Here is a 144,179-nt window from a genome sequence, read left to right on the forward strand (position 1 = left end):
CACAGGATCTTCCAGAACCTGAGAGCACCTCACAGGATGGTGTGGAAACTCTGAAACTCCAGCTGGATGCTCCACAGCTGCTCAGTCCTCAGATGGATGTTGCAGAAGTTGGTAACACACTGCTTTCAGCATCAATAGCTCTGTGCTCCCTGCTCCTGCACTGTATGAATTAAAGTCCAGCAAAATCCAACATTCAAACAGCCCACTAACTCCCATAAAGGCCTGTTATTGTAAGGCCTGGTTAAATAGTTGGCACATGAACTATTGATTTACTACAGTGAGGTACATGCATTTGCTTTTTGCAATAGCTGGCTACATAGGTACCATTGCTTCAATGAGTAGGTAATTTTTAAAAAAATAAATTAGGAAACACTGATTTTTCTAGTCACAGTATTCACTCAATGATGTCTGGTTTCCACTTCACAATTTAAGTAATAAATGGTCATCAACAGTCAGTTTGATTCAGGTCAGTATCTAAATTTGTTTATATACTTTATAATAGAGGAAGGATGGATCCAATAAGGTCAAGAACAGCAGACTTAACATGTAAAAATATACTATTCCATTCTTGTTTGTTATAACATATTCCTCAGAAATTATGAACAACATGTAAAACTTATTGGACTGTGAACAATTTAATTGTGATGTGTGTGGTGGTGGATAAGCATATAGGAACTAGGTCATGTCAAATACTGACACGTTTTTTTGGATGAGTTTTCTGCAAGTAAACCTGGCACATCATATGCATAGCTTCCAGCAGAGAAAGTCAGGGTTGAGTTTAGAAAGTGTGTCATCGTGGTTTAGTTCAACACTTCACCATTCCACAGCGCCACCTAGCTGTGATTGTAGCTGTGGGGCAATAATGATAAACTTCCACAGGAGACAGCAGCGTTTGCATAGTGGCACAATGGCAACCAGGGAGCCCACTATTACTGCCATATATGTGAGGAAATTGAGGGATTGTGTGTTTCCATCAGCAGGTAGAGGTAAGCAAACCTTCTAAAAAGTGAAGTAAATGCAGACTAGCTTGTTGGTGTAGAGGAATCTATGTACTTAGCTTAATCTTTCCCAACCAATATCAGCCAATTTTTTTTTTTCGATTCATGCAAATCATGGAAGCTAATATGCATTCTGTGGCTATCCACTGAGATGCATTTTTGTGTCCACTGTTGTTCCACAGTTACAGGGTTTCAGTGTTGTGTCCAGTGTATGAACATTATTGATAATTAGTAGCCACTCTGCATTTTTCATTTACTTTTATTGAAAAATACTTTTATTCTTAAACACTGAATTTATTTAAATTGTTGTTAGATGCAGATTGAATATACTTCAATAAAACAGTTGCGTAAAAAATGGCTCAAAATATTTTCTTTGAATTTGAGAAATACATGTATTTTTCACATCTATCTAATTGCTGAGACTGTTGAATGAAGTGCACGTTGCTATCTTAACTGGGACTTTAAAGAAGAAAGCAATTACTGCATTTTTCTTTTAACTTTGTAGTTCTTGAATAGCATATGGCTTGCTTGTCTCTGATCTCAGATTAGCGGAATATGAGGATATGTTCTTCCTGACGAACAGTTGCTAGGTTGCTGAATATGGTTAGGTAACATGCCTGTACAAAAAAATGTCGGACAACTCAGTAAAAGCAGACCCTTATGTAGCTGACAAATCACTGATCAGAACTAAACCATGTGATCTATGAGGTCAAAAAACCCATTAATTCTCTAAATTTCCCTTCTGATGACAGAAAAAGGAGGCACTGTGACACAGTTTACAAATCCAGTGTTTCACTTAAACTATTAATACACAGTTTGTTTTATTTTTTATCATTTTCACAGTATCACAGTATGAATCTGGCTTGGAGGTGAATGAGAGCTCACTCTGCCTGCTGCTCCTGAGGGAAACTGTGTTGCTATCTGAGCTCTTCAGTTACTCAGTCTGGGGACTTTTTTCTCAGGAAGCATAAATATAGAGCTCTTAGATGTTGTTGTGGTGGTTTCTGGGATGTCCTTTCTGGGCTCCTGTAGATTTTCCCTTCATCACAGGCTTTTTTCAGGGCTGATGTTGAGCCACTTCATACTGATGACTACAGACTGGAATGGTGCTTAACGCTGGGAGCGCCTCATTTCCAAATCCACAAATGAAAGCTTCAGTTCATGTTGTTTTTACGTTTTTGTATTCTACAGGTTATGTAGTAGTTATACAAACTACCACATGGTGGCAGTGGAAAGCAGCGTTTAGTCCATGTCACCCTCCAGAGTGTCAGCATCACTGTCCTCTTCCAGTTTCATCAGGTCAGACATCTCTGTCTCACTCAGTACAGAGCTCCCTGTTCCATATCCAGATGATGCTGAGCTCTCTGGCTGAGTCTTTCTCAGCCACCATGACACCTTCTCTCTGACCGATTTATGAGCCAATTCTTCATCCCACACAGAGCTGCCTGCTTCAGAGGGGGCTGGAGTCCTGCTACTCACTGTAACACAAGAACAGCAACAACAAGCCCTGTTACAATGCAAGTTATAATATATTGCATTCACAGAGACACTATGCAAATATATTCCCTAACAAATTGACAAATAATATCCCTGAGACAATGAGTCATTGTGTAGGAGGGCCTCTCTGTTCATTCATTGTACATTCATGGTTTTGAGTATTTACAACACTCCGTTTTCTCAGATTTTATATTACATTAAGTGTGCTTCAGCCTATGTTCAGCACAGTACTGTATTCACAGATTTCCCCACAGGGATCTTAAGCTGCTCTGCAAACACAAGGATCTCACCTGTACACTGATGCCTGCTACAGTGTACTACAGTGTACAGCCTACAGTGTATTTCTAATATATGCTAACCATCTTCACTCAGATTAGGAAGTGTATGTTAAATGTGTTTTCTCATAATTGTTGTTTAATTATTGCTTTTCTCAGTGGAGCTACAGTCCCATCATTTTCACACAAAGGAAGGAGTATAAGACATACAGTAAATTAGATTAGTGACATATAGGTAAACCTTCACAACTGTTAACTGTACATCAAACAAACCAGTTACAATTGAAATAATTGTTCACAGTTAACAATTAATAAGTTAAAATCTTTGTTTTAATGTTTAATGAGTACAAAGTGAGGAAGGGGTGATCAAGCTGTTCCTGTCCGGCTGAATTGTAAATGTTGTGAAATGTGATCTATAGAAAGATAAAGACCCAAACTCACTAGTGGGGGGATGACGCTCCATGCTGCCCCTCCTCTTCCTGACTGGCAGAGTGGATCCCTCTGTCTCTGAGCGGACCACCACCTTCGACATCCTCTCTATCAGCTCCTCCTCTCTTCTGCTCCATTCCTCTTCAAGATTCTTTCTCAAGCTTAATTCACTTCCTTCTCTGTCCAATATGGTGAAGTGACTGCCCCTGTTTCTGGCTACCATCTCCTCTATCTTCTCCAGCAGCTCTGTGACCTGAGTGCCATCAGCCCTGTTCTTATTGTTGAGAACATGATACCTGCTCCCACATTTCTCTACAAGCCACTGGAGGGCCTTCCCTTCAGCCTCAATGTGCTGCTCAATGGTTGTGTCTCCCAGCCAGTCTCCCCAGGTGAACAGCACTATAGTGTGTCTCCAGACTCTCTCACTGAGAAGCTCCAGGTGTTCCTCCACTGATCTCCTGTGTGTTTCTGTGAGTGAAGAGCTCACATTAATAACCAGGAAGAGAGCGGAGGGTCCTGGGGGACACAGAGACACACTGCGCACAATCTCCTGTTTATCCAGCTCTGGAGTGTCCTGCACAGAATTATTCCTCCTCCAGCTTGGTGTGTCGATCACAGTGATCTGCCTCCCAGCTACTTCAGCCTGTCTTTTCACACACTGTGCAGTTCTTATTTCAGACTCAAACTCCTCTCTGCCCAGGATGGTGTTTCCTGCTGAACTCTTCCCAGCATGTCTCCACCCCAGCAGCACAATCCTCAGCTCTGAGAGACGGTGTTCCCCTTCTGTAAGAGAGAAAGAAATAAAATAAATCACAATTTATTATTTCTCATCATCTGTGAAAAAAACAGTCAGCTGTAAGATGAGCTGCTCTGTGTAAGTGTGGAGCGGCGTAGAATAGTAGTGTGGTCATGGAGGGTAATGATACCCTTCACATGCAGTGCAGATCTTGTCTTCCCATATGCTGTTGCTTTGGCTGAATTTTAAGTGTAGTTTGTATGGTTTATATGTAGAGCTGGCATTTTTCAGCTTTATCTGCAAATAACTGAAAAAATGCCATTGAAATCTATTTAATGCAATGTTTAATTTTTAATAATTGAAAAGAACTCTAAACTGGCGATAATGTGTTACAGTATTCAAAACACATAAAATTTCAACTCTGAAATGCAAAGATCTTTTACCTCCATAGGAGAGTGAAGAACACTGCAGTATCTTCCCTGACAGGGGGTTAATAATCAACACTAATTGTAAAATATGAAAGACATATTTATTTCAATAAATATGAAATATGGTTCGAACACCAAGTGTTAATTAACATTGTTAATGATTTCAATGACAGTAGGGGCTGTATTCAACCTGGAGTTAAAAAAATCTAAACTAACTGTGGTCAATCCCCAATCAGACGTAATGAAACAAAAAATGTAGAAAATAGCTCTCAATAAATAGTTAATCCAACAAACAGTGGGCAAAATGCTGAAACATAGACAGCCAAGCACAATATTAATACAGTTCCAGTTAGACAGGCCTCCCAACAAGAATGATAAACTGGCTGCAGCAGACTATTAAGGAAGAATCAAGTGTGAGTTATAAAATGGCTAAACATCATCCATTTTACAATGGGTATTCAGCTATATGATTGATGGCTGATCCCATGCATATATTCCCCACTTGTTGCTATCAAGGTGATGGATTCCTTGTCCCTCTATAGCACTGGGTCATTCCGGCACACTGTGAGGGAGGTCTGTTTCCCAGTCAGCTGTCAATTCTGCTGTCTGTGAGTTCACATTAACTGCATCCACAGCACCATGTAGTCAACAATGTCATCAATGCCACCATCAGGAGATCCATTCAATCAAACTACAGGTAGAATGCAATATCAGCTGTACTATAGGAACAGCATACATTTTAGAAAATGGAGAACCTCTATGTGCAGCAAACTTCCTCCATTTAAGCTGACAAACAGCAGAAGCTCTGAATATAAGCCTCAATAACACCAGGATTATAACAGAAAGTAGAGAATTGTATAATAATCCATTCCTAATGTTGCTCAGGCACAACTTAAAATAGTCTAGTGTATATTACCTTGATAATGGCAGCATGGTATGACAAATGGTTAAAACACTGAAATTCATGTGTGAAAGAGAAAATAAACACACCTTGGAAAAGTGCCCTGAGAGTCTTCCTGTGTTTCTGCACCTTCATCAGCCTCTGTTTCGCTCTTTCTTCCACTGCCCTCCTCTTCTCTTTCACCTCCTGTAAGAGCATTCTGTCCATTTCATAGTGACAGCCACCATGTCCTGCCACCATCTCCTCTACCTTCTCCAGCAGCTCTGTGACCTGAGTGCCATCAGCCCTGTTCTCATTGTTGAGAACATGATACCTGTTCCCACATTTCTCTACAAGCCACTGGAGGGCCTTCCCTTCAGCCTCAATGCGCTGCTCAATGGTTGTGTCTCCCAGCCAATCTCCGTAAGTGAACAGCACTATAGTGTGTCTCCAGACTCTCTCACTGAGAAGCTCCAGGTGTTCCTCCACTGATCTTCTGTATGTCTCTGTGAATGATGAGCTCACATTAACGACCAGGAAGAGAGCGTAGGGTCCTGGGGGACACAGAGACACACTGCGCACCATCTCCTGTTTATCCAGCTCTGGAGTTTTCTTCACAGAATTATTCCTCCTCCAGCCTGGTGTGTCGATCACAGTGAGCTGCCTCCCAGCTACTTCACCCTGTCTCTTCACACACTGTGCAGTTCTTATTCCAGACTCAAACTCCTCTCTGCCCAGGATGGTGTTTCCTGCCGAACTCTTCCCAGCATGTCTCCCTCCAAGCAGCACAATCCTCGACTCTGAGAGATGATGTTCCTTCACTTTTAGAGAGAAACAACAGAGTCCATATTAGGAATGCTAACATACAATTATTTCAGTAAATGATCAATACGCTAGTGTTTATATTGCTATGTATTAGCAATTGCATTCCTAATATTGACAGTAAAACAAGGTTTTACAAAGTTTTTGAGTCCTTAAGAATCAAAGCACTCAAAAACACGATTTATTCCTCATCAGGAGTGTTAAAACACATTCAGCTCTGAAATGAGCTGCTGTCTCTAAGGGTGGAATCATGTGGTACAGCAGTGAATTCATGATTAACAATTTGGAATTCAGCCAGGAGGGCTGTGCATTTATATCTATGAGAAAAGAGAACATTACCATAACAGTGGGCTGATTTTTCCTTTGAAATTTCTAAATTTTAAATGATCCACCCCGTGAATGATTTCATGATGTTTTTGGTACTGTGTGTATGTGATTCTGCTTTTGCTTGAGTGCCTCCAATGAGGACTGCTGTCCTGGTCTGCACCCTTTGCCTGCAGGATTCCTCCCTGGCTCCCTGCTGCCCTCTGCAGGACAGAGCTGTTACTGAGACAGGACAGGTCACTGGGTGCATATCACAAAATATTGACCTATTTACTTCACTTAAATAAATGTATCATGCTGTATAAATACAAGACCGTCAGTTTTTTTGAGAGGTAGGGTGTGCAGATGGAGAATTACACAGAGCTAACTAAATTGCGCCATAATTGTAGCAATAGTAGACGATGCCATAGCCCGCATACTTTACACCACCCTGGCTCATCTGGACACCAAGAGGGGATGTTAGACTGCTGTTTATTGACTATAACTCAGCGTTTAACACCATAGTCCCCCCCAGGCTGATCCCTAAACTGTGTGATCTTGGCCTGCACCCTTCGCTGTGCAGGTGGATCCTCAACTTTCTGATCGGCAGACCACAGGTGGTACAAGTGGGCCACCATGTGTCAACTCCCCTCATCCTCAATACCGGAGCCCCTCAAGGATGCGTGCTGAGCCCCCTGCTGTACTCCTTGTACACCAATGACTGTGTGGCCACTTCAGTCTTCAGCATCATAATCAAGTTTGCCGATGACACAGCAGTGGTGGGCCTCATCTCAAACAACGATGAGTCTGCCTACCGATCCAAGGTCAAACAGCTAGTGGATTGGAGTGAGCAGAACAACCTCTCGCTGAATGTTGGCAAAACCGAGGAGATGATAGTGGACTTTGGCAGAAAGCAGCAGAGGGACCTCCAACCTCTCAGCATAAAGAGGGCCCAGGTAGAGAGGGTGGACAATTTCAAATACCTGGCTGTTCACATCTCCCAGGACCTCTCCTGGTCCTGTCACATCAACACCCCGGTGAAGAAAGCCCGCCAGCGCCTCTACCATCTACGGAGACTCAGGCATTTCAAACTCCCACTCAAGGTGCTCAAGAACTTTTACACCTGCACTATAAAGAGCACCCTGAGTGGGAGCATCACCACCTGGATGGTGAGCGCCTCCAAGCGGGACCACCTGGCTCTCAGAAGGGTGGTTTGCTCAGCTGAGAGAACCATCAGGACCTCACACTCAGAGCTCTGATCAGAGTCTCTCAATAGAGGCTGATCTAAACACAGTGAGCATTTAGAGTGAACAGCAGGGCCTCCCTGGAGTGTCAGTGCTGTAACTGTGTAGGACACAGACACTCAGGGTTGATGCTCCTGGGACCAGAGTTTCTGTACCTCAGTATACAGCACAATGGAAACGCAGGAGAAAAGAACAACAGATATACTGTATGTGAAGAACAGCTATATGACTATCAACCTGTAGTACTCAGTAGTAACTTATACTTCATAATTAAAATGTGATCAGCATATTGAATGACAGTGTTTATAATATGCAAATATTTCACAATAAATAATTCAGAGTTAGTGTAACAGAGGACGAAGATACCTTTGAAACATGCACTGAGAGTCTTCCGCTGTTTTTGCACCTTCATCAGCCTCTGTTTCGCTCTTTCTTCCACTGCCCTCCTCTTCTCTTCCACCTCCTGTAAGAGCATTCTGTCCATTTCATAGTGACAGCCACCATGTCCTGCCACCATCTCCTCTATCTTCTCCAGCAGCTCTGTGACCTGAGTGCCATCAGCCCTCTTCTCATTGTTGAGAACATGATACCTGTTCCCACATTTCTCTACAAGCCACTGGAGGGCCTCCCCTTCAGTCTGAATGTGCTGCTCAATGGTTGTGTCTCCCAGCCAGTCTCCCCTGGTGAACAGCACTATAGTGTGTCTCCAAACTCTCTTACTGAGAAGCTCCAGGTGTTCCTCCACTGCTCTCCTGTGTGCTTCTGTGAATGATGAACTCACATCAACCACCAGAAAGAGAGCGTGCGGTCCTGGGGGACACAGAGACACACTGCGCACAATCTCCTGTTTATCCAGCTCTGTAGTATTCTTCAAAGAGAAATTCCTCCACCAGCCTGGTGTGTCGATCACAGTGAGCTGCCTCCCAGCTACTTCACCCTGTCTCTTCACACACTGTGCAGTTCTTATTCTAGACTCAAACTCCTCTCTGCCCAGGATGGTGTTTCCTGCTGAACTCTTCCCAGCATGTCTCCCCCCCAGCAGCACAATCCTCAGCTCTGAGAGACGATGTTTGTCCCCTGGTAGAAAGAAACAATATAATTTATTTAATTGTCATCATGAGTGTGATTCATACATATATATGTGTGTGTGTGTGTGTGTGTGTGTGTGTACACACACACACACACACAGAAATACACATACATTGACCATCACCAGCGTCCTTTTGTTGCTATGTAGCAAAGGAGACAGTTCGTCATCCAGTCCAACACAGAACATGTAACAAAGTGGCAAAGCTAGCTAGCAGTCAACAGTCTTTCTGTTAGGACTGGACTCTATACTGATGTACTAGAGATAGATTTTTTTGTGTTCCTATCAGATCTAGCAGTCACTGCAAATAAGGTTTTGTTTGTAAGGTTATGATGTACATTTAGACATTGTCTCTGGCCGCAAAATTGTTCTCAATTATTTGAGTGTAATTGAGTGTAAAAAAAATACAGATAATGTCATATAATTGTTGAATATATCATTTTAATTACCCAATGATGTTTATGTATCAGGCAAGCAGAATTTTTACATAAGAACATAAGAACATATTATGATGAGAACAAGCCATTCATCCCGACTAAGCTCGCCATTACAATTAAAGAGAATCCAGAGGGTCTCTGCCTCAACTACATGAGTTGGCAACCTATTCCATGTATTGATAACTCTTTGTGTAAAGTAATACTTCCTTATATCACACTAAAACTCACATTAAAAAAATTATTGTTGTTAACCTTATTGAGTCCGTTTAACTTTAAAAACCTCTAATAGATCACCCCTAAGTCTCCTCTTGGTAAGTCTAAATAGGTTAAGTAACTTGAGTCTTTCCACATAGCTTTTATATTTCATGCAAGGAACTAATTTAGTTGCCTTTGAACTTTTTCAAGAGCCTCAAAATCTTTCTTATATTGCGGTGCCCAGAACTGCGCACAATATTCCAAGTGAGGTCTGACTAAAGAATTGTATAATTTCAATATAACCTCCTTAGATTTATAATCAATACTTTTGGCTATATATCCCAGCATCCTGTTGGCCTTTTGACTGCTACAGCACACTGCCTAGATCCTGTTAAGTTTTGGTCAACTATTACTCTTAAGTCTTTTTCAAATTGGGCACATTCTAGTTTTTTAATTGTACACAGAGTGGCGAACGTAGCTAGCAGCAGTCTTCCTGTTAGGACTGCACTCCATGATGATGTACTAGACAGATTTTGTCAGTACTCCGCCTCCCTAGCTGTGGTGTTTTTGTTTTTTCCCTGTCCATGTGCTTTTGTTTGTTGTTTTTCCTTGTGTTCCAGCCCTGCCCCGCTCTCCGCCCTGTCTCCGCCCTCCTGATCATTTCCACCTGCCTGCCAGCACACCTGTTTCCAGTCCCCTCATCAGCCCAGCCCTGTTTCTACCCTGCTTGTTTCTGTCTTGTTTGCTAGTTCGTCACAGTGTGTTTTTTCGCCTGTTTCGGCCCCGCCGGTTTCTTCTCTGTCTGTGCGATTCCTGGTTTCCGACCTTGCCCGAGTCCCAACCAAGTTCCTGCCTGCCGCCTTGCCCAATCGCCTGATAGCCTGCCTGCCTGGTCCTCGACCCTGCTTGTCTTTGTACTACGACTTTGTTTACAATAAACAATAAACCTGCCTGGAACCCGAAGCTCCCGTGGTCCGCGACTGAGTCCTTGTCTGAGCCGTTACAGATTTTTTGTGCTCCTATCAGATCTAGCGGTCACTGCAAATAAGGTTTTGATTGTAAGGTTATAATGTACATGTAGACATTGTCTCTGGCCTGTAAAATTACCAATTATTTCAGTGCAATTGAGTGTAACAAAATCACAATCCTGAACTGCATTTTGATGCTAAATTAACAAATGCACAGCTGTGTGCGGTATTTTAACTGTCCCTTGGGCACCAACAGAAATGATTTTTGCAATTTTTTCAACAGAAAATAGAACAAACAAAATGAAATGAATGAACCCACTCCCTTTACTCTGTTATCTCTCTTAAAGCTGCTCATTGTCTGGACTCTTTCTCTCCTATTGAACCAAACAAACTCAGCAGAGTGCTTGCATCATATAAAAAATCAGCTTGTTCATTCAATCCGATATCAACCAATCTTTCTTACCAAAAGTGCAGGAGAAAATCACAACCTTATAGCTTTTGGCACTCCTAAACTCAAAACAATATTTTTGAGATCTTTCAATCAGGTTTGTAGATGTCACAGTGGTACAGAGACAGTTCTCATTAAAGCTTCTAACGATCAATAATGTAATAAAACTGGATGATATAATAACTTATTGCATAATTGCACAGTTATGAATGCAGATTAAGTATCAAAGACAAAATCAACCCACCCTTATAAAGCTCTCTGAGAGTCTTCTTCTGTTTCTGCAACTTCATCAGCCTCTGTTTTGCTCTTTCTTCCACTGCCCTCCTCTTCTCTTCCACCTCCTGTAAGACCTTTCTGTCCATTTCATAGTGACAGCCACCATGTCCTGCCACCATCTCCTCTATCTTCTCCAGCAGCTCTGTGACCTGAGTGCCATCAGCCCTGTTCAGATTGTTGAGAACATGATACCTGTTCCCACATTTCTCTACAAGCCACTGGAGGGCCTTCCCTTCAGCCTCAATGCGCTGCTCAATGGTTGTGTCTCCCAGCCAGTCTCCCTTGGTGAAGAGCACTATAGTGTGTCTCCACACTCTCTTACTGAAAAGTTCCAGGTGTTCCTCCACTGATCTTCTATGTCTTCCTGTGAATGATGTGCTCACATTAATAACCAGGAAGAGAGCGTGGGGTCCTGGGGGACACAGAGACACACTGCGCACAATCTCCTGTTTATCCAACTCTGGAGTGCTCTCCACAGTATAATTTGTCCACCAGCCTGGTGTGTCGATCACAGTGAGCTGCCTCCCAGCTACTTCACCCTGTCTCTTCACACACTGTGAAGTTTTTCTTCCAGACTCAAATTCTTCTCTGCCCAGGATGGTGTTTCCTGCTGAACTCTTCCCAGCAAATCTCACCCCCAGCAGCACAATCCTCAGCTCTGAGAGATGGTGTTCCTTCACTGTTAGAGAAAAAGAACGCAATTCACTCCTCAGCAGTGGTGTTAATATACATTATATACAATACAATATACTGCTCTGACAGCAGTCCAAGGATCAATACACCAGTGTTAGTATTGGAGTTAGTATTGTAGAGTATTACCAATATATTATTAATATGGAAAGTAATAAGGATTTAAGACATTTTTTTGTTGTCACAAAGAATCAAGACTCACTCTGAAGGGAGGTTACACCACCAGCTGCCATCTCTGTCCCTCTCTGTCTCTCTCTGTTCTCCTCTTGGCTCACAGACTCTTCTGTGTTCTCTGTAGTAATAATAATAATTAGCATGGTTGCCTCAGAAAAAACAATCATCATTCAATTCTGAAAAGCATTTCATTTTTCATTTTTCTGAACTCCCCCCTCTATCCCCATGAGCTTGTAGTCTCCATCTGTACATTAAGCTCTCCTCACCGCTGGCTTCCCCACGCACCACAGGAGCAAACACTGAACTGAGGATCAGTGCATCTCCCTGAAGTCATCTGAGTGACTCACAGAGTCAGGGTGCTGAGAGTGGAGTGATGAGGGAACCCTGACCAGCATAACCCTCCCTACCCCAGCAGGACAAGGCCAGTTACACTGTGCCACTGCAGAATCCCTGTTTGCCGAACGGTACGACTCAGACTCAAACCCAGGTCTGGGCTGTAGGACTGAACCTCTCAGAAGCTTCAGATCATTTTAAATGGAACTCTGTGTGGAATTTGCAAAAGCGCAAAAACTATCGGTTAAAATACATGACTTTTTAAAAAAAACATTTTAAACTCTACATGTACAAATTCAGACATGACTCCTTTTTTTGCAATCTGTATCTCAAGATCAGTGTTTCGTGTTTCCTCACTCAAACCATGGAGTACTCCATACTGCACAAAAGCTCTATTTTTATGCACATATTTAACAGTCGATATGATATAATTTATTCATCACTCACTCTCTAAACAACAGAAATATTCATAATCTGACTGTAGCTATCCATTGCATTTAACATACAGATATTTTCCTCTCTTCTTTGAATGCACAGGAGTATTAGGGATGTTTAAAAGTGATCACACCCTGCAGGTATTGTGGGAACTCTATTTCTGGTTAGATTGATTAAATAAATTTAAACAATAAAAGTCTTGTTTACACTTCAGAATCAATACAATTTCAAATATGTGACTCCTTTCTTGGCAATATCAAGGCCTACATTCCATGTGTCATAGCTCTAAACATGGAATTTAGACTCTGTTACTATGCAGATATTTCACAATCTACATGATATCATTTATTCATCACACAGCATTGCTCAGTAGGAACAACAGTAATATTATTAATTAGACTCTAGTTATCCATTACATTTAACATGCAATCATTTCCCTGTCTTATCTGAATGCACAGAAGTATAAAGGATGTTTAAAGTGATCACACTTTGCAGACATGGTGGGAACTCTGTATTACTGGTCAGACTGGAGCGGCATGCCTGCACAGAGCCTTCTGAGAAGAGGGTGTGGAGGAAGAAGACACAGGTATGCTGAAGGTAAATCAGGTTGATAAAGGTTTTAGTATGAAATCAGCATTAATAATCCATACCTCCCCATGTCTTCTACTAATATAAAACAATACCTGCCTTTGCACTGTTACAGGTACCAGTCAGGTCTGTGTATTGTATATTTTGATTAACAGCCCACCTCTACTATTCAAACTGTGGAAGCAGAGGGTCTGTTTCTGCAATGCTGGTTTAATAAGAAACCTGTAAGTGTGGCTGTTTAAATTAGCTTTCAGATGGTTTCTACCTCCTGCCTCCTTGTAGATTCTGCATTTCATGCAGTTTGGAGGTAAACCGAGATCGCAGTGCCTTAGAGCTGTTTGACTGGTGTCTGTTTTCCTGGTTCATGGTGTTTACCGTCCTCTCTACTTGTACAAGCAGATAAGTTATTCTTCTCTTCCTGTCTATCAGGGAATGCTGAGGCTGAATTCAGTGAAGCACACCCCTCATGGTTTTATTTTGTTCTTCCATTATTAACTACAGTAGTTAACATTTTGAATGCAGCAATTAATGCTTTGAATGCAAACATTTAACAAACACAGAACGCACAGGTTTGATTCTTCCACAATTACATTGATTTAGCACAGACATAATTTACTCATACACATAATTCTCAGCACTATCAGTAAATGAGTTATGTTATATAATGTATTATTAAAAATAACATTACATTTTGATTTTGGATTGTCACAATCTAATTCAGTATTTCTCAATCCTACTCCTGGAGCCCGGCTGTCCTACATATCTTCTATCTATCCTTACTCCAAACACACCTGATTGAAATTAGTGATTATATCAGGTGTGCTCAGCTAGTCAAAAGTGCCACTGATGAGTTCAGTCAGGCAGGTAGAGCAGGGAAAGATGGAAAACGTGCAGAGCAGGGGGGCCCCAGGATCAGGATTGAGAATCAGTGGTCTAATTAATTATGTATTTCTACCGCTTTTTATGCTGTCTGTTACAGTTTAGAGAGATATATAGAAAAAGAGAGTTTCTGCACCTACCTGGCTGAAACAGCACCTCTCTCCCTTGTCCCAGTCTTCCCAGCAAGCAGCAGCTCTCTGTAAAAGCACTGCAGTCTGTAACACTCACAGACAATCCCACAGAATGGAGCCTCTTCTGGTAGAGTCTGTGTTCTTGATGCAGGGAGATGAAGTGAAGGTGTTTGTGTGCTCTGTGTTTCCCTGAGTGCCAGTATGTGCCTTTTTCTCTGTGTAGGGTTTTTATATAAAGCACTTCCCTCTGTCTTTTTCATTAATTATCTGGAATTATTCATTTTTATTTGTTGTAACGCTGTTTTTGAAAAGTATAGTGAGAATTCTGTGTCGTGCCTCATTAATTCTCACCACAGAGAACCAGAGGCCGGTGACCAGACTGGCCATAAGGGTATGTTTATTTTCATGAACTGGTTTGATTTTAAAAGCAAATGTACCCAGTGTTTCCTACATTGTTTCCCATAGCTTGGTCCTGTGGGTGTAATTGCATCATAAGGTACATCAACTTTAATCTGAATATGAGCTTTAGCAATCTAATGACAGTAAAGGTTAAAGGACACTACAGTGGGAGGAAGCACATGTTCCATTGGCAGTAGGTGTGCTATAAGCTTGATGCGATTTTGAACATTTGAACACAGTTTCATTTTGGAATTCTTCAGAAATGCACTAAAAATTCAAAATCCAAAATTCAAAACATCTTGATTCCCTAGAAGGTCCTCAGTCAGTACACATATCAGTTGGAGGAGTAGGGACCCAGCAAAAGGTATTTGGTACATATACCTATACCTAGGCCCTATACCAATCCCTCCCCCAGCTATGGGTGAAATAATGCTGCTGCCTTGCAGTTCGACCTAGTCAAAGGCTAGGGGGCTGCGCCAACAGAAAAGGGTAGCTGAAGGAGCTGCACCCTCAGTTTCACAAGAAAAACAATGTTGTGAGTTTCACAAAGCTGATATTTATGGTAGTTCTGCCATTCAGAAATTCATAACCTGGAGTGATGAGCACAAAACTTGGACTTTTGTGGAAGAAAGTAATGTGGTCTGATAGGTCATCTTTTACTCTTCTTCAGACATCTGGATGGGTTTTTATTTATAGACAACTAAAGGAAGCCTTCAACCCACTTTGCCTGTTCCCAGCTGTTAAACATGGTGATGGATCTGTTACATGCTAAGGCAGCCAAGTGCAAACATTGTTTCCCCAAGATGATCCCATATTCCAAGATGGTAACACCCCAATACACACTCCTAAATGGATTCCTGATAAATGCTTTCATTTTCACCAGGATGAACTCAAAGAACTTATACGGCCTCCCCAAACACAAAATCTAAACATCATTGTACTTTTAAGGGAAGTTCAATCACAAAAGGTAATGTTCTTATAAAGGAGTATATTTCTACCTCCTTCAACTCTTAAAGAACTGGAGACTTTCCTTCCTCAGGAATGGCTGTACACAGTTTAGAATATATTTATATATAAGTGATGAGTGTCTGGTAAAAATGTAATCATATGATTAGATAAAATTGGAACAGCCTTGAATTAACAATTGATTTACAATACTGATTGCAAACACTAAAGCCCATATTCTCTATTGTCTCATACTGTCTCAAACTTACCAAGTTGCGTGATGAATCCCTGTGCTCACTTCTCTCTCTGTACAAAACACAACTTCAGTTTCACATTTTCCTTTCAAATCCACATCAATAGGAAAGTGATACACACATTTTTAGAGATTTGTATCTATAAACATAATACAACTTGATTTGTTACTGGATCCTTATTTTTAAAAACAACAAAACCATTGATAAAAACAGACAGTAGCATTGCTCAGTATTTGCCTGCCATGTTTTCCTGTGATCAGACTGGCACATACACATGAGAACCCAAACTTCCTGCTGACATGAAACTGAGCTGCCAGACCACAAACTGTTGAAAAAACCTGCAAAACATTTTCTCACCAAAGTGCTGATGCTGTCACTACTTTACTCATGTGATTCCCAAACCTGTACATCCCCAACCCCCTTCACAATCCCTCTTCTCAAACGGGTGCAAAGACAACCCTCTTCTCAAACAGGTGCAAAGACATGCCTTTTCATAGATCATGTTTCAACTTATCCGAAGAGTAAATTACCAGTTTAGAGCACAAATGAATCAAGTAGGAAAGTGCAAAACATGCAAACATTTTTGATCATTTGTAACAAAATGGACAAATAAGATACAACTGGATTTATTACTGGATCTTTATTTGTAAAATGACATAACCTCTCACAAAAAGATGCACTAGCACTGCTCAGTATTTGCCCCACTGTTTTTCGTTATCTTTCTGTGGTCAGGCTGGCACATATAGATGAGAACTCAAACACAGGGGACTTCCTGCTTAAAACAAACTTATTTAGTGAACTGCCAGGCCACAAAGTTCTGCAACAAAACTGCAAAACATCTTCCCATCAAAGTGCTGATGCTGTCACTGCTTTGCTCAATCTGATTCCCAAACCTGTGCATCTCCACCCCCCTCACAACCCCTCTTCTCAAACAGGCGCAAAGACATACCTTTTCATAGATCATGTTTCTATATATCATAAGACTAAATTAGAGTGAATGAAAGTATAAATAAGATTTAAATGGCTGACAGTAATATCACCACTGGCCTCTCTGTATCACCCTTATACCAGCTTAGAGCACTAATGAATTAAAGAGAGGGTTTTTTTTTGCTGTAGATGTAGTGTGGTCCCAGTGTGGAAAAGGAGATCTGAGGTTCTCCTGCTCACTCTATGAGCACATGACATGCAATACATTTCTATTTTCATGAGTGTGTTGTATCCTGATGTATTTAAAGCAGTGAAAATTTTCACAGAGAAAATGGTGCTATCAAGCACAATGCCGTGCTCTGAATGTCTCCTTCCTGTGTTGGTTACCCACTCTGTGGTCAGGCAGACTCACAAGTGCATGCACACTTATCAACAGGGGTATGTGCAAACAAGTTTCACTCAGCCATCACATGACAAAGTCATGGGAGTTACAGAACATATTCTGACCTAATGTGTTTTTAATGTATGAGTACAGAACATATCCTGGCCTAATGTGTATTTATTAACTGTATGATAACAGAAAAATATTCTGATATGATCTAATTACTAATGACTGTATTATTAATACTTATTTTCTTTTACCCCTGATACAGCCAACCTGTACAGTAGTGTATGTACAGTGGCTGTAGAAAGTATTAACTCCTCTTGGATTTCACCACATTTTGTTCTGTTACAGCCTGAAATCTTGATAGATTTACATTTTTGGTCCGATCTACACGTAATGGTGGAACGAACTCCCTGTCTCGCTACGGACAGCTTCTTCACCCCATTCCTTCAGACGGGGCCTGAAGACGCACCTCTTCAGACTCTACCTGGACTGACCCAACACACAATTGCTGCTCCCCCCCCCCATCAGTGCTGTTGTAAATTGCTTTGCTTTTTAAATTGTTTCTTGTTGCCGCCTTTACCCTGACGCTCATTGCGCTGTTTGAAGTTGTTGAAGTCCGCCGTTAGAAAGTGTATCGTATTAGTTCCCCTATAGGCTGTAATTGTACAAATCTAATAGTACTGTGTCCTCAAACAGACCTTGCTCTCAGCTGAGAACTGTCTCATTGTGGAACTGTACACATCCTGTCCCCGTACTGTCGCTATACTTGCTGTATGCACTTTTGTAAGTCGCTTTGGATAAAAGCGTCTTCTAAATAAATAAATGTAAATGTAAATGTAAATGTAATGCTCTACAGTATCAATGAGCAAAAAAAGTTTGGGGCTGAAAACTTAAATTATTCAAAATTACAAAGGCATAAAAATCTTCACTACAAAAGTATTCACCCTTTTAGCATTAACCAGCTCAACCAGTTGCCTTTAGAATTTACTCAATATGCTGACTAGAAGCCCACTGTGTGCAATTAAAGTGATTAACAGTTCAGAATGAGCACAGCTGTATTTGTAAGGTTAAATACACACGTCTGTGTGAGGTCCCACCTCTGGACATTGTCTTCATATTGCATTATGTGCAAAGGAGCTTTCTCAACACCTCAGGAAAGGAGTCAAGAGAGGAATATAAATGATTTCAAAGGTATTTAGTATTCTGTGCTGCACTATTAAATCAATTATCAAGAAGTGGAAACAAGATTACCCAAAATCTTCACTGATCAGGTAGTCCTCCATAACTGAGCAGTTAGGCAAGAGGGGCATTAGTCAGAGGAGGAGCCAAGGGGCCGAAGACATTCCTGGTGCAACAGTTCGAACAATTTTGCAAGGAACAGTGGGAAAAATTTAACCCCAAAGCTGGTTACAGCATACCACCGAAGACTTGAAGCTGTAATTTCTGCAAAAGGAGAAACAACTAAAAACGAAATGCATTTAAATAACTCAGCGACTGAATAGTTATCCAGGCTGTACTTTTTCCATTTTCTATTTTTCATTAAATTTTACTTCAGAGTAAAAATAATTTTGACTTTGTCAAAGTTTAAAGTATGTTTTATTTATTGTAGGAAAAAAATGCATTTGAATACATTACAAAAATATTGTAAACTGTAAATTGTAAATTTCAGATCGTTACACGGCAAAATATGTCAAAATCCAAGGCGGACAATACCTTATACAGGCACTGTGGCAAAGGTGCACAGTGCTGATCAAACTAATCATGTGTTTTGTCAGGAGCTGTGCTGTGTGGTTATGACAGCAAAGGTTAAATGTAATGTAATGCAATGTATCTACACTTTATTAACACACACACACACACACACACACATATACTATATATATATAAAAATGTATAAATATATAAATGTATATAAATTCCACTGTGATTCCCAGGACCCAAGGATTATTGGTCAGAGTTTGATCGGACATCCAGAACACTGCTGCTGGTGGACTGCATTCCCCAGCACTGAAATCCGTTTAACTCTCAACAGGAAACATGTCATCATTATCTGACTAACATTCATGACCACAGGATAACGCCTGAAGTCGAGGAGTATCCTGGCAGATAGCTCCCAGAAGTCGAAGAGCATCCTGGCAGATAGCTCCCATCCTCTCTTCAGCCAATTCAAGCCTATGAACTCCAGGAGGCGCTATAGAGTCCCTCTGGCAAATAAAAATATATTTAAGTGTTTCATCCCAAGTGCCATCAATATTCTTAACTCTGCAAGTGGCTGATAAGATTGAAGCCAGAGACATTAACATGAACTGATTTTTTTTCATGTGTAATGTGACCTTGTCTACATATCTGTTTTATTAACTGCCTGTCTGCTTCTTATGCTGTTGTTCTTGTGTTTGGTGAGCCAAAGACACATTTCCACTCTGGTGGACAATAAAGATTTATTCTACTCTATTCTATTTAGTTTTTGCTACAGCTGGCTATAGGTACCATTATTGCACTGAGCGGTAACTTTCTAAAAAATAAATTAAAAAACAGATTTTTCTAGTCACAGTATTCAATCAATTATGTCTGGTCTCCACTTCAAAATTTTAATTAGAAATGATTATAAACAGCCAATTTGATTCATGTCAGTATCTAAATTTGTGTACTTAGATGAAGGATGTAGTGTAAACAATGTAATTGTTATCTGAACTGTGGTGGATAAGCATATAGGAACTACATTTACATTTATTCATTTGGCAGATGCTTTTATCAGAAGCAGAGTACAACATAAGGAAAAAGCCACATAAGGAGTCACTGCATGATCAAGTTGACAGTTGGTCAGACAAGGTACAAGCTAGCTGGTAGAGACATGAGTGCATGAAACCATTAGTTTTCATTTTTTTTTTAAGGAAAACAATGTTTAGGATATAAGAAACTGCTTAGGCAGTAGTGTGTCAGGGGATCAGGTGAGCGCAGAAGAGATGTGTCAGGTCAAGTACAAATACCATTTTTTTTAGATGATGTGTTTTCTGAGAGTGAACCTATGTGGGTTCCTGCACAATCAGTCATGTCAGGCCTGAAACACACAAGTTTAGAAAGTGTGCAGTGGTGGTGTAGTTCATCACCTCAGGATTCCACAAAAATATGAGCCCAAAGCACAAGCTACTGGTCATTGTTGCTGCCATAAAAGAATGAGCAACTTCCTTGTGAGACAGCAGCGTTTGCATAGTGGCACAATATGGCCTCCAGGGAGCACACCATTGCTGTCATATGTGTGAGAAAATAGAGAAGTGGTCTTTCTCATTCAGCAGCTAGAGGTAAGCAAAACATTACAAAACAAAACATTAGCTTGCTGGTGTAGAGGACTCTACCTTGGCAAAATCTTTCCCAAATAATATCAGCCTAATTTTCCCCTTCATGCAAACCATGCAAACTAATACATGTTTGTGTTCACCGTTGTTCCACAGTTACAAGAAACAGCAGAATTGCACAAATTCCAGCAAATGAATGCAGAGTCTAGTGTTTGTGGTAGCAGAACAGGCAGAGTCAAAACCGGGAAGGCAGTCCCAGGCAGAAACAAACCAGGAGCAGGGATCAGGGAGGGGAACAGGCTGGGTCGAAACCGCGTAAGCAGGCAGATCAGGCAACCAAGGCAGGAACGGCAGGCAGAGGCAAGGTACGAAGTCAGGCAGAAAGTCAGCATCAAAACAACAAACCAGTAACAAGGCAGGAACATAACAGAGCACTGAGACGAACTAGCAACAAGACAGAGACAAGCAGGGCAGATAGAGGGCTGGGCTGACGAGGAGATGGGAAGCAGGTGGGCAGGCAGGCAGCTGGAGGCGATCAGGAAATCAGGTGGGCGGGGGCAGGGCAGAGAGTGGGGCAGGGCCGGACACTAGGGAGCCGTAAACAAAAGCACATGGACGACATTGACAGACAAGGAGAAACACAAAAACCACAGCTAGGGGGCCAAAGTATTACGTATTGTTAAATGCTGAGTGAATGTATTTTCAGTAAAACAGTGGGGTAAAAAATATAAGGGTAAAAACAAAATATATTCTTTGAATTTGAGAAATACACACTTTTTCCACATCTGCCTAATTGCTGAGACTGTTGAATGAGGTGTCAGCGACTGTCTTATCTGACATCTTAAAGAATAAAACTAACTGCAAGGATGTTTTTCTTTTAACTCCTGTAGTTCTTTATTGGCACATGGCCTGGTAATCTCTGATCTCAGATCAGTGGAATATGAGGGTACATTCTTCCTGAGGAACAGTTGCTAGGCTGTTGAAGATGGTCAGGTGACATGTCTGTACAAAGGAATGCAAGAAGAGCCTTAATAGCTGACAAATCAAATTATTTATTTAATTATTATTTATTTCAACATTTAGCCACAGTACATGTTTTTTTGGAGAGGTTCTCTCTTGGTAAATGATGTGAATGATAAAAATTATCATAAATAATATTTATGATCAGTAAATAAGTCATTTTGCTGTAGAACCAATTGGAAAGTATTTCCATCCTACAGAACATACTGTAGATTGATTTTTAGACATTGACAAACTTAGTACATTATAGATTAATAACACGGTTTTTATTAACACGATTATCACGATTATCAAAATATGAAAACACATATACCCAACAAAATTAACAAGCAAAGCAATGTATTCAAAAAATTTAACATTACACATTCAAGGTGAAGTGTAATGGAGTGGATGGAGGTTACAGTAGTGTCATTCTAAGGTTTGGTGTTCTATACATAATGTAATAGTAATAAAGACTACCACATGGTGGCGGTGCGGAACATTTTTAATCAGGAGTGTCAGCATCACTGTCCTCTTCCGGTCTCATTAGGTCAGACATCTCTGCCTCACTCTGTACAGAGCTCCCTGTTCGGTATCCAGATGATGCTGAGCTCTCTGCCTGATTCTTTCTCAGCCACCATGACACCTTCCCTCTGACCCGTCCACGAGCCAATTCTTCATCCCACACAGAGCTGCCTGCTTCAGAAGGGGCTGGAGTCCCTCCACTCACTGTAACACACCAACAGCAAACCTGTTACAGTGTTTTAAATATTTGCTCCAGACAGACTCCCTGTCCCCAGCTGTTACATTACATTCGATGTGCTTGAGCCTTTTTTCAGCACAGTTCAGTATTTGTGGATGTCTACTTTGTTTGGGATCTCAAGAACTTACCCTCACAAATACTGAGGGTCTCTTGTACTGATTAATTAATACATTTTGCACATATAGTATCCTGACATGATTAAGCCATCTTCATCGCAGAAAACTCTATATTGATGAAATGTGTTTCCCCATGAAGTATTCAGATATATCGTTTGTCTGTGGAGAAGCATGCCCAGAAATGGGAGGTAGAGGTGTGTGATATACTGATAAGCATCAACGTCTGTGTCACACTTAGAAATATATGCATTAATCACAATGACACACTAGCTAGTCTGTTATGACCCTAAAAGGGGAAAACATGGTGGATGAGATAAGTAACGGAACTGAGCATGGATGCTCAGAGAGTCGTTTGAGGAATGAGTGTTTAAGTAGGGTAGTGAGGGCGAGAGTGCAGATCTGGGAATTTGACTTCTGCCAATAATACCTGAAGATCAGAAGCAGCTTGCAAGCAAGAGGGGAAGGCGGTGAGCAGAAAAAAAACAAAATACACTTAAAAATGGATAAAAGCATATAAAGAGTACAAATAAACTGAATATTGTTTTGCTGCTTTGTGAATGCAATGAAAGGGAATCATGTTGCTGATGTAAAAAAGGGATTGTAACTGTAAATGTACAGTGCGAAGGTATTGAACCAAACTCACTGGAGGGCTGAGGTAAATCTACAACATTTAGGAAAATGCACATAAATAACGGAGACACAGGAGTGAAAGTGAAAGTATTAATGAATTGTTTTGCTGTTCATTCAATGCAAAGTGAGGGAAGAGTGATCAGACTGTCAAAGTCCAGCTAAACTGTAAATGCTGTGAAAAGTGGGAAGGTAATGAACCAAACTCACAAGAAGGGGGAAACTCCATGCTGCCCCTCCACCTCCTGGCTGGCAGAGTGGATCCCTCTGTCTCTGAGTCGACCACCACCTTCAACATCCTCTCTATCAGCTCCTCTTCTTTTCTGCTCCATTCCTCCTCAAGAGACTTTTCTGTCTCTTTCTTACTCTGAAACCACTGTGTCAAACTGAAACCCCTTCTTTCTTTCTTCTGTATAGTGAAGTGTCCACCTCTGTTTCTGGCTACCATCTCCTCTATCTTCTCCAGCAGCTCTCTGACCTGACTGCCAACAGCCCTCTTCTCATTGTTGAGAACATGATACCTGTTCCCACATTTCTCTACAAGCCACTGGAGGGCCTTCCCTTCAGCCTCAATGTGCTGCTCAATGGTTGTGTCTCCCAGCCAGTCTCCCCTGGTGAACAGCACTATAGTGTGTTTCCAGACTCTCCCACTGAGAAGCTCCAGGTGTTCCTCCACTGATATCCTGTGTGTCTCTTTGAATGATGAGCTCACATCAATGACCAGGAAGAGAGCGTAGGGTCCTGGGGGACACAGAGACACACTGCGCACAATCTCCTGTTTATCCAGCTCTGGAGTTTTCTTCACAGAATTATTCCTCCTCCAGCCTGGTGTGTCGATCACAGTGAGCTGCCTCCCAGCTACTTCACCCTGTCTCTTCACACACTGTGCAGTTCTTATTCCAGGCTCAAACTCCTCTCTGCCCAGGATGGTGTTTCCTGCTGAACTCTTCCCAGCATATCTCCCCCCCAGCAGCACAATCCTCAGCTCTGAGAGACGGTGGTCCTCTGTCAGGGAATAAGAACATTTTATTTATTTTATATTATTTATACAATTTATTCATCATCGTGGTGTGGAAGTGGTTGTGAAGAGAATTGATGACCTTCACTTCTAGTAATCTTTGCCCTAACTGTGAATGTTTTTGTGTTTTCTATCAGTAGAGGTGCTGTTTTTCAGTTTTAAAGGATAATTACGGAAAAATGCCATTAACAGCTTAACGTAATCTGTCATGATTTTTAAAAATAAAATTCCTAACTAAACTTGAGTGACATCTGGTCCAGCATTTCAAACATGCATGATGAATTTTAATTCCAAAGTGCATAGCACTGGTTGTGAAAATATGGGGGTGTGATGGTATTTTGGTACAGCACAGTCAAATGTTTTGCATTTGCATTTGTACAAGTCCTGTTGGAAGCCCACTGCAGTATCTATCCGACAGCATGTCAGGGGGAATTTGTTTAAAAATTATGCCTAAGAGAGACATCTGCTACTAAACAACATTTAATTGACATTTTTAATTGTTTCAATGACAACATTGAATGCTTTCAAACTGGAGTTTATGAATCTAAACTAAATGTGATCACTCCCAAACCAAACAGTATGAAACCGAAAAAATACAGAAAATAGTTCCTTTCCATGGTTTACAACATTGTCTTATTAATTCTGCTTTCTGTATGAATAACAATAATTAATCCAACAAAAACTCTTCATTGGTCAAATGTTAAAACATGGATAGCCAAGCACAATATAAATATGGATGAGGCAGACAGACCTCCCAACAAGAATGAGAAAGAGAGAAAACACCTCAGAACAAAGCAAAGCTAAAAAAAAAAAAACAATTATATAATCACTGGCTGAAATGGCATTCAAGTAAGAATCAAGTGTGATTTATAAAATGACTAAAGATCACCAGCTTCACCAGGGCATTTCAGCTGTATGCTTCATGGTTTTCCCATACCCAATTTGTCCCACATATTACTGCAAGGGTGACAGAGTCCTTGTCCTTCTGTAGCACTGGGTCATTCCAGTACACTGTTAGGGAGGTCTGTTTCCCAGTCAGCTGTCAGTTCTGCTCTCTGTGAGTTCACAATAACGTCACCCACAGCACCATGTAGGCAGCACTGTCATTTATGCCACCATCAGGGGATCCATTCTATCAACATCCAGGTACAATGCAAACCCCAACATCAGGACAGTGCAAAAAAGTGGAGAACTGCATGGTACTCCACTCACACCACTAAAGGCAACTGATAGTAGTTTATATGACCTTGATAACTGGAGGCCCATACAGCAAATATATTTGACAATAACCAGAACAAATTTAATGTAAAAGAGAAATGAACCCACCTTTGAAGAGCGCTCTGAGAGTCTTCCTCTGTGCCTGCACCTTCATCAGCCTCTGTTTCGCTCTTTCTTCCACTGCCCTCCTCTTCTCTTCCACCTCCTGTAAGAGCATTCTGTCCATTTCATAGTGACAGCCACCATGTCCTGCCACCATCTCCTCTATCTTCTCCAGCAGCTCTGTGACCTGAGTGCCATCACCCCTGTTCTCAGTATTGAGAACATGATACCTGTTCCCACATTTCTCTATAAGCCACTGGAGGGCCTTCCCTTCAGCCTCAATGTGCTGCTCAATGGTTGTGTCTCCCAGCCAGTCTCCCCTGGTGAACAGCACTATAGTGTGTCTCCAGACTCTCTCACTGAGAAGCTCCAGGTGTTCCTCCACTGATCTCCTGCATGTCTCTGTGAATGATGAGCTCACATCAATCACCAGGAAGAGAGCGTAGGGTCCTGGGGGACACAGAGATACACTGCACGCAATCTCCTGTTTATCCAGCTCTGGAGTGTCTTGCACAGAATAATTCCTCCACCAGCCTGGTGTGTCGATCACAGTGAGCTGCCTCCCAGCTACTTCACCCTGTCTCTTCACACACTGTGCAGTTCTTATTCCAGACTCAAACTCCTCTCTGCCCAGGATGGTGTTTCCTGCTGAACTCTTCCCAGCATATCTTCCCCCGAGCAGCACAATCCTCAGGTCTGAGAGATGGTGTTCCTCTCCTATCAGAGATAAAGAACATAATATATTCCTCATCAAAAGTCTTAACACACATTCAGGTCTGAGATGAGCTGCTCCCTGTAAGAGTGGAGCAGTGTGGTACAGTAGTGAATTCATGATCAACACTGTGGACTTCAGCCAGGAGGGCTGTGCATTTATGTCTGCAAGAAAAATGAACATTACTATAACAAGGGGCTGATTTTTCCATTGAGATTTATAAATTCTAAATGACCCCCCTAAGGAGTGATTCTGTAATCGTACTGTTGCTGTGTGTGCGTGACTCTGTTTGTATGTGTGTGTCTCCAGTAAAATCTGCTGTCTTATTACACGGGGGGGTTACAATTACAATTGGAAAAATTCCTCATCTACCCTGGTGACATCATCACAATCCTAGGCAGAGTTCTCAACAACAGCATTAAAAAAAAAAAAAAAAAAAAATCAACTTTGTATCCTTAAACAACTCCATGACTAAACAACTCATGGGCTGGCAAACATTTCATTAACTGTCATAACTGTCAGCTCAAATACATCCAGACATTATGGATTACCATATCTACACAGCACCTGCTCTAAAATGATAAATACTTTAAAGCAACATGAATCATGAAACTAAGAGGCCACTCACAGGTGTGAAGGAAAAGGTTCTGAAAGTACTTAAATGTACTCATCGTGCATACTCTTCTGTATAAGAGCATCTACTGCAACATGCAAATGTCTTGTTTAGTGTCTGGTTTATTTTACTTATCTCTTATATTAGCAGAGTGCTCTGTCAGCTTGTTTGTTTAATTTCACTGTTTTCTCTGTTTTAGTGTATGTTGCATGTCTGTGTCACAGTCTAAACATCCAGGTATGTCATCAAGGTGAGGGGAACCAAATTGAAATGCTTCTTCTCTTTAGATTTAACAGAGTCACAAAAATAGAGAAAAAAAAAAAAAAATCACAAAATGGAATCTTAGGGAGGTATTTGCACCTCCATATAGAAAGCAACAAAATTGAGGACAAAATAAGGACAGGAATATCTTTTTATAAACTTACATTTCACTGCAAATCATTCAAATATAGTTTAAACAGGAAATGAACTCACCTTTAAAAAGTGCTCTGAGAGTCTTCCTCTGTTCCTGCACCTTCATCAGCCTCTGTTTTGCTCTTTCTTCCACTGCCCTCCTCTTCTCTTCCACCTCCTGTAAGAGCTTTCTGTCCATTTCATAGTGACAGCCACCATGTCCTGCCACCATCTCCTCTATCTTCTCCAGCAGCTCTGTGACCTGAGTGCCATCAGCCCTGTTCTCAGTATTGAGAACATGATACCTGTTCCCACATTTCTCTACAAGCCACTGGAGGGCCTTCCCTTCAGCCTCAATGCGCTGCTCAATGGTTGTGTCTCCCAGCCAGTCTCCCATAGTGAACAGCACTATAGTGTGTCTCCAGACTCTCTCACTGAGAAGCTCCAGGTGTTCCTCCACTGATATCCTGTGTGTCTCTGTGAATGATGAGCTCACATCTATGACCAGGAAGAGAGTGTGGGGTCCTGGGGGACACAGAGACATACTGCGTATAATCTCCTGTTTATCCAGATTTGGAGTTTTGTTCACAGAATAACTCCTCCACCAGCCTGGTGTGTCGATCACAGTGAGCTGCCTCCCAGCTACTTCACCCTGACTCTTCACACACTGTGCAGTTCTTATCACAGTGTCAAACCCCTCTCTGCCCAGGATGGTGTTTCCTGCTGAACTCTTCCCAGCACATCTCCCCCCCAGCAGCACAATCCTCAGCTCTGAGAGACAGTGTTCCTTTCCTGTCAAAGAGAAATTGTCACGGTTTCAGAGAATGCTTCTCGCAACAACCAACAGGCATCCTCGAATTTCCACCAGAGGTTCTGTCTTCCTCTTTGTGCCTTGCCTAATGCAGTTAATTGCTTTCAGCTGTGTGCAGTTAGTTTCATCATGTGTTTGGTACCCTATATAAACCCTGCCTGTTGGTTTGGCTCCCTGCTCAGTCCTGAGCTGCTCTGCTTCCAGTATGTTCTTGTGCAAAAAGCCTCTCATTTTTGAGTCTCCAATGGAGTTACTTTGTTTGTTTACAACCCATCTGTGCAACTGTGTGGTCTCTGCTATTGGATTCATCTTGCTCACCTGTTACAGCAATAATATAATTGATTCATTTCAGAAGTGTTGATATACATTCAGCTTTGAGACGAGTTCTTTATAAGTGTAGGGTAATGTGGAAGAGTAGTGCAGTTGTGAAGGGAGCTCATGACCTTCACATTAATCTAGTAATTTTCGCCCTGATTGTTAATGCATTTGTGTGTTCTGTCAGCAGAGATGGTATTTTGTCAGTTTTAAAGGCTAATAGCTGAAAAATTGACAGCTTCATTTGATCTGTCATGATTTATGTTTTGTAATAAAAACCTTAGTTGAATTGGCGCAACATCTGGTACATCATTTCAAACACATGATAAGTTTTAATTCCCAAATGCATAGCACTTTGGCCTCCGTAAGAGGGTGATGAGTAGCAGTCAGCAATGATGCGCTCTTTGTGAATATTTGGGTTGTGTTGGTATTTTGGCATGGCGCAACGCAACGTTCTTCGTCTGAAATTATGTCTTGTCCTTCTATACCTTGTCCCTCTATAGCACTGGGCCATTCCGGCACACTGTGAGGGAGGCCTGTTTCCCAGTCAGCTGTCAGTTCTGCTCTCTGTGAGGTCACAATAAGGTCACCCACAGCACCATGTAGGCAACACTGTCATCTATGCCACCATTCATTCCAGTCAATCAGCACCGAGGTAAAGTGCAAAACCCATCATCAGGAGAAAGTAAAAAAGTGAGGAATTGTTTGATACTCTACTCACGCTGCTACAGACAACTTAAAGTAGTCTATATTACACCGAAAACAGCTGCACCATGCAGTGCTTAAAGTGTTTGACAAAACAATCCAAATTTAATGTAAAAGAGAAAATAAACACACCTTGGAAAAGTGCTCTGAGAGTCTTCCTCTGTTTCTGCACCTTCATCAGCCTCTGTTTCACTCTTTCTTCCACTGCCCTCCTCTCCTCTTCCACCTCCTGTAAGAGCTTTCTGTCCATTTCATAGTGACAGCCACCATGTCCTGCCACCACCTCCTCTATCTTCTCCAGCAGCTCTGTGACCTGAGTGCCATCATCCCTGTTCTCATTGTTGAGAACATGATACCTGTTCCCACATTTCTCTACAAGCCACTGGAGGGTCTTCCCTTCAGACTCAATGTGCTGCTCAATGGTTGTGTCTCCCAGCCAGTCTCCCCTGGTGAACAGCACTATAGTGTGTCTCCACACTCTCTCACTCAGAAGCTCCAGGTGTTCCTGCGCTGCTCTCCTGTTTGTCTCAGTGAATGATGAGCTCACATTAATGACCAGGAAGAGAGCGTAGGGTCCTGGGGGACACAGAGACACACTGCGCACAATCTCCTGTTTATCCAGCTCTGGAGTTTTCTTCACAGAATTATTCCTCCACCAGCCTGGTGTGTCGATCACAGTGAGCTGCCTCCCAGCTACTTCACCCTGTCTCTTCACACACTGTGCAGTTCTTATTCCAGACTCAAACTCCTCTCTGCCCAGGATGGTGTTTCCTGCTGAACTCTTCCCAGCATATCTTCCCCCGAGCAGCACAATCCTCAGCTCTGAGAGACGGTGTTCCTCTCCTATCAGAGATAAAGAACATAATATATTCCTCATCAAAAGTCTTAACACACATTCAGGTCTGAGACGAGCTGCTCCCTGTAAGAGTGGAGCAGTGTGGTACAGTAGTGAATTCATGATTAACACTGTGGACTTCAGCCAGGAGGGCTGTGCATTTATGTCTGCAAGAAAAATGAACATTACTCTAACAGGTGGCTGATTTTTCCATTGAGATTTATAAATTCTAAATGACCCCCCTAAGGAGTGATTCTGTAATCGTACTGTTGCTGTGTGTGCGTGACTCTGTTTGTATGTGTGTGTCTCCAGTAAAATCTGCTGTCCTGCTTTGCAGACACTGCCTTCAGGGTTGATTCTAGGCTCACTGCTGCCCTCTGCAGGACAGAGTTGTTACAGTTTTTAAGGCTAGACTGAAAACTTACCTTTACACTAATTCTTACAGTAATGTGGGTACTAAGGAGGAAGGTGGCCTGTGGCTATAAAAAAAACCTAAGGTACTATGAAGCTGTTTTGTTTCTTGTTGGACTGCACCTGTTTGTTTCCTGCCGTATATGGGGTTGAATAGTCTCGGATCACCTTCTTGGCCGTGGGTCTCAACCTTTCTGCTCACCACCCCTTTGTATGCTGCCATAGTTTATGTCTGCTGAGGCTACCCAATGTCACACTGCCTTATAACATACTGCACTCAAAATCCATGTTCATCCCATTCTAAACACGACATTCTCTTTCTCTATCCCCCTATCTCTTCACCTCTTTCTTGTTTAATGTCTGGTTTATTTTACTCATCTCATATTAGCAGAGTGCTCTGTCAGCTTGTTTGTTTAATTTCACTGTTTTCTCTGTTTTAGTGTATGTTGCATGTCTGTGTCACAGTCTAAACATCCAGGCATGTCATCAAGGTGAGGGGAACCAAATTGAAATGCTTCTTCTCTTTAGATTTAACAGAGTAACAAAAACAGCCAATCATTCAAATTTAGTTTAAACAGGAAATGAACTCACCTTTAAAAAGTGATCTGAGAGTCTTCCTCTGTTCCTGCACCTTCATCAGCCTCTGTTTCGCTCTTTCTTCCACTGCCCTCCTCTTCTCTTCCACCTCCTGTAAGAGCTTTCTGTCCATTTCATAGTGACAGCCACCATGTCCTGCCACCATCTCCTCTATCTTCTCCAGCAGCTCTGTGACCTGAGTGCCATCACCCCCGTTCTCATTGTTGAGAACATGATACCTGTTCCCACATTTCTCTACAAGCCACTGGAGGGCCTTCCCTTCAGCCTCAATGTGCTGCTCAATGGTTCTGTCTCCCAGCCAGTCTCCCCAGGTGAACAGCACTATAGTGTGTTTCCAGACTCTCTCACTGAGATAACCCATGTATTCCTCCACTGACGTCTTAGCCATCTCTACGAATGAGAAGCACATATTGATGAGCAGGAAGACTGCGTGGGGTCCTGGGGGACACAGAGACACACTACGTACAAACTCTTGTTTATGCAGCTCTGGATTACTCTTCAGAGACGGGTGCCACCAGCCTGGTGTGTCGATCACAGTGAGCGGCCTCCCAGCTACTTCACCCTGTCTCTTCACACACTGTATAAGTGTCATTCCAGTCCCAAACTCCTCTCTGCCCAGGATGGTGTTTCCTGCTGAACTCTTCCCAGAGTGTTTCCCCCCCAGCAGCACAATCCTCAGCTCTGAGAGACGATGTTTGTCCCCTGGTAGAAAGAAACAATATTATTTATTTAATTGTCATACACACACACACACAGAAATACACATACATTGACCATCACCAGCGTCCTTTTGTTGCTATGTAGCAAAGGAGACAGTTCGTCATCCAGTCCAACACAGAACATGTAACAAAGTGGCAAAGCTAACTAGCAATCAACAGTCTTTCTGTTGGGACTGGACTCTATACTGATGTACTAGAGACAGATTATTTTGTGTTCCTATCAGACCTAGCAGTCACTGCAAATAAGTTTGTAAGGTTATGATGTACATTTAGACATTGTCTCTGGCCGCAAAATTGTTCTCAATTATTTGAGTGTAATTGAGTGTAACGAAAAATACAGATAATGTCATATAATTGTTGAATATATCATTTTATTTACCCAATGATGGTTATGTATCAGGTAAGTAGATTTTTTACATAAGAACATAAGAACATATTATGATGAGAACAAGCCATTCATCCCGACTAAGCTCGCCATTACAATTATAGAGAATCCAACAAAGCAAGGGTCTCTGCCTCAACTACATGACTTGGCAACCTATTCCATGTATTGATAACTCTTTGTGTAAAATAATACTTCCTTATATCACACGAAAACTCACATTAAAAATGTATTATAGTCAACCTTATTGAGTCCATTTATAACTTTAAAAACCTCTAATAGATCACCCCTAAGTCTCCTCTTGCTAAGTCTAAATAGGTTAAGTAACTTGAGTCTTTCCACACAGCTTTTATATTTCATGCAAGGAACTAATTTAGTTGCCTTTGAACTTTTTCAAGAGCCTCAATATCTTTCTTATATTGCGGTGCCCAGAACTGCGCACAGTATTCAAAGTGAGGTCTGACTAAAACGTATAATTTTAATGTAACCTCTTTAGATTTATAATCAATACTTTTGGCTATATATCCCAGCATTCTGTTGGCCCTTTTTACTGCTACAGCACACTGCCTAGATCCTGTTAAGTTTGGGTCAACTATTACTCTTAAGTCTTTTTCAAATTGGGCACATTCTAGTTTTTTAATTGTACACAGAGTGGTGAACGTAGCTAGCAGCAGTCTTCCTGTTAGGACTGGACTCCATGTTGATGTACTAGACAGATTTTGTCAGTACTCCGCCTCCCTAGCTGTGGTGTTTTTGTTTTTTTCCCTGTCCATGTGCTTTTGATTGTTGTTTTTCCTTGTGTTCCAGCCCTGCCCTGCTCTCCGCCCTGTCTCCGCCCACCTGATCAGTTCCACCTCCCTGCCCGCACACCTGTTTCCAGTCCCCTCATCAGCCCAGCCCTATTTCTAACCTGCTTGTTTCTGTCTTGTTTGTTAGTTTGTCACAGTGTGTTTCGTCCCCACCGTTTTCTTCTCTGTCTGTGCGATTCCCGGTTTCCTACCTTGCCTGAGCCCCGACCAAGTCCCTGCCTGCCGCCTTGCCCGATTGCCTGATAGCCTGCCTGCCTGGTCCTCGACCCTGCCTGCTCCTGTTCCTGATTCCAGTTCTGCCCTCGGATTGCCTTCCTGGTCTCGACCCTGCCTGTCTTTGTACTACGACTTTGTTTACCGTTTACAATAAACCTGCCTGGAACCCGAAGCTCCCGTGGTCCGCGACTGAGTCCTTGTCTGAGCCGTTACAGATTTTTTGTGCTCCTATCAGATCTAGCAGTCACTGCAAATAAGGTTTTGATTGTAAGGTTATAATGTACATTTACATTTACATTTATTCATTTAGCAGACGCTTTTATCCAAAGCGACTTACATAGGTTACAGTTCTTTACAATGTTATCCATTTATACAGCTGGATAGTTACTGAGGCAATTGTGGGTTAAGTACCTTGCCCAAGGGTACAGCAGCAGTGTCCCAGCGGGGATCGAACCGGCAACCTTTCGGTTACGAGTCCTGCTCCTTAACCACTATGCTACACTGCCGCCCAATGTAGCATGTACATGTAGACATTGTCTCTGGCCTGTAAAATTACCAATTATTTCAGTGCAATTGAGTGTAACAAAATAACAATCCTAAACTGCATTTTGATGCTAAATTAACAAATGCACAGCTGTGTGCGGTATTTTAACTGTCCCTTGAGCACCAACAGAAATGATTTTTGCAATTTTTTCAACAGAAAATAGAACAAACAAAATGAAATGAATGAACCCACTCCCTCTACTCTGTGCCTGTAAGCAGCCCTGTTATCTCTCTTAAAGCTGCTCATTGTCTGGACTCTTTCTCTCCTATTGAACCAAACAAAATCAGCAGAGTGCTTGTGTCATATAAATGATCAGCTTGTTCATTCAATCCGATATCAACCAATCTTTCTTGGTGCAGGAAAAAATCCCAACCTAACAGCTTTTGGCACTCCTAAACTCAAAACAACATTTTTGAGATCTTTCAATCAGGTTTGTAGATGTCACAGTGGTACAGAGACAGTTGTCATTAAAGCTTCTAACGATCGATAATGTAATAAAACTGGATGATATAATAACTTATTGCATAATTGCACAGTTATGAATGCAGATTAAGTATCAAAGACAAAATCAACCCACCCTTATAAAGCTCTCTGAGAGTCTTCCTCTGTTTCTGCACCTTCATCAGCCTCTGTTTCGCAATTTCTTCCACTGCCCTCCTCTTCTCTTCCACCTCCTGTAAGAGCTTTCTGTCCATTTCATAGTGACAGCCACCATGTCCTGCCACCATCTCCTCTATCTTCTCCAGCAGCTCTGTGACCTGAGTGCCATCACCCCTGTTCTCATTGTTGAGAACATGATACCTGTTCCCACATTTCTCTATAATCCACTGGAGGGCCTTCCCTTCAGCCTCAATGCGCTGCTCAATGGTTGTGTCTCCCAGCCAGTCTCCCCTGGTAAACAGCACTATAGTGTGTCTCCAGACTCTCTCACTCAGAAGCTCCAGGTGTTCCTTCACTGATGTTCTGTGTTTCCCTGTGAATGATGAGCTCACATCTATGACCAGGAAGAGAGCGTGGGGTCCTGGGGGACACAGAGACACACTGCGCACAATCTCCTGTTTATCCAACTCTGGAGTGATCTCCACAGTATAATTTGTCCACCAGCCTGGTGTGTCCATCACAGTGACCTGTCTCCCAGCTACTTCACCGTGTCTCTTCACACACTGTGAAGTTTTTCTTCCACACTCAAATTCCTCTCTGCCCAGGATAGTGTTTCCTGCTGAACTCTTCCCAGCACATCTCACCCCAAGCAGCACAATCCTCAGCTCTGAGAGACGGTGTTCCTTCACTGTTAGAGAGAAAGAACGCAATTCACTCCTCAGCAGTGGTGTTAATATACATTATATACAATACAATATACTGCTCTGACAGCAGTCCAAGGATCAATACACCAGTGTTATTGGAGTTAGTATTGGAGAGTATTACCAATATGTTATTAATATGGAAATAAATAAGAAGGACTAAAGACATTTTTTTGTTGTCACAAAGAATCAAGACTCACTCTGAAGGGAGGTTACACCACCAGCTGCCATCTCTGTCCCTCTCTGTCTCTCTCTGTTCTCCTCTTGGCTCACAGAGTCTTCTCTGTTCTCTGTAGTAATAATAATAATTAGCATGGTTGCCTCAGAAAAAATAATCATCATTCAATTCTGAAAAGCATTTAATTTTTCATTTTTCTGAATTCCCCCCTCTATCCCCATGAGCTTGTAGTCTCCATCTGTACATTAAGCTCTCCTCACCGCTGGCATCCCCATGCACCACAGGAGCAAACACTGAACTGAGAATCGGTTCATCTCCCTGAAGTCATCTGAGTGTCTCACAGAGTCAGGGTGCTGAGAGTGGAGTGATGAGGGGACCCTGGCCAGCATAACCCTCCCTACCCCAGCAGGACAAGGCCAGTCACACTGTGCCACTGCAGAATCCCTGTTTGCCGAACGGTACGACTCAGACTCAAACCCAGGTCTGAGCTGTAGGACTGAGCCTCTCAGAAGCTCCAAATTATCTTCATTTTATCTCTTCCATGCGGAGTTTGCAAAGGTGTAGAAATATTAAATGCATTAAATTTAATGAATTTAATACATTTAACATTTTTTATTGATTAATTAAATTTAAACAATGAAAGTCTTGTCTACACTTCAGAATCAATACAATTTCGCATATGTGACTCCTTTCTTGCCAATATCAAGGCCTACATTCCATGTGTCATAGCTCTAATCATGGAATTTAGACTCTGTTACTATGCAGATATTTCACAATCTACATGATATCATTTATTCATCACACAGTATTGCTCAGTAGAAACAACAGTAATATTCCTAATCAGACTGTTGCTATCTATTACATTTAACATACAAACATTTCCCTCTCTTATCTGGATGCACAGAAGTATAAAGGATGTTTAAAATGATCACACTTTGCAGGCATGGTGGGAATGCTGTGTTTCTGGTCAGACTGGAGCGGCATGCCTGCACAGAGCCTTCTGAGAAGAGGGTGTGGAGGAAGAAGACACAGGTATGCTGAAGGTAAATCAGGTTGATAAAGGTTTTAGTATGAAATCAGCATTAATAATCCATACCTCCCCATGTCTTCTACTAATATAAAACAATACCTGCCTTTGCACTGTTACAGGTACCAGTCAGGTCTGTGTATTGTATATTTTGATTAACAGCCCACCTCTACTATTCAAACTGTGGAAGCAGAGGGTCTGTCTCTGAGATGCTAGTTTAATAAGAAACCTGTGGCTGTGCTTTCAGATGGTTTCTGCCTCCTGCCGCCTTGTAGATTCTGCATTTCATGCAGTTTGGAGGTAAACAGAGATCGCAGTGCCTTAGAGCTGTTTGACTGGTGTCTGTTTTCCTGGTTCATGGTGTTTACCGTCCTCTCTACTTGTACAAGCAGATAAGTTATTCTTGTTTTGAATGAACAATGTTAAAATCATAGACATTAAATAGGTTTGATTCTTTAAAAAAGTTTTTTAATTTAGACCAGACATCTTTTATTGATAGATTACTCATTGCTATTGGTAAAGGAATTATGGAATATGGTGTATAGTTCACCATAATAATAACAGTGGAATTTAGTTCCTGACTGTCACAGTCTATTTAAGGTAATGTATTTCTACATAGCTCTTTATGTTGCTTGTTCCAATTTAAAGTGAGGTATAGAAAAAGGGTTTCCACACATACCTGGCTGAAACAGCACCTCTCTCCCTGGTCCCAGTCTTCCCAGCATACAGCAGCTCTCTGTAGAAGCACTTAAGTAGCACTCACAGACAATCCCACAGAATGGAGCCTCTTCTGGTAGAGCCTGTGTTCTTGATGCAAATGCAGGGAGTGAAAGTGAAAGTATTTGTGTGTCCTGTGTTTCCCTGAATGCCAGTATGTGCATTTTTCTCTCTGTAGGGTTTTATGTAAAATACTTCCCTCTGTCTTTTTTCAGTAATTATTCAGGTTGAAGCCTCTTTAATTCTCACAAGTCAGAATGAGGGGATCCAGATCAGAGGACAGAGGCCGAGCAGATGACCAGACTGGACATGAATCATGTTAATTTTCATAAACTGGTGTGATTTTCCAAGCAAACATATCCAGTGTTTCCTACATTCTTTTCCATAACTTGGTACTGTGTGTGTGTTATTACATCAGAAGTTACATCATAATCTTCAATCCGAATGTGAGCTTTAGCAATCTAGTGACTTTGACAGTAAAATGGCAGTAAAGGTTAAAGGACGCTGAAGTGGGAGAAAGGACACCTGCCATTGGCCTGTGCTGCATCCCAAACTGCCGCCTCTCCCCTGTCCCCTTCACCAGAGCCCCCTCAGTGGGAACATTTTTACATCATGTGTGGGCCAGTGAGTCGTGACCAGTAAGGGGAGACCCATAGCTACACAAACAACAGGAGAAACACATGATACTGGCAAACGAGACACATGGTGTTTCATCCCAGATGGTCCCCAGTTTCTGAAATGGCAAAACTCTTGAGTCCATCACTGATGGACAGCTGTAAGTCAGTGCTGTGTATCTGACACTCATCTGTGACTCTGCTGCTATATCTATCTTTGCCATCACACTACAGCAGCCTTGCAGAAACACGCTTACGCATGCCAGTTCATGGGGAAGTACTGAAATACACAGAGAAATACTAGAGCTTCATGGGAGGGAGGAAAAACTAAATATTTCCATCTCATTGGGAGTATCCCCCATCTAGTCTGTGGGTCATGGTTTAGTAAGTGAGCACTAAACTCTTTGTATCAAGTACCTTTGTTTTACAGGAAGGGGTTAAGACCTGTATGGAGCCGTTGTGTAATATAGTGTCCTTATCTAATTGTCCTGAACGTGAATCTCATAAAACCAGTTTGCTTTACTCTCTGAGCAACAAACCTTCAGTGGCTCCCAGCCAGAGCCCTGACCTGCCAGCTCTACTTCCTCCTCCATCTGCTCCTCCTTTCTTTGTTGTTGACCCATCCTCCTCTTTGACTCTACTTCCTCCCTTGATAACTCCTACCTTCATCCCCCCTTCTTCCTCTCTCTTCCCCTCCTCTTCATCCTCATCCTCTGCTCTTCCTCTTCCTCACCATTACCCTCCCACTCTGCACTTCACACATATGCTCCTGCGCTGTGACCACAATGACATAGGAAAATCAGTGCAGCACAATGTATTAATTGATGCAAAGTTATGTTTTTTTGTCAGACTTTACTTGTTTGTGTATTGCCTTATGTAAATTGAAGTTATAATATAGAGAGCAATCTAGCTAATCTATATGGCACAATAATCTTTCCTGTTTGTCAGCTGAACCTGTTAACTGGATCAGCTCATCTGGCGGTGTGCTACTCACTCTGGCCATTAGGTGGCGGTAAATACTGAAGCAATATGCGTGAGCAGCTCCTCAAGAGATGTTAGCTTGATTTGAACATTAAGGTTTATTATCGAATTCTTCAGAAACACACACACACACACACACACACACACACACACACAGTAAATAAACAAATGTATTTTACTCTGTTGTTGAGTTCATGCCAATGCAAACAAAATTGAACTGGCACTGAGACAAACAGAAAAAAAGAAACAAATTGCATAAAAGATACATTGCTTTTGAAGAGAAGAGGAGGGCATGTCATAAAGTTACTCCATGTTCAGGCAGTACTGCAGTTGAAGGTAAACAGAAATTATTGTCACAGAAGATTAGATTACAGTTAACAGCACTCAGCATTGTAGCTGACAGAGAGAGTCCAGTGGAGACCTCTGTAGAGGATAGAGGCTGCAGCAGAATATAACCCCCCGCCTTCCAAATATGACTGCCTACACTCGCTCAGACATGGCCTTGGCTGCAAGAGTTTGGACCTGTCTTAAGCCTAACACTTTAAGTGAATGCTGATATAATGACTGCAGATGAGCTCTTCCAGGTGACTGTTAGCCACTATTTGTATGGTAACATGATGGAATTTGGCATCGTTGGATATGTATTATTGTTTGGTGCCATAAAACACGATTATCCTAATGTAATTAAGAAAATCTTGCCTTTATACATAATTTCTTGGTTCTACATTTGATGTAGAATTATGAATATCTGCTAACAGTTCATTTACTGTAATTTTGCCAGAACATTTTTTTATTTGTTCTTCTGCATTTTGGGACATTTGTGGTTGATGATAAATCTAGTTACTTTTTAGATAACAGAACATTTCTCTTGCTAAATCTATAGTAACTTTTCAGACCAGTTGTAGATGGCTCAAGTGGAGGCATTAGTATGTTAGAACGGACATGATTAGTTATTCTTATGGGGTCTGCAGGGAAAGTATGCATTTGTTTAGGTGTGTACAATCACCACATCTTGTCCACAATCTCAGGTGTAAAGGTAAATACAGAATGTATTTAGGACAAACTGAACTGTCTACAGTGGTCAATGCCTTTTTCTTACAAAGGACCAAGTGACTAAAATCTAGAACTGTTGGAGATCTTGGTCTTTGGTGGTGGGATGTTTCTGGTGGTTTCCGGGAAGTTTGCTTCTATGCTCCCTTATTCCTATTTCAGGGATGATTCTGAGTCACCTCTCCTCAATCACCATGGAGTGTAACAGCACTTAATGCTGGAGTCATCTTTTCCGACTTTTCCAACCAGAAGGGGGACAACAGAAAGGCAGTTGGCAGGGTGTAAGTCCTACCCTAATGTGCTTCACCTGTGATTTAAAATGTTTTTATTGTGTAAAATCAGATCAGATCAGGCAATGAGTCATTTTGATGCAGAGCCCATTGTAACATGTAGAATGAATATGAAAATTCACTCATTTATTAAGGTCATTACATTAGATTATCAGTATCAGTAATATAAAATTGCAGACTTATACATTGCAGTTTTCAATGGTTAATTGTTAACAACATTTGAAACACCTTACACCAAAGTATTTATTTAAATATGTGTATAACATAAATTACAGCTAATAGCATTCAACCTGGACCTGCACAGAGACAGGTCTCCTCCAAGACACAGGAGACCATTGCATTAACCTCAAATCCAGGGTAGAGGGGCTCAGTGAATGTGGTATGGAATGTGTGCAGGAGGTTCAGAGTGTCAGAGGAGACGCTGTAGAAGGACAGAGTGCCGGCCAGTTTACACACACTCTTACTCTACAAGACTGGAAGAGCAAAGGCCAGACAAGAGATTCCTCTTTCCTGCATCAGAGGGAGTAGCTGTCCTCACAGAAAGGCCAGCACCAGGACTTGCTGTTGTGTCAAAGTGCCCCCATCCTCTCCTTTCCCGCTGATTAATTTATATGCCACTCCTGTAATCGCCCACATCTCACTCCGCTCAGCTCCCTGCTAACAGCACCCAGGCAGACCCCCTCAGTTTGGGGGTTATATATTTTTGGATGATCAGGGTATGGCTGCTCCTGTCTCCTCTGTGTCATCTCCTCAGGGAGAGGCAGGACTCTGTGTGCTGTCTTCTGGTTCAGTGTGAGACAGGCATCTGCAGATAAGGGGGTGAATGGAGAGAGAAATACATTATACACTAAAATGTACACCCTGACTTGATTGTTCATTCAAAAGAAATTGATGCTTGAAATTGGCATATTTATAAAACTAACACCTCTAAAGTGTGTCATCATGCGTGTGTGTCCAAAGAAGGATGTTTCATTGAAAAATGCACAGATCAAAATTAGTGGTATTCCTAAGTAGCTCCAAAAGAATCTTAGGAGAATAATCCTCCCTCAATCCTCCATTGTTCAACCATTCTGGAACTTTATGAAAACTTCTAATGCCCCTGGTTACACCACAGCCAAAAGCAGGATAAGCACAGAACCTGTGCATTTGTAGCACTGATCGTCATAGTTGAACTTTGAGAGTGCTCCATGTCAGGGAACATATTGACAAATTGGTAGATGGCTATATAAATGGTCATGTGATCACAGGAGTATCCGTTACCAAAAGATAGAGGATACTGTCGAGTGTCTTGGTGAGCAAGTACAAAAACAGGGCAACTGTTTCTGAGGGTTTCTTTCCTTGGGAAAGTGGCATCTTGAGGATACGATGCATACAATGTATAAAACTCACTATTCAGTGTTGGCTGTATGAATTTTGTGTTCATGGCAAAGCTACAAGAGAAACTGTAACAGAAACAAAAGTAAAATAAGTTCTAGAGATTTGTCAAACCTCATCACTGTCAGACCTGCCTCCAACTCCCTGTTCAGCCACGCCCAGGCTCTGAGTCACCTGAGTTTTAAATATACCTGCAGCAAATTCACCTAATCACCACTGGGGGATTTAAGGACTGCTCTTTGTCGTGCAATTTGGATTGTTTGTTCTACTGATGGGAATAACGGCTCTTTGAAGGGAGCCGGATCTTATGGCTCGGTTCCTTTCCGAGAGCCGTTCAAAAGAACAGCTAATCATTCTTTTAGGGGGCGGGGATTACTAGGTTTATCTGCAAAATAATCATATCACATAATGATACTCATATTGCCAGACCTAATGTCATTGTGTATTTGTGCTTTACAACGTAACGGCCATTAAACAATCACAAGGCAAAAAAATCTCTCTCCCTCTCTCTGTCAGGGCTCAGGCGCAGACAGCGGAATAGGGTGCACAAAGCGTAATTTAATAAAGCCGACACGGGGAATCCAGAAAAAGTAGTCAAAACAGGCAAAGTCAGAAAACCAGAAAAGCACGGCTAACAATACCAAAAACCGGATCCAAAAACGTGGTCAAGAAAACAGGCAAGAGAACAGGAAAAACAGCTTGTAGCAACACAGACAAACTGAGACAAACTCACAATGAGACATGAAACAAACGGGGAATATATAGGGCAAGGCTGATGACAAAATGGGGTTCAGGTGTGCAGGTAGGCGGGTGGAGCCAGTCAGGTGACCAGGTGGGCGGAGACGGGGCGGAGAGCAGGGCAGGGCTGGAACACAGGGAAAAACAAAAGCACATGGACAGGGAAAACAAAAACAAAAACAAAAACAAGCCCGGTTAAGGAGCCGCAGTCCTGACACTATCTCTCTCTCTCACTCACTCACTCACTCACTCACTCACTCAGCAGGGATCAAACCAACCATTTAGTTACAATTCCTGCTCCATAACCACTATGCTACACTGACTGAACTTGCATGCACTGAAATTGGGTGCAACAATAAAATGAACAGCTCTCAAGTACAACTCGGATCCCTTCAAAAGATCCCTTTCAAAAGACTCGGATCGGTCGCCAGCGTAACATCACTAGTTTGTTCAGACTCCTGTTTTGCTCTCCATGTTTTTTGACCCTGGCTTGCGTTTTTGACCGTTCTCGAAGATTCTTATTTGGATTTGTTTGACTCTTCATTAAAGTACTGGAGCTCTGCACTTGAGTCTTCTGACTCTTTCATTACAATCAGCATTTTGGCACTGTGTCTCAGTGCTGAGATTGGATCTTGGACATCATAATCTAATATAATGGCATAACAATTCTTACAAGCGTAGTTTCTTAACCAGATTGCAATGTGCAGTATATCAGTAAAGCCCCCTAAGGAACTAGGGGCTTTACTGATATACATATATTTGAGCTGATAGCTGAGACCAGCGCTTCACAGCATTTCTTACTGAGGTTACAGCTGTTCAGCCTGGAAACGACATCATGTCACATCACATAATTCCACACAACCTCCCTTGCCCCCACACAACCTACAGGAGCTGGGCATGGCTCTCCTGTTAGAATTACTGCCTGTCCCTTAGTTACAATTAATTGTTTTCAACCATTAATCTTTATATTAAATTGAGAGCTGTGTTGACAGCAGTTATTTTAATTACCACACAACCCTCCTGCTCCCATACACCCTACAGGAGCCGGGTGTGGCTCGTCTGTGAGACTTCCAGCCGACTCCTCCAGTGTGACTGGGTGTGTTCATGAGACTCAAAACTCTTTAGAAATAAGAATATGCTGGCAAAAGGCTGACAAAATGAGAAGCCCATGCTTACACATGTGCATTTTTCTGCCATAATAACAGCTGAGGTGTGAGTGAAAATGACTCCTGATTTTCATGGACTCTTCGTTTTCAAACGAGACTGCAGTTTCCACCTGTCCTACAGATAATTTGTCAGCCTGCGCTCAGCTACATTTCTTACGAAGATTACAGACAAAGACACATTTTATTTCCTTAGAGTCTACAACTTTACTTTCACCAGAGTATTTTCCATCCTCTGTGTTGTAACTGTATTCAGGGCCTTGCAACATTGGCCAAAATGAAAAGCAGAACTCACAGGGCAGTTCTGGAGGCTTTGATCACCGGCAGCAGCCTCAAAAGACCTTCATCTGATCTGATATATTTCAAAGTAAGTCAAACACATCCAGCTGTTTGTGCAGTATTACCTTCCTTGTGGTTTTCTAAGGTATTTGTCACGGTTTTTTTCCTTCTACTGTTTTGGCGTCAGCAAAGGTGCCACATACCTTCACAAAGCTCTCATTCCAATTGTCACTGATTTCAGCTCTGTAAGCGTATGTGCAGAAGGTGGATATGGGAGGGAACGAAAACTGTGACAATTGTTTGGGTTCATTTTCATTAAAAAGCATAGCCTAATATGGATCTTATTATTATATTCTGTGAGCATGGGGCAACCGACGGGGTCACTCCTCTCAAACACAATCCCTGTCTGTACTGGTCCCTCAGTGGCAGAATGAACTCCCCATGGGTGAGACTGCATCTCGGTTCCACCTCAATCCCTGTCCCCTAACACCTACCACTTGTAGTACTTGCTGTTTATTTTATGTGTAGTATTCTGATATGTTCTGGATTCTGTTATCTAGTGACTGATGTGTGGCATACTTGGCTTCCCTTATCTAGTCAGGTTGCACAAGTTAACTGGTGGTAGGGCTTGAATAGTGTTATGCTCACACTCACTGGTCTAAGAGTGCTGTCTAGCGCTGGTGCTCATTCAACATGAATGGATACACCTGTGTTCTATTGTGCTGGAAGTTGCTCCGGATAAGAGCGTCTGCTAAATGAATATAATGCAATGTAATCTTGTTGGCTTCACTATAAATTTTGCAAACTGAACAAGACAGGTTGAGTGACGTGTAATATCAGGTCATGTTCAATTTAAACAGATGAGGCCGGGGCTCCCAAGTAGTGCAGTGGTGAAGGCACTCCTCTTGAGCTCAAGCTGAGCTATATGGCCCGGGTTCAACCTCGGCTGTGCCATCAGCCGATCATACCCAGCAGCCCACAGCAGTGGAACGAATAGGCTTTGCTCTTCCGGAGATATCGGTGGGCGTGTCAGCTGGGGCTGCTCATCTCACCACTCTCAGACACCCTGCGATTCCTCAAGAACCTAAGAGTCACTCAGATGCCGTCCGTGGAGCTGCCCCTATCCTCCAATGGGTGCCCACTCTGCCGTGCGGCATGCCAACTTGAAATGCTGAAAAATAGCTGTCGGCTCTTATGGTCTTCCCTGAAACCCCCTGCACTAATCACTCAGTCATTCAATAGTTTATAAATCTTCCTCAGCTCCCTTCTAGAGATAATGTATTGCTTCATTAGATGTGGGCAGTTTAGTATTGATAACATCTACAATTGATAACACTCGAACTCTAAAGTGATGAAAATGCATTTTTGAACTCATGGACTCAAGGTTCCACACTGGCATATACTATAGTTTTATTGTGTGAGCGAAAGCAGTAAATCTGTTTTTAATGTGTGTTTTTCCCATCTCAACTTCCTCCTCATACTGCTCTATGCATTTCCTCATTTTAGATGTGAACACATTCACTAAATCACACATTAAACAAGCTCATAACAGGCCAGCTGTATGACATTGTGTTAGGAGGGAAGGTTCGTTTGGATAAATTTGTTTTATTTCCTTTTTTTGGAAAATGTGTCACAACCAGACTTCTACATATCTTCTTCCATCATGGTTTCTATTGACAAACTGTTACTGGGCAGCAGTGTAGCCCAGTAGTAAGGGGCAGGGGTCGTAACTGAGAGGTTGCTGGTTCCATTCCCCGGTGGGGCACTGCTTCTGTACCCATGAGCCAGAATTGTCTCAGTAAATATCCAGCTGTATGAAATATAAAAACTGTAACCTATGTAAGTCACACTGGATTACAGTGTCTGCTAAATCACAGTAAATGTAAATGTAACGTAAACTTCCGAACATAACGCAAAGTTCAGTCCCCATTGGAAAGATGTGTGCAGTATGTCCAGAGCTCTTTGCTCACTCCTTCCTCTTCTCACCGTATACAGGTTCACTTGGCTCTGTAATGCATTCCTGAGGTTTCACCTGTCACTTTCATGCTGATGACACCCAGCCGTTTCACAGGTCTCATCACGCACCTTGGCTTCTCCACATCCAGGCTCCAAATCGTCTCCCTCTGACTTCCGTGACCTCACTGTCACTCTAGAGAATGTTATGGTGTCACCCCCCCCAGACAGCTAAGAGCTTCGCAGTGACATGCGTTCCGACGTGGTCAGCTGTGTCCTGTATGCACCACCTTTCAAATGCCTCATTTTTTCAGAGATGCCAGTACAGAGTCCTCTAGTGGTGGAGGCTTGCAGCTACCTGATCAAAGATTTTTTTTTTAAATTTCCATTGGCACAAAACATGTGAAATATGTGAATTATATTTATATTTTTACATTTACTACAACATTTTTTCAGATAAAGAATAAATACAATGGATATTATGTTTTCAGTAATTATGTTAAGATTACAAAATCATGTTGGAAAAACAAATCAAGGGAACATGTTTGGTTAGAGGAAGAGGGTGTAGCTAAAAACTAGAAGATAATGTAATCGATAGCGGGGGCTAAGCGGGCCCCGGCACTGAGGTTTCCTTACAAGTTACAATGCTGGGTGTGTCGAACAAAACTCTTTCCCCAGGTTTAATTTATAAGAGACTAACTCCTGGGTGCCCTTTAGCTGTACTCCTCTCTCCAGCTCAGTTCCACAAAGACACAGATCCCTCTTTCTCTCCCTGTATCCCTCCCACATTTACCATCTATTTGTGTCACAGGTTGAGCTGGTTCACTAGCATAGGTGAGCTTGGGCAAGAATATGAATTCCTACAAGAACGCAGTTCCTCCAGGACACAGGAGTCTATTCCAGCTGGCGCAGGGATACTGAGGAATGAGGTCCAACACTAAACCCAGGGTAGAGGGGCTCGGTAAATGTGGTGTGGAATGTGTGCAGGAGGGTCAGTGTGTCAGAGGTGACGCTGTAGAAGGACAGAGTGCCGGCTGACCAGTCCAGATACACTCCTACTTTGCGGGAGTGGGGAGCAGGTGTGTCAGTGGGCTGTTTATTGTGCCAAACACAGTATAATCCATCATAGTAGGACCAGCACCAGGACTTGTCATTGTGTCCAAGGAGACTATCATCACCTATTCCTTTCCTGCTGATTCCTTTATATGCCACCCCTATACGAGCCCAACTCCCACTCCACTCAGCCTCCAAGTAGCAGCGCCCAGACAGACCCTTTCTGCACAGCACTTGATGCCAGTAGTTAAATCTCTCAGGGTGATCAGGATATGGCTGCTCCTTTTTCATCCATGTCACCTTTCTGTTCCCCACAGACAAATACAATTTTTTGTACGCTGTGTTGGGGTCCAGTGTGAGCTGACAGGCATCTGCAGAGAAAACACAGGTAAGTGGAAAGAATAGAGCAAGCATATAAAGCGTAGCTTCAGCATGAGCCATTTTGTGATGTACATATTTGACTTCCTGATTCAAATAAATTGTAAACTTGTGATTCAGTAAAAGTCTAAATCATTTTTGAGAAGGTAAACCTGAACTGTAGAACAAGGTGGTGTAATTCTGCTACAATCCTCCAGGAGTCACTAGAGGGTAGATCTTCCCTCCTTCCAGCAACAATGGACTTATTCCTTAAACTTAATTAGAACATTTAGCGCATGAGCATGATATTTTTCAGTCCTTTCTCGAGACTGTTTTTAGAAACTGCTGATATGACCAAAATACTGTGCAAGAGTCAAAACTGGTGTCAGAATTAAAAGACATTGTGGTTATTTTGCATTGGTCTCTAGATGTGATGTTAACCTGATAGAGAAGAAATAGTCAGAATTTCCTGAATATCTCAATATCTCAATTGCAGATGCTGTGAACACATCTAAAACGTTCTGTTGAAATGAATTATTTTGTTATAATAAACTTACATTTCCTTGGGCCTGGTTTGATCCTGAACTCTCCGCCATGGTCCACACTGCAGGAAAACCAGAAGAACAGACAGTGATTGAGTGACACACAGCCTGTCTGTGAAGTGCAGTGTGGAAACTCAGAGCCATGTGACAATGGGAGAGCTCCACACACTGCCAGGACTTTCCTGTTTTTATACTGATGCAGTGTTTATAAGATTATAGTGTAACATTTATCATGAGATAATAACTCATAATAACTCACTTCAGTTTCAGAAGTTTACATTTGTGGTCCTCCAGTCCAGCAGAGAGCGCTCTCATCCCTGAGTTTCCTGGGTGATTGTAGCTCAGATCCAGCTCTTCCAGATTTGTGGGGTTTGAACGCAGAGCTGAAGCCAGAGAAACACAACCTCTCTCTGTGACTCCACACAGTGACAGCCTACAGAGAAAAAGAGAAAAGAGTTTCATTCTCCCTTCTCTGAACACAGATCAGATCAGAGGAAAATGACTGCTTTTGTTATTTTATAACAAACATTATTTTATAATGTTTTAGTATTTTTGTGTTCTTTTGCTAAACCTACTATATCAGTCCACCCTCTCTACGAAGCCCCCTGAAGGACTGACCTCAGTGTCTCCAGTTTACAGTGTGGATTCCCCAGTCCAGCAGAGAGCAGCTCCACTCCTGAATCCTGCAGGTCATTGTCACTCAGGTCCAGCTCTCTCAGACTGGAGGAGTTAGAGCTGATAGCTGAGGCCAGCGCTTCACAGCATTCCTTAGTGAGGTTACACCTATTCAGCCTGGAAAGGATATTGCAAAATATTGGGACTGAAGTTAGTCATGCTGGGATTTTATTAGGTTAGCAGGGTATAACCTGTATTTATTTTCAGAAATATAGATTTTTCTGTCTTTTTCCCTTTTTGTCCCATGTCACATCAGCTAGCCATGACCATCACAGATTATTCTGGAATTGTGTAATTTCGTTATTCTTTGAGAATGAAGCAAAATTGCACATTAATATGTCAACTGCTCTTTGAAATGATTATTTAAAATAAGCATTGCTGAGCTTTTTTAACTTTCCTAGCTTCAGTGAGGACAATTCCACTTCTGATCTATACATATACAATTTTGATGTCATTTTAAAGTACCTTACATGGCCTACCAGACTATCGGTTTGTGATTTTAATGTCTGTGCAGCACACCCATAGAGTACTGATGTCATGCATGGATATTCTGTTCCCATTCAACAAAAAAGAGTATTTGGGACTTGGTTTGGTTCTTGTATTTGCATTTGGTTTTAATTGTGAAGTAACTGATATATTGATGGGTGCCAGCATTTATTATTTGGACTGTCATTGCAAACGTGTGATATTCTTCACTGACGCTGAGAAAATGTACTTGACTTTGGTATAACTCTCATATTACCGTAAATTTAGCATAAATCTGCACTCTTTCCAGACTTGCTGAGACATAAACATTCACAACTGGCCCTTCAAAATTGTAACCTGTTGCATTGTGGGAACATAACAACCTACTGATAATTAATTTTTTGGGAGAGAGTAAAAATATAGGTGCGAAAATTTGTAATTTTCCCATTAAAACAGCGAAATAGGAAATAGAATCTTTGAAGTTTTGCTAAATCCTTGAAAAACTGACCTCAGTATCTTCAGTTTACAGTGTGGATTCCCCAGTCCAGCAGAGAGCAGCTCTACTCCTGAATCCTGCAGGTCATTGTCACTCAGGTCCAGCTGTCTAATTCTGGAAGAGCTTGAGCTGATAGCTGAGGCCAGCGCTTCACAGCATTCCTTACTGAGGTTACAGTTGCTCAGCCTGCAAAATAAATCATGTCATATCAGATAATTACATACAACCCCCCTGCACCCACACAACCTACAGTGACTCTCCTGTCAGAATTACAGCTTTGCTCAGGTGTCTGGATGTGTTAATGGACATCATACCCACACAGAAATTACACAGATACACAGATTTTTTATAAATTAAGGGTTACAGCTGTTCAGCCTAGAAAGGAAATCAAGCTTTTCACATAATCACATATGATCCCCTCTCCTCACACACAATTGTAGTCACCCTCTAAGATACAACTAAGTATAAGTAAGTCTAACTACATAATTAAGAACTGATTGGACATACTAGAGCAATACAAACACCATGTACTTACCAAAAGTACATGTACTTACCAAAAATTACTCCTTATGTAGAAAAGGAATATGCATTCAGTGTTAGAGATCCATATATTATAATTGCTCTAAACTACATTTTTAAAATTGTCATTGATAATTGCAGCATGAAATTTAGTCCATTAGAATTTGTACCTGGACAGATATCTGTCGTAACTGTCTCTTTCCCAATATTGTTATTGTATTTACAGACATGCAATATTAAACTTAAAAGTAAAACAGAACTTACAAGGCAGTTCTAGAGGTGTTGATCACTGGCAGCAGTCTCAGAAGACCTTCATCTGATCTGATGTATTTCTTCAAGTCAAACACATCCAGCTCCTCTTTTGATGTTAGCAACACAAAGACCAGAGCTGACCACTGTGCAGGTGAGAGGTTCTCTCTTGAAAGACCTCCTGAGCTCAGGTAACTTTGGATTTCTTCTACCAAAGAATGTTCATTCAGTTCATTCAGACAGTGGAACAGATTGATGGACCTCTCTGGAGAGAGATTACCCCTGATCTTCTTTTTAATGTGCTGAACGGTTTTCTCAATGTTCCGTGAGCTGCTTCCTGTCTGTGTCAGTAGGCCTCGTAAGAGAGTCTGATTGGAGTCCAGTGAGAGGCCAAGAAGGAAGCGCAGGAAAAGGTCCAGGTGTCCATTCACACTCTGTAAGGCCTGATCTACTGCTGTCTTGAGCAACACAGAAAGTTTGGAATATGGGTTGAATCTAAAAAAACCACGACTGAAGGTGTGGTCAAGTACATTTTTGTTTTTGTTTCTGTATGACAGCAGTACATGCAAAGCAGCGAGATACTCCTGAATGCTCAGATGCACAAAGGAGTACACTTTCTGTTTTTGGATCCCAGGCTCTTGTCTAAAGATCTCGGTACACACCCCAGAGTAAACAGAAGCCTCAGTGACATCAATGCCACTGTCTCTCAGGTCTTCCTCATAGAAAATCAGATTTCCCTTTTGCAGCTGTTGAAATGCCAGCTTCCCCAGTTTCAGAATGGTTTTATTAAGTGAATTTGTCTCACTGTTTCCCAGGTACTTTTGATTTTTCACATTTGCCTGAATGAGCAGGAAATTTGTGTACATTTGAGTCAGAGTCCTAGGGATTTCTCCACTGTCTGACTTACCCATCATTTGCTGAAGAACAGTGGCTGCAATCCAACAGAAGACTGGTATGTGACACATGATGTAGAGGCTCCTTGATGACTTTATGTGTGTGATAATTCTGCTGGCCAGATTGCGATCTCTGAATCTCTTCCTGAAGTACTCCTCCTTCTGTGGATTATTAAACCCTCGTATCTCTGTCACCTGGTGGACAAATTCAGGAGGGATCTTATTGGCTGCTGCTGGTCGGGTGGTGATCCAGAGGAGAGCAGAGGAAAGCAGATTCCCCTTAATGAGGTTTGTCAGCAGCACGTCCACTGATGTTGGCTCTGTGACATCATACCAGCTCTCATTATTTTTGAAATCTAAGGGAAATCGACACTCATCCAGACCATCAAAGATGAACACAACCTTCTTACGCTCAATTTTAAAGGATCCAGACTCTTTGATTCCCGGTAAAAAGGGGTGAAGCAGCTGCATTAAAGTGCATTTGTCATTCTTCATCAAATTCAGCTCTCGGAAAGGTAGAGGAAATATGAAATGAACATCCTGATTGGCTTTTTCTTCTGCCCAGTCAAGAATGAACTTCTGCACAGAGACAGTTTTTCCAATGCCAGCAACTCCCTTTGTCATGACAGTTCTGATAAGTTTGTCTTGTCCAGGTAGAGTTTTGAAGATGTCATTGCATTTGATTGGAGTCTCTTGTGTGATGGGTTTGTTGGATATCATCTCAATCTGTCTCACCTCATGTTCATTATTGACCCATCCACTTCCACCCTCTGTGATGTAGAGCTCTGTGTAGATCTTATTCAGAAAGATATGGTTTCCTTGCTCAGCCAGACCCTCGCATATGCATTTATATTTCTTTTCCAGGATATCTTTCACTTCCATAGAAAATGTTGCAAGAAGATCACCTGTAGAGAATAGTTATGTAGGTTTTTTAAAATAGTGCAGAGTGGTGTTGTAACCTATATTTCTGCCCTCACTTATGGTTATTTTTTCTGGTCATTCTCAGGGTTCAGAAGGAGTGTTGCTGTCCTGTGAACAATCTACTTACCAGGAACTCCAGGTGTTTCCATGGATGGATCTGTGACCTTTGACTCCCTCTTGGTTTGAGTGTGGGAGGCTACAAAGGATGAAGGGAAAATGGTGTTTAGACGTATATGAAGTTCAACCAGTTAAAAAAAAAATGTCATTAATATAGAATGGGCTTTTGGTTAATTTTACAAATGCCATGCCACACTCTGGTGGTAGTACTAACCAACCACTAAAAAATCTTGTCAACAAAGAAAAAAAGGATTAAAAATGTTTTTAACAACACACTCACACAAACACACACACAAACACACACACACACAAAGCAATCCATTCCCCTGAAACGATTTAGGTCAAGGAGGAGAAGAACTGGTTCTTGTGTGAGGACAGATGAGAGTTACTGTAGAACAATGCAACCCTTCTCACCTTTGTTATCAGAGCCAACGGTTATATTGACAGTAAAATCACCCAGAATATTACATCCATCAACCTGTGGTAGCACAGCAGTGCCTCCAGTCTGTGCTGTGATGGAGGGATGAAGAGAAGTTGCTCTCTTTGGACGAGGAGGTTGTTTAACATCTTCCTCTCCTGCTGGACAGAAGGCGGAGGAAAAACAATGCAAAGTGATTCTAATTTGTGCGTGAGTCACTCTGGTGATGTGCTCTGGTTTTGATTGTGATTCACTGTAGTAATGTAGATTTTGATTTGTGAGTGACTCACTCTTGTGATGTACACTTTGGTGTCTAAGTAACACAGTGTAGTGATTCAGACTGTGACATGACAGGGATTCACTCTAGCTGTGTGGATTCTGGCTTGTGAGTGATTTGCTCTCATGAATTAACTGGAATATTAGAGTGATTCACTCTGCTGATAATGGATGCTAGTGTTTTTGTTCTGGCTGTCAGCTCAACTGGGTGCTGTTGTCAGGGCTCTGCCCCCTTAAGCCACGGTGTTTTTGTTTTTCCCCGTCCCTGTGCTTTTGTTTTCCTTGTGTTCCAGCCCCGCCCCGCTCCCTGCCTGGTCTACGCCCACCTGATCTCCTCATTACCTGCACCTGCCTGCCTGCTCACCTGCATCCCATTGCCGTGTCACCCCAGCCCTATATCTTCCCTGAGTGTCTCTGTCTTGTTGCTAGTTCGTTTCAGTGATTTTTCCTGTCTCGTCCCCGCATTAGTTTCCGTGATTTGCTTGCTGTCGCCGTTCCTGCCTGATTCCTGACTTCATTTTCTGCCTGCCGATTCGGATTTGTTTGACGCCACTCTGCCTGCCTCGAATACCGTTTCTGGATCTGCCCCCGGACTGCTTCCCCGTGTTTTCGAACCCTGCCTGTCCCTGTACCACGAACTGCCTACCGATTACGATTAAACGCTTAGAACCGTATACCCTGTGGTCTGCGTTTGTGTCCCGATCTCCGATCCTGACAACTGTGCTCCAGATGTCCTGATTTGTGGGGCGGACATTGTGTGGGGTATTGGAGGACCAGGTGGACCCAAACAAAAGTGGATGTCCCAACAATAAACAGTTTCACTGTGAGAATTTGTATAATTCAGGCATCCAAAATGAATAAAATCAGACTGTGTCTTTCAACATGAAGTCATACCCTGCCAGTTTTTTTAGATTAACTCACCTGCAAAATCACCACCATCAGCCTGAGGTAGCCCAGCATTGTCACTATAAGGCACCCTCTTTGGAAGAGGTGGTGGTGCAACGTGGTCCTCTTCTGCTGGGCAGAAAACAGAGGAGAAGTCGTCCAAAAGGGGAATTCTGCATAAGTGACTCACTCTAGTGATTTAGACTCTGGTGTGAGTTACTCACTCTAGAGATACATGGTGGTGTGTGAGTGATGCACACAATTGTTTTAGAATCAGGCGTGTCAGTGATTTTGTCGCTGATGTGTCAGTGACTCACTGCCATAATTATATTCTGGTCTCTGAGTGACTCAGTTAAGTGACTTAGACTCTTGTGTGAGTAACTCACCCTAGAGATTTAGTCTTAGGTGTGTGAGTGTCTCTCTCTTATGATTTAGACTCTGATTTGTAGTCTCTGATGTTTAAGTGACTCCCAAGTAATTTAAACTGTGATGTGTCTGATTCACCCTTGCTATGTAGACTCTAATTTGTGAGTGATTAACTCGAGTGACTACGACTGTGATGTGTGTTTGGCCTGCTCTAGAAATTCAGAGTCTGGTGTCTGAATCATTCTAGTAATGTAGGCTCTGTTGTCTGAGTAACTCCCTCTAGTTATTTGTACTCTGTTGTGTGAGTGGCTCACTCTGGTGATGTGTTCTGGTTTTGATTGTGATTCACTGTAGTAATGTAGATTCTGATTTGTGAGTGACTCACTCTTGTGATGTACACTTTGGTGTCTAAGTAACACAGTGTAGTGATTCAGACTGTGACATGACAGGGATTCACTCTAGCTGTGTGGATTCTGGCTTGTGAGTGATTTGCTCTCATGAATTAACTGGAATATTAGAGTGATTCACTCTGCTGATAATGGATGCTAGTGTTTTTGTTCTGGCTGTCAGCTCAACTGGGTGCTGTTGTCAGGGCTCTGCCCCCTTAAGCCACGGTGTTTTTGTTTTTCCCCGTCCCTGTGCTTTTGTTTTCCTTGTGTTCCAGCCCCGCCCCGCTCCCTGCCTGGTCTACGCCCACCTGATCTCCTCATTACCTGCACCTGCCTGCCTGCTCACCTGCATCCCATTGCCGTGTCACCCCAGCCCTATATCTTCCCTGAGTGTCTCTGTCTTGTTGCTAGTTCGTTTCAGTGATTTTTCCTGTCTCGTCCCCGCATTAGTTTCCGTGATTTGCTTGCTGTCGCCGTTCCTGCCTGATTCCTGACTTCATTTTCTGCCTGCCGATTCGGATTTGTTTGACGCCACTCTGCCTGCCTCGAATACCGTTTCTGGATCTGCCCCCGGACTGCTTCCCCGTGTTTTCGAACCCTGCCTGTCCCTGTACCACGAACTGCCTACCGATTACGATTAAACGCTTAGAACCGTATACCCTGTGGTCCGCGTTTGTGTCCCGATCTCCGATCCTGACAACTGTGCTCCAGATGTCCTGATTTGTGGGGCGGACATTGTGTGGGGTATTGGAGGACCAGGTGGACCCAAACAAAAGTGGATGTCCCAACAATAAACAGTTTCACTGTGAGAATTTGTATAATTCAGGCATCCAAAATGAATAAAATCAGACTGTGTCTTTGAAACATGAACTCAGACCCTGCCAGTTTTTTAGATTAACTCACCTGCAAAATCACCACCATCAGCCTGAGGTAGCCCAGCATTGTCACTATAAGGTGCTCTCTTTGGAAGAGGTGGTGGTGCAACGTGGTCCTCTTCTGCTGGGCAGAAAACAGAGGAGAAGTCGTCCAAAAGGGGAATTCTGCATAAGTGACTCACTCTGGTGATTTAGACTCTGGTGTGAGTTACTCACTCTAGAGATACATGGTGGTGTGTGAGTGATGCACACAAGTATTTTAGAATCAGGTGTGTCAGTGATTTTGTCGCTGATGTGTCAGTGACTCACTGCCACAATTCTGGTCTCTGAGTGACTCAGTTAAGTGATTTGTCTCTCTCTTGTGATTTAGACTCTGATTTGTAGTCTCTGATGTTTAAGTGACTCCCAAGTAATTTAAACTGTGATGTGTCTGATTCACTCTTGCTATGTAGACTCTAATTTGTGAGTGATTAACTCGAGTGACTACAACTGTGATGTGTGTTTGGCCTGCTCTAGAAATTCAGAGTCTGGTGTCTGAATCATTGTAGTAATGTAGGTTCTGTTGTCTGAGTAACTCACTCTAGTCGTCTAAAAGGGGAATTCTGCATAAGTGACTCACTCTAGTGATATAGACTCTGGTGTGAGTTACTCACTCTAGAGATACATGGTGGTGTGTGAGTGATGCACACAAGTGCTTTAGAATCGGGCGTGTCAGTGATTTTGTCGCTGATGTGTCAGTGACTCACTGCCACAATTATATTCTGGTCTCTGAGTGACTCAGATTAAGTGATTTAGACTCTGGTGTAATTCAGTCATTGTCTCCTTAAGGATGATTTAGACTTTTTTGTGCGACTGACTCATTCCAATGATGTGGGTGTGTCAGCTCACCAAGTTGTTGGAATGTTGAGGTCTTGATTGGTGGATTGGACATTCTGCGGCTGGAGGACCAAAGGGACATGGAGAGAAGACATAAACAAATGCCCAATTCCCACCATACAGCTGGATATTTACGGAGGCTGGGTTAGGTACCTTTCCCAAGGGTACAAAAGCAGTGCCCCAGTGGGGAATTAAACCGGCAACTTATTGGGTGCCGGTCCTTCTCACTACCACTATGCTACACTGCCACCCATACTGACTAAGGTGGGGTAAGCATTATTTTCAACTGGCCCTGGACTCCTGGATATTTACTGAGGCCTGGTTAGGTACCTTTCCCAAGGGTACAAAAGCAGTACCCCAGTAAGGAATTAAACTGGCAACCTTTACAACCTTTACAGCCTCAGTAAATATGCAACTGAAATTTATTTCTGGGACAGATTTCAAAATTAAATTTCGAAACTAAATCTGTAGCAAAAGTATACTTTTCACAGCAGGTTATTTTACCTATAGGATTAAAAATGTTATTGAATTAAAAGTGTTATTCATGTGCAAAACCAGATTATATCAAATTCAAAGTCCTTTTTCTGTTACAGCTGATTGCTCATTTCGCATGTTACCCCATGTAAATCGACAGAGCCACCTACAGCTTCAGCTTTCCCCTTGAGGTATTAAAAAGTAGTTTAATTTCACCAGCCTTCACTTTGCACTCTATTCATTAACATGACAATGTCCAAAAATAATGAAACTGCAACTCAGGGGCTTCAGACAGCAAAGACTAGTCGGTTGCCTCTTTGCCTCCAGTAGGTGCATTAAAATATTATTTCTTAAAATCCTGAGATTGAAAAATAATAGCAATGAAACAATAATGGGGGACTTGTCAGATCCCAGTAAATGATATAAACTCCACTCACCACCTTCAGTTTCCTTGGGGAGATGCACCTCTTTAGGCTGCACCTGGGTTCATCTGTGCTGGATCTGTCCTAATCTGCCAATCATGAGACCTGAGGCACAGCAGACCACCTTTTTGACAATGACACTGATATGGGCTGTAACGCATTGCTTAACTATGCAGATTGATCAATTACTACATTTCACTTATCAGAATTCTGCTAATCAAACCATTCACAGAAATGAAAAACAGCACATGGACATATTCACCTCTATGAGAGTTTTTCTGAGTTTGACTACAAAATCAACCTCTTTACAAATTAGCAGCTGAACCAGCCACATTCAGTAACAATGAGGGAATCTAGTTGAAATTAATACCTGCCTTAACCAGCATTAACTCATTGAAATGAAATATAATCAGCATTATGGCATCATTGTTTCTGAAAACACCCAAATGAACTAATGATGCTGACGTCACTCTCAGTAGAACTCTTAGTATGTCACCCTTAGTGGGAGACCATACTACCAAGTCAGATTCTCCAGCCTCACTGAACATGGGACATGCACTGCCTCAATGATATGATGATTTAATTAACTGCCAGCAAATCTTCTTAATAGGTTAAAATAAAGAAGTAAAATAAAATATGCAGGCCTTCTCAGAAACCAAACAGGAAGACCTCAAATAAAGCCGACCTTGAATCTCATGCTGTAGAACATCACGTGACAGACAGAGCACATCACGTGACAGAAAGAACATCATATGGCATGAAAAAAAAACAAACCTTCAGTAAATTTTCAGTCATAATTCAGACATATATGAGAACCTTTGACATATACAAAATACAATATACAATAATATATACAATAATCTATTGCAGTGTTTCTCAATCCTCTCCTGGAGTACCCCCTGCCCTGCATGTTTTAGATCTCTCCCTGCTCCAACACAGCTGATTCAAATGATCAGCTCGTTATGAACTCCTGAAGCTGCTTAATAACAAACTGATCATTTGAATCAGCTGTGTTGGAGCAGGGAGAGATCTAAAACATGCAGGGCAGGGGGTACTCCAGGAGAGGATTGAGAAACACTGATCTATTGTATGTGGAGACATACAATAATTGTAATGATTCCTCAGAGGGAAAATATAATGTTCTCACTTTGACATTAGACAGAACTTCCCCAGCACAAACCTACCACCTTAATGCTGGGTCACGTTCAGAGAAACACCTTCCTCATGTTCAATGAACATGAGACAGAGGGCTCATCTGCGCGGTCAGACTAATCCACCTTCAACTGTTGCGGTTTATACTGAGCGCTGCAGGGTATCTTTGTTGCGTAATTAAAACATTGTGATTCATAAACAACAAATTCCAGTTCCATTATATAAAAGTCTCTACCATGAGCTCTTGTCTGGATCAATATAAGCCAACAAGCGAAGCCAATCAACAAAAAAAAATCAAGCCAATAAAGCCAATCAACCAATCAACAAAAACCTCCATTCTTCTTTTTTTTAATTCAATAATACAAGAATGTTCATATTTACTTTACAGGCATGCTGATAAGTTTTTCCAAATTTTTTGCACTGAAAACAGTTTTAGTCTTAGGTTAATGCATGATTTTTGGAAATAGTACTGTGTAAGCACTATTATAGACATTTTGCTGGGAAAGGACAAACATGAAAGAGCTGAAATTAGTAGTTGGACTGCAAAATGGACATCCCATAAGAAACATATTGCTCTCTAATATCTCATACTCACAAAATTTTTGTCTCCATTTTAGTTTCTGGTAATCCCTCTCCTCTCTTTTTGTCAAATAGTTATCTTCACTTAAATATCAAATCACTGTACAACACTGGAAATGCAGATTTCCATCATTTAAAAGCCGAGATAATGGGTCTTACTAATATTTGTGAAAAAAAAAAACTTTTTTCAGTTTAAATATAACAAGGAAATGAGGTGTTCATTTTCTGCCATTTCGGTTTTCTTCTCTGCTGTCAGACTGATGCATTGCAGCTCATCAACAGGAACATTCTGGAAGAGGAAACAAGCTCTACCAACAGGTTCCTCATTACAGTTTCAGAACATGACTGACCAAATGTATGTTTCATTTTTGACCCAGTTACAGCTTTTCTGTTACCTGGTCCCACCTATGCATTCTGCTCAGATTTCGAGTAGCCTACAGTATAGTGTTGTATGAAGCCAGTGCCACAAAGAAATTCTACATAAAGATCTAAGGTTACTTTAAGACCATTTTTTAAGAAAAATAAGAACAACAGGAGAGAGGTTTTGGTTTATATGAGAGGTTTTCTTCCAGCTCCATCTGACAGTTATTACTATATAGTATTTTGCCAAAAGCGGGCAGTTCATGGAGTTAAAAAATTGTAGGACGGTAGAGATTTTAAAGCGAAGGATTTAAACATCAAACGTAAAAAAAGAGAAAAGACTGACATTCCAGAGTTATTTAAGAGTCTGCTGTACCCTTGGGCAAGGTGCTTAACCCTGAATTGCCACAGTAAATACACAGCTGTATAAATGGCTGAAAAATCTAACTTTGTCTTGAGTCTAAAATGACCTGATTGAATGATCAAATCCAATATTTGGTGCCTAAGTTATTTATATTAGATTTTTTACAAAATGTATCTGACCCATGGTATCACCATCATAAAATGAGACACATATTTTGTTGTTTTTCTTTTCTCTCTCTGTTTTTGATGTTGAGGGCAGATGTGGCTTTTCTGTGTCTCTGGTTCTTTGACCTCCCACCTGTCACGTACACAAAGAGTTGTGCAAGGGAGAGTCACTTCTGCAAATGAATCCTTGCATCACATCTGCTCTTTCAACAGAGGCCATTTTAGGGATATGTGTCATTTTTCCCATGAAATGCCTTTGTTATACTGGGTAGTTTGCACCACTGGACCTGACAGTTACTTGCTTGGTAATGCACATCTTATGAATAACCAAAACCCTTTCAGCAAGAAACGGTCAAAGATATTCAAACGTAAAAATTTTGGTGGTTAGTGGGCCCTACCCCATATATGTCTATACAGCACAGTCAGTTACACCTTTCTTGGGGTTTACGACAGAAATTACAACGATGCATTACCATTCCAACAAGCATAAGTTGGTTACACTCTCACACAGGCATAGAATAAATGTCAAAACTTGGGCATTTTTAATATGCTCTGCTCCTCAGTCATAAGTTTTCTGCCATGCTACATCATTAAAATACTTCTTCCCATTGGTCTGTTCTTCATCGATTTTGTGAAAAGTGATCAATGTTCCGCCTTTTTAATTAACATCAACCAATATTTGTAACAATAAAACAAGGCTAAAGTTCCAGCTTTAAGTCTAGCAACTTTAAGGTCCCAGGGACAGATTTTTTATGACAAAATGGTAATGTTTGTTTCTTGTCTTTACCAGTAGTAAGTTCATACCATTGTTGTATCTGAACTTCGTCACCTTCTCTCAGTCCTGTTTTTTTCCCTTTTTTGAGCATTATATGAATGACTTCTGCTGTTATTCACTTTTCCAATTCCTGAGGTTTTTATATTCAAATGTATTTTGTGACGTGAAAAAGCTGAAAAATGAGCTGACTGAATGACCATCAAAAGAATCCAATATTTGCAATATTTGCTCTGCAAAATTCATTTATATTAGATTTTTTTTACAAAATGTGTCTGCTCCATGGTATCACCATCATTACCATCTGTCACGGCTCAGGCAAGGACTCGGACGCGGCCCTCAGGAGCTTCGGGTTCCAAACGGATTTATTGTAATCGTCAGACAAAATCGCGAATCAAAAACAGGCAGGGTCGAGACCAGGAAGGCAGTCTATGGGCAAAACCAGGGTCAGGAACCAGGCAGGCAGGCAATCAGGGAATTGGGCAGGCAGGAATGAGGCAGGCAGGAATGAGGTCGGGGCACAAGCAGGGTCGAAAACGGGAGCTCACAGGCAGAAAACCCAGCAGGGACGAAACACTGCAACAAGCTAGCAATGGAACAGAGACACTCAGGGAAGATATAGGGCAGGGCTGACAAGGATATGGGAAGCAGGTGTGCAGGCAGGCAGGTGAAGACCAACAGGCAATCAGGCGGGTGGAGACAGGGCGGAGGGCGGGGCAGGGCTGGAACACAAGGAAAAACAGTAAACAGAAGCACATGGACCAGAATGACGGAGGGGAAAAACATGAACACAACAACTAGGGGGCAGGAGCACTGACAGTCATCACATGAACAAATTGCTGCACAATAAAGTTTTTTCAAAACTTGATACATTTGGTTGCCTGGGAAACACAAAGTGACAGTGGAGAACATGGAGGTCCAGGAGGGATATTCAATTTTTGTTTTTTGTTTTTTTTTGTTTAAATCTCCAAATCACAGAAATATAAAGGAAGACCAAAAAGACCACAATCCCAGCTGGTTGGGTTTGATTAAAAATGTTTTTATGTTGTGTGATTGATGTGTGCTATATGTTAGCTGCTAAAACTGACATAGCAGACCTTAAGGCCTATCAAAATAAAAACAAAAAAGTGTCATTATCGCAACATGTTTTTGCTACCACAGAGTGACCTGTTATTATGAACGAAATAAGTAATGGTAATGACAAATTTCTCTTCACTTCTCAGATAATGTCTGAAGGCGTCATAATGTTGCATTTATAATTTTGCTGTTTTGTATAGATTTTGCTTTGAAATTTTGTATCTGTAAAAACAGGACTAAGTCAAATCCAGACTGCTTCAATGTTTATATAGAATTGGTTGTTTATTACAGTTATGAATCAGGGTGACAGACACCTTAATGAAAAGCAGAAAAGGACCCAAGGAATCACATCATTTGATAACTGAGGAAGTAGCCCAAAGCAACCTCTAATCAGGGATTAATCCACGCTTGAAACACCCCATATATTTATTTTAAAGCAATTTGACAAACATAACATGCCTTGACAAAAGGATTGCACTTTCTGGCTGCATCACTGTGTCGATATTGCAGGCATTTGCTGATTATTCAGCCTCTTTAATGGCTGGAACCATTTTTTGCTTCAATGGCTGCAGGTCCAGATCCATAGAATTCCTGCAGCTGCTTTTGCAGAGAGTTGTACTGCTCGCACCACTCTTCCTTTGACAGAGAGGAAGGGCTGACCTCCAGGAATTTGTAGGTGTCTTTGGACTGAGCACTGAATGTGCCTCTCACACTGAGGCAAAGGTCACCAAAAGTCTTCCAGCACTGTGGGGCAAAATACAAAGATACCTGAGCTTCAGTCGCACACACAGTAAAATTCATCCAAATATAACAAAGCAAATATGCATGTAGGTCACTGAAAATGTATTTTGAATGCTGAAAGCAGAGGTTTACATACAATTTCCTGGATATGGTGTGAAAAAAATCTGAAATCAAATCAAAAAGACCTCTACAGATTCTGCAGTTTTGCTGAGTTTGTGTAAGTAGTTAATAGTGGTATAATTAATTGACCAATTAGCATAATTAATAATTTGCACTGATCCACTAATCTCAACACAATGCATAAAGGAACCTGAAATGAACCTGAAAGGTTGCAGTCTGGTATGTGTAAATGGATACAGTTATGAATATGAATTGAAAACACCACCTCATCGCTCCAGAAGAGGTGTTACGTTTTGGCAGTGTAGGATTACTTACCTTTCCAGCAATGTCAAGGGAGTCCAAAAACTCTTTCAGATCTTCAGTAATTTCACTGCCAGCCAAGGTTCTTTGGCGGAGGTTATCCAGCATCACAGTTATCCCCTCCCAGAATGCTCTCAGCTTGAGCAGGATTTGCTGAACTCTGCTCAGGCACATCTGAACCTCGTTCAGATTGGTAGGGTCAGGAACTGAACCTTCGAGAGACAGACAAAAAAGATATGTGCAGTAAGATGAATGTGTTTAGGAACTTTGTTTCGTTTAATCCGGTAACAAAAATAGTTATCCACTGGATTTTAATTGTGGATTTAATGGGACCGAGGACATCCTTTTTGCACTGTACAGTCATTTAAGCCTGAATGAAGCAAATGTTTTGTTTTGTTTTTATTTGGATGCATTGTACAGCTTCCTATCTATGCCTTCCCCTCTTACTCATGAATTTACATCTGAAGTTTTTCCCAGATAATATGAAATAAGCAATAAGCAGAAATCATACACATTCATACCGAGATCAATATTTGCCGTAGCAAGTGACATCTGAGAAGTCATCAGCTCTCCCTCCAGCTTTGCTTCCTGTTGACTGAGACCAGCCTTTTTCTCATTCAGCTGCTGCAAGGTGATCTTAGCGGATTTCACGGCAGCTTGGTCTTGAGCATCGTGCACTCCGTGCTGAATTTCATTAATGAGTGGACCAAGTATGGGAACCACTGCAGCCACGATGGCAAACTTCCGGTTCCTGCTGGCGACATCCTTCACAATTTCCCTCATGTGGTCGTATTCTGCGTTAATGTCTTTCTGCCTGTCCTTGTACGTGTCCACCACTTTCTGCAGGTCTTTAATTTCTTTGGTTTGGTGTTTTATCTTCTCCTCAGTTTTGATCTTGGTCGAAACAACATCACTGGCAGTGCTCCCCACGTCTTTGTCCAGCGTCCCGTACCTACAGGAACAGTGCAAACGAGAGAAAAGAGAAAGACCTCGTCCATGGCCACTGATGAATAATGCTTTCTTTTTTTTTAGAAATTGAAGAGAACCTCACATAACAAAGGTTTCAGTGCTGGGTACGTGTTCTGGAGCGACCTATGCGACCAAGGGTATTTACATTTGTACTTTCTCGTCAACATCATCGACGAGGCCATGAATCCACCTCTTCGCTTTCTCCAAGTACTTCACGGCTATCAGGGGCTTGTACTTCTCAGCTGCATGTCTGAGAATTGGGAGTAATATGTTGACCATGTTTTCACTGGTGCTGGCACACTTTGAGGATGGGGTGCGATGGTAGGGGAAAAAAACAAAACAAAAAAAACCAAGAAAAAAGAATTTTAAAAAAAGAATGGTTAGCCAGTGAAGCCCTGACGGACTCTTGCACAATCACGATATGACAGATAGCAAATGTATATGACAGATGATAGTAAAAATAAGAAAATATTCACAGAGAAATGCACAAATCCATTAGCATACCTGCAGGGGTATGTATTGAAGGACGGGATGCATTAAAATACCTCTATAAGCAGAGATGCAGAAGAGCTGAACAGCAGCTGTGCGTCTGTAGCCTTGGCCCGCAGTTCCCTCTCCAGTGCTGGGAAGTTGGCCATACACAGGTAAGACATATGGAACAGCAGGGCTGTCTTCTTAGCAGCCAGCAGCAAGTCTGACACGGGGACTGAAAGCTCCATGTCATTGCTGATAGGAACCATCTCTGAGAAAATATAGATGCACTTGAGTTAGTTATGAGTTCACAGCACTGGTTATTCACACAGATCTTAGATGCACAACATCTTAGAAGCACAACAATTCAAATAGCACAGTGGCATACTTCAAATGAATGTTTCTACACATACTCGAATTCTGTGCTTGAGGTATGTTCGAGGTATTGTGCGACTGTATCATTTTATCCTTCGAAATGCAGACTCATTGTATGAAGACTCGCTTCCGAAATGTATGAAACACATTTTACATCCTCTATTCTCAGTGTGATCTTTCATACAGAACAATGTAGTTCAGCTCTCTTACAAGTAAAAATTGGCCCAAGACTGTTCAACAGGAGAGCAGTCTGTTAGTGTCCACAAACAATTCCTACTGATAATAAGTTCCTCAATAATTCAGTGCTGTTGATAATAATAAAGCAATAAAATATATTCCAGTTTTTTTGCTTGAATCGAAGCTGTCTGAGGAAAAACAGATAATGGTACATCAGATTGCATCAGATTTTCCTAAGTGGCTAGGATACACAGCACACACTGTTAGTGACTTATACATCTTCTCAATGGACACTCGCTTCAGAAATGTACTAAACACATTTTCCATTCTCTCTATTTCTACACCAAGACTAGTGGTGTTGAAAACCATGACAGTAAAAAAGGAAAAAGTTCTGTTACTTCCCATAAAACATTCCTCAGGCTAGCATGAAGTGTTTAGTGGAGTTACTGGTGACAAGCCAGCAGGTACTGGCCCTGCCAGGAGAACTTGGGAAACATTTTTTCAAAACTCATTTGCACCAAAACTACATTCATATGTGTGGCATTACTCACAGATGGGTTATTGCTGTTGTACCCTGAGGCAAAGAATTTAACCCAAATTACCTCAGTAAATATCTACATGTATGAATGGGTAAACTGTGAAAGTAAGCTATATAAGGTACTCCAATTAAGAGAATCTGCTCATCAAAATATAATGGCAACACGGTGAATCTATAGACACCGCCATGATAATCAAATTTATACATCAAATACACCCCTATATGAAGGGCATCTAAACTGGGTTTATACCTTTACTGTGGGACATGGTTTCACAAGCTTGGGGAAGCGTGCAGGTTAGCTGCTTATCAGTTATCTACATTCACAAAAAAGAAAGACAGCGTTATCAGGTAGGTCATGATGTGCCCAGTAATTTAGTTACTGAACTATCAAAATGAAATGGATGAACACGAAAGACTTGCATTACACTGCTGCTTATTTTACAGGCACTAAAATGACTGAAATATGTTTTATGATCTCACAGACTGAATATGCATTCAGTACCATTCTACTGATGTAAATTTACATTAAATGGCATGACAGTGCATCAACCGAAAAATACCGAAAAAGTGTTTCTAATGTACATTATTTGAGTTTGAAGGCAACTCGGAAATGCAGTACAGTGTGAAAGAAACGTGAGAATGCAGTACAGCGATGGGAAACTGCAGGAGCCTTTCTTACCTGTGAGTGCTGTTCTCTGTCAAAGGTGCAGTGAGCACTTCTCAGGCTCTCTTTTTATACAGATGAAACTGGGATGTCCTCAATTCTAAGGGGGCTGAGATACTGTAGACAAAATAATAGAAACACCACACAATACCTGAATATTTATTAATCATTAAAGAGGGAGGGGCTGGCCTTTGCCTTCCAAACAGCTTCAGTCCTTCTTGGAATGCTGTCATACAAGTTTTAAACTGTTTCCTGTAGGATATTGAACCATTCTCTATGATGGAAAGCTCCAGTTCTCTGAGAGATAAAGTGGGAATCCCCCCTGTGTTCCAGAATGTCCCATGAAGATTCAATGATGTTTAGATCGGGTGATTGGGGAGGGAAAGGAACAGATTTGACTTCATCCTGGTGTCCATGAAACCATACAACTCTGCATAGCAGTGCGTATGGGGTGAGTTATTGTCTTGAAATCTGGGACGATCTTGGGGAAACAATGTTTGCGCCCGAGGGCGCACCTGGTAACCTAAAATGGCTTCATATCCCCTGGCTGTAACACAGAGTAATAATGAGAGCCAATGACCCCCGCAAGATGGAGACCCATACTATAATGGATCCACCCACATGTTTAACAGTTAGTAACGGGCAATGCTGGTCGCAGGTTTCCTTTAGCTTTCTCCAAACATAAATGCATCCAGGTGTAGGGAAACCGAGTAAAAGATGAGGAAAATGTGAAATAAAAAACCTTCAGGCCTTGGTACTGTGCATAGTGTGTATTATTAACCCATGGGGCTTAGGACTGTGGAATAACTGGCCATGTTCCGATGCAGACTGAAGACCCACTGTTTCAGACTGCATCTCAGTTCCACTTCTATCCCCACCCCCTAACAACTGCTACTTCTGGCATTCGATTTTAACTTTATGTGTAGCATTATGATGTATCATGAATTTGTGTTCTAGGGATTTTTGTTTCATAGTATACTTGGATTTTGTGAGAGTACACAAGCTAACTTGTGGTAGGGCTTGAATAGTCTCTTGCCCACACTCACTGGTCTGGAAGTGTTGTTAGCCTGGTCTGACACTGTTGCTCGTTTAATTGAATGGGTGTAAATTGTGAGCCAGCACAATTCCTCTCGAGGTATCAAGTGACTGAATGAAATAAAGCAACACACAATAATGTGTGTGTGTGGCGGTGAGTCTTGTACTTGCATGCGTGTTATGAGCTGATTTATGGACAAAGGTTTGTGAGAAGTGGGGTGGTGTGCACATGCGGAAAAAAGAACGGCCTGTGGCTGTTGCCACCCCCATAATTCTTTGGAAATTTGAAATTTCCAAAGCACCACATCAAGCACACTGATGGCTCTCAGTTGTGTAATCAGGCATGGCTGGGAGCACAATCAGTTGAGCAACTGCACAGGTGTAGTTCTTTTCCTTCACCTGTTCCTCTGCATTCCGGACCTGTCTATCTCTGCCAGCTCCAACGGTGACCACACGGCCAATGGGCCAAAGTACTCTGGGCGGTTGTGGGTCCACAATCATCACCACAGTACCCACTTCAACGTCCTTAGTGTCCTTGTCCATTTCTGCCAGGTTTGCAGATAGCCATCACATAGTGATCAAATTAGTAGTTCTCCTCATACAATTGATTTGAGGCTCCAAAGCTCAAGGCAAAGCTTTAAGATTTTATACCTCACTGAAATTTCCTCACTCTCCTCCCAGTCACCACACAGTCAGTTATTGTCAGTGAAATCAGAGTCCAGTCTGTGTGCTCACTGTCTGTGCAGCGCACCCAAGTATACCTACCTTCTCTTACTTTCAATACATGGTGTAAATTTCTGTCCCTCCTTCTGGGAATAATCCAAAACAGCGAAGGGGTCAAAGCCCCAGAGACCCAGAAAGACATTTTTGAAGCTTCCTTACTTATAACCCCAAGCGTAAAAGCATAATACTTTCATACAATATGGTGGCGGAAACCAGTGTGAATGTTACCTTTTACAATGCTAGAGATGAAGGTAATATAATTTTTTTCCCCAGCATTAAGGAGGAGGTGAGAAAACACAACCTACAATTAGCAAAATCAGGGGGCAACTTTAGACTCCTAACTTAAGTCAGAGGCAGGAGAGAACAGCAGATATGGAAAAACAGCAGGTCTTCTCTAGCATGAGAGATAGGAAAAATATGTGGAAGTTAAACACAGGTGTCTTGATCATTGTTCGTCCTGCATGGCTCTGACGGCCTCACATGCCATGATCTCTTCTATCAGTGTTTGTCGAGAGCAGGTAACTTATCCTTGAACAGAGAGTGTAGGAAGGGTGGAAGAGTATTCAGTGCAAGCTACCCCCACCAGGGGCTGGATCCAGCCATCAGGCAGTGTGGGTAGCTGTGTATGTTTGGCTAGACGTTCATCTAGAGCGAGCAGCTCCAAGGTTATGAGTGGGCCACATGTATGTACATTATGCGTCTGCGCCTCTTAGGCCGTCCGTGACATCAAGGTTGTGGTTTTGCCGCAGAGGTCATCAGGACCCAGGAGACTTTTGTTGACCCTGAAAAATTCCTCCCTCTGACTCCAAAGACCCAGGTCACTTGCCAACTTCCACTCTGTAGCACCTGAGGAGCGTAAACACATAAAAGCATGAAGACATTTTTGACAACAGTCATTTTTTCCAGGCAAGGGAAGAGTTCCCATAAATACCCCTCTTCTTTCTTTCCTCATTGCCCCAATATAAAGAAGGTTTATTTGACAATTCACAGGATGCTGCTCTCGACTTCTGACTTTGAAATTTCAAGGATTTGCACAAGTTGATAACTTATTCTACAGCTCAGGTTCCAAGTACCCTGACAACTTTTCCTAGACACAGACATGTGTGGTGCAAATACATTAAAAACTGAACAATATAGACTTATTTATCTCTGAGATATGGGGGTATTGTTGTTTTTAAAAACTCATATGCAGTATTGCATTGAATAATAGTAGGTTTACAGCTCATAAAATCAATCTATTTTATTCTGTTCTTTGGCCCTCTTGTTTGATTTTAACTAGTTATACCCTAATACTTATGTCTTTGTGTGATTACCAACATTGATACTCAGAAGACTCAGAATATTAGCAATAGTACTCTATAATGAAAATCGGAATATCAGCCTTAGTACTCTATCATGAAAGTCTGTTTGAATGTCAACAGTTATTACTATATTACTATATTACTGTGGAATTATCAGCGTTTTTGGACTATAATGAATGTCTCTGTTTGATTATCAGCAAATACAGTCTGATATTATTCAATATTATTATGCTGTAAGTTATGCTGTAAGTTATCGGGTTCATCTGAAGATTCTGCTGGAGCTGTTACCTGTCACACACAGAACCTCTGAATTAATTTAATTAATTAATCAATTATATTAAATTAAATTAGAAAATGTTTTATGTATATTAAATATCATTTCATGGATAAAACTGAGAAAAATCTTTATTACAATGAGTTTCAAAAAAAGAATTTCATATTTACTTTCTTGGCACGTATGTGTCGGTTATAGTAGGAATTAATAATCTCTAAGGGTTGAGACTATAGTGACCTCTAGTGGTACATTTTACAGTTCCTGACCAAGATCTTGGAGAGTCCTTAGTGGACACAGAATCTCCCCAGAATAAACTATAGTGAGTATTACTTTTTACCTATATCCATCCAGCTGTAGGATGAATTTGTTTGAATTTGATCTGATTTGATGTGAGTTAAAATTGTAAGAGTCAAGTCATATCATAAGACTATATTCCAGTTAATTTTGGCAACTGATTTTGATTTAGTCTTAATCTTAGTCTTTTGACTTAAATGCATATTAGTTTTTGTCACATTTTAGTCTTTTAAATTATTAGTTTTAGTTGACGAAAACTATAGAAGATTAAGTCTAATTTTAGGCAAATGCATTTTTGTCACATTTTAGTCAATTTACATTTTTTTTATTAAATCATTACAGTGACCTTTCATCAAGCACACAGATGTTCTTAAGCCAGCTACATTCCTCAGGTTTTCTTCTCTGGGCCAGGGACTCCTAGCTGTAACCTAAACTTGACACATTTAATAATACAGTAACATCCAGAAAGGTTGTGTCATGCATTGTATGCTGTATAAAGATGTAATATGTGTCTTTTGCACTGTGGAAGGAATATGACTTATTCTTTGGCTGTTTGTCAAATAAATCTGTCATTTATTTAATTTAAAAATATTCTTTTACACTCGGTTGTTTATCATTGCAGTGCAAATGAGAAAAAAACAACTACAATGAAGTACAGTATACTCAGGGCATATAAACTACCCACAATGTAAGACAAAGTCAGTGCTAATATAGTATAATTAAGTTACTTGTATGTTTGGAATAGTAGTGCAAATGACCATCACGGACATACTATAGTGCTGGACAAATAAGGGACACGAGAATGAATGATATGGGCATTGTCACTGTGCATCTGGAACATAGCATTAGCACTAGTCTCAACCCAGAACTGAGTCGAGCAAAACTCAGGCTATTATCAGAGCGCTGCTTCTCACTTGCGGTTACTACATTCACACTAGGATTAGGGTGAGTGAAAGCGGACACAGTAATAAAACCTAACTAGCATAATATTTAAGAAAAATGACAATATTTCCACTGACTTTGTCTTACAGTGTATGGACCTAGCTCACAACGACACTAGCATTGCTGGATATCCTAGTTATAAGCTTGCTAACTTGCCAATACCGAATGGCAAGAGCGAGAGTGAGCGCTGTTTGTATCTATGCTGTAGAGTGGGGAAGTAAGAGGCAGTCCGAATTAAGGAGCAGTCCAGCTAGCTAGATAATACAAGGAACATTGACTTAGTAGGTCGTTCATGTAATGTTAACTTACACCCAAAACACTTACCTACCGATATGCACAATTAATGTTAACAAGTCGAACAAGAAAAGATAGCGATCTGCTTTTAGCTTAACAGTCAAGCCTTTAAGTTGATTTTGATAGCTATAGAACTTAACCCTATCATATATTTCTGGTTGGTGCACCTTCAAATGCCTCGGTATATGTACTGTTTTTCCCACCGCACGGTCCGCACGGTCTTGTATTTTATTGTCAATAGCACTTAAATATTAAATCTGGATTTCAACAATACATATTAAATGTAATGTAATGTAATGTAACGCACAAGACTGCAAAATCCCGCACTGAACCCAGGCTGGAAACACAAAACGACAAAATCTGCTTCAGGAATCTGACAGAGGGCAGGTGACTCCCAGTGAAACATGTCAACAAACTCACCTGATGCTTCCTGTCGCTGTAGGCTCAAATAAACACTGTCTGCCAGAGTTCAAACTACAACATGCAGGGCAGATCACACCCCAAATGCTGACTGACAAAACAGCTATTTTGACACTCAGAATCAAAACTCAAACTGCACCAATTCAACAGACACCTACATCACCTCTCCCTTGGGTTCAAGTTTGCCACCATCAATGTTCGTCTCCTATTCCTGTCAGAGGTTTTCCATTTTAACTGAAAGGAACGCTGTCTCTAGCTGATGTGATGTCAGTGGTACGCACCAAAACAACTAAAATGTGTGCATGTGTGACGTCTATCACTCAGTGTCCACGGAGCCACCTTCACAGGTAAATACACACATTCCATTGCCTTTCTGAGCGCTAAGGACCATGCTACACAATGACAGTTCAGTATGTTTGCGTATAACACTTTTTCATTGCATGTACTTCATACAGAAATCAGCCACAATACGCTGAACATGGAGCAAAGTGCACTTTTCAAAGGGGGTCACACAAAAGGCAAATCCCAGGGCCAGTTGAGACAAAAATGGAAAATTGTCTCCCGGAGATCAAGAAACTCCTGGAAAAGTATTATAAGGCAATATCATCCATTTTCATGGTATCAATGTATGACCTAGTGTGTGTCTCATGTCTGAAAGACAGTGATACAGAGGTGTTCATGACACTTTGCTATTTTATATTGACTCCACATTGATTTTTTATATCTAAAAATTCACAACAATAAGTACAATCACAACCAAAGAGCTTTAATGCTTATTTTAGAAGCAATTTATTATTTCAATTATAAATCAGTGTGACAGACACCGTGATGAAAAGAGGTAAAGAACCAAAGAAATCACATCATTATTAGACTGCTTTTTGGCAGATGAGGAAACAGCCCAAAGCAACCTCTAAATCAGGAATTAATCTGCCTCTTATATTGATTCTAAAGCAACTTGACTAGTAAAACACTCACACATTGCAGCAAGCTCTCAAAGCAGCTCACAGTATCTCCCCTAAAAATTCAAAATTCATGTAAGTCACACCTCTGGCCTTTGAAGAAGCAGAGAAATCTCCCAGTCAACCAAACAATCCCAGCAAAACAACAAAAAAAGCAGGGTGTCTGGCCCTCACACCTTGACAGAAGGATTGCGCTTTCTGGTTGCATCACTATGTTAATATTGCAGGCGTTTTCTGATTATTCGGCCTCCTCAATGACTGGAACCTCTGAGTTTTCTTCAATGGCTGCAGGTCCAGATCCATAGACCTCTTTCAGCTGCTGTTGCACAGAGCTGTACTGCTTCCGCCACTCTTCCTTTGACAGAGAAGAAGGGTTGACCTCCAGGAATCTGTAGGAGTCTCTGGACTCAACACTAAATGTGCCTTTTACTTTCAGGCAAATGGAACCAAAGCTCCTCCAGTACTGTGGGTCAAAATAAAAAGATACGTGAGTTGCAAACAAATGCAGAGTAAAATGCTTCTAATCGTAAAAGCATACATAAATTTTAATTATTGAAAATGCTGTTTAAATACTCTGAAAGCAGAGGTTTGTAAACAGAGGCCAAGACATGTGATGAAATAAACCTTAGTCCAAATGAAAATGATGTCAGCAAAGATGGTGCTTTCATGTTTCCATTTATTGATAGAGTTCTTTCTTTCTAATCTATATCAGTATATGTAATGACCACTTCTCATCTCAGTGCAAAAATGAATGTAAATGCTTGCAGTTCCATGCCAGAAAATGGAAACAGAAATAATAATGCATGTGAACGTTAGAAATTGCCTCATCGCTCCAGCAGAGGCATTGCATGTTCACTGTGTGTTCAATTACCTTTTGAGCCATTTCCAGGGAGGCCAAAAACTCACTCTTGAAAATTTCCAGATATTCAATCATATCCTCTCCAGCAAAGGTTTTCTTACTGAGGGAATCCAGCATCACGTGTACTCCGTCCCAGAATTCTTTCAGGCTAAGCAGGATTTTCTGAATTTTGGTCAGACAACTCTGGACTTCAGCCAGTTCAGAAGGGTTAGGGATCAAACCTATGAAAGATACACAAGTAGTGCTGGTTCTTATTTCAGGAAATGTATAGTGAGAAAAATGTATTTTGGCTAAATTAATTGTTTCATTTAATCCATTTTGAAACATTTTTAATTGATGGATATAAACACTGGCTTCAACAAATATATTTAATGGATCGTTACATTGGATTTAGGACACCTTTTGGCATTTTACTGTCGTTTTGTGGCGACTGTAGCAAATGCGTCATGCTTTTTTTCAATACACTGTATAGTTTCCCATATCTCTCTGCCTTTCTCATAAGGGTATAACATGTGCTATCTTGAGACAGTAGGTAATCGACTGAAATCATTTATATTCATACCTGATTCGATATTTGCCCTGGCCAGTGACATCTGTATGTCCATCAGCTCTGTGTCCAGCTTCCATTCCTTCTGAGTAAGAAGACCCTTATCTTTGTTCAGTTGCTCCAGCTTGTTCTTACAAGATTCAAGGGCAGCGGTGTCAACAGGATCATTGACTGCTTTCTGTGCTACAAGAACGATGAGACCAATAATGGGTACCAATGCAGCTCCGATGGCAAACTTCCGGTTCCTCTCAGCAACGCTGTTGATCAGTCTCTGCAATCTAGAATTTTCTGCCCTGATTTCGTCCTCCATCTTCGAAAGCTCTGCTTTGACATCATTCAGCCTTTTGCTGTACTCATCCACCTTTTTCTGCATTTCCTCAGCTTCCTTGGATTGAGTTTCTATTTTCTTCTCTGTTTTGGTCTTTGTCGCAATGACATCACTGGCAGCGCTCCCAACATTTCTGTTCAGACCTGAGTAACTAGAGTAACATCACAGAACCAGAGAAGAGAAACAGCTCAGCCTGGGAGAATCTCATTCATGGTCTTTTATGACTGAAGACTACTTCACACAGCAAAGCATTAGTGCTAGATGCACTTCTTGAGGATTGCTGCTTTGTCCAGTAAGACCGGTGGTGGCCTGTGTGTTTACATCAACAAGGAATGGTGTGCGAATGCAGCGACTGTCTCTGCGCACCGCTCAGCACTCATGGAGGTCCTGGCAGTCAGATGTAGGCCCTTCTACCTCCCGAGAGAGTCCACAACAGTGATCACCATTGCCGTTTACATCCCCCCAGCGCTAGCCTCGATCCTAATACCAGTGGAACCCTGGGTGAAGTCTACGGGAGAATCGGCAAGCTACAGACGGCTCACCCTGACGGCTTATTCATCGTTGCCGGGGACTGTACACTTTAGACACATAGACTTTGCCACGCGGAGGGAAACCACGTTGGACCATGTTTACATGAATATTCACAGGGCATACAAGGCTGCACCCCGCCCCCACCTCAGAAACTCAAACCATATCTCCATTCTACTGACTCCAGCCTACTGCCCTGAAGGAGGTGAGAACCTGGCCTCAGGGAGCTACATCAGCACTCCAGGACTGTTTTGACAGCACGATCTGGGACATTTTTAGAGAAGCTGCCACCTATGGCAGCTCAGTGGACCTGGAGGAGTACACAGCCACAGTAACTGGATACATTAGCAAGACCTTGTATCTTATACTTAATGTTGTGTGCCTTATTTGTATAGTGTTTATATAAATGTTCCACAGTGCACTGTTGTTGCAGACCACCCACAATTTTGTTGTACCCCACCGTGCAATGACAATAAAGTCTATTCTGATTCTGATTCTGAAGTGCATTGAGGATGTTACTGTCTCCAGGGCTGTCACCACCCGAGCAAACCATAAACCCTGGTTCTCTGTGGAGGTGTGCACTCTAGTGAAAGCCAGGGGATGCTGCCTTTAAATCTGGAGACAGGGAGGCTCTCAGCACGGCCAGAGCCAATCTGTCCTGGGCCATCAGAGCGACAAAGTGCACCTATGCAGAGAAAATCCACAGCAACTTCATGGACTCCAAGGACACACGGCACATGTGGCAGGGAATACAAACCATCACTTACTACAAACCAACACCTCAGCAGAGATGCCTCCCTGCAGGATACGCTGAATGACTTCTACGCACGTTTTGAGGCACAGAACAAGGAAGGACAACCCCTCCTCCCAACGACCAGGTTCTCTGCCTGTCCACAGCTGACGTAAGGAATACTCTACGCAGAGTCAACCCATGTAAAGCTGCTGGACCAGACAACATACCTGGTGCGGTGCTAAGAGAATGCGCTGAGCAGCTGGCAGGCACTCTCATGGACATCTTCAACATCTCCCTGAGCACAGCGACAGTACCTGCTTGCCTCAAAACAACCAGGATTATACCAGTGCCTACAAAGTCAGCCGTGCCCTGCCTCAATGACTACCGGCCTGTAGCACTCACACCCATTGTGACAAAGTGCTTCGAGAGGCTGGTACTGAGGCACATGAAGGCCCATCTCCCGGACCATCTGGACCCATTGCCGTTTGCCTACTGCTCCAACCGGACAACTGAGGATGCCGTCACTACAGCCCTCCACCTCACCCTCTCCCACCTGGACAGAAAGGACATTCATGACAGAATACTGTTCATAGACTTCAGCTCAGCATTCAATACAATCATTCTGCAGAGGCTGGTAGGGAAGTTGAGCTTACTGGGCATGAACACCTCCATCTGTAACTGGATCCTGGACTTCCTGACTGACAGGCCTCAGTCTGTCAGTATAGGGAAGAGTACCTCCACGGACATCACACTGAGTACTGTGGGCTGTTTGCTGAGCCCACTGTTGTTCACCCTGCTGACACATGCCTGTGCTGCCCAGCACAGCTCAAACCACATGTTCAAGTTTGCAGATGACATGACAGTGGTGGGGCTCATCAGCAACAACGATGAGTCCGCATACAGAGCAGAGGTCAGTCAGCTGGTGGACTGGTGTCGAGACAACAATCTGTCTCTTAACGTTGAAAAAACTAAAGAGATGATTGTTGACTTCAGGAAGAGCCCTGCTACTCACAATCCTCTGAACATCAATGGCTCTGCCGTGGAGACAGTCAGCAGTGTCAAGTTCCTGGGAGTGCACATAGCAAAGGACCTCACCTGGACACTCAACACCACCACCATAACCAAAAAGGCCCAGCAACGTCTCCACTTCCTGCAGAGGCTGAAGAAAGCCAGTCTCCCTCCTCCCATCCTCACCACCTTCTACCAAGGGACCATAGAGAGCATCCTCTGCAGCTGCATCACCGTCTGGTTCGGGAATTGCAATATTGCTGACCGCAAGTTAAGTGTAACTTTGTTTACAGTTGTTTAGTTGCACATTTCTGTCTGCCACTTTACCCAGTTATTGTTTTGTCATTTTGACTTTTATTGTCATCTAGTATTTATTGTACCCACTGTCTTGTTATTTATTGATTTTATTCTGTGCACCTTACGTTGTCTTTGTCCTTCACTGTCTGATTGTAGCACATTTACATTTATTCATTTGGCAGATGCTTTTATCCAAAGCGACTTACATAGGTCACAGCTCTTTACAATGTTATCCATTTGTACAGCCGGATATTTACTTAGGTAATATCTAAGTACCTTGCCCAAGGGTACAGCAGCAGTGTCCCAGCGGGGATCAAACCAGCAACCTTTCGGTTACGAGTCCTGCTCCTTAACCACTACGCTACACTGCCGCCCCTAGCACCATGGGTCCCAGGGAAACATTATTTCAACCCTACTGTATCCTTGTATATGCATGGGCTGACAAAATCTCTCTTGACTCTTGAGGACAATGTATAACCACGGCAATAAAAGGGGCATACCTTTCCACAGTTTTCAAAACATCATTGGTGAGAGCCTCAATCCATCTCTTTGCTTTTTCCAAGTACTTCACAGCTAGCAGGGGCCTGTCCTTCTCAACTGCAGCTCTGAGCATTGGAATCAGTGTGTTGATCATGTTTTCACTGGTGCTGGCACACTTTGAGAGTGGAGAATAAAAGAATGAATTGTTAGAATGTGAAATACTAATGGACCCTTCCAGATATGATGCACAGCAAATGTAAATGGCAGTGCACATATTAATGTTCTGAATGAGAATGTTCAGAGCAGTTTCCAGAAATATTGAAGTCTGTTATCCAGTGACAGCTCAGAATGGGAGTTCATACAACAACAGTTCATGTATATACAAGTACAAATAGCTACCTTACCTGGCTGTGTAAAGGTACAGGTAAAGGTTTAATCAGCTGTATGATCTGCTGACAGCTCTTACCAGAGGTGGACTTTACCATTAGGCAAAAGTCAGCAATTGCCTTAGGCCCCAAGCTAGCAAGGGCCTAATAAACTTCCTTCATAAACGCCTCATAAACTTATGCTTAAGTTTCTTAAAATCCATACGCGAAAATGGCATCAGAATGCCTAATTCATGAGTGCCTCAACTCCCCCAAAAGCGGAGTTAGGATTGTATCTGACGTCACTTATTCCAATAGTACCGCAAAGGATTACGGGGCGAGTTGGTCAGAGAAGGAGAAGGGAAGCCGAATGTTTACAGCGCTAGTCATAAACGGCTAGAAACTTCCCTAATCATTGTGGAAGAAATCCCCCAGCTGCTAACTCTCTTAAGAAAAATCGTGTGCGTTGAATGCGGACAAGTGAGCGACTTTAAAATGCGCATTTAATAAACATTTTCCGTGTTTTGTAATTACATCTCCTAGCGAATAGCGGCTAGCGCATTCTGATACAGTTCATTGTAATTATTAATCGCTACTGTGCATACGGTGCGGTTGCACTCCAGTATTTTCTCCAGTGTATGAAGTTTCTCCGTTTGTTAAGATGATTGTTGATTAATTGGAACTGCTACCACAAGGAAGCCTCTACTCGCATTATAGCTAGCTAGTGCATCACGCAGCATTTAATTCCTTTCAGCTATATTGAACCGAGAAGTCGGTGTTTACTGTGCCAAATTATTATTGTTGTTCAAATGCCTGTTTGTGATAGATAATAATGGCCATTCACTTCACTTAATTAATGGATAATTTGGTTTCCTTTGTAGACCACACACACACACACACACACACACACACACCTACACATGTACTCCCTCACCTGTACCCCAGCCTTCAACTGCCTCCAGAAGTAGCATGTACAGCCGAAATGCAATGCCTTGTGTGTGCTGTGCAGCGTATTAAAGGAAAGGCAGTTTGATACTGCTCTTGTTTGAGTGTTCTTACCGACACCCTGCGGCGAGCAACACTGTACCTGCACCAGCATACCTACAGTCCACTGTTACCTTTCCCACGTAATGGGTTCCTATGGGGAAAACTTCAATGAAAACGTCAGTGTGTATATTAAACCCATGTAGGGCTGTGCGATATGACCAAAATCTCATGTCCCGATATAGGTAATTAAATACCACAACAACATACATATCACGATATAGCACATTTTCTGTAAATTCAGAGTTTATACAAAATGACCACATGGAAAGGCCTATTTCTTATTACAATTTGAATTATATACTCGACAAATAAAATGTTTTTACTCATATTTGATTATTTTTCTCCTTTTATTTAGAACCTTTGTGCAAATTTTCAATTAACCCTTTCGTGCGTACTGTCACACCGGTGTGATTAGCCGTTTAGCGCGTATGCTAAAACCGGTGCGACTAAAACACTAGATTGGAAAAATTCTAGCTAATTTTAGCTTTGAGGAAACAGCGATTTAACGTTTAAAAAATACAGCAAATGCTAACTGAAAACTATGAGAAGCTTAATAACGCCAATGAAAGCATAACCAACCGTGTAAAGTACATAGCATAAAAATAAGTTATGTGCAAGAGGGTTAAGCATGTAACAATATAAAATATTAATATATAAAATATAAAAAGGTAAACGGAAAACACTTTTCAACTATAGTTCTGTGTCACGTTCAGTCTCCTCCATGTTTGTTTGTGTTGCCTTCATGCAAATTTCCTGCCTGCATCCGTGCCGTGTGGAAGAACGCAAAGCGTCCAAAAGACGAAAAATATTGCCGTAAAGTGTGTGATTTGCGACACAACGAAATAAACGATAGATTATAATATGAAACGATAGACGTTTTTCTATCGTCACCCGATATATATTGTCATATCGCACCGCCCTAAACCCAGGGGGTCGTCGTATTGGTTCTTGGACGTGTTCATGATCAGAGACATCCTGCTACGTCGCTGTTTTGGTCCAAAATGTAATGTTAAGCTTTTTCCTTACAATGGGGGTCAGTGGACAAGAAACTGCTTAAGGCAAGATAGTTAAAGCTTTCATTGGATTTCAGTTTTGCTTTTTTGATAGAAGATAGTGTTTATGACATGTGAGATGTCAGACAAATTTGGTGATCCTTGATCGCTCCTGGGACATTAAGCCACGTTCAGCTTTTTCCTTATAATGGGTGTCAATGAAGAGGAAAATGCTTAACGTGAGATGACGACCATGCTCCTAGGATTTCGGTTTTGATTTTTTGACAGGAGGAAGTGTTTCTGACAAGAGATGTCCAAGAGAAATTTGGTGATCATTGAGGGCAGTTTTGGAACATTAAGCTACGTTAAGCGTGTTAGAATGTCCTACTGACCAAAGGTAACACCATTTTTCACGGCGGCTACTGACGACACTACCGTTACTAAAGAGCAGTAAGAAGCTGCTGCTTGCGCTAGCACTAATGTTAGCATTGCTAATACTAGTAGAGAAGAGGAGCTACCCGTTGCTGCCGGCAGTGCCAACCGAGGTTACTCAAGTGATGCTGCTGCTCCATGCAAGACAACCTTACAGGATCCTTCGACTTCGACTGGAGATGGTAACGGAACAGACAAAGATGTTGATACAGGTTATAATCAACAACTAGTGAGTAGCAGTCACCCTACTAAGCAATGTGTTACACTTGATGACCCAGCAGAGAAGAAGTTACAAGTAGGTCCTTCTTAGATGAATAAGGATTGAAAAAAGGGGGAGAACAAGGGATGTGGAGGGCCTCATGTCTGTGTTTGCCTTAGGCCCCAAAATGACTAAATCTGCCCCTGGCTCTTGCTGTAGTACTACGATATGCTAACAGGTAGCAGTGTGAAGTAGTCATTGAGGAATGAGGCAACTGTCCAGATGGTTCCTGGGTGAGAGCGTGGCATGAACTCTTGTCATATCCTTGTGAAAGGTATGGCGTCAGTAAATATACAGCTCTATAAATATCTGAATTAAAACTCTGAACAGGGACAAAACAATATGAATAAGTTAGTAATATCAGATCTGACCAAGATAACAGCTAATAAACAAAGAGAAATACACAAATCAATTAGCATACCTGCAGGGGTGTACAATGAAAGACGGGGGGCATTAAAATACCTGAAGAAGCAGAGACGCAGAAGACCCAAACAGCAGCTGTGCATCGGTAGCCTTGGCCCGCAGTTCCCTCTCCAGCGCTGGGAAGTTGGCCATACACAGGTAAGACATATGGAACAGCAGGGCTGCCTTCTTAGCAGCGGGCAGCAAGTCGGACATGGGGACTGAAAGCTCCATCTCGCTGTTCAAAGGGGCCGCCGCTGAGAAAAACACAAATATAAACATTCTTGCCTTAAATGCTCATAAGTGGAAAAGTTGCGCAGTTCTTATACCCAGATTTTACATTTTAGAAGCACAAAAATCACAATCAAATAATTAGTCAACTAATATCAGTTCATGTTTTGAAACAGAGAACTTATTATGAATCACTTGAGAAAGGAATTAAACAAAATTTCCCTTCCCTGTGTTTTATTTAAAGACCAGCACAGTTAAAGTAAATAAGTTACTAAAATAGGTCCAAGGCTAATCCTGAGTTCACTTTTAGCCTTCTTGATTCATTTTGCTGTTAACAGTTATTAAGTGGAATTACTGATGTTGAGCCAACAGGTATTTGACCTACCAAACCCCCATTTCGCTCAAAATATATCTACCACATCATGGATTGAGATATCTAAAAAAAGAAAAGAAGATTTTTGGATGCAAAACTTCTGATTTGATTGTTTTTATTTTTAATCATTTTGAACTCCTTTAATGTGACCCTTAACTATGAGTTTTATGTTTATACATACCTGTATTGTCAGACATGGTTTCAGAAGCCTGGGGAAGTGTGCAGCTGGTTATCAGTTATCTATATTCATAAAAGAGAAAGACAGCATTGGCAGGTAGTTCATGATATCTCCAAAATAAAACAATGTTTCTTCACTGTGTAGTGTGATCTCATAAAGTTTGTGATATCATATTACCAAGTTTTTGTGCATCTGGCTTTATGATAAATATCTTGGATAACGTTAGCGTATGTCAGCTTACATAAAGTGTAATGAAAGGCCATGTCACAACGTAAGTTATACTTAGGGCAGTGTTATGTCAGTGTATGAAAATGAACTTCAAATGAAGTGTTTCTGCTGAGGGCTACACTAGCTCTATAACAAAAGGGTAGTCGTGTGTACATCATATAGGCTTTGGGGTATTTATATGTAACTGCATAATATTTATCATTTCATGACAACAAAGGTACACAGGAAGTAAGGACAGTACACAACAGGACAAGCTGGAACTCAAAACCTTACTCCATCAAGTCCATAGGCATTGTGACGGAGAAAGAATTCTCCGCACAAACGGGCGCATCCGCCTCGCTATGAGGAAGCGGGGGGCTGCGGCAATACATGTGTTTTGTGCAATGTTTAAATATACACGGACTCGGTTTAAATGGCTTCAGTTTATTTCTGCAGCTAGTGAGATGTGCTCGGTCCTGCAAGAGGAAAGACTTACCATTATAAACAGGATGGCTACAGCCATATATGTTTGGATTGTTGTTTGGTGTTTGGATTTGTTAACTTTAAGGTAGCGAACACAAGCGTTGTTTCGGGTGCACACGAAACAGGCGATCGGGTTTGCTAATTTGACAGACAGCAATTATAATTGTCACTGGAACGAATGGGATAAATGCAATTAAGTTTGAAATGACTCACCTGTGGGTTAGAGCTGCTACCGGGAACAGGCAAAAGGAGTGCGTACACGGAGCAGCGGAATTATATAGTCTTATGGGTAGCGTCGTTCCCATGTGTTGAAACGTGGAAGGGGGAGAATGTGCTGCCAATGTAAATTTTATGCAGCAATCTGTTTAATTGGAACAAAACATGTGGGTTTGTCAATGGTATGTGTGTATTTCATTGTGGGATGAATTGTTGTTATAACTTTGTCATTTTATTTCTGTAAATTGATTTTAATATTTTGACCCAGGTAATGGGTTAGTCCAGGGCGGGGCTCAGGCTATTTAAGCACCCAAGTTCTGTAATTTGGGGAAGAAGGCTGTAGGAGAGTATAAACTCTGTGAGCTTATGAAGGAAGGAGGCACCTGGGAAAAATTGCCTGGTGTTGTTTGTTTATTATTGTAAATAGTTTAGCTTTTGTTTATTGTGTAGCACAATTAAACGTCTTGTCTTCGTTCACCCCAATCTCTGTTGTCGTCACCTGTTTGCCGCTCGCCGTCCCGTCACACATGGTGTGAGGTGGGATGGCTGGCTGGCTGCGAGGCCATCGGAGGCGTGCCCGGTGTGTGAGCTGTATGAGGGACCCCCAGGTTAGGTTGACCCCGGTGTGAAGGACCCTAGAGATGGGTGAAGCACGGTGTGAGGGACCCCAGAGATGGGTGAAGCACTGGTGAGTGGGGCACCCTGGGATGGGAGAAGTATGGCAAAAGAATGCGTGAGGGACGCCATGGTGTGTCAAGCGCATGGGCGTGCTTCCCGAAGGGGAGGGCAGTGTGACGGAGTGCTGTCACCATGGTTAAGTATGTGCTCTGACTGCCATACCAACAAGCCTGGCTCTTTGGCGTTGCGGTCAAAGTTGCATGGTTGGTACCCTGTAGACCCGGGTTCAAGGCTGGGTGGGGTGACTGCTCTCGCCCTTTGTTACAGGCATCTTCCCACACCTTTTCCATTATTTATATTATATATTTATATACTATTATTTATATTTATATATTTATATACTATTTATATATATATATATATAAATATATTCCACTACATATATTTTATATGGATCAGCCTACTGTATGAATTTAACAGATTCATGTTTTGATAATACAATTGTTAGTCCTGAACAAATCCATGTATAATTCCTATGTGGAAAGTATAATTTTTTGTGCCCCCCTGTAATGTTGTTAATAATGCAAAACTTGTTCCCATGTCCTCTCCCCCTTCAGTAGCCTGCGCTAGCTTTTGACAGGTGCTTTGACAGTTGGTGCTGAGAGATGGGTGTATTATCATGATGCTATCTTTATTAACCTTTTAATTTGCATTCCTATTAGGATTAACCAACACTTGGGAGACTTAGGAGCACTTTGGAGAGCAGGGTATTAAAATCATTACAGCCCGCTTTGTATATTATGCGTCTAGCTATGTTTGCTACTTTGCTGCAACCACTGCAATAGGCGCGCTGATATTACATTGACTGAGGTCGTTTTAAGATCTACTCTACTGCGGTCATAGATTTTGCCTATTTAGTCTTGAGCATGTCCAGTGGAAGAAAACAGTAACTAAGTTACATTATTGTCATTTAGCAGACACTCATCCAGAGCAGCTTACATAGGGTAAAGTTTTCACATGTAACCCTTTATACAGCTGGACATTTACTGAGGCAATTGTGTAAGTACAGCAGTGTCCCAGCAAGGAATTGAACCAGCAACCTGTCTGTTACAATTGCTGCTCCTTCTTCACTGTGCTACACTGTCACTGTACTTAATAATGTTCACAATTATCAAGAGATGAGACAGTTGGGAGAAATGTGAATGTACTGAGCTGGAAACTAATAATCTCTGGAATGCTGTCTGAACTGAAATTAGACTGTTTCAACAGACAGAACAGATGAGCATGGGTGTAACTTCATGTTACAAAGACTGTATTCTCCTGTTCACAGGTATACCTGGTCTGGCTTTCCTTGTTATTACACAGATTGCACAGACTGTAATCACCTGTGCACAGGTACTTAGTGGGTTGCTTCACTTCATATCTTAAAATTTTACTGAAGATTCTTCATCAAGGACATTTGTTGTGATAAAAGCTATTTTCAATTAGCTAAAGATATTGTAGCAGTAAATACAACGGATGTGTTCTAAAAAATGTCACTGTGCTGCAGTCAGTGGATTTTATCCTGATTTATTCTGAAACAATGAAACCTTGCATGGAGAAAACAATACTGCTTGTGTGCATTTTTCTGCTGTGCCTTTTATCCTCTCTTATATAGCTATCCATTATCTCACTTTCACTTTCAACATGACACATTGCACAGGGCAGGGCAGGGTACTTTCCAGAAAAAGCTGTCAAGGACATAGCAAGAAAGTCCATTGAAGAAAACAGCTTTCACTCTCACTTTTCCTTCCAGCCCTCTGTTTTGTCAGGGAAGCAAAGACACAATCATGAAGTGGATATAGTTGGCCTCACACAAGGCACCAATTAATGTAGTGGATATAGCTACACTAAAATTTGGCACCAATTAATGTAGTTAATATTTTTCTTATGAACGTAAATAGTCTATTATGAATTACCATTTTTTTTAAGTGAGAAATTGTATCTTAAGGGAGAAGACAAAAAATTTGTAGAGTGAATAGACAACTCACTGAATAGACAACATGTTTTATAAACAAAAATAACATTAACAAACACCATATTTACAAAAAAATGTAAGTGGAAATATAGGGAATATGCATTTGCATTACATTGTTGTTATTTAGCAGATGCTGTTATCCAAAGTGTCTTGCGTAGGTTACAGTTTCATCCATTTATACAGCTGGATACTTTATAAATTTGCGAAATTGCGGATTCTGTACCTTGCCTGGGTACAACAGCAAGCCCTACCCAAAACCCCGGATAGAGCGGCTCAGTGAATGTGGCGTTGAATATATGCAGGAGGGTCAGTGTATCAAAGGAGATGCTGTAGAAGGACAAAGTACCAGCTGACCAGTCCAGGGGGGAGGGGGGAGCAAGTGTGGAAATTTATTCTTCATTGTGCCTAAAGTAGTAGTGGTCCCTTCCACCGCAAATCACAACAATCGGCTGACCCAAGCAGAGTCGAGCAGAGTAGCCCACGACGGAGATGATCTGTGTTCATGGTAAATTGATAATTGTCACGTGAAGTACTTTACTTAAATAATAATAAATATCCCCATCACGTCTCCTTTTAGCCTAAATAAGCCTGACAACGTTCCTGTCAGCCATGCCTGGTTTTGTGTATGCTAAAAGCGGTTAGAACACTAGATTGGAGAAATTCTAGCTAATTTTAGCTTCGAGGAAACAGCAATTTATCTCTAAAAATGCAAATGCTAACTGAAAACTATGAGAAGCTTAAAAACGCTAATGAAAACATAACGAACCATGCGCTACATAGCATAAAAAATAAGTTACGTGCCAAAGGGTTAAACCAGAGGGGACACGTAAATAAACGTGAGCTGAACAAGTCTCTAACGTGACTTGGTAGCCAAACAAAGTTATCTAGCTTCTCTTTCAAACGTGTAGTGTGAAATCCCAAAGTTGCAAGTCCTCCTTGCAGACAGTCATGTAGTATTACATGCATTCAACAATAGCGTTTACTCTAGGTCACTGTATCAGTTTACACATTTAAGATGGCATGATATTTTTTAAACTTTTTTTGTATTTTTATACATTTGACTCTTATTTATCCAAACTTCAATATATTTTGTTGTACTTTTGTTCAAAGTACTATTTATGACAATAAAAATGCATTTCTAAAATGCATTATGTCATGTTATCTTGGTGAGGACTCATCAAATAACTACACATAACAAATGTTAGGGAAAATCTTTGTTTATGTTAAGTGTTTCTGTACAAAAGAAAAAAAAAAAGAGAGAATATCGGCCAATATATCATTATCGGATTTTTAAATCCTCAAAAATCAAAATCGGTATCGGTCTTAAAAATCTTATATCGGTCGGGCTCTAGTGATAATACACCACTGTCACCAAACAATCACTGTACATTCAGGAGAGAGAGAAAGAGAGGGATGAGAGAATGCCAAGAATTTGTCTGGGCCCGAAGTTTATTTTCAGATGACTTCAAGACAGCTAATGTTACTGTAAGCCTAAAAGAGAGTCTGACTGATGTTGCTGGTGGCACAGTTTTAAAAAAAATACCCTGAAGGGGAAGCTTCTCCTTCTGACAGTTCTGGAAATCCATTCAAAAAGACTACCCTGGACTGTCTCTCATAGCATGAGAAAAATTGGTGCGCTTCTTTTCGACCTACTTTTATGAAATGGTACCTTCCAATCCACTTTACCTGAAGAGCAAACAAAAAAAATGCCTTTTAAGTTGTGCGCTTAAGAGCTCAGATGAAGAAAAACCAAGATTCAACAAGTTGTGTGTCAAGAAGCAGACCCACACATCCCGCTAACCGTAAAGTAACTTAAAATCAATAACACCATAAAAATGTACTCAAACTCAGAACTGTATGGTTAAAATCAGTAATATTTTCCTAATTTATTTAAACTATGAACTATATGTTTTGAAATCTAATTCTGAGTTGGTCAAATCTGGCCAAATAATTTTTCAGGTAATCCAAAGGGTGCAGACAGCTATTTATTTAAATAAGTACAAAAACACATGATTAAAAATAACGACAGAAAATCATCCTACAGAAAGTGGAATTATGTCAGAAAAATAAGTTGAAATAATTTAATAGGAAACCTAGAATAAGACATTATATCATAATAAGATGAATGAAATGATGTCATTGTCTTGGCCAAAGCCAAGGTTCACAGACTGAATCAATTCAGTTGTGCCAACTTCTTTAATCTCCATCAAGGATGGATGTAAAAATCAAGTCAGTTTTCTTGTTCTGTCTTTTTCTGTATCATATTGACATGCTATTTTCATTTTTTTATCAGTTTTTTTAGACTGCAGGGTACATACACGATATGGACAAAAGTATTCGGACGCCTGACCATTACATTGTAATGACATAGTATTGAAATACATATGCTTTAATATTGAGTTGGTCCCCCTTTTGCAGCTATAACAGCTTCCATTCTCTTGGAAGGCTTTCCACAAGATTTTGGAGTGTTTCTGTGGGAATTTGTGCCCATTCATTCTGTAGAGCATTTATGAGGTCAGGCACTGATGTTGGACGAGAAGGCCTGGCTCGCAATCTCCATTCCAGTTCATCCCAAAGGTGCTCAATGGGGTTGAGATCAGGGCTCTGTGCGGGCCAGTCACGTTCTTCCACACCGAACTCAACAAACCATGTCTTTATAGTCCTTGCTTTGTGCACTGGGGCACAGTCATGTTGGAATAGAAAAGGGCCTCCCCAAACTGTTGCCACAAAGCTGGAAGCATAGCATTGTCCAAAATGTCTTGGTATGCTGAAGCATTAAGATTGTCCTTCACTGGAGATAAGGGGCCTAGCCCAAACCCTGAAAATCACGTGTGGCCAAATACTTTTGTCCATATGGTGTATGTGCTTGTCACATTGTGCTTTTCAGATTCAACCTTGATTCAATCAACCCATTGAAACATTCAGTCCCAAAACCCGTTTGGGCGCAGATCATGTAAAGACCTCTAGCTTCAGGTATGGTTGATTACCTAATTCTGAATGTAGCCAGGGCACATTTGGCAGAAAGATGAGTGTTTATACAATATTGTCATATGCCATACAAATAATTGAGTCTCCTGCATATAGACATTTTAAAAGAAAACACTGAAAATGTGCTGGACAGACATTTGTTGTCATTACTAGCTCATTAGCTAGACATGGGTGAACACACACAAGACAGGTTAAGATTACTTAATATAATGCAGGTGGATATTCAGATTTGAAGATTTGAAAAAAATGTCCAAACATTTAGCTAGCAAGCTGGTTAGCTGCTAGTAGGTGCCCAGATGCCATTTTTTCCATTCATCTGTATTTCCTCACACAGCTGAGCTTAAGCAGGGGTGTGACGTCCCAAAGCATGCAGGTGTTCCTCCAGGACACAGGAATCTATTCCAGCTGGATCAGGGACACTGGGGAGGCAGGTATTCCTCCAGGACACAGGAGTCTATTCCAGCTGGCGCAGTAACACTGAGGAGTCAAACCCAACATTAAACCCAGGATAGAGGGGCTCAGTGAATTTTGTGTGGAATGTGTGCAGGAGGGTCAGTGTGTCAGAGGAGACGCTGTAGAAGGACAGAGTGCCGGCCGCCCAGTCCAGATACACTCCTACTCTGTGGGCGGGGGAGGTGAAGAAAAGTGTGGTAGTTGTCTTCTTGTTGTGCCAGAAAGCATAACTGTCGCGGGTAGAGTACAAACACCAGGACTTCTCACTGCACCCAAGCATGCTATTCTTCCATCCTTTCCTGCTGACTCCTTTACATGCCACTCCTATACGAACTGAAGCCCCACTCCACTCAACCTCCCAGTAGCAGCGCCCAGACAGACCCTCTCTGCACAGCACTTGGGGCCAGTGATCAAATCTCTCTTGCCGGTAAGGATAAGGCCGCTCGTTTCCTGTTCGTGTCAGCTTCCTGCACCTGTTAGAGAGTGCCAGCTTTCTGTGGGCTGTGTTGGGGTCCAGTGTCAGCTGACAGGCATCTACAGACAAGGAGGAAGTTGGGTAAAAACCTTCTGAACTGCAGAATGGTATTAAATTTCACTCTTCTCCTTAACAGTAGTTTTTACTGATGATTATTGAATTCAAGTAAACTTACATTTCCTCGGACCTGGTTTGATCCTGCACTCACCACCATGCTCCACACTGCAGGAAAACCAGAGGAACAGACAGTGATTGAGTGACACACAGCCTATCTACGAAGTGCAGTGTGGAAACTCAGAAGGAACACGGTAGTGTGTGGCAGCGGTGTGGCATTTCAGTAAGGGAGCAGGTCTTGTAACCAAGAGGTTGTTGGTTCAGTTCTCAGCTTAACTTGCAGTTGCCTCAGTAAAGATCCAGTTGTATAAATGGATAAAATTGTACCCTATGTTGGCCATTTTGAATAAAGGCGTCTAATAAATGAAGTTTATGTAATTCGCTCATGTCACGCTGCAGCGAGAATGAGGCAGAGGCGTTAGCTGTGACGTCACGTTCTGTTACATTGCATGGAGTGCAATGCAACCGTACAGTTTCAGTGTAAACAACGTAAAGATGGCTTGGACAACGAGTCTCTACCATCATTCACAATGACTGATGTTGAGAAGTGGGCTGAAGAAGGTGATCGTATCCCAAGATCAGTATTACTGAAAGGTTACAGCAACTGGATAGAGGGCTACATCACTGATATAGAAGGTAAGTAAACAATCGGTGCGCTACCTTAGCAAACATCAAAATACTGATAGCGTGAAGAGCTAACTTCTGTCGTAGCCTAATATATACTTCTCACTAAAGTGAAGACACGAAATATGATGTAGGCCTATGTTTTATGTAACATAACATTGTGTTTTAATGTGTTTGTGACAAGGTTATCGTTAACAGGTTTTTTTTTTTTCAGGTGACACCATGAAAACACAGTCGGCACACTCCCACTCTTAAGTTTCTTTAAACCGGTGAGCGACCTGACTCTACAGTCATCAGTAAAGTGTTTGGAGCACACTCTTGTGTTGTCCGTAATCTGAGATGAGAGATGTATTATCAGTATTAACACGTAAAATAGTTCACTTTATTTTATTAATTTACTTGCAAAGGTAACTTTCCACGTTAGCTAACGTTATAACTAACTTTGTTGCACTCGATGGTGCTTCGGCATCTATCGACCCCACACATTAGCCAACACTGAAAGTTAACGCTAGCTTATCTCGTTGCATTACTTTGTAAATATGGTCCAACATCACGCCTGATTTTGACAATCCACTGCTGACAGGTGTCCTTGTCTTTTGGGAAACGATAAAAAGACAGCTCTGGATTGCATCTTTGGTAAGAATGGCAGCCTGGCACACAGCAGTAAGCCATGGCTTGTCAATCACTCGATTCACTCACTGCAACTTTCCGACAATCTTCCTTGTTCCTACAACCTCAGCCTCGTTTTTGCGCATAAAATATTCAAAATGGCAGCCACGTGACATGAGCGAATGGAGAGTGTCACACACTGTTCTAACAGTGACATATCTGATGTTATTGTCCATCTTACCTGATAATTTCATCTGTGAGTTTGGTGTTTATCATTTTAGTTTATGTTAATGTCCACCTCACAGAAGGAGATATCCCAGAGCTTTGTTCTAGTTTAAAGACATTCATTAAAACTAAAGCCCTTGGGCTGGATTGAAAAGCATTTGGTAACAATCAAACAACAACCATGACTGGATTAGATTTGTAATTAGATTTGATTTTGTTTTAAAACTAATTATTCACCTCAGTTTTTCCAGCTTACAGTTGGGATCATCCAGTCCAGCAGAGAGCGCTCTCACTCCTGAGTCTCCTGGGTGATTGTAGCTCAGATCCAGCTCTCTCAGGTGTGAGGGGTTTGAATGCAGAACTGAGGCCAGATAACCACAGCCTCTCTCTGTGATTTGACATCCTGACAGTCTGTGGATTGAAGGAGAAAAGCTCTTCACTCTCCCAGCTCTAGACACATAGGCAAGATAGATTTCATCCTGGATTGTATTTCACTAGTCTGTCCAGTTATGTAGATAATTAAAATCCCCAAATAGTTTTAAAGCTGACTAACTAGTAGTATTTCTTAGATGACATGAACATGTCTAAAATATATATATATATATTTTTTAAAAGTAAGACAACAAATGCCTGAATATTCAGTATTTTTCTTTTTTGTAATTGACTGATACTAAATACTAGCTGTAGTATGACACAAAACTGTTTAATGTGACACTACCTCATTACCCAACTGAGACAAGCACCTTTTGCTCAGAATAATAATTTATTACTCTGACATTTTCTGGCCACTTTGGGGTTCAGCACTTTGGAAAGATTGCGATGCATGAAAGGACGTTGTTATCTATGAGTGTAATTGGTTTTCTGGAAATATATTTTTTACGAGATAACTGGTAATTTGAAATTATTCTTGTTATAAATATTACTGTGGTCTCCAAAGACAATTTCTAGTGTTGCTACTACAGCAGACAATGAGAAGTGCAGTCTCTGGTGAAGTCTCTGTTGTTGTGAACAGTTTACAAGTAAAATATCTAGACTGGCAACCATTAGTGTAGCCCTGTTCTCCAACTGCCACCATGGCAATGCAGTATCTTGGCCCCAAAAAGGGAAGGCATTGTCAGGGAAGACATGTTCTCCAGTTACCTAATGAACACTGCAGCAAAACACTCAAAAAAAAAAAGTTTAATTCCTATCCTACACAGGGCCATGAGTCTGTCAGACATCTCTTTTCATGCCTGTCCATCTCTCCTGTCCTACTTGGGCAACCACAGACTGCTGGGGCAGACCCAGCAGCTAGACCCATGGGTTGTGAGATTTTGATATTTGGCATTTCTTTTTAAAAAAAATGGGTTGTAAATCTTCGATACGTAGATATGTGAGTCGACAATAATGTTTGATATTAAATGCAGCCTCCCTACAGTGTTATTGCTCAGGTAAATATCAGAAAACATTTCTAGAATTAATAACTAAGACTTCCATAATTAAGTCATTAATATCTGTTTAAACTGCTGTGTTGACTCATGTACTCAGTACTGTTACTGTAGGAAAAAGGAACAGAGCGACAATCGACCAATGAGTTTAAAGATTGGTTCGGCTAGATGTGTAAACCAAAGTAGTTTGGGGCATCATGATCATCAAAACTAGAACATACTGATGTGTCAGAATTTAACCCCAAGGTCAACACAGATCAATGATATCAATATAATTCTTTATCAGCATAATCTAATAACTGACCTCAGTGTCTCCAGTTTACACTGTGGTTTCCCCAGTCCAACACAGAGCAGCTCCACTCCTGAATCCTGCAGGTCATTGTCACTCAGGTCCAGCTCTCTCAGACTGGAGGAGCTGACAGCTGAGGCCAGTATTTCACAGCATTTCTTACTGAGGTTACACCTGTTCAGCCTAAAAATGAATTGTGTCATATCAGATAATTCCAATATATTTAGGGGGCCTACATATCGGTAGAAAATTAACATAGCATGGAGGATATTCCAGTAGGTCTGAAAGTGTGGTAGCCTGTAAGATTAATTCTTGCACTGGGTATTCCATCACTTTCTTATTTTACAATTATACACAGAGCAGTGGTGTATATCCACTCTCAGCCACTGACACAGGTGACAAAAGTATTCATAATTCTTCATAAAACTGTATTCTTTGGTCTTCATGAAACTCATTTTATTAATTTATGTCATAGAATATCATTCACAATTATTGCAAAACTACTCAATAAATATAACTGGTCATACAGTGCTGGTCTATCAGCTATTCGGCAAAGCTACAAAGGTATCAATGTATACCATATGTCAAGCCTCTGATAAACAGACCTCAGTGTCTCCAGTTTACAGTGTGGATTCCCCAGTCCAGCAGAGAGCAGAATCACTCCTGAATCCTGTAGGTCATTGTCACTCAGGTCCAGCTCTCTCAGACTGGAGGAGCTTGAGCTGATAGCTGTGGCCAGCTCTTCAGAGCATTTTTCACTGAGGTTACACCTGTTCAGCCTGGAAAGGAAATCATGTCACATCAGATAATTCCACACATTGCACCCACACAATGTACGAGGAGCTGGGATTGACTCTCCCGTCAGAACTGATGCAAACCCATTTGGTGTGTCTCGGTGAAAGTTTTTACACTTTTGGAGTTTTAGAACTACACAGAAACTGCAGAGATTTTATTTTAATTATTTACTTTTATGCAAAACCTTCATCAGTCTGAATTAGACATTAATTTGAACTTTTCTGAGAAAAAAAGTGAAAGCTCAGATTTGTAGATGGATGTGCTAATTTCACTCCAAGCCAGTAGTCATTGTATGGCTGGTTTACCCATGTTTGCACTTTGTCACTGAGCAAAGTATCTCTTAAACAATGTTTTATTTATCTCATTGTACTACATTGAAAAAAATAAAGGTTAGGCATTAATCAGTTAATAAAAATATAATAAAAACCAAACATGGGAAATAAAGCAATGCTGCCTTAAAAGTTAAATGAAATGTAGGAAAGCAAGGGTCCTTCATTTGTGGAAAGTAATTAATGCTGAATGATTAAAAACATGAGCAATGTTTATACTGAAACTTGATTATTGGATAGTTACTTTGGTACCTTGAACATTCTATCTTGTATCATTATGTCAACATGTACCCCTCATACTAGCAAGGCAGGTCTATGTATGGGTCGAAAGGTATGGTGGCCTGTAAGGTCAAACCTTGTATTGGGTATATAAATATAAATATAAATATAGCAGTTCATACACTACTGTTCTTTCACCCGTTAGGCAAACCTAAGTATGGGATATCAACATATAGCATATGTCAAGCCCTGAAGAACTGACCTCAGGGTCTCCAGTTTACAGTGTGGATTCTCCAGTCCAGTAGAGAGCAGCTTCACTCCTGAATCCTGCAGGTCATTGTCACTCAGGTCCAGCTCTCTCAGACTGGAGGAGTTTGAGCTGATAGCTGAGGCCAGTGCTTCACAGCATTCATTACTGAGGTTACAGCTGTCCAGCCTGGAAAGGAAGTCATATTATATCAGACAGTTCTGCAAATATATAAATTTGGTCAAAACTATGCAAGTTACTCCTATGCAAAGTCAGTGATTTTCATACTTAGTCAATATTTATCTTTATATAGATTGATGCTTAATTTTGACAGCTGCTGTTTTAATTAAGGATTAGTTCATATAATAGTTTAGTTAGCAGTTTATTTTCTTTATCATTCCTGTAGTCAGAGCTTTGTGACTTACAGAGCTGTTTGAGAGGCCTTGACCACTGGCAGCAGCCTCAGAAGAGCTTCATCTGATCTGACATATTTCTTCAAGTCAAACACATCCAGCTCCTCTTTTGATGTCAGCAAAACAAAGGCTAGAGCTGACCACTGTGCAGGTGAGAGGTCTTCTCTTGAAAGACTTCCTGAGCTCAGGTAACTTTGGATTTCCTCCACCAGAGAATGGTCATTCAGTTCATTCAGACAGTGGAACAGATTGATGGTCCTCTCTGGGGAGACACTCTTCCTGATCTTCTTTTTGATGTAATGGACTGTTTTCTTAATGTTCTTTGAGCATTTTCTTGGCTGCATCAGTAGCCCTTGCAAGAGAGACTGATTGGATTCCAGTGAGAGGCCAAGAAGAAAGCGGAGGAAAAGGTCCAAGTGTCCATTCTCAGATTGTAAAGCTTGTTTCACAGCACATTTGTGCAATTCAGTTAAAGACATTTCTCTGAATAACTTTTGACTTTTTGGTGAACAGAATTTATCTTTGTCCATTGCATTTTTGTTGTGTGTTCCACATGAGAGAAACACATACAGAGCAGCAAGATAATCCTGAACACTCAGATGCACAAAGCTATACACTTTACTCTGATACAGCCCAAACTCCTCTTTGAAGATTTTTGTGCACACTCCAGAGAACAGTGAAGCCTCACTGACATCAATATCAACTTGTCTCAGGTCTTCCTCACTGAAGATGAGTTTGCCCTCTTCCAGGTTGTGGAAAGCCAGCTTTCCCAGTTTCAGAACAACATCTTTGTCTGAGTCTGACAACTTATCTTTTTCTCTCTCTTGCTCAGTGAGATACTTCTGATTCTTCATCTTAATCTGAATAAGCAGGAAGTATGTGTACATTTGAGTCAGAGTCTTAGGGATTTCTCCACTGTCTGACTCGCTAATGTTTTGTTCGAGCACGGTGGCTGCAAGCCAACAGAAGACTGGTATGTGGCACATGATGTAGAGGCTCCTTGATGACTTTATGTGTGTGATAATTCTGCTGGCCAGGTTCTGATCACTGAACCTCTTGCTGAAGTACTCCTCCTTCTGTGGATCATTAAACCCTCGTACCTCTGTCACCTGGTGGACACACTCAGGAGGGATCTGATTGGCTGCTGCTGGTTGGGTGGTGATCCAGAGAAGAGCAGAGGGAAGCAGATTCCCCTTAATGAGGTTTGTCAGAAGCATGTCCACTGATGTTGGTTCTGTCACATCAGACCATATCTCATTGTTCTGGAAATCTAAGGGAAGTCGACACTCATCCAGACCATCAAAGATGACCACAACTTTGTAACAACCACTTGTAAGGGATCCAAACTCTTTGATGTCTGGGAAGAAGTGGTGAAGCACTTGTATCAAACTGTACTGTTTTGTCCTGATCAAATTCAGCTCTCGGAAAGGTAGAGGAAACATGAAATCAACATCCTGATTGGCTTTTCCTTCTGCCCAGTCAAGGATGAACTTTTGCACAGAAACAGTTTTTCCAATGCCAGCAATCCCTTTTGTCAGCACAGTTCTGACTTGTTTGTCTTGTCCAGGTAATGCTTTAAAGATGTCATTGCATTCAATTTGGGTCACTTGGGTAATTGGTTTCTTCAATGTTTCTTCAGTCTGTTCCACCTTGCGTTCACTATTAACATCTCCATGCCCCCCTTGTGTTATATGGAGGTCTGTGTAAATTTTTTTAAGATCTGAAGTGTGTCCTTGATTTGCGATGCCTTCAAATACACATTCAAACTTCTTTTTCAGACTGCATTTGAGCTGATTTTGGTATGTGCCCAGAAGGTTCCCTTAAAAGAATGAATAAGAAAATGGAAAAATATTTTTGTTAACACTCACGCAATTGGCTGATAAAGGGTTAAACTCAGTTGGCCCTTTAAAGGCATTTTCAACTAACTGACCCAATTCATGTCTAAACAGAAACAAAACTTATGAGAAATCAAAATGGCCATTTTTATGCTTGACCAAAACCATGTATGTATATTAGGTTCATCAATCATTGGTCACAGTCAAGGAGCCTAAACAACTATGGAACAATTATTGGTCACACAAATTTATCAGTCACCCCCACTGCAAGACACTTTGTGATGTGAATACTGTGTGAAAAATGTGAATGTTTTTTTTTTTGGAATGTGAAATGTGAAAAATATAACAGGTACATTGTATGGGATTTGCTCATTTGGAAAAAAAATACCGGAAAAGATCATTAGCAAATGGAAACAATTACAGTATGGAATAGTTTACTGAAAAAAAAAACTCTGTCTGTGATTGTAATTTGATCAAGTTGCTAACTGATGGACTCAATAAGTTTAAATGAAGCAGAGGCAATATTAATATACTGAAATATTAATATACCTCTATTTTTACAAATATTAAGTATCTTTACATCAGGACAAGCACACCTCCAACAGCACAATTTGTTCACAAAGAATGTATTGCAGATTAAATGTAGACGTTCCAAATAAAGGTGCACGTTCAGTTAATAACTTGCCAAACATTGGATGCCAGTACACAATGAAACTTACTTCTCTCCAGTGTGTCAGAAGCATCCTTGTGGTTCATGTTCCTCAGGATGTGCACTATGACCTTCCCTGCCCCCTCTCTGACACAGCTCTCCAGCATCTTGTAGACTTCATCCAGGACATCAGGATCCTCCAGCTGACTCTCAAAGCATTCTGGGTAATCTTGACTCAGATCACCCTGGAGCTTTTTCAGCTTGTTCTGCACCAGCTGGATAAGCATGTCTTCAAGCAACTAAAATAAAAGTGAAAAAGGTAAATTGATATTTTTTGAGGGGTTAAAGCTTATTCAGATGAAGGGAGTTACACCAGGGAAATCGGATCACCAGATAAGACCACTTCCCTCTATTTATGTTAAAAGCCTGATATGAAATGTAGCCAGGGTGAGAGTCAACTGTGAAAGGTCAAACATGTGCAGTGTAGACATGGGCTCAACTGTAAAGAAAGGGTAATTATTAAGCACATTTATTACACATGATATATGATAAATGAGGCACATCACAAGAGACCCCACCTTGAATATGGATGACAAATTCATCTGGTGGCTCTGGCCAGACTGACCGCTGGGCATCACTGTCTCTGATATCTCCAGCTGAACTCTGTGAGTAAAACAGAAAACATTAGTGTTCAACCCTGTGCATGACTAAAAAGTGAAGGAAGACATGTGTAAGGTGACTGATAAAGGAAAACGTGTAAGGAAACATGACAGCGGGGAGGCAGCGCTCGCTAGTGACTGTTCAGTACAGTCAGCATTTGCACATCTCCTGCACTTTGGGTGAACAGACTCCCTGGCTGTACTGCATGACAGGGCTGAATGGTGGTACTGGGAACTGCACATGGGCAGGCCCAGTGCTATGGGGGTGCTTAGGGGTGCATGGCACCCCCAGACGGACCTCAGTGCACCCCCAGTTGTGTCCTTATATCCCTATGTCAACACAGTACTTATGACTTTTTGTGTCCTCCCCCATGGACTGCAATTGCACCCCTCTGTATTTTCTCCTGGGCCAGCACATGGGTGCACTCCAAGCGAACTCATGGAGATCAGTAAAGAGATCAGTAAAGGGTGGTTTTAGTTGATTATCTGTCTGTGTTTTCGTCAGTAAAAAAATCAACAAACTTAAAATGAAGAAAAAATAATGACCCTCTAAAGAGGGTACCTTACAATATGATTACAATACCTGTAATCATACTTTTTCTTTTTAAATAAATTTTACATTTTATAAAATTAAATGACTAAATTAAAAGTAAGTATTGAGTATTGAGCTTATCAGTTATTTGTCATAGAGAAACAGCTGCTAGCGAAGATTGCATATTATAGCTTCTGTTTTCTCCCAACTACATGAAATTCCTATACTGTGCCTTTAAAACAAATAATGGCAGTTACATAGTCGTACTGTAGTGAAATACAAGTTATATTACTTGGAAGGTTAATTACCTTCAAGTAAACAACAGGACATTCTGACACTGCGCAAATCTGTCAGACTGTGGTGCTTTTAACAATATGTGATATCAAGTCAAAAATAAACTCATAATCGACTGGATTTTTACAAGCTTGGACTGAAAAAATTATTTTCATCTTTCACCCTGTATAGTCAGTTTTACTATAAAAATCACTATTTATACTGGGTTGGATGTCAAAATTATAATTTAGACACCACATGATCTCAGAAGAGTAGTTTACTTTGTAGGAAAGTATAAAAACTCCCAACAGATGAGAATATCTTTGGCATATTTCATTTTAACATGATGACCTCACCTCTGATCAGTGTTTGTGTCTCCCCCAAATTTGAGTGGATGATCCATTGACCGCTCACTCTTCATAGACACACAGCTGGGTACAGGTGAGTCTGCTCTCTCCATCTCAATCCTGTGAAAAGCAGATACACCTTTAATCTCACTTTAAAACTGAAAAAATTTGACAAACAAGGGGAAAATAATGAGGTTGAGAGTTTGAGATATGCGTTAACCATACAAACACATGCAGAGAATATAATTCATGTCACTAGGGAAAGCAAGCCATTCTTATTTCCATGCAGAACTAAGGGAGACCCGCAGCTTCTTTCCAGACGATTCTGTGTATGAATCATGCGTGTCAGATGTATTTAACATCCTTCATTTTGGCTCTATCTGTGTGGTGAGAATGATGAAGAAGAACAGAAGAGGAATAGTGTTTGAATTAATTTTCCATAATATATACTGGATCTGACCTCTGACCAATAGGAAAGGTTCTTTCTTTGAAGTGATATGGAGGATCCATTGATGAATCACTCATAATCGATGGTACATGTGAGTCTGATCTCTTCACCTGGTCTCTGTGAACAAAACACAAAACAGACAGGCCCTGCTGTTCACCCTTATGCACAACTGGATTTCAGGTATACAGTAATGTCTCAGTTAAGATAACATTTACTGTGGTGTGATGTGACAAAGTACTGTGTTTCAGACTAAGTTTCAGATTATGTGAGTGTGTGTGTGTGTGTGTGTGTGTGTGTTAGCAGGCTTAGGTACTCATCACAACAGACAAAGTTAACAGTATGACATAAAGAAATCTATATGAAAAGGGGAGGATGAAGAAGAATAGCATTTATAATTACTCTTGAAAGAATGTGCTAATCAATGTGCTGTTTTATTAAATCTGCATAATAAACTGTAGATCTCACCTTAGAAGAATAGGAAAAGGTCCTGCTTTGAGATGTAGTGGAAGTTCCATTGACTCGTCACTCTTCACAGACAGACAGGTGGGTACAGGTGAGCCTGCTCTCTGCAGCTGGACTCTGTCAACAGACTGACCTTCTAATCTAAATGTGTTTAAAATGACAAATAGGATTTGAGCTACAAGTAGAGCAATGTGTTTATTATTTATCATATTCTCTCTCTCTCTCTCTCTCTCTCACACACACACACACACAGAGCTCCTCTCACCTCTTACTCTCAGGGTTCATGACTCCATCATGGGTCTTATACTTCCCAGAAAGACCCGTTTCAGGGGCTACGCCCCCCTCCTTACACTCCCCAGAGAGACTCATTTCAGATGCCACACCCCCCTCCTCACTCTCCACAGAGAGACTTATTTCAGGGGCCTCACCCCCCTCCTCACTCTCCACAGAGAGACTCATTTCAGGGGCCACGCCCCCCTCCTCACACTCCCCAGAGAGACTTATTTCGGGGCCACGCCCCCCTCCTTACACTCCCCAGAGAGACTTATTTCGGGGGCCACGCCCCCCTCCTTACACTCCCCAGAGAGACTTATTTCAGAGGCCACGCCCCCCTCCTCAGGAGTCTTGACCATGTCACACCAGAAGATTACAGAACAGACCTCCGATCCAGATCAACAGACCTGTAAACACACAACACAGACGTTGGTTGGACACATGCTAAGTGGGAGCTTGAATGAGAAATGTGGCTTTAGCCCATTGCGGACGATATGATATTTTCACCAAGCCTGCCCAGTTTTAAAGGTCAGGCACTTCCTGCTGATCGTGTAACTGTTTGCACAGCTGTGGAACTCCTGTTGTTTTGAGCCCTCTCTGCCAGCAGATGATGACATTACTTTACATAGCCGACGTGCAAAGCCTAGTGCGGCATCAGTTTGAACAGGATCATGAGTGGCGCACAAATTGACTGGGGAATCGAGGATTATTAACCGTAGATGTAACATGCACTGGATCGTGATATGTGAGCATTGCCATGTGAGCATGATAGCAGGGGAATCAGGGGTGTTGAAGCTGAAAACGCTGTCTCTGAATGTTCTTCAGTGCTTACATATCTCTGGCATTCATTTAGGGACCTTTTTGTGTAACAGAAGCAATTTAAAACACGTTGAACATGCTGTGACCAATTCAACCTCCATGTGAATATGGTTATGAAATGACCCGTGGATATCATATAGGATGCTGCATTAAAGTGTTACTTTTTTACACAGTAACAATAAAAAAGTGAAATAACAAAACACTCGCAATCACAGGTCATTTTGGCTCCTATTAAGAGAGCTTTTACACAACCGCAAGTGCACTGCTGAGTGCACTCAGGCCTGCAGTATCCACTGATCACAGATATATTACTTGTTCGTACACTGTCTGATTTTGTTGTACAGGAAGCAATTATATTTTCTGTTATAGTAATTCTGTGACATTGATGGGGTGAATAGGACTTGAACAGATAGTCCAGTGATACAGGCCTTTCTACAGGAAAAATGTTCAATGTTCGAATGGTGATACAAGTAACATCCATGCGATGACTGGTAGTTACTAAGTAGCTATTCCTATGCTTACGGTTCCTCTGTCATTGTATACTGTACTATCTTTTTAATCTTGTATTCCAGGGTTTTTCTATTCTTCTGTGTTTTTATTATTATTATTATTATTTGTTTTGAGTTGTCATACTGTTTTGTGTATGTTTGTCTGTCCATCAGTGTAGCATAGCAGTTAAGGAGCAGGACCGAAAGGTTGTTGGTTCGATTCCTCATGGGGACACTGCCGCTGTACCCTTGGGCAAGGTACTTAACCCACAATTGCCTCAGTAAATACCCAGCTGTATAAAGGGGTATCATTGTAAAAAACCTGTAACTGATGTAAGTCGCTCTGGATAAGAACATCTGCTAAATGCCAATAATGTAATGCACCCATCTATCTGCCTGGCTATCTAATTAGCTAACTAGCTACTATTCATTAGATCTGAGACTTACAATCTTCTCTTTGTTAGAATATGAACACCAAGCAAAGCATTAAAGAGAAGCTCTACTGATTGCTACATTTTTGAGTGATTCCAAATCTCTAAATGTAAATGGAGGAAAACCGTGGAAAAAATGTGTTTGGGATTTCAATATGTCTGTCATGTGCTTCAGCACAGACTGAGAGCTTCACAGATCTCAGCTTTAAAACATCTATCTGATAATTCTAAAATTCCTCTGCTTTTTTCTTTTTTTGTCAGAAGTTATATGACATTTTGGCAATGTAAAGATACAACTGAAACAATTATGAATCATGACTCTGAACCTCTCACCTGCTTTTTCTGACATATTTCTTACAGTCATTCCTCTATATGGTCTTGGTCATCATAGCTGGTTCAATATGTTCAGTATCTGTTATTGCCTGTCTTGTGCTAGACTGAACCTCATTTACCTTCATATTATACAGCCTGTACACTTAAAATTATGAAGACTCTGCTCTCTTGTACACAGGTACTTACTGGTCTAACTTCACTTTGTATTCTACAGAATGTACACAGGTAATTACTGATCAGATTTCACTCTGTATTATACAGACTGTACTCACCTTAACAAAAGTACTTTCTGGCTTGATTTCACTTCATATTATACAGACTGTACTCAGCTGTAGACAGGCACTAACTGGTCTGGCTTCACCTCATATTATACAGATTATACTTACCTGTACATAGGTACTTGCTGGTCTGACATGACTTCATATTATATAGACTGTACACAACTGTGCACAGGTACTTACTGTTCTAACCTAAATTAATATTATATAAACAGAACTCACCGGTACTCAGTCTCTGGGCTGATTCTCAGTGCTCATTCCTCTGACTCTTCCTGCTGTGTCACAGTGAAAACTGTTTCAGGTTTAAGGCCGGAATGTAATCTGCCCAGTTATGGATGGCTTTCCCAGAGACTCATACGGTTTGCAAAAATACAAAACTACTTCCTTCTTCTTTTTCCTTGGTTTTTATACACACCCGGTGGCTGGGTGTTCTACATACTTTAAAAAACTAAACTACACTTACACAGTTTAGTTTTATAAAGACTTCATATGAATTGTTTCACCATACCCAGGTACATGCCATTGACTTCTGCTCCAGTTCTGTCCCACTGTGTGCACATGTACAGAGGGTGGATTGGGACCTGGAACATGATTAATGTAAGGCTCCATCAGTGGAGTCTGTGAGATAAACAGGCATTGTATATCCAATAGAATGAACAATAGAAGCTGGACAGTTTTCCAGAGTTGAAACTCTAGTGGACATTGACCTAATGGGGGTGGCAGTGTGGAGTAGAGGTAAGGAGCAGGGCTTGTAACCAAAGGGTTGCTGGTTCAGTGTCCCCCTGGGAGCACTGCTGCTACTGTAACCCTTGGGCAAGAGACTTAACCCAGAATTGCCTTAGTAAATACCCAGCTGTACAAATGGATAACATGTAAAAACTGTAACCTATTTAAGTCACTCTGGATAAGAGCATCTGCTAAATGATAATCATGTAATGTGGGAAGACTCTTTTTTTTTAAAATGACTTCACAGACATCACTGGCCTCATGGCTCTAAGGAAGTGCCTTCCTTGTGTTCCATTTCAATTAGAAACCCAGTGAGACAAACAAGTTTCTTTATTATCATTCTACAGAACGGCACACACACACACACACACACACACACACACACACACACACACATTCTACACACTCTGTCATAGTTCATGTTGGGCATTTTCCCCTTGTTTTTCAATTGTGAATGACACAAACCATGAGGAAATGCTTGTATGGATGGTTTGAGGTCTGCGTAATTGCTTAGATGTTGAAGTAATGACTATCCCTGTCTCATAACTACGATGTTGTTTGTAACACAACTCCTCATGATAAATCACTCACTTTGTGTGAAGACGTGCAATCATAACTACTCTATTAATATTGTCCCTCTCGGAAAAAGGTTGTAAAACTTGTTCTGTGGGATAGTATCTAGTTCTCCCTGGTCTACTTCCTCATCCTTACCAGCTTAAAGTAACTGAATAGATGTACGGCACCATCCGGACCACATTTCATTCACCCACTTACTGTAATAAGACTTACAGTCTTACTGTATACTGAGATGATTTAGTATTTATGACAGTAGATTTACTCTTTCTGCCATTGCCTGTGTTTGCAGGGGACCCAGCAGCAGTTTGATCAGACTTTCTCTTGTCTTCATTGAGTAGTATCACAGGACCAAGCAGCACCGACCCTAAACCCCCTCCTCATTTACCCCTTCCCACTTCATAATCCACAGACTGTGCTCACCTGTACACAGGTACTTACTGGTCTGACATCATATTGTACAGACTGTATTCACCTGTATACAGGTACTAACTGATCTGACTTCACTTCACATTGTATACACCGTGCTTAGCTGTACACAGGTACTTACTGCATGGTCTGACTTCACTGAATAATTGGCATATTGACTTCTGAAATTGTAGTGTAGTGTTTGTCTAGGCAGCTCTTTTTTCAGCTGCAGCTATAGTGTAACTTCATTTAAAGACCTTCAAAAAGGCTTCAGGCGGAAAGTGTCAACGATGAACTCAAAGCCAGAGGGTCAGAATCCACCGCGGAACACAAGGGAATATGAACCTCCGCATGAGACCAGCTGTTAAGCCAGAGGTCTAGCATTGCAGCTGTGTGTGATGTCTTCCTGTTGTGTCTTTGTCAAGATGAGACATGCTGGGTGACAGCGTGCCTGATTATTTTTGGGAACATTTACGACCAGAAGGGTGTGATTGAATCCAGGTCAGGGCACTGCTGCTGTGCCCTTGGCCAAAGTGCTAAACTTGAGTAACCTCAGTAAACATCCAGCAGTATACATGGACGGTATTATGTGTGGCAGTGTGTCAGGGTGGTGATGGGGTGTTAAGAGGAGTGAGCTAATACTTTATTGTGGATTTGTTATGTCTTTAATCTCTTTTAGTGTCATCTCACCTCTTTACTATCCTTTTGTTTCAACCACACCACCTGTTGCTGCTTGGTTGCGCTGTTGATTTACCTAATTGTGTTTTTCTATATTAAAAGGGAGTCAAATTGAGAGGGTCGAGTTGATTGAAGACTTGAAAATATGAAATATGAAACTCAGAATACTCATTTCCCCACTGTCCTGTATGTGTTCATTTTTTGAGGGATTTCGAGTACCTCAACATGTACAGTCCATCCTGGAAACACTTTGAGACTGTAATGACATAAGGCCTATTGGCATAAAAGTATGTGTGTGTGTGAGTGTGTGTTTGTGTGTGTGTGTGTAAAGTGAAGCCGGAACTTCACAATGATCAGTGTCCACTTCCTGAAAGTGAAGACATCTTTGCCTGACTGAAGGGAGGGGAATGCTTCTCAAAGACCGATCTGGGATAAGCCAGTTTAAAGCTGAGCCTTCCAGGAAGTTCCTGAAAATCAGAATCATAGTGATCTCTTCAGGTGCAGTGGCCTTATCTTTGTTATATCTGCTGTTCCAGAAATAAGGGCAGAAGGCATTGGATCAGATACTCCAGCAAATCACATGCTCCCTCTGACATCAGTTTCTTGGGACTAACTGATTATGACCTCGCTAGATAAGTCTGGGCTGAGAGCCAGCAAAGGTGAGTTTTTTCCAGAGAGGCTACATGTTCCATGCACTGTCTCATGTCAAGCAGTGTATAATTTTAGTGTATAATGTTGAGGTGTCTAGTCACTACAGCACAAGCATTCATGTGGATATATTTTTGAGAAAATATTTCATATAACATTTTCAACAGATACTTTGCTGTTATAGCAAGTTTTTGCTAGGGAACCATGATCTAACTAGAACAGGGGTCACTTTATGCTGCATTTTATATTGCTGTATGATATGACATATATACATGTATTTCAACAGGATGTATATAAATTTTGATGGTTGGGTCTGTAAATAATGTGAAGAATTATCCACGCAACAGAAACAGGGATGGACATTGAAGATTATTATTATTATTATTATCTGACGCAGTGTTGTTCAATGGCATGCCGTCATTATTCTTATTCCAACAGCAAAATGCGCATATACTTGAAATTATTTTAGCGCTAGCTCATATATTCAATCGGCTCCGTGCCCATGAGGTGATCAAGCTCGTATCCTCCTCTTCCTTGGAGGAAAACCACTTGCTCGTTTGAAACTTGCCACCATTCACACAATACCAGCATTGATACTCAGAAGTCTCTGAATATTAGCAATAGTACTCTATAATGAAAATGTGAATATAAGCCTTAGTACTCCATAATGGAGGTCTGTTTGAATATTAACATTAGTACTCTTCTACTGTGTGATTATCAGTGTTTTTGGACTGTAAGGAATGTCTCTGATTGATTATCAGCACACACGCTCTATTACTGATTACAGTTTGATAATATTCAGTATTATTATGCTGTAATGAGTTATCGGGTTCAGCTGAAGATTCTGCTGGGGCTGTTACCTGTCACACACTCTGTATTAATTAAATTAATTTAATGTTTTATATTCCATTACATATCATTTCATGGGTAAAAGCCCAGCAAATCCCTATTCCATTGAATTTTAAAAATAATTTCATGTTCACTTTCCTAACGTGTGTGTCAGTCAAGTGTGTCATAGAAGGAATGAATGATCTCCAAGTGTTAAGTCTATAGTGTCCTCTAGTGGGTGATTTGTAGTTCCTGACCAGGACCTTAGTAAACCCATCTCTGTCTTGGAGAGTCCTTAGTGGACACAGAAACTCCCCAGTGAGGGGAAAAAAATCATAGGACTTTTTACCTGTATCCATCCAGCTGTAAGATGGATATAGGTAAAAAGTTTGATTTGATTTGAGGCGAGTTAAAATTGTGCCGTTTCATATACTAAGACTGTTTGTAGTTCTCTGGGCCTGTTTTAATTAAAATGCATGCCTTAGAAGGTTAAAAATCAGAGATTCATAAGTAAAATTCATAGATCATGTCCAGCTAAACACTTTCCCTGGGTTAAACTTGTCAGAGACCCCTGGGTGCCCTTTAACTGGGCTTTTCTGTGTTCCTCCAGGACACAGGAGTCTATGCCAGCTGGCACAGGGACACTGAGGACTCAAACCCGAACCCAGGATAGAGGGGCTTAGTGAACGTGTGCAGGAGGGTCAGTGTGTCAGAGGAGATGCTGTAGAAGGACAGAGTGCCAGCCGGTCAGTCCAGATACACTCCTCAGTGTGAGGGTGAGTGGTTATGCAATATTTTGTCTTGTACTGTAGCTACTGTAACTACCGCCATAGAAGGTCAAACATCAGGAATGGTCATTGGGCAAGAGCAGCTGTCAGGCCTTTTCTGCTGATTCCTGTATGCGTTACCCTGCGCTCACGCTGGCAGTGACAATAAGTGACAAAGCGGCCAGAAGTCGTTCATTTCCAGTAGTCGCTGGGCGCAGTTACTCTTACAGGAGCAGAGCTAGGGGGCGCCAAATGCAAAGCACAACACAAAAAATAATCTTATGATCTATGATCTTATGATCTTATGTAATGTAATGTAACATGTAAATCCCGCACTGAACCCAGGCTGGAAGCACAAAGGGACAAAATCTGCTTCAGGAATCTGACAGAGGGCAGGTGACTCCCAGTGAAACATGTCAACAAACTCACTTGATGCTTCCTGTCGCTGTAGGCTCAAATAAACACTGTCTGCCAGAGTCCAAACTACAATATGCAGGGCAGATCACACCCCAAATGCTGACTGACTCAAACTGCATCAATTCAACGGACACCTACATCACCTCTCCCTTGGGTTCAAGTTTGCCACCATCAATGTTCGTCTCCTTCTATTCCTGTCAGAGGTTTTCCATTTTAACTGAAAGGAACGCTGTCTCTAGCTGATGTGATGATGTCAGTGGTACGCACCAAAACAACTAAAATGTGTGCATGTGTGACGTCTATCACTCAGTGTCCACAGAGCCACCTTCACAGGTAAATACACACATTCCATTGCCTTTCTGAACGCTAAGGACCATGCTACACAATGACAGTTCAGTATGTTTGCGTATAACACTTTTTCATTGCATGTACTTCATACAGAAATCAGCCACAATATGCTGAACATGGAGCAAAGTGCACTTTTCAAAGGGGGTCACACAAAAGGCAAATCCCAGCGCCAGTTGAGACAAAAATGGAAAATTGTCTCCCGGAGATCAAGAAACTCCTGGAAAAGTATTATAAGGCAATATCATCTATTTTCATGGTATCAATGTATGACCTAGTGTGTGTCTGTCATGTCTGAAAGACAGTGATACAGAGGTGTTCATGACACTTTGCTATTTTATATTGACTCCACATTGATTTTTTATATCTAAAAATTCACAACAATAAGTACAGTCACAACCAAAGAGCTTTAATGCTTATTTTATAAGCAATTTATTGATTATTTCAATTATGAATCAGGGTGACAGACACCGTGATGAAAAGAGGTAAAGAACCAAAGAAATCACATCATTAGTAGATTGCTTTTTGGCAGATGAGGAAACAGCCCAAAGCAACCTCTAATCAGGAATTAATCTCCCTCTTATACTGATTCTAAATCAAATTGACTTGGCGCTTTCTGGCTGTATCACTATGTTAATATTGCAGGCATTTTCTGATTATTCGGCCTCCTCAACGGCTGGAACCTCTGAGTTTTCTTCAATGGCTGCAGGTCCAGATCCATAGAATTCCTCCAGCTGCTGTTGCACAGAGTCATACTGCTTCTGCCACTCTTCCTTTGACAGAGAGGAAGGGTTGACCTCCAGGAATTTGTAGGCGTCTTTGGACTCAACACTAAATGTGCCTTTTACTTTCAGGCAAATGGCACCAAAGCTTGCCCAGTACTGTGGGTCAAAATAAAAAGATACGTGAGTTTCAAACAAATGCAGAGTAAAATGCTTCTAATCGTAAAAGCATACATAAATTTTAATTATTGAAAATGCTGTTTAAATAATCTGAAAGCAGAGGTTTGTAAACAGAGGCCGAGACGTGATGAAATAAACCTTAGTCCAAATGAAAATGATGTCAGCAAAGATGGTGCTTTCATTTTTCGATTTATTGATAGAGTTCTTTCTTTCTAATCTATATCAGTATATGTAATGACCACTTAATCCATTCATCTCAGTGCCAAAAAGTGTAATTGTTTGCAGTTCCATGTCAGAAAATGGAAACAGAAATAATAATGCATGTGAACGTTAGAAATCACCTCATCACTCCAGCAGAGGCATTGCATGTTCACTGCGCGTTCAATTACCTTTTGAGCCATTTCCAGGGAGGCCAAAAAGTCACTCTTGAGAATGTCCAGATATTCAATCATATCCTCTCCAGCAAAGGTTTTCTTACTGAGGGAATCCAGCATCACGTGTACTCCGTCCCAGAATTCTTTCAGGCTAAGCAGGATTTTCTGAATTTTGGTCAGATACTTCTGGACTTCAGCCAGGTGAGTCGGGCTAGGAATTGAATCTATGAAAGATACACAAGTAGTACTGGTTCTTATTCCAGGAAATGCGTAGTGAGAAGAATTTATTTTGTCTATATTAATTGTTTCATTTCATCCATTTGGTGACATTTTTTAATTAAGGGATTTAAACACTGGCTTCAACAAATATATTTAATGGATCGTTACATTGGATTTAGACTACCCTTTTAGCATTTTTCTGTCATTTTGTGGTGATTATAGCAAATGTCATGCTTTTTTCTAATGCACTGTAAAATTATATACCCATATCTCTCTCTGTCTCTCATAATGGTATAGCCTGTGCTGTCATGAGATGGACATTAAGTAATTAGCTGATATCTTTTACATTCATACATTCATACCTAAATCCATAGTTGCTCTGGAAAGTGTCATCTCTGTGTTTATCAGCTCTGCCTCCAACTTCCACTCCTTTTGAACAAGAAGACGCTTGTCCTTGTTCAGTTGATTCAGCTTGATCTTATAGGATTCAAGAGCAGCCTTGTCACCAGGATCATTGACGGCTTTCTGTGCTGCATTAATGATGGCACCAATAAAAGGTACCACTGCAGCTGCAATGCCAAACTTCCGGTTCCTCTCAGCAATACTGTTGACAAGGCTCTGCAATTCAGCATTTCCAGCATTAATTTCATCCTCCTTCTTCTGAAGCTCTGCTTTGACATCATTCAGCCTTTTGCTGTACTCATCCACCATTTTCTGCATTCCCTCAGCTTCCTTGGATAGAGTTTTTTTTTTCTTCTCCGTTTCGACCTTCGTCGAAATAACATCACTGGCAGTGTTTCCAACATTTCTGTTCAGAGCCGAGTAACTAGAGGAACACCACACAACCAGAGAGCTCAGCTCAGCCTGGGAGAATCTCATTCATGGTCATTTATGACTGAAGATTACTTCACACAACAAAGGATTGTTCTAGGCAGACTTCTTGAGGACATGTAACCATGGCAACAAAAGGGGTGTACCTTTCCACAGTATCCAGAACATCATTGATGAGGCCCTCAATCCATCTCTTTGCTTTCTCCAAGTACTTCACAGCTACCAGGGGCTTATTCTTTTCAACTGCAGCTTTGAGCATTGGAATCAGTGTGTTGATCATGTTTTCACTGGTGCTGGCACACTTTGACAGTGGGATGTGATAGGAAAATAAAAGAATGAATTGTTACACAATGAAACACTAATGGTTCCTTCCACAAGCTGAATATGATGCACAGCAAATGTAAATGGCAGTGCACATATTAATGTTCTGAATGAACAGCAGCCTCAGAGAGGTTTCTGGAAATATTGAGGTCTGTTATCCAGTGATTGCTCTTTGCAGAACATACAACAGGTCATGCACATACAGGTACGGACGGAAAATGTATAGGTATGGCTATGTGATGGGAACACACCTTGCTGTGTCTGGGGCAGTTATAGGTACAAGTAAAGGTCTAATCAGCTGTACAAGCTGCTGACTGCTCTTTCTGTGGTGCTATGGTACGTTAACAGGGAGCAGGCAACTGTCCAGATGGTTCCTGGGTGAGAGCGTGGCATGAACTCCTGTCATATCCTTGGAAAGGTGTAGCATCAGTAAATATACAGCTCTATAAAACTCTGAACAACACTCTGAACAAAGACAAAATTAAGTGAACAATGTTCTCAAATTCAGTAGAGCTTGCTCAATATGAATAACCATTAAATTCACAATTTGTTTGAAATTACCATGCTGATGATTCTTCTTCTGACACCAGAATATTGTGTCAGCTGAAAAACCTATGATTCATTTATGAAAATGAACAATATCAATAAGTTAATATCAAATTTGGTCAACGATAACAGGACATAACAAAGAGAAATACACAAATCCATTAGCACACCTGCAGGGGTGTACAATGAAAGACGGGGGGTATTAAAATACCTGAAGAAGCAGAGACGCAGAAGAGCTGAACAGCAGCTGTGCGTCAGTAGCCTTGGCCCGCAGTTCCCTCTCCAGCGCTGGGAAGTTGGCCATACACAGGTAAGATATATGGAACAGCAGGGCTGTCTTCTTAGCAGCAGGCAGCAAGTCTGACACGGGGACTGAAAGCTCCATGCCACTGCTGATAGGAACCACCTCTGAGAAAATATAACATTACATTACTGGCATGTAACTCTTATCCAGAGCAACTTACATCAGTTACAGGTTTTTACAATGTTAGCCATTTATACAGCTGGATATTTACTGAGACAATTGTGGGTAAAGCACCTTGTCCAGCAGCAGTGCCCCAGTGGGGGATCTAACTGGTAACCTTTCGGTTATGAGTCCTGCTCCTGAACCACAACACTATACTGCCACCCGAAAGTGTCTAACTCAAGTGCATTGATGTATTTATGTGCAGTTCACAGCACTGGTGATTCACTCAGACCCAACATCTTAGGAGCAAAAAAATTCAGATTGCACAATGACATACTTAAATTGAGCTGTTGTATGTTCGAAGTATTTTGTGATTATATCATTTTATCCTTTGAAATGCAGACTCATTGTATGAAGACTCACTTCTGAAATGAAGTTTGATCAGTTTGATCTTTCATGAAGAACAATGTAATTCAACTCTTTTACAGGTAAAAATAGACTGTTCCACAGGAGTGTCCATGCACAATTTCTACTAATGTGATAATGTCACAAATTCAGTAATGCTGATAATAATAATAATAATAATTATAACAATCCAGTTTACTGCTTAAATCTACACACAGCACACAGTGCTAGTGACTTGTATTTCTTAAACATCTAAACTGCAGCACAAACAGTGATGTTCGATGTGAAATTGCACAACAGCAACTTAAATTGTGTTGTTCTGCCAATTCTTCATTTCTGTTTTTGAGGTATGGTGTCATAATGGAATTTTATTTTTTGAAATATAGACTCAATGGAGACTCATTTCAGAAATGTACTAAACACATTTCCCTTTCTCTGTAATTCTGCACCAAGACTAGTGATGTTAAAAACCATGACAGAAAAAAATGTCTTGTTAATTCCCATAAAACATTCCCCCTGTTAGCATCAGGTGTTCAGTAGAGTTACTGGTGATAAGCCAGCAGGCACTGGCCCTGCCAGGAGAACTTGGGAAACATTTTGCCAAACTCATTTGAGCCAAAATTACATTTATCTGTCACATAGAGGTAATGAGAAATCTTTGTAATCCAAACATTGCATTACTCACAGATGGATTATTGCTGTTGTACCCTAGGGCAGGGAATTTAACCCAGATTACCTCAGTAAATATTTACATGTATGAATGGATAACATGTGAAAGTAAGCTATACAAGGTGCTCTGATTAAGAGCATCTGTTCAGCAAAATATAATGGCAACATAGGGTGACACAGGGTGAATCTATAGACACCTCCATGATAATCAAAAGCATGTATACATCAACTACACCCCGATATGAAGGACATCTAAAATGGGTTTATACCTTTACTGTTGGACATGGTTTCACAAGCTTGGGGAAGCATGCAGGTTAGCTGGTTATCAGTTATCTATATTCACAAAAAAGACAGACAGCATTATCAGGTCATGATGTGCCCAGTAATTTAGTTACTGAACTATCAAAATGAAATGGATGAACACGAAAGACTTGCATTACACTGCTGCTTATTTTACAGGCACTAAAATGACTGAAATATGTTTTATGATCTCACAGACTGAATATGCATTCAGTACCATTCTACTGATGTAAATTTTCATTAAATGGCATGACAGTGCATCAACCGAAAAATACACAAAGTGTTTCTAATGTACATTATCTGAGTTTGAAGGCAACTCGGAAATGCAGTACAGTGTGAAAGAAACGTGAGAATGCAGTACAGCGATGGGAAACTGCAGGAGCCTTTCTTACCTGTGAGTGCTGTTCTCTGTCAAAGGTGCAGTGAGCACTTCTCAGGCTCTCTTTTTATAAAGATGTCAGTCTTTCTTGGAATGCTGTCATACAAGTTTTAAACTGTTTCCTGTAGGATATTGAACCATTCTCTATGATGGAAAGCTCCAGTTCTCTGAGAGATAAAGTGGGAATCCCCCCTGTGTTCCAGAATGTCCCATGAAGATTCAATGATGTTTAGATCGGGTGATTGGGGAGGGAAAGGAACAGATTTGACTTCATCCTGGTGTCCATGAAACCATACAACTCTGCATAGCAGTGCGTATGGGGTGAGTTATTGTCTTGAAATCTGGGACGATCTTGGGGAAACAATGTTTGCGCCCTAGGGCGCACCTGGTAACCTAAAATGGCTTCATATCCCCTGGCTGTAACACAGAGTAATAATGAGAGCCAATGACCCCCGCAAGATGGAGACCCATACTATAATGGATCCACCCCCATGTTTAACAGTTAGTAACGGGCAATGCTTTCTCCAAACATAAATGCATCCAGGTGTGGGGAAACCGAGTAAAAGATGAGGAAAATGTGAAATGAAAAACCTTCAGGCCTTGGTACAGTGCATAGTGTGTATTATTAACCCACGGGGGTTAGGACTGTGGAATAACTGGCCATGTTCCGATGCAGGCTGAAGACCCACCGTTTCAGACTGCATCTCAGTTCTGCTTCTATCCCCACCCCCTAACAACTGCTACTTCTAGCATTCGATTTTAACTTCATGTGTAGCATTATGATGTATCATGAATTTGTGTTCTAGGGATTTTTGTTTCATAGTATACTTGGATTTTGTGAGAATACACAAGCTAACTTGTGGTAGGGCTTGAATAGTATCTTGCCCACACTCACTGGTCTGGAAGTGTTGTTAGCCTGGTCTGGCACTGTTGCTCGTTTAATTGAATGGGTGTAAATTGTGAGCCAGCACAATTCCTCTCGAGGTATCAAGTGACTGAATGAAATAAAGCAACACAATAATGTGTTGCTTTATTGTGTGTGTGGCGGTGAGTCTTGTACTTGCATGCTTGTTATGAGCTGATTTATGGACAAAGGTTTGTGAGAAGTGGGGTGGTGTGCACATGCAGAAAAAAGAAAGGCCTGTGGCTGTTGCCACCCCCATAATTCTTTGGATATTTGAAATTTCCAAAGCACCATATCAAGCACACTGATGGCTCTCAGTTGTGTAATCAGGCATGGCTGGGAGCACAATCAGTTGAGCAACTGCACAGGTGTAGTTCTTTTCCTTCACCTGTACCTCTGCATTCCCGACCTGTCTATCTCTGCCAGCTCCAACGGTGACCACATGGCCAATGGGCCAAAGTACTCTGGGCGGCTGTGGGTCCACAATCATCACCACAGTACCCACTTCAACGTCCTTAGTGTCCTTGTCCATTTCTGCCAGGTTTGCAGGTAGCCATCACATAGTGATCAAATTAGTAGTTCTGCTCATACAATTGATTTGAGGCTCCAAAGCTCAAGGCAAAGCTTTTTTTGATTTTATACCTGATTTTATATGGTGTAAATTTCTGTCCCTACTTCTGGGAATAATCCAAAACAGCAATGGGGTCAAAGCCCCAGAGGCCCAGAAAGACATTTTCGAGGCATCGTTACTTATGACCCCAAGTGTAAAAGCATAATACTTTCAGACAATATGGTGGCAGAAATCAGTGTGAATGCTACCTTTTACAGTGCTAGAGATGAGGGTCACATAACATTTTTTCCCCCAGCATTGAGGAAAATTAACAACATGCTACTCATAGCATCTCATTAACTATGGAAGAGGAGGTGAGAAAACACAAGCTAGAATTAGCAGTAATAGGGCACAACATTATAGCCCTCACTTATGTCAGAGGTAGGAGAGAACAGCAGATATGGAAAAACAGCACGTCTTCTCTAGCATGAGAGATAGGAAAAATATGAGGAAGTTAAACACAGGTGTCTTGATCACGGTTTACCCTACATGGCTCTGACGGTCTCACAGGCTCAACCACTTCTATCAGTGTTTGTCGAGAGCTGGTAACTTATCCTTGAACAGAGAGTGTAGGAGGGGTGGAACAGTATTGAGTGCTAACTACCCCCACCAGGGGCTGGATCCAGCCATCAGGCCGTGTGGGTAGCTGTGTATGTTTGGCTAGACGTTCATCTAGAGCGAGCAGCTCCAAGGTTATGAGTGGGCCACATGTATGTACATTATGCGTCTGCGCCTCTTAGGCCGTCCGTGACATCATGGTTGTGGTTTTGCCGCGGAGGTCATCAGGACCCGGGAGCCCTTTGTAGACCCTGACAAATTCCTCCCTCTGACTCCAAAGATCCAGGTCACTTGCCGACTTCCACTCTGCAACACCTGAGGAGCGTAAACACATAAAAGCATGAAGACATTTTTGACAAGTCATTTTTTCCAGGCAAGGGAAGAGTTCCCATAAATACCCCTCTTCTTTCTTTCCTCATTGCCCCAATATAAAGAAGGTTATTTGACAATTCACAGGATGCTGATGAGGAAACAATTTTTTGCGCTCTGGGATGCACCTGGTCACCTAAAATAGCATTGTATTCCCTGGCTGTAATTTTACCACACAGAGTTGTAATGAGACCCAATGACTCTGGCAAGGTGGAGACCCATACTATAATGGATCCACCCCCATGTTTAAAAGCTAAGAGCAGGTAGTGTTGGTTGAAGGATTCCTTTGGCTTTCTCCAAACATGAATACATCCAGATGTAGGAAAAAGAGTGAGGAAAATGTGAAATAAAAAGCTTTCAGGTCTTAGCACAGTGCATAGTGTGTATTATTAACCCATGGGGCTTAGGACTATGGAATAACTGGCCATCTTCTGATGCAGACTGAAGACCCACCTCTTCAGACTGCATCCGAGTTACTCTTCTAACCCCACCTCCTAAAAACTGCTTCTTCTTGCATTCGATTTTAACTTTATGTTCAGTATTATGATGCATCATGAATTTGTGTTCTAGGGATTATTGTTTCATAGGATCCTTGGGTTTTGTCAGAGTGCACAAATTAACTTGTGGAAGGGCTTGAATACTCTTACGCTCGCACTCACTGGTCTGGGAGTGTTGTTAACCTGGCTTGACACTGTTGCTAGTTTAACTTGAATGGGTTTAAACTGTGAGCCAGCACAATTCCTCAAAAGGTATCAAAAGACCTAATGAAATGAAGCAACACACAATAATTTGTGTGTGTGTGTGGAGGTGAGTCTTGTACTTGCATGCTTGGTATGAGCTGATTCATGAACAACGGTTTGTGAAAGGTGGGGGTGGTGTGCACATGCTGAAACAAACATATGAATGTTGGCATTTTCAACAACTGCCCCCTTATTTCTTTATTATTTATTCGCTGCTGCATGCTGACGGCTCTCAGTTGTGTAATCTGGCATGGCTGGGAGCACAATCAGTTGAGGAACTGCGCAGGTGTAGTTCTTTTCCTTCACCTGTTCCTCTGCATTCCGGACCTGTCTATCTCTGCCGGCTCCAACGGTGACCACATGGCCAACGGGCCAAAGTACTCTGGGAGGCTCTGGGTCCACAATCATCACCACAGTACCCACTTCAAGGTCCTTAGTGTCCTTGTCCATTTTTGCTGAGTTTGCAGATAAACATCACACAATCATCAAATCAGTAGTGCTCCTCATACAATTGATTTGAGGCTCCAAAACTGAAGGTAAATTTCGCTGAAATTTCCTCACTCTCCTCCCATTCACCGCACTTACTGTCAGTGAAATCATAGTCCGCTTTGTGCGCTTACTGTCTGTGCAGCGAACCCCATATGCAAAATTATATATAACATCAGATTTCCCATCTTTTCTTAAACCATTTTCCCTGACATATATCATGTGATAAATGCATTAATAATTAATAAGGAGGTACCAAGTCCCATTAAAAAGTACCATCAATCCATGACAGACAAAACCTCCTAGCATATGCCCATGAAAAAACTGAACATATTCATGCCTTAACATACATTTCAAGTCTTTGATTCAGGACTGAGATTTGTAGGGGGCAATGGGGTGTCTTGCAGAGGTGGGAAACCTGGCTTCAGAAAGTAAAAGTCCTACCATGTATTTGTTCTAGCCATTCACTAAACAAGGTGATTTCACTAATCAGCTCCTCTACCTGGCTGAAGAGTTGTGCTAATTAAATCTAGCTGGTGTGGTGCATGGGTGGAACAAATACGTGGCAGGAATTTTACCTTCTGAAGCCAGGGTTTCCCACCTCTGGTGTCTTGTTTAAGGACTGAGATTTGAACCCAAAGGTGGGACGCTGCTTCTGCTGTTGTTTCACTTGAATCACTTCAGTAAGTATCTGGCTGTCAAAATAAATAATACGGGATAATGAAGGGAATGTGAGCTCTACAAATCACCCCGACTTTCAGATCAAATAACTGCAAGTAACTGTCAACTAAATTAATGAAAAATAATGCAATATTCTTTTTATAATGTGCATGTCAATCAAACCACCCTCTGAAAAATTAAATAAATGAATCATTTAGAGTTGTGTACACCTCACTGAATTACATGCCTGATAATCTCAGTGAGTAAAACAAAGTGCTATGCAATGTCAGTTTACATTCTATTAAAACAGGTCCTACTGTATCTAGGTGTGTGACCATGGGAGTATGCTTCCCTCTCTGTCTCTCTGAGTCCCCTTTTTTCCCTGAGCTGCGGTTATAGAGAAGAGCACTTCTGGCAAACATGTTTTACTGTGAAATCAGAGAAGCTGGTGCTGCATGAAGTTTCCCCTCATGTAACCCAGGTTTGAGCTGGTTAACATATGAAGATATGCGAGAGGGGGTGTGCACATGCTGAAACAAACATAGGAATGTGGCTGTTTTTAACAGCCACTCCCAAATTTCAAACTGCCAAAGCACAGTGACATGCACTCTGATGGCTCTTGGTTGTGTAATCAGGCATGGCTGGGAGCACAATCAATCAGTCAAGCAACTGCGCAGGTGTAGTTCTTTTCCTTCACCTGTACCTCTGCATTCCGGACCTGTCTATCTCTGCCAGCTCCAACGGTGACCACATGGCCAACGGGCCAAAGTACTCTGGGAGGCTCTGGGTCCACGATCATCATCACAGTACCCACTTCAAGGTCCTTAGTGTCCTTTCCCATTTCTGCCAGGTTTGCAGGCTGGCCAGACAGTACTTTATGAAACGGGTCCAGAAATACTTAGCTAGCACTTGCCTGTGCCACCACCGTCTTTGCCCTAGGAAGTCACTGTCAGTGCTACCTTGAATGCCAGCCTGTAGACAATGAGAATGTCAGGTACTGTCCGCGCTGCTGCCTGTATAGAATTTAATGACGGATAGCTACAAAAACACTGGGAACCACAGGACCAGCTTCATATTTTGACTGAATTCATACACTAATGGTACTGCATAAAGTTAACTGAACTTTAAACTTTAAGATTTCATACCTCGCTGAAATTTCCTCACTCTCCTCCCATTCACCGTACTTATTGTCAGTGAAATCATAGTCCAGTTTGTGAGCTTACTGTCTGTGCAGTGAACCCCACCTGCAAAATACAGCAACAACACTCATACATTTGTGCCATGAAATACTTATCCTTAACAGACAATTTGTTTGAGATGCGTTTACTTCAACAGCACCAAGGAGCAACACACTTGCAGGAGCTACCAAAATCAGAGAAAGATAAAATGGTCACAAGCTTTTGCTACAGATTACTGGCTGAAAATTCTACATTTTGTGAGAAACACTAGCACTACAATGGCACCCAAAATAGAAGTACTTTTGCTTACATTCAATACATGGTGTAAATTTCTCTCCGTACTTCTGAGAATAATCCAAAACAGCAATGGGGTCAAAGCCCCAGAGTCCCAGAAAGACATTTGAGGCATCGTTACTTATGACCCCAAGTGTAAAAGCATAATACTTTCAGACAATATGGTGGCAGAAATCAGTGTGAATGCTACCTTTTACAGTGCTAGAGATGAGGGTCATATAACATTTTTTCCCCCAGCATTGAGGAAAATTAACATGCTACTCATAGCATCTCATTAGCTATGGAAGAAGAGGTGAGAAAACACAAGCTAGAATTAGCAATAATAGGGCACAACATTATAGCCCTCACTTATGTCAGAGGTAAGAGAGAACAGCAGATATGGAAAAACAGCACATCTTCTCTAGCATGAGAGATAGGAAAAAATGAGGAAGTTAAACACAGGTGTCTTGATCACGGTTTACCCTACATGGCTCTGACGGTCTCACAGGCTCAACCACTTCTATCAGTGTTTGTCGAGAGCAGGTAACTTATCCTTGAACAGAGAGTGTAGGAGGGGTGGAACAGTATTGAGTGCTAACTACCCCCACCAGGGGCTGGATCCAGCCATCAGGCCGTGTGGGTAGCTGTGTATGTTTGGCTTGACTTTCATCTAGAGCGTGTAACACCCTTCAGAGTAAAGCCGCTACGCAACCCTCTCGAACACCAGGAGAAGAGGGAGCTCCGTGGCCCCTTTTATTATTAATGAAGAGGCTGAAGTCGTAAATACAAAAACAATACTTTATTAGTACAATCCTAAAGGATAGGGAGAGAGCAATAAAAATCATCCACACTCCCTTGCACACTATACTTCCCACACTGCTCAGAGCTAAGCTAGCCCCAAGATGTCATACCTCTGCGTGGTGCTGCTGCTAGAAAAGGGGACAAGTCGCTCGTCACACGTGTATAATGGTACAGCACACTGCAAGTGAAACAAACTGCACGCAAGCAGAATGTGGAGGCCATGCAAATAAACCGCAGTAAGGTAAACCCCCCTTTTTCTATAGCCGCATGCACAAGCCGCAGAGCGGGTTAGCTAGTAATGACAACGTGGGAAATGGTTAGGCAAAAAAAAACAGTTGATCCAGCTAACCAGCCTGCCGAAACTCTACATCAAAGCATAGCAAAAGGATAGAGCGCTACACAATAAACGCGCTCAGCGGGGCTGCTGGCTAGCTGGAAACAACTTACAAATTAGTACATCAGAGGAACAGCGTTCGACGATGCACATGCCTAAGATCAAAAAATAAAATAAAAAAAACATTATTTGCACCATTATACACAAACAACTAAACGAAAATGTCCACATGCAATACCCACATTACCATTCCGGCCAGAAACTAGAGAACTCGGTGCGGCACGCACACTCCCGTCCGACTCTCCAAGTTCTGTGACCGGAAAATGATGGAAAAGGGAATCAATTTAAAGCAAACAGTATGTCTACATCCCCGATTGCGCTGAATTCGCGATCCTTTACCTACACACAACGGTTACCACAATATAGTCCCGGGGACTGCCGCACCATGTGGGATAGGGCAATCCTATATACAAATACAGACAGATTAAACTAAAAGCTCTACCAAACACACAGTTAAATTTAAACGGCGCCTACCTTAAAAATCCGCGTCCCACACACACCGAACGCCAGCAGCGCTGCTACAGCAAGGTAAGGACCTCAAACATTGGACCTTCCCTCACTGCCTGTTCAAAACTTAGCCAATAGGAAAGCTACTTCCTGTTAGTGTGCTGCTCAGTGGCTACATAGAGCGAGCAGCTCCAAGGTTATGGGTTGGCCGCATGTATGTATCATTATGCATCTGTGCCTCTTGGGCCGTCCGTGACATCGTGGTTGTGGTTTTGCCGCGGAGGTCATCAGGACCCGGGAGCCCTTTGTAGACCCTCCCTCTGATTCCAAAGACCCAGGTCACTTGCCGACTTCCACTCTGTAGCACCTGAGGAGCGTAAACACATAAAAGCGCGAAGACAGTGTGTGCATCGCTTTTTTAATTTGAGCGGTGAGAATGTTTATTTTGTGCTCGGTTAACCATTTCTTTGTAGATTTGGATGAATACTTCGGTTTGCTGACATGCATTAATGCCCATTTTCAGGCAAATTCGAGTGTAGCGGCAGAGAGGACAAGGTTTTTAGTCAAAATGTTGTGGCATGCGCTGGAGTTTCTAACTCCCTCTGTCTTAAGAGGGTGAAACCAATACTAATAGTTCTATCTTACTGTGTTATTTCCAATATTCAATAGTGAGGAAACTATACTCAGATTTTGATTGTCACTGTTGTTGTGCAGAGTAACACATTTTTCTTTATTAGAACTGGAGGATCCGGATGAGATACAGTGGAAGGGGACTGGTCATATTATTCAGTTCCACAATAAAACTGTATAAGGTTGTTTATGTGTTCATGACATACGTGAAGAAAAAACTGTAGGCGGGAATATATTTTATTGCAATAGTTAACCCACTTAATTACACTTCAGTAAAATATGCCAAGTTTGATAATAATACTTTTGCATACTGTTTATATATATATTTATATATATATATACCGTAAAACTTCCAATAAAAGCCAAGGCGTCTTAACTTATTTAACTTTACCGGCGTTTATTGGAGACTCGGCGATAATAATAATAACCTGATAATAACCTCGGTGATAATAACCTGAGTTTATTTCACCCAAAGACCTCAGGCTTCTGCAAGTTATTGGTAGCTGAACTGACCAGGAAAATTCACCATGTTTTTTTTTAACAAATATACAGCGCTCTTTGGTAGCAACTCAAACAGGAATCACTAATAAAGTAAGTTAAACATTGTCATTGCATGATGATGGGAGAGCAGAGTCTGTAAGAATAGCAGCATCACTGTGAATTTATGCTACCATGATCCGAAAACAGCTTGTTTTGTTCGTTTATGTTTAATCTAATTCGTGAACAGATGAACGCGCATAGGGCAAATTGAATTCACTACAACAACCTAATTTAGCCTAATGTGAAAAAATATTTGTTTGTGTTATTTCATTTTTTTAGCCACAGAAAATAAATAGGACTAAGCATTTTAACAGGCTGCTCTTTCGTTGTATAGTCATGAAAAATAAATATAATTTTCCTTGGCGTTTATTTGAGGCAGGTGTTTATTTAATTGAAAGGGTCGTGCATACCAGCGGTTATAAGAGACCTGCGTTTATTTGAGACTCGGCTATTATTGGAAGTTTTACGGGAATATACATATTATACATACATATATACATACTATTGTACATTTCAGCACATGTCCAAATACCTTACAGTAACACACATTAAAAGGAAAGATTCAATTTCAGGTGGACAGGGGAACCAAAATGCAGTCTGAAGATGTCACCCTTACCACTACAGGAAGCTCCTTTCACCACATCAGGGCTAGACGAGACAGAGGACTCGATCACGTTGTGCAACTACCAAAGAGAGGGACAGGCTTCCTGGGGTTTCAGAGTGTGTGTGTGTGTGCGCGTGCAAAGTCTTATTCACAGTAACACCAGTGAATAATGGCATCTTGGTTGTCTTAGAAGTGGTAAAACATACATATTTAGGTTTTATTTACATTATTTAGGATGTTTTCTCACAGGTTTACATGGATCATCAATACAGTACAGCCAGATCAGGAATGTGACTATTTAGGAGACAGGTGATCTACCAGGACACAGAAGTCTAGTCCAGCTGGCACAGGGACACGGAGGAGACACACCCAACCCAAAACCCAGGATAGAGGGGCTCAGTGAAGGTGGTGTGGAATGTGTGCAGGAGGGTCAGTGTGTCAGAGGAGACGCTGTAGAAGGACAGAGTGCCGGCCGGCCAGTCCAGATACACTCCTACTCTGCAGGAGGGGGAGTCAGGAGAAAGTATGGGAGTTTTGTGTTTATTGTGCTGGACAGTGTAATTCATATGGTCAATGTACAAACACCAGGACTTATCATTATGTCCAAGGTGACTGTTCTTTCCTTTCCTGCTGACTCCTTTATATACAGCTCCTATAGAAACAGGTCTCCCACTCCACTCAGCCTCCCAGTAACAGCGCCCAGACAGACCCTCTCTGCACAGCACTTGGGGCCAGTGATCAAATCTCTCTGGATGATCAGGATAAGGATGCTCCTCTCTCCCCAATGTCACCTTCCTGTTCTCCTCAGACAGAGACAGGTTTCTGTGTGCTGTGTTGGGATCCAGTGTGAGCTGGCAGGCATCTGCAGACATTTAGGGGGAAAGAGCACACACAGACAAACACACATGAACTGTACCTTATTGTGAAATATTTCTCTTGCTCATAATATAACTGTACCACAAGTAACCTGCCAAATTCATATTCATTATTCAAACAGGTACCCAGAATTCAAAAACAAGGTGGCCTGATGTGTTCACGTTAATTATTTCATTCATATGTACTTACGTTTCAGCAATCTTTGCTTGCTACTGCTTTCTCCAACACGGTCCACACTGCAGGAAAACCAGAAGAACAGACAGTGATTGAGTGACACAGCCTGTTTATGAAGTGCAGTGTGGAAACTCAGAGCCCTGTGACAATGGGAGAGCTCCACACACTGTCAGCACTTTCCTGTTCTCACAGTGACACAGTCTTTACGAAAGTGTCCATCTCACAGATAGAAATACTTTGTTGTGGTGAAAAATATTAATTGATTAAACTAGGCGACATTCGCATATGGTGGTGCTGGTCATGTGATGAAAATAATCAATCATGTTTGAAGACCATTATCAGCATGATGTAACAGCTTACCTGAGTTTTTCCAATTTACAGTTGGGGTCCTCCAGTGCAGCAGAGAGCGCTCTCAGTCCTGAGTCTCCTGGGTGATTGTAGCTCAGATCCAGCTCTCTCAGGTATGAAGGGTTTGAACGCAGAGCTGAAGCCAGAGAAACACAGCCTCTCTCTGTGACTCGACAGCCTGACATTCTGCAGAAAGAAGAAAATATCTTTACCTGTATTCTAAAAACACACCTCAATTCAGAAAGAATTTTTTTCACTGTTTTATAATGTTTGCGTTAATAATTTAAGGATTACAAGACAGAACTCAGTTGAGTTGGAGGAGACTGGTTTGGTTTTTGATTATTTTTTTTGTTGAAAAAATCGTTTTCAGGCAAGTAGCACACACAACGATATGCAATCCAGTAAAACATTTGAAAAACCTGGATATCCTACTGTTTTCAGATTTTAGCTTTTAAGTAATATTAGCTGTTATGTACATTTCCATGCATATTCATAAATACCCTGATTTAAATAGGAGCTAGAATGTGATAACACAGAAAAATGTACAGTGTTGTACTTATATAGTTTTACTTGAATCTTCACATTATAGCCCTGAAGAAAGTATTTACATCACTGACCTCAGTGTCTCCAGTTTACAGTGTGGATTCCTCAGTCCAGCAGAGAGAAGCTCCACTCCTGAATCCTGCAGCTCATTGTCACTCAGGTCCAGCTCTCTCAGACTGGAGGAGCTTGAACTGATAGCTGAGGCCAGCGCTTCACAGCATTCATTACTGAGGTTACAGCTGTTCAGCCTAGAAATGATATCACATCAGATAATTCCACCCTATCCCCCTGCCCCCACACAACCTACAGCAGCTGGGTGTGGCTCTCCTGTCAGAATCACAGCCAACTCCTCAGCTGTGACTGGATGTGTTCATGAGCATCACAGTTGTCCGGAAACTACTGATCCAATGATCTTTATACTGTCTGGATCGGCTTATAGCAGGCTCAAAGTATAATGATTAATTTTATGAATATTATAATTTTTTTTTCACAGTTTACTGAAATGACCAAGTGGAATAAAATAAGTGGAATAAAAGACAAGGCAGCTGTCAGCTGTATTCCAACAGGAAAATAACATGGACAAAGGGAATTAGGGAATAACAAACATTGACTATATGATAGAGATCATTACACCGAGAGCTCATCACCAATACCATGAGTTGCAATTGATCTTTCCTTGCCTTTCTATCACATAAATTTTTCTGTGGCTGTTTTGTTGTTATCCCTCCTACTGTGGTTGTAAGGTCAGGCTGCCTGTATCATATATTCATATTCTGCTTGGTTAGGTTTTAGGACTTCACTGTAAGGACTGCTGTACTTGCTGGATTAATTAGTGTCCATACAGTAGGTGGAACACATTAGACATGTTCTGAACCTTATCGGCCACACAAGTCAACATATCTTCATATTTTTTTTTTCTGTTTCATAATGTCTAATAGGGGCTTGATTGGATTCTATTCAGATTTTTAAAGTGAAGTTTAAAAATATCCAGTGGTGTGACTGAAAATATGAACAAAGTTAATTAAATGTTGATAATCACCAGCAGTTTCCTTACCTATTTTTAGAAAAATATATACAGTGCTCTTTGGACTGGTTACATTAAATTTAAGTGTAATCCTTGCCAGAAGTGGATATATAAAATACTAACTACAGGGATGGGAAGAAAAATGACCCTTCTCTTTGCTAAATAAACTTACGATAAAATGATCCTATATGATCCTATACGCAATTTTTTTCCTGTTAGCACTATGAATAAATATGGACAATACTGTATATATATGCTATATATATGCTATAACTGCTCTCACTAAAATAATCAGCGACCTTAGACTAAACGCTGATGAAAATAAGGTCTCAATTCTTGTCCTCTTAGACCTAAGCGCAGCGTTTGATACGATTGATCGTGATATCCTAATCAATCGTCTTGAAAGGTTGGTTGTCCTTTCTGACTGTGTGTTAACCTGGTTCAAAACATACATCAAAGGGAGAAAGCTTTACGTCAGTCTTGGAGATCATGTATCTGAGGAACATGAAATCTGTTTTGGGGTTGCACAAGGGAGCTGCCTTGGTCCATTATTATTCTCAGGTCCTCTTCCTTATATACAAAGCCCTTAATGGGGTAGGACTAAGCTACATTGCTAACTCCCTTGTCAACTATTTGCCTTCAAGAAGGCTGTGATCATCTGCTGCTGGTTTATTGATAGTTTTCAGCAACAGCTGAAAGAAAATCGGAGATGCAGCCTTTGTCAATTACGCTCCAAAGCTATGGAGCACACTACTTATAGATATCAGGGAAGCCAGCTCGCTAAATATTTTTAAAAACTTATCTCTTCACTTCAGCCTTTAACTAGCTAGGACTTCCCTGATACGGGGCTGAAATTCTTTTTTGCACTTATGCACTGCTGTACTTCTTTTAAAATCCTGTATTTTACTTGATTTTATGCATTCTATGTACTCAATTTTTAGCTTTATTTTTATTTTATTATGCATTTTATGTATTCTAATTTCACTTTTATTTTATCTTTTTATTATTATATTTATTTCTATCTTATTTTATATTAATTATGGCATTCTATCCCTGTTTTGATGTTCATTCCATGTGAAGCACTGGGTGCATGCAATTTCTTTATTGTAAAGCACTTCAAGCTGCATTTCTTGTATGAAAGGTGCTATACAAATAAAGTTTATTATTATTATTATTATTATTATTATTATTATGCATTATAAAGCCCTTGAAAAGCTGACCTCAGTGTCTCCAGTTTACAGTGTGGATTCCCCAGTCCAGCAGAGATCAGCTCCACTCCTGAATCCTGCAGGTCATTGTCACTCAGGTCCAGCTCTCTCAGACTGGAGGAGTTTGAGCTGATAGCTGAGGCCAGCGCTTCACAGCACTGCTTACTGAGGTTACACCTGTTCAGCCTGGAAAGGAAATCATGTCAAATCAGATAATTCCACACAACCCCCCTGCCCCACACAAACTTCAGGACCCAAGAATTACCATCTGTCCCTTAGTTACAATTGATTGTGTTCAACCATCAATATTTATATTCTCTTAAGAGCTATTTTGACAGCTGTTATTTCAATCACTCACTCATTCATTCATTTATTCATTCATTCCCCAATACCCTCATTCAGCTAGATAGTAAACATGGCTAGCCTGATGGCTTACTTGCTAGCTACCATTTCAGGTTGACAGCTGATAATTTGCAATGCCATCAGCAATAAAGCTGCGCCAGGTAGCCAATCATGCTAGATAGGTCAATCACCCAGCGCAAAATGCTATTTTACCATAGCAAATTACAGTTATGATTACAGTAATGAAAGAATTTTATAGATGTATTATAACGACATCGCTGTTAAGCCACCATTAAGGTAGAAATGGACTCGGGTATGAGGGAAAGTTGTGCTAATGGTTGCTACGTGTGCTAGTACTAACTGGCTGGCCAGCGTTGTACTACAAAGTGGAAATGCTTGAGCTTGTGAAAGTCCAAGCCAGTACAAGGAAGACTGAATATTAACAGATATGTCTACAATAAAACGTTATTGTTGGAATTCATCACTATTGTAAATGAATGTTACAGATTGTTTATAGCTGTAATAAGGGTGAGTAATGTGAGAAACTTAGCAAGTAAATATGCACAAAAACCAGAACCCTCCCCCAACCTAAAAAAAAAAAAAATTGTTGTTATTATTTTATTTACAGGTCTACTTGTTCATGTCGTTTCTACGCTTAACTGATGATTAATTGATTGATTTTTATTTTATTTTTTCTTTCAATATGAGTTTGCCGAAGAGGAGTAGTGAGAAGCGCCAGTTCAGTCTTGCTTTAATACAGTTTTGCTGAAATAAACACACAATTAACCATTCACACTTGTTCTTCTTCAAGTGAGCAACAGTGATATACTGCAATACCCGCCCCCTGTTGTTCAGACTCTTATATGCAACATAATAAACCGCTGCATAATATAATAATAATAATAATAATAATAATAATAATAATAATAATAATAATAATATAATAATGCATAAACATAATAAGTCGCTGCTGAGCAGAGAAATATGGTAAGTTGTAATTAGCTGCATCAATAATCAATAGGAAATAATAAATAATATTGATTAAAAAAAATCATGTGCCATTAGTGGATAGCTGTGCACCTTGTAGATGTTTTATAAAATAATCTTAAAGAAATTACCAACTTATTGCAGCCATTTTGCTTCAACCATAGAAGACTTGAGTAAAGAGACTGTAATATTTCAAAGTTTTACAGTTTTATGAAGGATTACATTATGATAATGATAACTTAGTGACTTTTGCAAGTAAATTCATATGCAGATTTGTACTTAATCATACACACAACAAAGAGAGATTTAATTTGGATTCAGTGCCTCTGTCCCTCCTTTGGTAGTCTCTGATTTAACCTTTTCATCATGATAGTGAAAGCTGTGAAATTAGATTTGTTTTCATTTGTTTTCTCACTTCTGGACTCAAACTTCAGTACTGGTGACTTGACACATTACATTACATCATTTAGCAGACCCAGAACAACTTCCAAATAAGTGCATTACTATGCTAATAGTAGTTATCGAAAAGTACTACAAGAGGTCAGTAAGATACTGAGTTAAGTGCTAAACTAGTGTAGAGTGCTTTTGTAAAGAAAATAGGGATAGATAGGATAGATAGAGACAGATAGAGAGGAAGTTATACTAGAGATACAGCTTGAAAAGATGTATTTTGACTCTTGACTGGGACTTGGACTTGGACACTAAGTGACATGACTACTACACTGTCTTGCTGTCATGTTGTAATGTGCTGTAGTGTTCAGAGTGTAGTTTTCAACACTTGAACTAAAGCATATCATAACTTACAGAGCTTTGAAGATAAGACTTGTGATCCTATTGTTTTCCTTGTCGAGCAAATAATACAACAACATTTGTATGGTTTGCTACATATGTAATCAATATACTGTAGTCTAGCCCTTATTTGGAGCATCTGATAAACACTGACCTCAGTGTCTCCAGTTTACAGTGTGGATTCCCCAGTCCAGCAGAGAGCAGCTCCACTCCTGAATCCTGCAGCTCATTGTCACTCAGGTCCAGCTCTCTCAGACTGGAGGAGTTTGAGCTGATAGCTGAGGCCAGAGCTTCACAGCATTCCTTACTGAGGTTACAGCTGTTCAGCCTGGAAAGGAAATCATTGCCTGTATTCACCATTAATCTTTATATTCACATGAGAGGCTTGGAAAAGCACATGCGCCAAGCATCTAAATATAACATGAACTGAAGCTGTTATTGTGTCCAGTTTGCAATTTAGACCAAAGTATACTGAAATTTGCAGAGCTGGTGTGTACAGCTGTTCTGACAGCTGTTATTTTAATTGTAGTGAATAGTTTATTTTCATTATCATTCCAGTTGTCAGAGCTTTGTGACTTACAGAGCTGTTCTAGAGGCCTTGACCACTGGCAGCAGCCTCAGAAGACCTTCATCTGATCTGATGTATTTCTTCAAGTCAAACACATCCAGCTCCTCTTCTGATGTTAGCAGCACAAAGACCAGAGCTGACCACTGTGCAGGTGAGAGGCTTTTGTTTGAAAGACTTCCTGAGCTCAGGTAACTTTGGATTTCCTCGACTAGAGAATGTTCATTCAGTTCATTCAGACAGTGGAACAGGTTGACGGTCCTCTCTGGGGAGAGATTCTCCTTGATCTTCTCTTTAATATACTGGACTGTTTCTTCAATGATCTCTGAGCTGCTTCCTGTCTGTGTCAGTAGGCCTTGTAAGAGAGTCTGATTGGAGTCCAGTGAGAGGCCAAGAAGGAAGCGGAGGAAAAGGTCCAGGTGTCCATTCTCACTCTGCAAGGCCTGATCTACTGCAATATTCTGCAGAATTGCTACAGGTGTTTCTATGAGTAAACTCATTAGTTTTGTGCAGTAGGACTCAGATTTGTCAAGGATATTTGTGCTGCTGTTTCTGTACGAGAGAAACACATACAGAGCAGCAAGATACTCCTGAACACTCAGATGCACAAAGCAGTACACTTTCCCCTGATACAGCCCAAACTCCTCTTTGAAGATTTTTGTACATAGTCCAGAGAACAGAGAAGCTTCACTGATATCAATATCAAACTCTCTCAGGTCTTTTTCATAGAATATTACATTTCCCTTCTCTAGGTGGTGGAAAGCCAGCTTGCCTAGGTTCAGAATGAGTTCTTTGCTGACCTCCATCATCTTATGTTGCTCTGTCTCTTGTTCAGAATATTTTAGATTCTTGATATTCATCTGAATGAGCAGGAAGTGTGTGTACATTTGAGTCAGAGTCTTAGGGATTTCTCCACTGTCCGACTCACCCATCACTTGCTCAAGAACAGTGGCTGCAATCCAACAGAAGACTGGTATGTGACACATGATGTAGAGGCTCCTTGATGATTTTATTTGTGTGATAATTTTGATGGCCAGGTTCTGATCATGGAATCTTTTGTTGAAATACTCCTCCTTCTGTGGATCATTAAAACCTCGTACCTCTGTCACCTGGTGGACACACTCAGGAGGGATCTGATTGGCTGCTGCTGGTCGGGTGGTGATCCAGAGGAGAGCAGAGGGAAGCAGATTCCCCTTAATGAGGTTTGTCAGCAGCACATCCACTGATGTTGACTCTGTGACATCACACCACGTCTCATTCTTCTTGAAATCTAAGGGAAGTTGACACTCATCCAGACCATCAAAGATGAATACAACTCTGTTACCATCACTCCCAATGGATCCAAGCTGTTTGACTTCTGGGAAGAAGTGGTGAATCATTTGCATCAGACTGTATTCTTTAATCTCAATCAGATTCAGCTCCCGGAAAGGTAGAGGAAATATAAAATAAACATCCTGATTGGCTTTTCCTTCTGCCCAGTCAAGAATGAACTTCTGCACAGAGACTGTTTTTCCAATGCCAGCAATCCCCTTTGTCAGCACAGTTCTGATGCGTTTCTCTCTTCCAGGTAAGGGTTTAAAGATGTCATTGCATTTGATTGCAGTCTCTTGTGTGATGGGTTTGTTGGATATCATCTCAATCTGTCTCACCTCATGTTCATTACTGACCCATCCACTTCCACCCTCTGTGATGTAGAGCTCTGTGTAGATCTTATTGAGATCTTTTGGACTGCCTTGCTTAGCAATCCCTTCAAATACACATTCAGACCTCTTCTTCAGACTGCACTTGAGCTGCTCTTGACATTGCCTCTGGACTTCATCTGGCAAAAAAAAAAAAAAACACAATACAAAAAAATTGTGCCATTTTACTTTGACTTAAAAATGCGATAAGGATTTAATGCAAGGCACAAATAGTACTGTAACACATGTTTCAGGTGAACAATCTAACACTTGAAACATGCGTTACATGTTCAAGTTGCAAGTATCCATTTTTCCCTTGTGCTTAATTCAGGATTCTCTTCCATTGTTTGTGTATACATACATCTGAAAGTAAATGTGGAAAAGTCTTCAGTCACAGTCTTTTTGGATATACAAGGATTTCAAAATCCCTCTCTTGAAGCTGCACACCATGTAGAGGTGACCTCAATCACTGCTCTTTCAGGAGAATCCTGAATAACTTTTATCAGTATATCACATGCCCTTCTTGACATGATAGAATTCATAGATTTATGTTGAACATATATGTTTACACTCCTGCTTGGCAGTGTAGCATAGGCTCATAAACGAGAGGTTGTTGGTTGAATTCCTTACTAGGGCACTGCTGCTGTACCCTTGAGTAAGGTACTTAACCCAGCTTGCTTAATTTTGCTTAAGCAAGACCTAAGTTGCTCTGGATAAGAGCATCTGCTAAATGACAATAATAATGTAACATACATATATAAATCCATCACCAAAGCCCCTTTGGGAGTATCTAACCATAACACAATTTACACCGTGAGAGAGTCTACAATGTAGGAACATTCTGGTTTGGTTGGTTGACTAAATTCAGTGTTAGCAAGACTGGATTCTAAAATTTATATTCTGATGAAGTTTTTGTCAGAGCTTTTCTATTGTCAATCAACTGTACAGAACACACCATCATAACAACTACACTTAATACGAAAAAGCATTTTAACAAGGTGATAGCATAGCAGAGAAGCATAACACAATGTTAAGACAGAATTTTAAATTAAATTTTAAATTGTCCTGGTACCTCTGAATTGAGCAGAGGAAACTGAGGTTCAGCTTTGTAAGTTTACATGAATTAAGGTGAAAGGAGAATAGTTTTTACTGATTATGTAAAACTGATATTGGGTTGGTAGAGTAAATTTTATGTAAGATTTGATGTACGTGATTTTTCTAATGATCTTACTGAGCTAAAAGGTAGCCTCAAGCAGTGGGCCTTATCTAAATGACTGCGTCAAGGTACATGAATCACTTTATCATACCAAAGTCAAAAAGAGTTGAAGCATGAGCATTTAAGAGTTTATGTAAAGTAAACCGCTTTAAAATGTAGTAAACTTTTTATTATTCACAAGTATTCATGATATACCCACAGCAACCATACAAAAACAGATACACATTCATGAAAGCTGACTTCACAGCACACAGATATCATTCAGTCATATTTCAGTAGTCTTTTCCACCAGAACAAAGCGACACAATGACAGAAGCTCTTACCTTTCTCCAGTGTGTCAGCAGCCTCCTTGTGGTTCATGTTCCTCAGGATGTGCACTATGACCTTCACAGCCCCCTCTCTGACACAGCCCTCCAGCATCCTGTAGACTTCATCCAGGACGTCAGGATCCTCCAGCTGACTCTCAAAGCATTCTGGGTAATCCTGACTTACCTCACCCTGGAGCTTTTTCACTTTGTCCTGCACCAGCTTGATAAGCATGTCTTCAAGCAACTAAAATAAGAAAGGAAAATGCCATGCAGTGTGTTGTAATGGTAAGGGCCAGGGCTTGTAACCGGTTTGATTCCCCATTGGGGCACTGCTGTTGTACCCTTGGGTGAGGTACTTAACTCACAATTGCCTCAGTAAATTAAATAAATTAAATGGTTAAATGGGTGCAGTTGTAACCTATGTAAGTTGCTCTAGATAAATGACAATTACATAAAATAATTATGTCATATTGTCTCATAATAATATGTCATATTATTACATTTCATTTTAATGATGGAGATAAATATAGCATAACATTAGATACCACACCTTGAAAATGGAAGACAAATTCATCTGGTGACTCTGGGCAGACTGACTGCTGGGCTTTTCTGACTCTGATCTCTCCTGCTGGACTCTGTGAGCAAAACATTTGCAGACACACCATACTGTGCACACCTCTTCATTGTAAAAGGGAACATTTACTTTTCCTCTCAGAAACTTTTCAGAAGGATTATTTAGAGCTTCATTGCAAAACAATGAAGTATAAATAGTAATTTATAATAACAGTAATAATAATAAAATTTTACTTCTTTAATAGTTCTATAAACAACTCATAGAACATTCTCGAAAGACTTTATAACTTTGCATGCTCATCATAATTTGTACTCCATGAATATGTCCAGTTTAAACACAAACAAAGAGACTGACCAAATGGCATTGGTCTTTAGCACCCAGGTAATAATCCAAAATGTTTCCTTTTTTGAAATGAATTAAATGTGTGCTTTACTCATAAATACTGACAAATACTAACAAATATTTGCACACTAAAAAAATACCTCTTTCCCTGATGCAAAAACAATTGATTTTTGAATTCAGTATGAGATTCAAATTAATTTGTAAATCTAACATAAGATTTTGCCAGTATGAGACCACTGCAGTATTATTACAAAAGTAACAACAAACTTGCATTGCCATTTTAATAGGACACCGTGTGATTCTATAATCTGATAAAAGTTACAAGGATACAAGAAACAAGCAAACATAAAGCATATGTAAAAACACAAGTGCCATGAAATAGGTGCCACCAAATCACCATAGACAGATCTCACATTTTATCAATAGGAAGGCCTCCTTCTCTGAACTGCAGTGGAGACGTCATTGAATGGTAACTCTTCATAGAGAGACAGCTGGGTACAGGAGAGTCTGCTCTCTGTAAAAAGTGACACACTAATCGCAATTGAAATTCACAACTTGCGAAACCACATTTTTGAGTTGTAACTTCCTTGTAACTTCCGTAACTTCAAAAAAACAAATTGCAATCGTAATTCCATACTCGCAAAACTGTACCACTGGATTTGAACTTCCAGTCTGAGAGCTCAGGAGCGTAATTTTATCACGTGATTTTTGGCTGTTTTCTCTCGCCAGTCTGCGCGCCAAAAATTACAGAAGCGCGACTCACACGATTTGCAACTTTACAACTTGCTCTCACGAAACCGTTAAGCTGTGGCTGTTCTAACACAAGCATCCAGACGGTGGCAGTAAATGCGATTGATTGGCCAGGATCCTTGCAACCATCATGCAATGCTGTTCTGCTCAATGCAAAATGAAGGGAAGAAGCTCATCAGCGTAGACTATGATCATTTGCATTAGGAATCTGTTTATAAATGTTTAATTTCTTTCTCTCTTTTTGGGTATTTTTAATGCTTATGTAATTTTTGTTTTGTCTGAAACTTGGTGTGCTGCTTTTCTTGGCCAGGTCTCTCTTGTAAATGAGATTTTAATCTCAATGGGCCAAACCTGGTGAAATAAAAGGTTAAATAAATAAAAATAAAATAAAAAGGTTTCATTCAAGGGGATGAAAATGAGACATTTCAAAGTTGGAACTATGATGTAGAACAGAAAAAGTATCTAGTGTCATTAGCCCATTTATACTTAGTGTCATGAAATTATTTACTCAGTTCTCACAAAAGAGTTTCCACTTAAGTTTGTGAAGTGAAGGTGAAGGTGGTTCAGTTTTCTTGAAAAAATGGGACAGCCAAAACAACAAAGCAAAATCTACTTTGTTTCAGATTGGCTGATTTCTCTTTATTTGGGGGAATCAGCCAATTCCTCCTGTGTGTTTAGGCCAGTGCAATTCTGGACTGCCCATTATAAAATTTGGAACAGTAGGCCATTTCAGTTGTGCAATTATAAATGCCCCTTTACCTTTTAGTGATCATTGAATAGCATTAGCATACACGACTCAGTGGTTGCTCTGATATTGGTTCCTGATTGGTTAGGTTTCCCTGCTAACACCATATTCAGCCACTGGCGTGCCAGTTATGCTTAGTTTTGGAGATTAACTCCACCCACTCCTCTGATGTAACTGGATCATAGGGGAGCAGTCATTCAGCATGTCATCCAAATATTCAACAGGACCTTTTGACCTGCACATATAAGTAAATTACACCTTATGGGAGCTACATTGCTGCCTCCTGAGCCTTTCTATGAGCTCCCTTGGTTGTGAATCCCTACGTTACAGACACAAATGCACCTTTAGAAAGGTGAAATCATTAGATGCTGTATTTACATTTGATCAGTAGGAAAGTCTCCTTCTCTGAAATGGAGCGGTGGTTCCATTGACCGGTCACTCTCCATAGACAGACAGCTGGGTACAGGTGAGTCTGCTCTCTCCAGCTGGACTCTGTCAACAGCACAGATTAAGAGATCACCTTACTTCAGAAATGTATGGTTTTTATGTATGGATACTTTAACATATTCTGATCCTATTTACAGGTATCACTGGGTAGAAATGCTGTGGGAAGGGAATGAATAACAGGCCAGCACAAATACAAACCCTGTGACTGAAGGTTACAATGATGATATTGCAATAATCAGATATCGGCATTAAGTTATCATGTTCTTGACATAAAGTTGGTTAAGGTTATATACAGTGACAACGTGGTGCCTTTGCAGTTTATGGATGCAGAACATTTATTAAAACTAGATTTTAGCAGTAACACGTGCCCACAGACAGACATGACATTTTTCCACTGGTAGCCACATCAGAAGCTGACAGAATTGTGGGCATTGATTCCAGCAGCCACACCATTCTCTGTTCCTCTGAAAGCTGAAGATAAGCAGGGCTGGGCTTGGTTAGTGCTTGGATGCGAGACCTCCAGGGGAAACCAGATTAGAAGTGTTGTTTGTGATGTGAATCCAATGCAGGTATGTGATAAGAATGAGATCTTTTGTTTTGCCATGCTTTGCATGAGCAGTTATTAATGCACCATTAGGAATTTATCATTTGCTTCTGTACTCACGTTTGATCAGTTGGAGAAGTTCCTCCTCTGAAATTAATTGTATGATCCATTGAATCGTCACTCTTCATCGACAGACGGCTGGGTACAGGTGTGTCTGCTGTCTCCAGCTGGATCCTATTAAAAGCACAAAAACAAACGTGCTTTTAATGACCTCATTAAGTAGAGTGACAGTCTCATCCCTGACTAAGGATGAGGCCATTTTTGGAACCAGCACAACCATATTGGGGTGCCTGTAACCTGGAATAGGACTGAACCAATGGCTTCCAGTCTGGTTAATGTAGACGACATAGGAAAAAAAAACAGCTAATTTAGATGCCATTGGATAAATGCCAGTCCAATTAACTTGGCCATGATTGGACCTACAGCCTCTGTAATGGCTGCCATCCCAGCAGCAGGATTGCTGCCCCTGGACCACATTCCCTTATTCTGTCCCTCCAGCTTCACCATCTCTTCCCATCATGCCCCTCACTGTTCTACAGCTCACAGTCAGACCGTCACTGTGGGTTAAAGTATGTCCAGTTATCCTCACCAGCTAAAAAATAAATGAAAAGGTAAATTTATGGAAATGAAATAAACATGATGTTCTTAAAAAATGTCATTTAAAAATGTAAAAAATCTTAGAGTTAGCCCAACAATATGCTGGACCCTATTAAGAGTGCACAGACAGACCTTTAATCTAAATGTGATTAGCAAGAAGGAAAGGAGCTTGACATGCATGTGTAGATGTAATTCACAAACACACACACACATCCACATACACACACATACACACACACACACACACACACACACACACACACACACACACACAGCTCCTCTCACCTCTTACTCTCAGGGTCCATAGGTCTGTCATGGGTCTCACACTCCCCAGAGAGACTCATTTCAAAGACTACGCCCCGTCCTCAGGTGTCTGGATTGGGAAGGACCAAGTGAATCCAGGACTGGCTTCTGACCCAGATCAGCAGATCTGTAAATGCACCACAAATGCAGACTGATATACAATCCTTATTTCATCTAAACCTAAATTCAACTTTTATTACATTAACCATGAGTATTTCAATTTTAGTATGTCATAGACATGCTGTAGGCAGGGGATTTTCTAGGAGTGAGCTACAACTGTAATTTGAATGACAAAATCATAATCATTTAGAAATGCAGTTTGGTATATGGGTATAGATATTATGATAGTAATAGGCATCACTAACACTTGAGTTCCTGTCCACATGTAGCCACAGGACAGGCAACCAAAAAGTGGAGTACCCACAGCAGGAAGTAATTAGAAAGGTAGAACCCATGTGAATAAAAAAGCTCCCAAAACTGGTAATGTCAAGTACCTACAAGAGTCATGATAATAATATGGATACATAACCAATAAGAAAACTTAATCAATAGATATACAGCCCCTCCTAGACAACATCTCACTTACTCACCATCTTACAGTACATACATTACAAGGAGCATAACCACATACACTATACGGATGTACAAATACTATATCCTCACACACCATCTTGCAATACATACAGTAAAAAGAGCATATCCACAGATACTATACAGATGCACAGATACTATACACTTATCATATTACTGTATGTACATTAAAGAGCATAACCACAGATGCTATAGAGATACCATACCCACAATTTACCCCCTCCCACACTCTGCCCCCACTTCCCTCTACATTTACCCCCTCCCACACTCTGCCCCCACTCCCTCTACATTTACCCCCTCCCACACTCTACCCCCACTCCCTCTACATTTACCCCCTCCCACACTCTGCCCCCACTCCCTCTACATTTACCCTCTCCCACAATCTGCCCCCCTCCTCTACATTTACCCCCTCCCACACTCTACCCCACTCCCTCTACATTTACCCCTCCCACAATCTGCCCCCCTCCTCTACATTTATCCCCTCCCACACTCTACCCCCCTCTACATTTACCCCCTCCCACACTCTGCCCCCACTCCCTCTACATTTACCCCCTCCCACACTCTACCCCCACTCCCTCTACATTTACCCCCTCCTACACTCTGCCCCCACTCCCTCTACATTTACCCCCTCCTACACTCTGCCCCCACTCCCTCTACATTTACCCCCTCCCACAATCTGCCCCCCTCCTCTACATTTACCCCCTCCCACACTCTACCCCCCTCTACATTTACCCCTCCCACACTCTGCCCCCACTTCCCTCTACATTTACCCCCTCCCACACTCTACCCCCCTCTACATTTACCCCTCCCACACTCTGCCCCCACTCCCTCTACATTTACCCCCTCCCACACTCTGCCCCCACTCCCTCTACATTTACCCCCTCCCACACTCTGCCCCCCCCTCTACATTTACCTCCTCCCACACTCTGCCACACTCCCTCTACATCTACCCCTCCCACACTCTGCCCCCACTCCCTCTACATTTACCCCCTCCCACACTCTGCCCCCACTCCCTCTACATTTACCCCCTCCCACACTCTGTCCCCCCTCCCTCTACATTTACCCCCTCCCACACTCTGTCCCCCCTCCCTCTACATTTACCCCCTCCCACACTCTACCCCCCTCTACATTTACCCCTCCCACACTCTGCCCCCACTCCCTCTACATTTACCCCCTCCCACACTCTACCCCCACTCCCTCTACATTTACCCCCTCCCACACTCTGCCCCCACTCCCTCTACATTTACCCCCTCCCACAATCTGCCCCTCCCTCTACATTTACCCCCTCCCACACTCTGCCCCCACTCCCTCTACATTTACCCCCTCCCACAATCTGCCCCTCCCTCTACATTTACCCCCTCCCACACTCTGCCCCCACTCCCTCTACATTTACCCCCTCCCACACTCTGCCCCCACTCCCTCTAAATTTACCCCCTCCCACACTCTGCCCCTACTTCCCTCTACATTTACCCCCTCCCACACTCTGTCCCCACTCCCTCTACATTTACCCCCTCCCACACTCTGTCCCCACTCCCTCTACATTTACCCCCTCCCACACTCTGTCCCCCCTCCCTCTACATCTACCCCTTCCTAGGTTGTGCTGTAAATTAATCCAAACCTGAAGAACAGAATGCCATCTAGCCAGTTTTTAAAATGTGGCAAATCCGCTGACTGCCATCCATTCCATTACCCTCACACTCTCTGTAAAACCTGAAGCAGAGAATGCCTTCCAGCCAGTTGAAAGATGGGCGATCATTCTTGTGAATCTGCCAGCTGCTCTTGTAAAACACTTAACCTATGTTTTTAAGACTTTCATTGCTACAGCATCATGAAAAAGTAAAACCTTACCTGTTCCACCATGTGTGTTTACAAACCTTTAACATCAGTAAACTATAAATATTTATTAAATTACTGTGCAGAATCAGTATTGCTATTCATTAAGTTAGAAATGATAATACATACAGAATACCTTTGAGCAAGACTGACACTTGGTGAAGGCAGACACATTCTATCAAGAAAATCATCATCATTATGCTTTCAAAAATCATATCACACAGACAATATCAAAACCCCTCATTTGCTGTTTCTCTTGAGTTTGAGTTTGAGTTTCACTACTTATTCTCATTACTCTCTGATCATTTATGGTTGTCTGAAAAGATGAAGCCTTCTGAGTTGTTTCTGTATTTACCACACTGGATTTTCTGTATATACCATTTGCTGTGTTGTGGTGGACCCAGCAGTTTGATCAGACTCTCTTGTTTGCTCACAGAATAGTAACCTGGGTAGGTAGACAGCACTGACTCTCAATCTTCAATTAACCTCTCCTAGTCCATTTTAGAGACTGTACTCACCTGGATGCAGGTACTAAACAGCCCACATTTTGTTCTTCTGAGTCGGGATGGAGTTGATACTGATTCTGTCTGTGTCATTGTGGAGACTGGAAATTTTACTTTAAGTTTTACTGTTTACCTTGAAGAATGGAATGTCACCTGGTCAGTTATTACTGATCATTCTTCCTGTGAGTCTGAGATTCCATTTTGTAGCATTATCTATGGTACATGTTATGTGCGGCGCACTGTGCAATTGTAGGGTCTGGGCCGCCTGCATCTTGGTTTTCCTCCCTCTCTCCTCTCCTGCACTCTCCTGACGCAGGTATCCCGCTGCGCTGCCTCCTGCCTCCTTGTTCCAGCCCGGCCAACCAGAAACAGAGCGCCCCAATTTAAAGATGCCGGATTCTTGGAAGTGTTCTCTCGCTGTTTTGATCGTTCGTGTTTCATTACTTGCTTTACAAACTTGCCTGTATCGCCATTACCCATCTGGGACGTAACATAGAGATTTACAGAGGTTTTTTGTTATCTATGAAAATGAAGCCTTCAGATTTGATTCAGCAGAGTTGATTCACCGCCATGGATTTAGCGAATCTACTAAAACCTGTCTTTATGGAGGTCCCAGTAGCAGTCTGATCTGATTTATGACTTATATTCAGTATTGTATATGGTTTTATGAAAGCTTCATTTTAACTGTTGCTCTGTGTCCAATAACATGTCATTGGTTTCTGCTCCAGTATTGTCCTGCTGTGTGCACATGTGCAGAAGGTGGATCTGGGCCTGGAACACAACTTGCTAAAACTCCTTGTACTTTGTCAACTCTTCGAGATGTTGCTTGCTCTTTTAGAATGGCTTGAAGTGTGGAAGTTCACTCCACCATCGGGGGACAACGGCGGAGAAAGTTCTGGGTAGTGTTTTTTAGCGCCACGATGCGAGGGGACCACCAGACGCCGTTCGGTAGCTGAGCGTTGCGGTCGGGAGGGAAAATAGTATTCCACGAAGTCACTTCTTGGGGTGTTTCGCAAGGCTTAGAAGACAAAAGGCCCAGAGAGAGACAGCGCTTGCATGTTAAACACTGTCAGTGCTTTAGCTTGATGTCTTGCTTGTATGGCGTTTCTGCCTTCCTGTCGGTCAGCATGCGTGTGTCTTTCGTCCGTTTTTTTCGTGCATGTGCTTCTGTTTTTGTTTTCAGCCCGTGTGCTCCATTGCCCCGCCTCCAGTCCAGCCTATCGTCCCTTCTGCCACACCCACCACCTGAAGCCCGTCCTGCTCACCTGTTCCCTGATAACTCATTATCAGCCTCTGTATCTTATTTGTTCTCTGCCAGTTTATCTCACTGTATTTGTCTGTTTCAGGCCTGCCTGGTTATATCTGCTTGCTCTGGCTTTTGGCTTTCTGCCTGTTTTTTGGGGACTTTGACCTTGCCTTATGGTTTTGGATTTTCAGTTTTTTTTGACTTGAACTGTTTTATGACTACTTTTTTTTTTTTTTTTTGCTTGCTATCAAATAAATACCTGGCATTCAACATTACGGTCTGCGCTTGGATCCTTCCACCTGAAAGCCCGACAAAACGCCACTTCCGCGAGTCCTTCTACTAAGTATGCACTTGCATTTAAAAAAAAAACAAAAATATTCTTTCAATACGCACTACTGTGTACTATAGGTGCAGAATTTTACAGCACAGCAGACCATATAGATTGCCTTGGATGAGCGCCACACATTGTAATATGAAACAATCTGACAAAGCGAGCCAACTTTGAGCAAGACGCAGAATTTGACCACAGCAGTCTTTGCACAGAAACTGCTGCTTACGGACATGGAAATTCACTCACAACCTGGCGAAAGCAGCTGGGCGCCCTGTCCCGCAGACCAAAGGTACACAGCTGCGCCCGGTGCACAGTCTCAGGCCAAGCAGCCTAAACACCACTCGTCCAACGCACACCGATATGGGACCGACAATCACTGCACTGTGCACCTGTGAACGCGCACTCACTCCCGGTCCCAGCAATCCGTGTCGGGTTCTTCTTTAGCAGTAGCTTTCTGGTCCCCACCCTCTCGTTCACACACCGCAAACACCACAATGCAAAGAACGAGAGTACACCCGCCTCAACAAGGAGTGCTCCTAGACTAATACTACGAGACCGCTCTCGCCTCCAATCCCAGCGTTTGTTTAGCTAACCACTCCCTCTCGCTGCTCTCGACAAATTAGTTAAATGCAGTTGTGGAGTCCTGTGCAACTCCTCCCAAAAAAAAACCCCGGATCTTTGCTGTCAATGCACACTTCTTTGATAAGATATCAAAGTTTCTTTGATATCTTATCAAAGAAACTTTGATAAGATATAGGTTAGTTTTTACATGTTATCCATTTATACAGCTGGATATTTTACTGAGGCAATTATGGGTTAAGTACCTTGCCCAAGGGTACAGCAGCAGTGTCCCAGTAGGGAAGTGAACCAGCTTATGAGCGCTGCTCCTTACCACTATGCTACACTGCTGCCTAGACTTAAAGTGCAGACTATCAGCATAAATTTGAGGAAATTACATTTTGTACACTGTCTCCCGATTTACCCTTCGATAAACCCTTACGATAGCAGTAATGCAATGAAGGATACAGACAGAAGCAGCCACAGAGAAAGTCCTGGGAATATGGAAGCCTGCGTGCTCTCTGGTTAAAAACAGGGAGCTGGAAATGAAACCAGACAAATCCACGCTCCCAGCCTTCTTTCACCTTATTGAACACTATAACAATAGCAATATCCTTTTTGACTGCATTATGTCATACATTGATGTGTTGTAATGGATTTTGTTTTGGGATGGCTTTTTTTTTTGAATTAGCTTTTCTATTTTACTTTTTTGTATCAAACCTTTTTTGTATGTTTTCCTAGGGATTGGAAATGAAAATGACTATGATGATAGCTGTATCTGCTCTAATGCATCAGATGTCAGATGTATTTTTTTTATTAATGCAGTGAAATCTTCTTACGCAGGCTGGCCCCGCGTGGATGGCCCCCAGACCCATTCCACTGCATCAGAGGCAGAACAGACAGACAGGAGAGTATTGAAGCTGCTATGAAAATCGTTATTGTTTTAAAATTATCACACAGGCAACAATTAAAAAAATAAATAAACATATATATATGGACAAAAGTGGCCACACCTGTTTTTCAGGGTTTGGGCTAGGCCCCTTATCTCCAGTGAAGAGCAATCTTAATGCTTCAGCATACCAAGACATTTTGGTCAATGCTATGCTTCCAACTTTGTGGCAACAGTTTGGGGAGGCCCTTTTCTATTCCAACATGACTGTGCCCCAGTGCACAAAGCAAGGACTATAAAGACATGGTTTGATGAGTTCGGTGTGGAAGAACTTGACTGGCCTGCACAGAGCCCTGACCTCAACCCCAGCACCTTTGGGATGAACTGGAACGGAGATTGTGAGCCGGGCCTTCTCGTCCAACATCAGTGCTTGACCTCATAAATGCTCTACAGAATGAATGGGCACAAATTCCCACAGAAACACTGCAAAAAAACCTTCCAAGAAGAGTGGAAGCTGTTATAGCTGCAAAAGGGGGACCAACTCCATATTGAAGTATATGTATTTGAATACAATGTCATTACAGTCCCTAGCTCCAGTTTGGGAGTCTACCTTGAGCAAGGTTCAGATTTCCCTCCCTATAGCTGGGTTGCTAAGCGACTCACAAGGGGCGGACAAACATACCTTATTCATGGTCTTTTTCCAATTCCACACTTCAGAATCCGGGCTGAGTTCTCAGTCATGCATAGTTCAGGTTCCAGATCAGGTCCTCTGACAAAACAGGTCAGCAAAAATAAGACAAACTCCCTCCACACTTAACCTCCCAGGTCCTCCACACCAGGGTGTGGAATGGCAGAGCTTATGTTCGGAGGTTTGATGACAGAACTCCCAGATGTGCAGGTAATTTCAGGCTTCTTCTTGCTTTGGTGCTGTCTTTACATTACATTACATTACATTGTAGGCATTTGGCAGATGCTCTTATCCAGGGCGACTTACATCAGTTACAGTTTTTTTTACAATGTTATCCATTTATACAGCTGGATATTTACTGAGGCAATTGTGGGTTAAGTACCTTGCTCAAGGGTACAGCAGCAGTGCCCCAGTGGGGAATCGAACTGGCAACCTTTCAGTTACAAGTCTTGCTCCTTCACCACCAGATGGCCCTTTCTATGGCGCCAACTGGTGGAGCCACGGTGTCTTCGTGCATCTCCCTTCAACGATTCCCTTCATTTCACACGGCAAATACACACGACAAAGGTGATGCTGGCATTTTGCCATATTTTTATAATGGTTTGAATTATCATTAACTCTACTCACCTGTGCAGAGATGCTTACTAGTCTTTTGAAGGTAGTGCTGGTTAGTTACTATGAAAATTGAATATGTAGCTAATCATCTAAGATATGTTGACACTTGGTTTCTGATTCATGTAAAAGACGTCTTTGCCTAGTTTGCTCTTGTGTCATCACCTCTACTGCAGAGAAGTCTGTGACTCCTTCGGCCTTCTGCGTGGACTCTGTTCAGCTGCCACATGCAGATGATCTAGTTAAGGGCGGCAGTGTAATATAGTGGTAAGCAGCAGGACTCGTAACTGAAAGGTTGCCATTTATTTACCCGCTGGGGCACTGCTGTTGTACCCCTGGGTCAAGCTACTTACCCCAGAATAGCCTCAGAAAATATCCAGCTGTATAAATGGGTTACATGTAAAAAGTTGTATCCTATGTAAGCTGCTTTGGATAGGAGCTTCTGCTAAACGTCAGTAATGTAATAATGTAATAATGTAATGTAAACTTAATAGCTTTAACAGTCATGTGTTTCTACCCTCACCTGTGTCTCTCCTGTTAAATATGAAGATCTACCGACAGAATTGTCCCCCAGCTTGATCCGGAGCATAGTTATTTTTCTGGCTGTTACACACGGTTTGAAGACTGATGGGGTCACTCCTCTCAGCCACGATCCCCGTCTGTACCGGTCCACCAGTGGTGGAATGAACGTCCCTTGGGGATCAGGACAGCGGAATCTGAATCTGAATCTTCTGACGCAGACTGAAGACCCACCTCTCCAGACTGCATTTCAGTTTCACCACAATCCCCACCCCAACACCTGACACTTGTATTACTTCACGCTTATTTCATGTGTAGTACCGCTACCTATTTCCCCTCTTCTGTAGGGAAATACAAGTACCTTCTCTTACTGAATCCTACCATGACTGTGCCCTAAAGGGTGGTGTGAAAGAGGAGGAAGACTCTACCCCTTTGTGGTCATGAGTTTATATGGAACTGATACAAATGGTGTGGAATTTTAAATAAATAAAAATGAATGGAATAAGAAAAAAAAAAAAAAATATATATATATATATATATATATATGTGTGTATATATACATATACCTAGGGAACCTGGTCTGTTTCTGTTACTTTGCCAGTTAAATTTTCATATTTTTCTTGTGATAACATTGTTTGGTTTAATTTCATGTTAGTGACCCTCGACAAAGAATAATTGTTTTTGTAATTTTAATCAGCATCCACTGTTGATTCGTTTTGTCTATTTTTGTCACTGTACTCCTTGTGATTTCATTTGAATAAATATATTCTTTCAAAATACCTTTCATTATTTTGTGTTATAGTAATTTCAGATGAACTGAAAATTGAGCTACATGACATAATAATTACAATAAATAGAAGCATAGGGAAATAAAGATTTACATTACATTATTGTCGTAGCAGATGCTCTTATTCATAAGTTACACCTTTTACATGTTATCCACAGCTGGATATTTACTGAGGCAGTTGTGTTAAGTACCTCCACCAGGGAATCAAACTAGCAACCTTTTGGTTATGAGCCCTATTCCGCTCTGCTGCCCAAAGAAATAAATGATCC

General features: G+C 41.4%; 6 protein-coding genes and 1 long non-coding RNA gene across 7 annotated transcripts; all 7 read right to left on the reverse strand.

The window, feature by feature from the left end:
- Positions 1-2,195: 2,195 nt before the first annotated feature.
- LOC118772232 lies at positions 2,196-37,824 on the reverse strand. The gene is made up of 11 exons (XM_036520536.1): positions 37,770-37,824; positions 34,296-34,385; positions 31,043-31,132; positions 28,984-29,694; positions 25,309-26,019; positions 23,251-23,969; positions 10,992-11,697; positions 7,979-8,668; positions 5,354-6,064; positions 3,212-3,979; positions 2,196-2,476 (listed from the first exon to the last, which is right to left on the reverse strand). Exons 1-11 carry the CDS (start codon positions 37,822-37,824, stop codon positions 2,241-2,243), a joined length of 5,487 nt encoding a protein of 1,828 aa, XP_036376429.1. The 3' UTR covers positions 2,196-2,240.
- An 8,099-nt stretch (positions 37,825-45,923) lies between these two features.
- On the reverse strand, positions 45,924-51,380 carry LOC118773259 (NLR family CARD domain-containing protein 3-like). The gene is made up of 6 exons (XM_036522111.1): positions 51,327-51,380; positions 49,401-51,183; positions 47,600-47,773; positions 47,241-47,414; positions 46,997-47,043; positions 45,924-46,453 (listed from the first exon to the last, which is right to left on the reverse strand). The coding sequence occupies exons 1-6, from the start codon at positions 51,346-51,348 to the stop codon at positions 45,924-45,926; spliced, it is 2,730 nt and encodes a 909-aa protein (XP_036378004.1). The 5' UTR covers positions 51,349-51,380.
- A 9,884-nt stretch (positions 51,381-61,264) lies between these two features.
- Positions 61,265-65,185, reverse strand: LOC118772248. Its single transcript, XM_036520537.1, has 7 exons — positions 65,136-65,185; positions 64,707-64,770; positions 63,441-63,637; positions 63,041-63,195; positions 62,448-62,878; positions 61,942-62,138; positions 61,265-61,509 (listed from the first exon to the last, which is right to left on the reverse strand). Exons 2-7 carry the CDS (start codon positions 64,720-64,722, stop codon positions 61,300-61,302), a joined length of 1,206 nt encoding a protein of 401 aa, XP_036376430.1. The 5' UTR covers positions 64,723-64,770; positions 65,136-65,185; the 3' UTR covers positions 61,265-61,299.
- Positions 65,186-86,972: 21,787 nt separating this feature from the next.
- On the reverse strand, positions 86,973-98,711 carry LOC118773254 (NACHT, LRR and PYD domains-containing protein 3-like). Its single transcript, XM_036522107.1, has 13 exons — positions 98,640-98,711; positions 98,378-98,515; positions 97,925-98,029; positions 97,474-97,584; positions 96,232-96,316; positions 95,695-95,952; positions 93,182-94,959; positions 92,772-92,945; positions 91,772-91,945; positions 91,182-91,349; positions 89,688-89,861; positions 88,054-88,100; positions 86,973-87,937 (listed from the first exon to the last, which is right to left on the reverse strand). The coding sequence occupies exons 1-13, from the start codon at positions 98,657-98,659 to the stop codon at positions 87,405-87,407; spliced, it is 3,765 nt and encodes a 1,254-aa protein (XP_036378000.1). The 5' UTR covers positions 98,660-98,711; the 3' UTR covers positions 86,973-87,404.
- Positions 98,712-107,042: 8,331 nt separating this feature from the next.
- On the reverse strand, positions 107,043-109,890 carry LOC118772264. Its single transcript, XM_036520538.1, has 5 exons — positions 109,791-109,890; positions 108,859-109,013; positions 108,244-108,707; positions 107,678-107,886; positions 107,043-107,267 (listed from the first exon to the last, which is right to left on the reverse strand). The coding sequence occupies exons 1-5, from the start codon at positions 109,881-109,883 to the stop codon at positions 107,043-107,045; spliced, it is 1,146 nt and encodes a 381-aa protein (XP_036376431.1). The 5' UTR covers positions 109,884-109,890.
- Positions 109,891-114,098: 4,208 nt separating this feature from the next.
- LOC118773263 lies at positions 114,099-119,229 on the reverse strand. The gene is made up of 7 exons (XR_005004723.1): positions 119,186-119,229; positions 118,899-118,961; positions 118,765-118,806; positions 117,211-117,309; positions 116,763-117,037; positions 115,226-115,374; positions 114,099-114,125 (listed from the first exon to the last, which is right to left on the reverse strand). It is a non-coding gene; the product is annotated as an uncharacterized LOC118773263 (long non-coding RNA).
- Positions 119,230-121,085: 1,856 nt separating this feature from the next.
- On the reverse strand, positions 121,086-138,369 carry LOC118773255 (NACHT, LRR and PYD domains-containing protein 3-like). The gene is made up of 13 exons (XM_036522108.1): positions 138,296-138,369; positions 135,336-135,480; positions 134,514-134,627; positions 133,781-133,894; positions 131,542-131,626; positions 131,007-131,235; positions 127,804-129,607; positions 127,378-127,551; positions 125,118-125,291; positions 122,948-123,121; positions 122,343-122,516; positions 121,998-122,044; positions 121,086-121,794 (listed from the first exon to the last, which is right to left on the reverse strand). The coding sequence occupies exons 2-13, from the start codon at positions 135,392-135,394 to the stop codon at positions 121,265-121,267; spliced, it is 3,678 nt and encodes a 1,225-aa protein (XP_036378001.1). The 5' UTR covers positions 135,395-135,480; positions 138,296-138,369; the 3' UTR covers positions 121,086-121,264.
- Between the last annotated feature and the right edge of the window lie 5,810 nt (positions 138,370-144,179).

This window comes from Megalops cyprinoides, chromosome 2 (assembly GCF_013368585.1).
Source record: "Megalops cyprinoides isolate fMegCyp1 chromosome 2, fMegCyp1.pri, whole genome shotgun sequence".
NCBI lineage: Eukaryota > Metazoa > Chordata > Actinopteri > Elopiformes > Megalopidae > Megalops > Megalops cyprinoides.

Excerpts from the sequence above, each read along its gene's own strand:
- LOC118772248 (XM_036520537.1), bottom strand. Across the intron at positions 63,196-63,440 it reads CTGCATCTCTGCTTATAGAG|TGTGCCAGCACCAGTGAAAA; the intron begins GTATTTTAATGC and ends CCATCCTCAAAG. Across the intron at positions 62,879-63,040 it reads GTTGACGAGAAAGTACAAAT|GTACGGGACGCTGGACAAAG; the intron begins GTAAATACCCTT and ends CTGTTCCTGTAG.
- LOC118772264 (XM_036520538.1), bottom strand. The coding sequence starts at position 109,883 with ATGGCCAACTTCCCAGCGCTGGAGAGGGAACTGCGGGCCAAGGCTACT. Across the intron at positions 108,708-108,858 it reads GTTCTGGATACTGTGGAAAG|TTACTCGGCTCTGAACAGAA; the intron begins GTACACCCCTTT and ends GTGTTCCTCTAG. Across the intron at positions 107,268-107,677 it reads CCCTGGAAATGGCTCAAAAG|TACTGGGCAAGCTTTGGTGC; the intron begins GTAATTGAACGC and ends TTTGACCCACAG.
- LOC118773254 (XM_036522107.1), bottom strand. The coding sequence starts at position 98,659 with ATGAACCCTGAGAGTAAGAG. Across the intron at positions 96,317-97,473 it reads GACACAAACACTGATCAGAG|AGTTCAGCTGGAGATATCAG; the intron begins GTGAGGTCATCA and ends TTTTACTCACAG. Across the intron at positions 91,946-92,771 it reads TGTAAACTGGAGACCCTGAG|GCTGAACAGGTGTAACCTCA; the intron begins GTCAGTTCTTCA and ends TTTCCTTTCCAG.
- LOC118773259 (XM_036522111.1), bottom strand. The coding sequence starts at position 51,348 with ATGGAAACACCTGGAGTTCCTG. Across the intron at positions 51,184-51,326 it reads GGAAACACCTGGAGTTCCTG|GTGATCTTCTTGCAACATTT; the intron begins GTAAGTAGATTG and ends TATTCTCTACAG. Across the intron at positions 47,044-47,240 it reads TGTAAACTTCTGAAACTGAA|TGTGGACCATGGCGGAGAGT; the intron begins GTGAGTTATTAT and ends GTTTTCCTGCAG.
- LOC118772232 (XM_036520536.1), bottom strand. The coding sequence starts at position 37,824 with ATGGGTCAACAACAAAGAAAGGAGGAGCAGATGGAGGAGGAAGTAGAG. Across the intron at positions 26,020-28,983 it reads TCTCAGAGCACTTTTCCAAG|GAGAGGAACACCATCTCTCA; the intron begins GTGTGTTTATTT and ends TATCTCTGATAG. Across the intron at positions 8,669-10,991 it reads TCTCAGAGAGCTTTATAAGG|AGCTGAGGATTGTGCTGCTG; the intron begins GTGGGTTGATTT and ends ATCGTCTCTCAG.
- LOC118773255 (XM_036522108.1), bottom strand. The coding sequence starts at position 135,394 with ATGAGTCTCTCTGGGGAGTGTGAGACCCATGACAGACCTATGGACCCT. Across the intron at positions 131,236-131,541 it reads ATTTGTCTTCCATTTTCAAG|TTGCTTGAAGACATGCTTAT; the intron begins GTGTGGTATCTA and ends TTCTTATTTTAG. Across the intron at positions 122,517-122,947 it reads TGTAAACTGGAGACACTGAG|AATGTCAGGCTGTCGAGTCA; the intron begins GTCAGTGATGTA and ends TTCTTTCTGCAG.